General features: G+C 42.1%; 3 protein-coding genes and 22 non-coding genes across 36 annotated transcripts; 10 read left to right on the top strand and 15 right to left on the bottom strand.

Annotated features, from left to right (window-relative positions):
• Positions 1-6,804: 6,804 nt before the first annotated feature.
• On the top strand, positions 6,805-6,877 carry TRNAR-ACG (transfer RNA arginine (anticodon ACG)). The gene has a single exon. It is a non-coding gene; the product is annotated as a tRNA-Arg (tRNA).
• A 652-nt stretch (positions 6,878-7,529) lies between these two features.
• On the bottom strand, positions 7,530-7,603 carry TRNAI-AAU (transfer RNA isoleucine (anticodon AAU)). The gene has a single exon. It is a non-coding gene; the product is annotated as a tRNA-Ile (tRNA).
• Positions 7,604-8,668: 1,065 nt separating this feature from the next.
• Positions 8,669-8,741, top strand: TRNAV-CAC (transfer RNA valine (anticodon CAC)). Its single transcript has one exon. It is a non-coding gene; the product is annotated as a tRNA-Val (tRNA).
• Positions 8,742-9,251: 510 nt separating this feature from the next.
• Positions 9,252-9,325, top strand: TRNAI-AAU (transfer RNA isoleucine (anticodon AAU)). The gene has a single exon. It is a non-coding gene; the product is annotated as a tRNA-Ile (tRNA).
• A 3,369-nt stretch (positions 9,326-12,694) lies between these two features.
• On the top strand, positions 12,695-12,766 carry TRNAM-CAU (transfer RNA methionine (anticodon CAU)). Its single transcript has one exon. It is a non-coding gene; the product is annotated as a tRNA-Met (tRNA).
• A 523-nt stretch (positions 12,767-13,289) lies between these two features.
• Positions 13,290-13,371, top strand: TRNAS-GCU (transfer RNA serine (anticodon GCU)). The gene has a single exon. It is a non-coding gene; the product is annotated as a tRNA-Ser (tRNA).
• Positions 13,372-13,919: 548 nt separating this feature from the next.
• TRNAS-GCU (transfer RNA serine (anticodon GCU)) lies at positions 13,920-14,001 on the top strand. Its single transcript has one exon. It is a non-coding gene; the product is annotated as a tRNA-Ser (tRNA).
• Positions 14,002-16,404: 2,403 nt separating this feature from the next.
• On the bottom strand, positions 16,405-16,486 carry TRNAS-GCU (transfer RNA serine (anticodon GCU)). Its single transcript has one exon. It is a non-coding gene; the product is annotated as a tRNA-Ser (tRNA).
• Positions 16,487-17,034: 548 nt separating this feature from the next.
• Positions 17,035-17,116, bottom strand: TRNAS-GCU (transfer RNA serine (anticodon GCU)). The gene has a single exon. It is a non-coding gene; the product is annotated as a tRNA-Ser (tRNA).
• Positions 17,117-17,639: 523 nt separating this feature from the next.
• Positions 17,640-17,711, bottom strand: TRNAM-CAU (transfer RNA methionine (anticodon CAU)). The gene has a single exon. It is a non-coding gene; the product is annotated as a tRNA-Met (tRNA).
• A 3,369-nt stretch (positions 17,712-21,080) lies between these two features.
• Positions 21,081-21,154, bottom strand: TRNAI-AAU (transfer RNA isoleucine (anticodon AAU)). The gene has a single exon. It is a non-coding gene; the product is annotated as a tRNA-Ile (tRNA).
• Positions 21,155-21,664: 510 nt separating this feature from the next.
• TRNAV-CAC (transfer RNA valine (anticodon CAC)) lies at positions 21,665-21,737 on the bottom strand. Its single transcript has one exon. It is a non-coding gene; the product is annotated as a tRNA-Val (tRNA).
• Positions 21,738-22,802: 1,065 nt separating this feature from the next.
• TRNAI-AAU (transfer RNA isoleucine (anticodon AAU)) lies at positions 22,803-22,876 on the top strand. Its single transcript has one exon. It is a non-coding gene; the product is annotated as a tRNA-Ile (tRNA).
• A 652-nt stretch (positions 22,877-23,528) lies between these two features.
• Positions 23,529-23,601, bottom strand: TRNAR-ACG (transfer RNA arginine (anticodon ACG)). Its single transcript has one exon. It is a non-coding gene; the product is annotated as a tRNA-Arg (tRNA).
• Positions 23,602-32,733: 9,132 nt separating this feature from the next.
• On the bottom strand, positions 32,734-32,806 carry TRNAV-UAC (transfer RNA valine (anticodon UAC)). The gene has a single exon. It is a non-coding gene; the product is annotated as a tRNA-Val (tRNA).
• A 2,325-nt stretch (positions 32,807-35,131) lies between these two features.
• On the bottom strand, positions 35,132-35,205 carry TRNAT-AGU (transfer RNA threonine (anticodon AGU)). Its single transcript has one exon. It is a non-coding gene; the product is annotated as a tRNA-Thr (tRNA).
• A 3,282-nt stretch (positions 35,206-38,487) lies between these two features.
• TRNAI-AAU (transfer RNA isoleucine (anticodon AAU)) lies at positions 38,488-38,561 on the bottom strand. Its single transcript has one exon. It is a non-coding gene; the product is annotated as a tRNA-Ile (tRNA).
• Positions 38,562-42,965: 4,404 nt separating this feature from the next.
• Positions 42,966-43,048, top strand: TRNAL-UAA (transfer RNA leucine (anticodon UAA)). The gene has a single exon. It is a non-coding gene; the product is annotated as a tRNA-Leu (tRNA).
• A 7,286-nt stretch (positions 43,049-50,334) lies between these two features.
• Positions 50,335-50,408, bottom strand: TRNAI-AAU (transfer RNA isoleucine (anticodon AAU)). The gene has a single exon. It is a non-coding gene; the product is annotated as a tRNA-Ile (tRNA).
• A 1,932-nt stretch (positions 50,409-52,340) lies between these two features.
• Positions 52,341-55,796, bottom strand: POM121L2 (POM121 transmembrane nucleoporin like 2). The gene has a single exon (XM_086369858.1). The coding sequence runs from the start codon at positions 55,712-55,714 to the stop codon at positions 52,622-52,624; it is 3,093 nt and encodes a 1,030-aa protein (XP_086225984.1). The 5' UTR covers positions 55,715-55,796; the 3' UTR covers positions 52,341-52,621.
• A 1,809-nt stretch (positions 55,797-57,605) lies between these two features.
• On the bottom strand, positions 57,606-57,677 carry TRNAM-CAU (transfer RNA methionine (anticodon CAU)). Its single transcript has one exon. It is a non-coding gene; the product is annotated as a tRNA-Met (tRNA).
• Positions 57,678-61,799: 4,122 nt separating this feature from the next.
• TRNAK-UUU (transfer RNA lysine (anticodon UUU)) lies at positions 61,800-61,872 on the bottom strand. The gene has a single exon. It is a non-coding gene; the product is annotated as a tRNA-Lys (tRNA).
• A 22,648-nt stretch (positions 61,873-84,520) lies between these two features.
• ZNF391 (zinc finger protein 391) lies at positions 84,521-110,123 on the top strand. 8 transcript variants are annotated; one of them, XR_015152265.1, is made up of 4 exons: positions 84,525-84,794; positions 90,634-90,744; positions 91,491-91,627; positions 109,811-110,123. XR_015152265.1 is itself a non-coding variant. In XM_086369814.1 (3 exons), the coding sequence occupies exon 3, from the start codon at positions 91,570-91,572 to the stop codon at positions 92,644-92,646; it is 1,077 nt and encodes a 358-aa protein (XP_086225940.1). In that variant the 5' UTR covers positions 84,521-84,794; positions 90,637-90,744; positions 91,491-91,569; the 3' UTR covers positions 92,647-95,170. The 8 variants fall into 8 exon arrangements, 3 of the variants coding, with proteins under 3 accessions (XP_086225940.1, XP_086225939.1, XP_086225941.1); XR_015152266.1 differs by having other exon boundaries at positions 84,530-84,794; positions 90,637-90,744; XR_015152267.1 differs by having other exon boundaries at positions 84,783-85,024.
• ZNF184 (zinc finger protein 184) lies at positions 106,546-127,743 on the bottom strand. Of its 5 annotated transcripts, none has more exons than XM_086369750.1 (6): positions 127,261-127,743; positions 126,903-127,041; positions 117,787-117,854; positions 114,306-114,432; positions 113,648-113,743; positions 106,546-109,989 (listed from the first exon to the last, which is right to left on the bottom strand). In XM_086369750.1, the coding sequence occupies exons 2-6, from the start codon at positions 126,907-126,909 to the stop codon at positions 108,029-108,031; spliced, it is 2,259 nt and encodes a 752-aa protein (XP_086225876.1). In that variant the 5' UTR covers positions 126,910-127,041; positions 127,261-127,743; the 3' UTR covers positions 106,546-108,028. The 5 variants fall into 5 exon arrangements, with proteins under 5 accessions (XP_086225876.1, XP_086225873.1, XP_086225877.1 ...); XM_086369747.1 differs by having other exon boundaries at positions 127,601-127,743; XM_086369751.1 differs by having other exon boundaries at positions 127,705-127,743.
• A 6,741-nt stretch (positions 127,744-134,484) lies between these two features.
• Positions 134,485-134,566, top strand: TRNAS-AGA (transfer RNA serine (anticodon AGA)). Its single transcript has one exon. It is a non-coding gene; the product is annotated as a tRNA-Ser (tRNA).
• The last annotated feature ends 7,927 nt before the right edge of the window (positions 134,567-142,493 follow it).

Raw genomic sequence — 142,493 nt, 5'->3', positions numbered from 1 at the left:
GAATGTGCCATTTCACTTTTGATGTTTTTTTGTTCTGACAAGGAATCAGTTCAGTTCACTTGCTCAGTCGAGTCCAACTTTTTGCCACCCCATGAACCGCAGCACACCAGGCTTCCCTGTCCATCACCAACTCCTGGAGCTTGCCCAAAATCATGTCCATCGAGTCGGTGATGCCATCCAACCACCTCATCCTCTGTCATCCCCTTCGCCTCCTGCCTTCAATCTTACCCAGCATCAGGTTCTTTCCCAATGAATCAGTTCTTCACATCAGGTGGCCAAAATATTGGAGCTTCAGCTTCAGCATCAGTCCTTCCAATGAATGTTCAGGACTGATTTCCTTTAGGATAGACTGGTTGGAACTTCCTGCAGTCCAAGGGACTCTCAAGAAGCTTCTCCAACATCACAGTTCTAAAGCATCAGTTGTTTGGTGCCCAGCTTTCTTTATAGTCCACCTCTCACATCCATACATGACTACTGGAAAAACCATAGCTTTGACTAGACGGGCCTTTGTCAGCAAAGTAATGTCCCTGCTTTTAAATATGCTGTCTACGCTGGTCATAGCTTTTCTTCCAAGGAGCAGGCATCTTTTAATTCCATGGCTGCAGTCAGCAACCCATCTGCAGTGATTTTGGAGACCCCCAAAACAGTGAGAGTGAGCCCCCTCTCACTGTTTCCATTGTTTCCCATCTATTTGCCATGAAGTGATGGGACCGGATGCCATGATCTTCGTTTTCTGAATGTTGAGGTTTAAGCCATCTTTTTCACTCTCCTCTTTCACTTTCATCAAGAGGCTCTTTAGTTCTTTGCTTTCTGCCATAAGGGTGGTGTCATCTGCATATTTGAGGTTATTGATGTTTCCCCCGGCAATCTTGATTCCAGCTTGTGCTTCATCCGGCCCAGCGCTTCGCATGATGTACTCTGCGTAGACCTTAAATAAGCAGGGTGACAATATACAGCCTCGACGTACTCTTTTCCCGATTTGGAACCACTCTACTGTTCCATGTCCGGTTCTAACTGTTGCTTCTTGACTTGCATACAGTTTCTCAGGAGGCAGGTCAAGTGGTCTGGTATTCCCATCTCTTGAAGAATTCCCCACAGTTTCTTGTGATCCACACAGTCCAAGGCTTTGGCGTAGTCAATAAAGCAGAAGTAGATGTTTTTCTAGAATTCTCCTGCTTTTTCAATGATCCACCAGATGTTGACAATTTGATCTCTGGTTCCTCTGCCTTTTCTAAATCCAGCTTCAACATCTGGAAGTTCACAGCTCACGTCCTGTTGAAGCCTGGCTTGGAGAATTTTGAGCATTACATTGCTAGCGTGTGAGATGAGTGCAATTGTGTGGTAGTTTGAATATTCTTTGGCACTGCCTTTCTTTGGGACTGGAATGAAAACTGACCTTTTCCAGTCCTGGGGCCTCTGCTGAGATTTCCACATTTGCTGTCCGATTGGGTGCAGCACTTTCACAGCATCACCTTTTAGGATTTGAAATAGCTCAACTGGAATTCCATTACCTCCACTAGCTTTGTTCATAGTGGTGCTTCCTAAGCCCCACTTGACTTCCCATTCCAGGATGTCTGGTTCTAGGTGAATGATCACACCATCGTGGTTATCTGGCTCATGAAGATATTTTTTTGTATAGTTCTTCTGTGTATTCTTGCCACCTCTTCTTAATATCTTCTGCTTCTGTTAGGTCCATACCATTTCTGTCCTTTATTGTGCCCATCTTTGCATGAAATGTTCCCTTGGTATCTCTAACTTTCTTGAAGCGATCTCCAGTCTTTCCCATGCTATTGTTTTCCTCTATTTCTTTGCATTGACCACTGAGGAAGGCTTTCTTATCTCTCCTAGCTATTCTTTGGAGCTCTGCATTCAAATGGGTATATCTTTCTTTTTCTCCTTTGCCTTTCACTTCTCTTCTTTTCTCAGCTATTTGTAAGGCCTCCTCAGACAACCATTCTGCCTTTTTGCATTTCTTTTTCTTGGGGATGGTCTCGATCACTGCCTCCTGTCCAATGTCACCAACCTCTGTCCACAGTTCTTCAGGCACTCTGTCTGTCATATTCTAATCCCTTGAATCTATTTTGTCACTTCTGTTGTATAATCATAAGGGATTTGATTTAGGTCATACCTGAATGGCCTAGTGCTTTTCCCTGCTTTCTTCAATTTAAGTCTGAAAATTGCAATAAGGAGTTCATGATCTGAGCCACAGTCAGCTCCCGATCTTGTTTTTGCTGACTGTATAGAGCTTCTCCATCTTTGGCTGCAAAGACTATCAGATCAGATCAGATCAGATCAGTCGCTCAGTCGTGTCCGACTCTTTGCGACCCCATGAATGGCAGCACGCCAGCACTCCCTGTCCATCACCAACTCCCGGAGTTCACTCAGACTCACGTCCATCGAGTCACCGATGCCATCCAGCCATCTCATCCTCTGTCATCCCCTTCTCCTCCTGCCCCCAATCCCTCCCAGCATCAGAGTCCTTTCCAATGAGTCAATTCTTCACATGAGGTGGCCAAAGTACTGGAGTTTCAGCTTTAGCATCATTCCTTCCAAAGAAATCCCAGGGCTGATCTCCTTCAGAATGGACTGGTTGGATCTCCTTGCAGTCCAAGGGACTCTCAAGAGTCTTCTCCAACACCACAGTTCAAAAGCATCAATTCTTCGGCGCTCAGCCTTCTTCACAGTCCAACTCTCACATCCATACATGACCACAGGAAAAACCATAGCCTTGACTAGACGCACCTTTGCTGGCAAAGTAATGTCTCTGCTTTTGAATATGCTATCTAGGTTGGTCATAACTTTCCTTCCAAGGAGTAAGCGTCTTTTAATTTCATGGCTGCAGTCACCATCTGTAGTGATTTTGGAGCCCAGAAAAATAAAGTCTGACACCGTTTCCACTGTTTCCCCATCTATTTCCCATGAAGTGGTGGGACCGGATGCCATGATCTTCGTTTTCTGAATGTTGAGCTTTAAGCCAACTTTTTCACTCTCCACTTTCACTTTCATCAAGAGGCTTTTGAGTTCCTCTTCACTTTCTGCCATAAGGGTGGTGTCATCTGCATATCTGAGGTTCTTGATATTTCTCCCGGCAATCTTGATTCCAGCTTGTGTTTCTTCCAGTCCAGCGTTTCTCATGATGTACTCTGCATAGAAGTTAAATAAGCAGGGTGACAATATACAGCCTTGACGTACTCCTTTTCCTATTTGGAACCAGTCTGTTGTTTCATGTCCAGTTCTAACTGTTGCTTCCTGACCTGCATACAAATTTCCCAAGAGGCAGATCAGGTGGTCTGGTATTCCCATCTCTTTCAGAATTGTCCACAGTTTATTGTGATCCACACAGTCCAAGGCTTTGGCATAGTCAATAAAGCAGAAGTATATGTTTTTCTGGAACTCTCTTGTTTTTTCCATGATCCAGCAGATGTTGGCAATTTGATCTCTGGTTCCTCTGCCTTTTCTAAAACCAGCTTGAACATCAGGAAGTTCACGGTTCACATATTGCTGAAGCCTGGCTTGGAGAATTTTGAGCATTACTTTACCAGCGTGTGAGATGAGTGCAATTGTGTGGTAGTTTGAGCATTCTTTGGCATTGCCTTTCTTTGGGGTTGGAATGAAAACTGACCTTTTCCAGTCCTGTGGCCACTGCTGAATTTTCCAAATTTGCTGGCATATTGAGTGCAGCACTTTCACAGCATCATCTTTCAGGATTTGGAATAGCTCAACTGGAATTCCATCACCTCCACTAGCTTTGTTCGTAGTGATGTTTTGTAAGGCCCACTTGACTTCACATTCCAGGATGTCTGGCTCTAGGTCAGTGATCACACCATCGTGATTACCTGGGTCGTGAAGATCTTTTTTGTACAGTTCTTCTGTGCATTCTTGCCATCTCTTCTTAATATCTTCTGCTTCTGTTAGGTCCATACCATTTCTTTTTTTTTTTTAGGTCCATACCATTTCTGTCCTTTATCGAGCTCATCTTTGCATGAAATGTTCCTTTGGTATCTCTGATTTTCTTGAAGAGATCCCTAGTCTTTCCCATTCTGTTGTTTTCCTCTATTTCTTTGTGTTGATCGCTGAAGAAGGCTTTCTTATCTCTTCTTGCTATTCTTTGGAACTCAGCATTCAGATGTTTATATCTTTCCTTTTCTCCTTTGCTTCTCACTTCTCTTCTTTTCACAGCTATTTGTAAGGCCTCCCCAGGCAGCCATTTTGCTTTTTTGCATTTCTTTTCTATGGGAATGGTCTTGATCCCTGTCTCCTGTACAATGTCACGAACCTCATTCCATAGTTCATCAGGCACTCTATCTATCAGATCTAGGCCCTTAAATCTATTTCTCACTTCCCCTGTATAATCATAAGGGATTTGATTTAGGTCATACCTGAATGGTCTAGTGTTTTTCCCTACTTTCTTCAATTTCAGTCTGAATTTGGCAATAAGGAGTTCGTGGTCTGAGCCACAGTCAGCTCCTGGTCTTGTTTTTGCTGACTGTATAGAGCTTCTCCATCTTTGGCTGCAAAGAATATAATCAATCTGCTTTCGGTGTTGACCATCTGGTGATGTCCATATATAGAGTCTTCTCTTGTGTTGTTGGAAGAGGGTGTTTGTTCTGACCAGTGCATTTTCTTGGCAAAACTCTATTAGTCTTTGCCCTGCTTCATTCCGTATTCCAAGGCCAAATTTGCCGGTTACTCCAGGTGTTTCTTGACTTCCTGCTTTTGCATTCCAGTCCCCTATAATGCAAAGGACATCTTTTTTGGGTGTTAGTTCTAAAAGGTCTTGTAGGTCTTCATAGAACCGTTCAACTTCAGCTTCTTCAGCGTTTCTGGTTGGGGCATAGTCTTGGCTTACTGTGATATTGAATGGTTTGCCTTGGAAACGAACAGAGATCATTCTGTCGTTTTTGAGATTGCATCCAAGTACTGCATTTCGGACTCTTTTGTTGACCATGATGGCCACTCCATTTCTTCTGAGGGATTCCTGCCCGCAGTAGTAGATATAATGGTCATCTGAGTTAAACTCACCCATTCCAGTCCATTTCAGTTCGCTGATTCCTAGAATGTCGACATCAACCTATATAAATATATATAATCAATCTATATAAATAGACACGGTATAAAACTGCTGAAAACCGTGTTTCTCCGGAGCCGTTCATCAGAATAAGTGAGAGACACTCACACGGGGCTATCGTCCTTAGTTTGGCTTGATTCACGCTTTTTCTTCTGTTCCGGGTATAGACTGCTTGTTGATTATTTCCCTTGACACCTGAGTACAGACTGCAAAACGGGGGCTCCCGCGTTCAGGGAAGTGATACCTCGATGTCTGCACTCCCATTGCCTCTGCGCTGGTGGAGCTCAGCACCCGGGGGTGGCAGATCCCTGAAATTCTAACTGAGGGAGTCGGGCAGATTGGCCGGGCTGTCCACCGGGACCACCGCTGTTGCCCGCTGCGGTCTAAAGGGGGCTGCGTGGTTTGAATGCCTGGGAGTTTTCTCCAATATTTGGGGGAATTTTAGCTGACTTTTACTCAGATTAGATCAGACTAGATCTCAGATTCTGTGAACTTTGAGAGGACAAATGGATGAAAGGCAGGAAGCGGTGTTTCTGAAAGGGTCGCCTGCCACCTGAACATCTGAGACCTATTTTATGACATGACCCTTAAGCTTATGGCCTCAAATCCTCTCCATGGCCTCTCCTATGTCTCCAGCTTCATTTCACACTTCACTGCCCCCTTCTCTCCCCACCACCCTGTCCTCTCATTTCCCAGAGACTTGTGAATATATTATTTGTTCCCCCTCTGTTCCTAGTTACGATCTCCTCAACCTCGAAACTTCCCCTCCATCATCACTCCTTCAGATAAAACTTCCCCAAAGCTTTCTGCATAAATCTTCACATTTCTGTTAGCTTCTGTACACCTGGTCTTTTATTGCAAAGGCCAGTTAGGCAACAGATGGCAATGCTGGGGTGAGAAAGCATTGCATTCTGGATTCCAAGTTTGTGCCATCAAGAACATTACTATGCCCTGTCTCTCTCAACATCCAACATCCTTCTCTCAAGGCAGTTGTATATTTTGACGTGTTCCTTATGCCCAACTTGAAAACAAAAAGAAACATATAACCACGGTGTCTAAAGAGAGCATGTCTGCCTGTTTAAATTTTGTGTGGTATTAAATCATTTCCTGAATTCCAGCAGTCTCTGCCTAATGTGGTTTCTGCACCTTTGAGTATACCTTTCCTGCCTTCTTGCCTCTTTTTGCCTTTACCATTGACTTCTGCATGCTTTTATCCGACGCATGATTTATCATAGAATTTGGCCATGATTCTCCCTCTTAGGGAGTATTAACTACTCTTAACAGTAAGAGGAGTAGAATGTGATTCTTAGGGCCAAATGCACTTCCAAACCAAATAAGTGTACTTTATTTTAAAAACACTTAGTTAAAGAGAATACAGGGCAGTCAGTAACCATCCGCAGACGCATCATCAGGGCCCCAAAGAAGTATAGAATAGATGAGGGAGGTGGAAGCACGCCAGATTAACAGGTAGCAGAAATTAACCAAGAGCACTCCCAGCAGAAAACTTGCTCTCAAGGAGTGACTTCTTTCTATCATGTATGGAAAGTCCTAAGGGTTAAATTTGCTTGTAATCCAAAATGTAGACATGGAAAGCAACGTTGTAGTACGTACACTAACCCCAAATGAAGAGAATCGGTGGGAGTCATCAGTTTCGGGGTTATTTCTATCTTCATAGCAGAACCAGCGACTTCGGAGGCCTCATTGAAATAGACATGCTTAAGCCCTCTCGTCGCAGGGGGCCAGTGGCGCAATGGATAACGCGTCTGACTACGGATCAGAAGATTCTAGGTTCGACTCCTGGCTGGCTCGAAACCTTTTGCACAACTGATCTTCCTGCACTTGAACCACACCCCAACTCTCCAAGCTTTGGCGGCTCACAAGCGCTACGAAAAGCTCCCTCAGCCTTGCTTCTTGTTACCCCGTGGGGCCATCCTACGTCTTGTGGGAGTCCGAAGGACCCTTCAAGTGATTGCGATCACTGGAACATCCACAATCAAGCATTTTCTGGTTTCGATCTCCCACAGCAAATACGGAGGGGGAAAGGACCACATAGGGACACCTGTACTGAGTTTCACATCAAACAGGCTTTAAGAAAAAAGAAGAGGAGGACGAGGAACAAGAAAGAGATGGAACGTAGGAAGGAAGAAGGCTCGGCAAGTGTCTTCGCCACTTATTCCCACTGGGTTACCCTTCACCACGCCCTCCCCTCTTCCTAATAGAAAGAAGAGTGGCTTTGACTGAGGAAACGTTAAATCCAAGAAAGCCCAGGGTGTTGGGCACCGGATGTCGGAGCTGGCCCTGCACCCCGACTTCCAGAAGAGCGCCGGTAGGACAGTTTCAAGAGGGAGGAGTAACACGCTATTTTTTTTTTTTTTTTTTTTTAAGCAACCCAAGTTACATTACATACAACTCCAGGGTTCAAACAGGTAACACCTTGAGTGATAAGGAGCAAAAGTCCCCTTGGCCCGTACGGGGATCGAACCCGCGACCTTGGCGTTATTAGCACCACGCTCTAACCAACTGAGCTAACCGGCCATGACAAGTCTTGCTCTACAACTTAAGACCTCTGTTTGCCGCGGTTACACTTCTTTTTCGTGGTCCTCGGAGAGCTGTTCCACGCGTAACCCAACAAACATCTGCTGTGACCTCTGCACACAAAGCCAAACTCGGACAGCAGCCCTTTGGACCAAAGGCCGCCAAGCGAGGGAGCAGGAGACGAGCCTCACGTCCACTCCCTCTTGGTCTTTCAGTTAGCGGTGTTTTGTTGTTGTCTGTCTGTCTGTCTGTCTTCTCTGTCTGTTTGTTTGTTTGTTTCAAGCGGAAGACCAAAGAATCTGGGATTGATCACCGACTTTTGACATTTCAGGATTCAGGATGTTTCCGGTTTACCGTTCGCTGCCCTCGTAGTCCACGGCTCGGAGATTCTTTAGCTCAGCTTGCCCCGGAGAAACAAACTGACTTTGGATGTTACTGATGATATCTACAACAGCAGTGTTAGTGCCTTGAGGATGTTACCGACCACAGCAATTCTAGTCTGACTCTGGTTGATTTGTGCTCAACTGGCACAGAACTGAGGTCAGGGGGGACAAGTAAGGACTGCCTGGCAGATCAGTGGGCATTTGCCCCTCTCCGCCCCTCGGTTTCTATCAGCCAAACACTGCCCGTCACAGAATGGGCAGCTGCTAGAGTTCAAGGGCACCGAATCGCGCTTACTTTTCAACCAGGATCATTGAATCGTCTTCAGTCATTGCAATCTTTTTCTGGCACTCAAGAGATGGTGATCACAGAACTTCCTAAGGTCACACAAACCCACATAAGACAAAATCGAGCAGTTCTCCGACATCTACTGTACCCGGACGCTGCCTAAAACGTCTGCTCTGCCTTTGGCAAGGAATTCTTCGCTTAGAGGTAGTATTTGCTTAGTGTGACTCATTGACTGTAGCATTGTTGGTCGTGATAGGAGGGCGCACTAACGTCGACCATTTCCTGAAAGAGAAAACCGATTCGGTGTGGCCAGCTTGGGCTAGCCGGGAATCTCCTTTCCCGCTTGGACACCATCAGCCGGGGAGGGAAAACATGATCAAGGAGCCGAGAAAGCAAGTTTCCGTAGTGTAGTGGTTATCACGTTCGCCTCACACGCGAAAGGTCCCCGGTTCGAAACCGGGCGGGAACAGCTTCGCTCTTCGGAGTTTGCATTTTGAACCGTTCTCCGGAACCTCTCAGGAACCTTCCGAGAAACCGAACTCCCACCGAGTCTCACCGGTAAACCTGGGGGAACTACCGACGATCCGACCCATCGGAATAGTCTTCAGGCACCGTATTCCATCTCGTACGGCAGAGCCTGCACTCAGCCCAGCTTAAGGCGCTTTCTGCGAGCCTTTTACACAAACAGCAAATTCTTCCATGGATTCCCCGGGCCGTAGACCGCAGCTTCCTCCGAAAACCTTCGGTTTCCTCGTTCACGTCAAGGAATACGACCGAAAACCAATTGTGCCTTCTTTTCCTTTGGTTTTCTTCTCCGAGAAAGCGTCTCATTCTTTTGACTGAGGATGGAAGGCAACGACAATGACGAAACTCTCTTAAGAGAAGCAACAGTAAGGGTCAGTTGGAACTTGACATTTTGGAGGGGGAGGCGGGGGCCGTAAGAGGAAAGGAAGAAGAGAAGAGGACTCACGCAGTCAGGGGCCGGTTAGCTCAGTTGGTTAGAGCGTGGTGCTAATAACGCCAAGGTCGCGGGTTCGATCCCCGTACGGGCCACTGTTCTCTTTGGTCACCTCCTCCAGGAGGCTGCCAACTGTTTTCCGAGAAAACTTGCCTCTTAACCTACACAGCCCTGAGAATAGTGCCTAGAGTCCCCTTGCGGTTGTGCCTGTCCCGTCGGGACGCCAGGCTCGTCAGTCCTCCACCCTCTCCTGGAGGATGCTGTCTAACCACATCGTCCTCTGCCGACGCCTTCTCCTTTTGCCTTCCGTCTTTCCCAGGATCAGGGTCTTTTCCAGTGAGCTGGCTCTTCGCATCGGGTGGCCAAAGTGTTGGAGCTCCAGCTTCAGCGACCGTCCTTCCAATGAATACTCGGGGTGGGTCTCCTTTAGGATTGACTGCTTTGATCTCCTTGCAGTCCAAGGGACTCTCAAGAGTCTTCTCCAGCACCACACTTCGAAAGCATGAATTCTTTCGCGCTCAGCCTTCTTTATGGTCCAGCTCTCACATCCGTACATGACTACTGGAAAAACCATAGCTTTGACTGTACGGACCTTTGTCGGCAAAGTTACGTCTCCGCTTTTTAAGTTACGTCTCCGCCGTCTAGGTTGGTCATAGCTCTTCTTCCAAGGAGCAAGCGTCTTTTAATCTCGTGGCTGCAGTCACCGTCCGCATTGATTTTGGCGTTTTCCCCTTCTGTTTGCCATGAAGTGATGGGACCGGATGCCGTGATCTTAGTTTTCTGAATGTTGAGGTTTAAGCCAGCTTTTTCACTCTCCTCTTTCACCTTCATCAAGAGGCTCTTCAGTTCCTCTTCGCCTTCTGCCATCAGAGTGGTATCATCTGCGTATCTGAGGTTGTTGATAGTTCTCCTGGCAATCTTGATTCCAGCTCGTGATTCATCCAGCCCGGCCTTTCACATGATGTACCCTGCATAGAAATTTAATAAGCAGGGTGCCAATATACATACAGCTTTGTCCTATGCCTTTCCCAATTTTGAACCAGTCCGTTGTTCCACGTCCAGTTCTAACTGTTGCTTCTTGACCCATATACGGGTTTCCCAGGAGACAGGTAAGGAGACAGTTAGAGTCCTCTAACTGTGTTCCAAACCCGCCACCCTCACATACCTTTTATCCACTCGTTACCCAGTTCAGCTCTCCACTTACCACAAGCCCAACATTTTTCCAGGCAGGCAGGGTTCTCTTTCCTCCGGGACCAATAGATGAGGACAGAGAGCTGGGCAGGGTCAGAGGGTGGCCTAACACGAAAAATTTGGTGGGAGGTGGGGGCAGGGGCAGTGGAAAAGTTTCCTGGCAACCTTTTGTCAAAAGCGTATTCGATTTTAAATTGTCTTTCCAAAGTAGTTGCTCAATCAACGCCCTTTCTCAAATCCTCAAGAGATACAAAGTAAGGAGGCATTCTTAAAAGGTCGTTCTTTCCATGTCTCTGAAGACCCTTTAAGGTGAACTGACAGCCAAGATTGCCTTGTGAGGAGAGACGGCGCAAGGTGGTGGACTGATTCGGGATGCTTCCTCTCCCTACGTGTCTGCAGCACTTTGACCACTTTGAACAAGAAACACAAGACCACAAGACTGACTTTTTTTTTTTTTTTTTTTAGGCCAGGAATCAAATCTGGACTCTTGTCATCAGTTGACAGCCGTGCATCTCCCACGATTGCTTCTGATTTCAAAGGACAATTCAGTATCACGGTCCCTTCTCTGATCACTGTGGGGATTCTTTCCCCAGCCTTGTATAGTTTCCCTACCTGTGTGCGCTGACCAGTGTTAAGGTCCATGTGGAGAGCTTCCGGGAGTTTCCTCTTCTCCCGGCTCTGTCCTTTCCGGTGCTCTGTCCTGCCGTCTCCAGCTGTCTTGGTCTCCTGGACTTTATCCGCCCCAACATTTCAACTCAGAGAATTCACCAGCCTCTGCCTGCACTGGGCCTTGGAAACTCTCTCAAGGCAGTAAAAACTCGGGTGCAATCCTAGATCTCACGTCAGTTCCCAGCAAAATCGCTCATTCATTTCTTTTCTGTCAGAGATTACCATCCTTCTTTGCCTGATGTTTGGTGTCTGGAAAAGTGTTTCTGATCTGTTTTGGTTCTTTCAGGCAGGAGGGTGCGTCTGATCCTTGCAATTTTGTCTCGGCTGGAAACAGGCCTTTCCACTCTTTGGAGGAGGAAGAGGGGGAAGCTGAGGCCTCTTCGGTTTGTGGGTTTCTGCTCTGGGGTTGCAGGCTGCGGGGGAGCAGACAGGGACAGGTTGGTTAGTGCAGCGGCCTGTCCTAGGGGCAGTTGGCATCGCCTTTCCGGGAAACATGGGGCCTCCTGCTGCTTGTGGCAAGCAGTGTGTGCAGATATTGGGCTCGGGCTCCAGGTTCCAGCTGGGTCAACCTATCTGGAGGGTTCAGGCTACAGGCCCCAGCGCCGGTCACATGGTCTTCTCCGGTGTACCAGTGTGAGTGTGTCAGTGTGTGTGTGTGCCAGGGCTGGTGGTGGGAGAGGAGGGCTCTGGTGGGAGAGCAGGGCCTGAGTCCAGGAGTGCCGAGGGGCTGACGTCACCAAAACGGGCATTCGGATCTCTGGCGGGCCGGCAGGCTGAAGGTGGGCGCTTTCTGATGAGGGGGCGGGAGCCTTGGAAGATGGGCGATCCGCACACTCTTTCCTCATCGCCGCCTGGCTGTCACCCGCGGGACATCGGAACACCTACCTGCTGCACCAGTGCCTTCCCCCTGGGTCAATTCCAGTCGTCCTCCTTGGTGGCCGGGTGATGATTGCCACTTGGCAGAGCCTCAGAGGCTGGGACTGGATGAACCAGTGGGACTCGCCCAGCACCTGAGTCCGCCGGAGCCACGCCTCTCAGTCCCTTGATGCCTCTAGTCCCCTTTCTCTCTCTCTCTCTCTCTCGTTCTCCTTTCCTTTAGGTTATTACATCTCCGTGGGACCCTTTCCCCAACCCTTTATTAAAGAATATTTTAAAATGTAAAGAGCTTACGTGTAAATTGAGCTGGATGAACTTAACCGAGGTATACTACTCCCACGTGACCACCGCCCAGCTCGAGGTTCAGGACATGCCAATTAGTCCAGAAAATCGCCTTATGCCCCCTCGCCAGTCAATATTGCCTCCCGCAAGCTCATCGCTGTCTGATTTCTAGCGCCAGGTAATGTGCCTGCTCTTGAATTTCGTAGAAACGGAGTCATATAGCATATCCTCTGGTAAGACTCTTTTTCTTTTTCTTGCCTAGGGCAATAGTTCTGAAAGTGATTTGAGTCTTTACACGTACAATAAGTCGTAGAAGTTTGATCTTATCGCTGGGAGATTTATTCTTTCGATTTTATAAACAAACCAAAATTTATCTGTACAAGGAAATGGGACGTTGCTCATGATACTCATAGTAGGGAAAAAGCAGCCTAGTCAGGCCACCTGTCAGCAGAGTGGCGCAGCGGGAGCGTGCTGGGCCCATAACCCAGAGGTCGATGGATCGAAACCATCCTCTGCTAGGCTTTCTTTTCGTGACACCCATCCAGTTCCTCGCTCGAGCATCACGGGCACAACACAGTTCGTCAGCTTACAGATGCACCGTCTCCTTTCACCACTCCTAGAACCGTTGCCACCGCCTTCCTAATCTTTACAAACCAGCAAGCGTTTTCCTTTCCCGTCCTTTCTCTTTTCTTTTTTTTCCTTTCGTCCTGGGCGAGGGCCCTGGGGCCGGGGCGGGGGGCGGGGGTGAGGGTGTAATAGCAAAATCGGCCCTCCTCACTCATTTCCAAAGAGAGGCAAACCTCTGGCCCTTCTTACTTCGGAATAGTTGACAAGTTTACTGTCCATTTCCGATGGATCAGCACTACTTCTTCCAGGGAATAACATACACACTTGACTCCAGTTAGGGTTTTATATCTTCTTTACACTCGAAAGAAAAAACTTTTCTTGTTTGTTTGTTTTTCTTGATTTCTGCCTGGGGACTGGTCCGCGAGTCTCCTACTGTCTGTCCCTTGTCTTTTCACGACTATACGTATGCTGTGCGACGAGGTGGCCGAGTGGTTAAGGCGATGGACTGCTAATCCATTGTGCTCTGCACGCGTGGGTTCGAATCCCATCCTCGTCGTCTGGTTGCGTTTATGGCCTTCTGCTGTGGCTCAGCTGGTGAAGAAACCACCACTCGCAATGCGGGAGACTTGGATTCCATCCCTGTGTGGGGCAGATGTCCACTCCGGATATCTACGCCTCTCTTTTCACTCCTATAGGTCAAGTTAACGGGAATTTAAAAAAAAATCCTTCTCGAAGGCAATACACCTTGCTGTTACTTATGAAGAACCCAATCGCATTCAGTTTGTGGGAAAAACAGAAGGAAAAGAGTTAATTTCAAAAACGCAGGAGAATCAGATTACAGAAAATAGAGAAAACGTCACCGTGACTGCGATGCAATGTGAGTACTGAAGAAGAATGAGAATTAAAGCTGGAGTCACAGCAGGTTAAAAGACTATCAAAGTGTGAAAGGTTCCCCAAGGAAGGAGTAAAGAATCAGTTCTTTGTGTAAAGTCTCTGAAAAAGACTGCAGTTTGAAGAATGGTACTGGGCACAAACATGGAACTATAAAGGCTTTCCAACCAGTAATACATTTTAAAAGTTTCCAGACGCTACAGTTTCCTGCGAGACGAGGTGGCCGAGTGGTTAAGGCGATGGACTGCTAATCCATTGTGCTCTGCACGCGTGGGTTCGAATCCCATCCTCGTCGGACTTTCTAGTGGAGGGGAAAAGTAAATTTTGCTCTGTATCTTGACAAAAGAACTGTATATAATTTTCTGCTTGTCCTCATTCTACCTCTCACTTTCTTTGTTCTTGCAGTTTCATTTCCATCCTGGTTACTCCCGTATTCACACTGTGGCGATTTTCTCTGTTTTCTATAATCTCATTCCTCATTGATGACACTCTAGTGCTCAACCTCTGCCCTCGTTTCACATCTTTTCGTTCTCCACTCATTCTAGATCTTAGTTTAGTGCTGTTCCATGCCTGACTGAGTGCTATTGCTGTCCATTCTTAGGGTATGATATACGGCTTATATCTATCATGTTGTGGCACAAATTGCAGAGTCAATGGATCCAAAGTTTTGGTCTGAACCCAGGTATTCCCTCCTCCGAACAATTTAGAGGGTCAGTTCAGTACAGTTCAGTCGTGTCTGACTGTTTGCGATCCCATGGACTGCAGCATGCCAGTCCTCCCTGTCCATCACCAACTCACCAAGTCAGTGAAGTCCATTGAGTCAGTGATGCCATCTAACCACCTCATCCTCTGTTGTCCCCTTCTCCTCCTGCCTTCAATCTTTCCCAGCATCAGGGTCTTTTCCAAGGAGTCAGTTATTCACATCAAGTGGCCAAAGTATTGGAGTTTCAGCTTCAGCATAAGTCCTTCAAATGAATATTCAGGACTGGTTTCCTTTAGATGGACTGGTTGGACCCCCTTGCAATCCAAGGGACTCTCAAGAGTCTTCTCTAACACCACAGTTCAAAAGCATCAATTCTTTGGCACACAGCTTTCTTTATAGTCCAACTCTCACATCCATACATGACCACAGGAAAAACCATAGCTTTGACTAGATGGACATTTGTTGGCAAAGTAATGTCTTTGCTTTTTAATATGCTGTCTAGGTTGGTCATAACTTTTCTTCCAAGGAGCAAGTATCTTTTAATTTCATGGTTGCAGTTACCATCTGCAGTGATTTTGGAGCCCAGAAAAATAAAGTCTGACACTGTTTCCACTGTTTCCCCATCTATTTCCCATGAAGTGGTGGGACCGGATGCCATGATCTTCGTTTTCTGAATGTTGAGCTTTAAGCCAACTTTTTCACTCTCCACTTTCACTTTCATCAAGAGGCTTTTCAGTTCCTCTTCACTTTCTGCCATAAGGGTGGTGTCATCTGCATATCTGAGGTTCTTGATATTTCTCCCGGCAATCTTGATTCCAGCTTGTGTTTCTTCCAGTCCAGCGTTTCTCATGATGTACTCTGCATAGAAGTTAAATAAGCAGGGTGACAATATACAGCCTTGACGAACTCCTTTTCCTATTTGGAACCAGTCTGTTGTTTCATGTCCAGTTCTAACTGTTGCTTCCTGACCTGCATACAAATTTCTCAAGAGGCAGATCAGGTGGTCTGGTATTCCCATCTCTTTCAGAATTGTCCACAGTTTATTGTGATCCACACAGTCAAAGGCTTTGGCATAGTCAATAAAGCAGAATTAGATGTTTTTCTGGAACTCTCTTGCTTTTTCCATGATCCAGCAGATATTGGCAATTTGATCTCTGGTTCCTCTGCCTTTTCTAAAACCAGCTTGAACATCAGGAAGTTCACAGTTCACATATTGCTGAAGCCTGGCTTGGAGAATTTTGAGGATTACTTTACCAGCGTGTGAGATGAGTGCATAGGGTAACCAGGCAAAATAAGTTGAAGTATGTTAGTTTAGTGGGCTTCCAAATAAGAACATCTTCAAAGCAATAAGTAAAGGAGAGCAGGTCCCTCCACACCTCACCTCACCCTCCCAATCCCCCCATACCCTCCACCATCCTCCCAGCCCCAACTTCAGAAGATTTTTATTTTTCTATTTGATTTTTTTGAAATTTTCTCATTATTTATGGTGCTTGCTCTTTCAAGGAATTTTTATTTTCTTGTCACAGTGTAAGGACTCATTAAACAGTACTGTACAAAAAAGGGAAAACTTTCCTAAGATTTCTGTGTTTTCCTTCTTGAATTTGCCAGTTGAATTGTGATGCAGAAACCTATTTATTATACCATATTCATTTCATTTTCTCCTGCCTTTCAAACTTAATTCCTTTGCTCATTCTTCCCATAAAGTGCATGCGACTGGTGTCTTTATAAGTAATAGCAACATGCATTGCATTCAAGGTGGATTTACAAAACATTCCAGCTAACTTGATCTAAATTTAGTAACCATGTAGAAGTGAAAGTCACTTAGTCGTGTCCCACTCTTTGTGACCAGGTGGACTGTAGTCCATGGAATTCTAAGCGCCAAAACACTGGAGTGGACAGCTGCCCCACACTGGGATGGAATCCAAGTTTCCTGCATTGCGGGTGGTGGTTTCTTCACCAGCTGAGCCACAGCAGAAGGCCATAAACACAACCAGACGACGAGGATGGGATTCGAACCCACGCGTGCAGAGCACAATGGATTAGCAGTCCATCGCCTTAACCACTCGGCCACCTCGTCTCGCAGGAAACTGTAGCGTCTGGAAACTTTTAAAATGTATTACTGGTTGGAAAGCCTTTATAGTTCCATGTTTGTGCCCAGTACCATTCTTCAAACTGCAGTCTTTTTCAGAGACTTTACACAAAGAACTGATTCTTTACTCCTTCCTTGGGGAACCTTTCACACTTTGATAGTCTTTTAACCTGCTGTGACTCCAGCTTTAATTCTCATTCTTCTTCAGTACTCACATTGCATCGCAGTCACGGTGACGTTTTCTCTATTTTCTGTAATCTGATTCTCCTGCGTTTTTGAAATTAACTCTTTTCCTTCTGTTTTTCCCACAAACTGAATGCGATTGGGTTCTTCATAAGTAACAGCAAGGTGTATTGCCTTCGAGAAGGATTTTTTTTTAAATTCCCGTTAACTTGACCTATAGGAGTGAAAAGAGAGGCGTAGATATCCGGAGTGGACATCTGCCCCACACAGGGATGGAATCCAAGTCTCCCGCATTGCGAGTGGTGGTTTCTTCACCAGCTGAGCCACAGCAGAAGGCCATAAACGCAACCAGACGACGAGGATGGGATTCGAACCCACGCGTGCAGAGCACAATGGATTAGCAGTCCATCGCCTTAACCACTCGGCCACCTCGTCGCACAGCATACGTATAGTCGTGAAAAGACAAGGGACAGACAGTAGGAGACTCGCGGACCAGTCCCCAGGCAGAAATCAAGAAAAACAAACAAACAAGAAAAGTTTTTTCTTTCGAGTGTAAAGAAGATATAAAACCCTAACTGGAGTCAAGTGTGTATGTTATTCCCTGGAAGAAGTAGTGCTGATCCATCGGAAATGGACAGTAAACTTGTCAACTATTCCGAAGTAAGAAGGGCCAGAGGTTTGCCTCTCTTTGGAAATGAGTGAGGAGGGCCGATTTTGCTATTACACCCTCACCCCCGCCCCCCGCCCCGGCCCCAGGGCCCTCGCCCAGGACGAAAGGAAAAAAAAGAAAAGAGAAAGGACGGGAAAGGAAAACGCTTGCTGGTTTGTAAAGATTAGGAAGGCGGTGGCAACGGTTCTAGGAGTGGTGAAAGGAGACGGTGCATCTGTAAGCTGACGAACTGTGTTGTGCCCGTGATGCTCGAGCGAGGAACTGGATGGGTGTCACGAAAAGAAAGCCTAGCAGAGGATGGTTTCGATCCATCGACCTCTGGGTTATGGGCCCAGCACGCTCCCGCTGCGCCACTCTGCTGACAGGTGGCCTGACTAGGCTGCTTTTTCCCTACTATGAGTATCATGAGCAACGTCCCATTTCCTTGTACAGATAAATTTTGGTTTGTTTATAAAATCGAAAGAATAAATCTCCCAGCGATAAGATCAAACTTCTACGACTTATTGTACGTGTAAAGACTCAAATCACTTTCAGAACTATTGCCCTAGGCAAGAAAAAGAAAAAGAGTCTTACCAGAGGATATGCTATATGACTCCGTTTCTACGAAATTCAAGAGCAGGCACATTACCTGGCGCTAGAAATCAGACAGCGATGAGCTTGCGGGAGGCAATATTGACTGGCGAGGGGGCATAAGGCGATTTTCTGGACTAATTGGCATGTCCTGAACCTCGAGCTGGGCGGTGGTCACGTGGGAGTAGTATACCTCGGTTAAGTTCATCCAGCTCAATTTACACGTAAGCTCTTTACATTTTAAAATATTCTTTAATAAAGGGTTGGGGAAAGGGTCCCACGGAGATGTAATAACCTAAAGGAAAGGAGAACGAGAGAGAGAGAGAGAGAGAAAGGGGACTAGAGGCATCAAGGGACTGAGAGGCGTGGCTCCGGCGGACTCAGGTGCTGGGCGAGTCCCACTGGTTCATCCAGTCCCAGCCTCTGAGGCTCTGCCAAGTGGCAATCATCACCCGGCCACCAAGGAGGACGACTGGAATTGACCCAGGGGGAAGGCACTGGTGCAGCAGGTAGGTGTTCCGATGTCCCGCGGGTGACAGCCAGGCGGCGATGAGGAAAGAGTGTGCGGATCGCCCATCTTCCAAGGCTCCCGCCCCCTCATCAGAAAGCGCCCACCTTCAGCCTGCCGGCCCGCCAGAGATCCGAATGCCCGTTTTGGTGACGTCAGCCCCTCGGCACTCCTGGACTCAGGCCCTGCTCTCCCACCAGAGCCCTCCTCTCCCACCACCAGCCCTGGCACACACACACACTGACACACTCACACTGGTACACCGGAGAAGACCATGTGACCGGCGCTGGGGCCTGTAGCCTGAACCCTCCAGATAGGTTGACCCAGCTGGAACCTGGAGCCCGAGCCCAATATCTGCACACACTGCTTGCCACAAGCAGCAGGAGGCCCCATGTTTCCCGGAAAGGCGATGCCAACTGCCCCTAGGACAGGCCGCTGCACTAACCAACCTGTCCCTGTCTGCTCCCCCGCAGCCTGCAACCCCAGAGCAGAAACCCACAAACCGAAGAGGCCTCAGCTTCCCCCTCTTCCTCCTCCAAAGAGTGGAAAGGCCTGTTTCCAGCCGAGACAAAATTGCAAGGATCAGACGCACCCTCCTGCCTGAAAGAACCAAAACAGATCAGAAACACTTTTCCAGACACCAAACATCAGGCAAAGAAGGATGGTAATCTCTGACAGAAAAGAAATGAATGAGCGATTTTGCTGGGAACTGACGTGAGATCTAGGATTGCACCCGAGTTTTTACTGCCTTGAGAGAGTTTCCAAGGCCCAGTGCAGGCAGAGGCTGGTGAATTCTCTGAGTTGAAATGTTGGGGCGGATAAAGTCCAGGAGACCAAGACAGCTGGAGACGGCAGGACAGAGCACCGGAAAGGACAGAGCCGGGAGAAGAGGAAACTCCCGGAAGCTCTCCACATGGACCTTAACACTGGTCAGCGCACACAGGTAGGGAAACTATACAAGGCTGGGGAAAGAATCCCCACAGTGATCAGAGAAGGGACCGTGATACTGAATTGTCCTTTGAAATCAGAAGCAATCGTGGGAGATGCACGGCTGTCAACTGATGACAAGAGTCCAGATTTGATTCCTGGCCTAAAAAAAAAAAAAAAAAAAGTCAGTCTTGTGGTCTTGTGTTTCTTGTTCAAAGTGGTCAAAGTGCTGCAGACACGTAGGGAGAGGAAGCATCCCGAATCAGTCCACCACCTTGCGCCGTCTCTCCTCACAAGGCAATCTTGGCTGTCAGTTCACCTTAAAGGGTCTTCAGAGACATGGAAAGAACGACCTTTTAAGAATGCCTCCTTACTTTGTATCTCTTGAGGATTTGAGAAAGGGCGTTGATTGAGCAACTACTTTGGAAAGACAATTTAAAATCGAATACGCTTTTGACAAAAGGTTGCCAGGAAACTTTTCCACTGCCCCTGCCCCCACCTCCCACCAAATTTTTCGTGTTAGGCCACCCTCTGACCCTGCCCAGCTCTCTGTCCTCATCTATTGGTCCCGGAGGAAAGAGAACCCTGCCTGCCTGGAAAAATGTTGGGCTTGTGGTAAGTGGAGAGCTGAACTGGGTAACGAGTGGATAAAAGGTATGTGAGGGTGGCGGGTTTGGAACACAGTTAGAGGACTCTAACTGTCTCCTTACCTGTCTCCTGGGAAACCCGTATATGGGTCAAGAAGCAACAGTTAGAACTGGACGTGGAACAACGGACTGGTTCAAAATTGGGAAAGGCATAGGACAAAGCTGTATGTATATTGGCACCCTGCTTATTAAATTTCTATGCAGGGTACATCATGTGAAAGGCCGGGCTGGATGAATCACGAGCTGGAATCAAGATTGCCAGGAGAACTATCAACAACCTCAGATACGCAGATGATACCACTCTGATGGCAGAAGGCGAAGAGGAACTGAAGAGCCTCTTGATGAAGGTGAAAGAGGAGAGTGAAAAAGCTGGCTTAAACCTCAACATTCAGAAAACTAAGATCACGGCATCCGGTCCCATCACTTCATGGCAAACAGAAGGGGAAAACGCCAAAATCAATGCGGACGGTGACTGCAGCCACGAGATTAAAAGACGCTTGCTCCTTGGAAGAAGAGCTATGACCAACCTAGACGGCGGAGACGTAACTTAAAAAGCGGAGACGTAACTTTGCCGACAAAGGTCCGTACAGTCAAAGCTATGGTTTTTCCAGTAGTCATGTACGGATGTGAGAGCTGGACCATAAAGAAGGCTGAGCGCGAAAGAATTCATGCTTTCGAAGTGTGGTGCTGGAGAAGACTCTTGAGAGTCCCTTGGACTGCAAGGAGATCAAAGCAGTCAATCCTAAAGGAGACCCACCCCGAGTATTCATTGGAAGGACGGTCGCTGAAGCTGGAGCTCCAACACTTTGGCCACCCGATGCGAAGAGCCAGCTCACTGGAAAAGACCCTGATCCTGGGAAAGACGGAAGGCAAAAGGAGAAGGCGTCGGCAGAGGACGATGTGGTTAGACAGCATCCTCCAGGAGAGGGTGGAGGACTGACGAGCCTGGCGTCCCGACGGGACAGGCACAACCGCAAGGGGACTCTAGGCACTATTCTCAGGGCTGTGTAGGTTAAGAGGCAAGTTTTCTCGGAAAACAGTTGGCAGCCTCCTGGAGGAGGTGACCAAAGAGAACAGTGGCCCGTACGGGGATCGAACCCGCGACCTTGGCGTTATTAGCACCACGCTCTAACCAACTGAGCTAACCGGCCCCTGACTGCGTGAGTCCTCTTCTCTTCTTCCTTTCCTCTTACGGCCCCCGCCTCCCCCTCCAAAATGTCAAGTTCCAACTGACCCTTACTGTTGCTTCTCTTAAGAGAGTTTCGTCATTGTCGTTGCCTTCCATCCTCAGTCAAAAGAATGAGACGCTTTCTCGGAGAAGAAAACCAAAGGAAAAGAAGGCACAATTGGTTTTCGGTCGTATTCCTTGACGTGAACGAGGAAACCGAAGGTTTTCGGAGGAAGCTGCGGTCTACGGCCCGGGGAATCCATGGAAGAATTTGCTGTTTGTGTAAAAGGCTCGCAGAAAGCGCCTTAAGCTGGGCTGAGTGCAGGCTCTGCCGTACGAGATGGAATACGGTGCCTGAAGACTATTCCGATGGGTCGGATCGTCGGTAGTTCCCCCAGGTTTACCGGTGAGACTCGGTGGGAGTTCGGTTTCTCGGAAGGTTCCTGAGAGGTTCCGGAGAACGGTTCAAAATGCAAACTCCGAAGAGCGAAGCTGTTCCCGCCCGGTTTCGAACCGGGGACCTTTCGCGTGTGAGGCGAACGTGATAACCACTACACTACGGAAACTTGCTTTCTCGGCTCCTTGATCATGTTTTCCCTCCCCGGCTGATGGTGTCCAAGCGGGAAAGGAGATTCCCGGCTAGCCCAAGCTGGCCACACCGAATCGGTTTTCTCTTTCAGGAAATGGTCGACGTTAGTGCGCCCTCCTATCACGACCAACAATGCTACAGTCAATGAGTCACACTAAGCAAATACTACCTCTAAGCGAAGAATTCCTTGCCAAAGGCAGAGCAGACGTTTTAGGCAGCGTCCGGGTACAGTAGATGTCGGAGAACTGCTCGATTTTGTCTTATGTGGGTTTGTGTGACCTTAGGAAGTTCTGTGATCACCATCTCTTGAGTGCCAGAAAAAGATTGCAATGACTGAAGACGATTCAATGATCCTGGTTGAAAAGTAAGCGCGATTCGGTGCCCTTGAACTCTAGCAGCTGCCCATTCTGTGACGGGCAGTGTTTGGCTGATAGAAACCGAGGGGCGGAGAGGGGCAAATGCCCACTGATCTGCCAGGCAGTCCTTACTTGTCCCCCCTGACCTCAGTTCTGTGCCAGTTGAGCACAAATCAACCAGAGTCAGACTAGAATTGCTGTGGTCGGTAACATCCTCAAGGCACTAACACTGCTGTTGTAGATATCATCAGTAACATCCAAAGTCAGTTTGTTTCTCCGGGGCAAGCTGAGCTAAAGAATCTCCGAGCCGTGGACTACGAGGGCAGCGAACGGTAAACCGGAAACATCCTGAATCCTGAAATGTCAAAAGTCGGTGATCAATCCCAGATTCTTTGGTCTTCCGCTTGAAACAAACAAACAAACAGACAGAGAAGACAGACAGACAGACAGACAACAACAAAACACCGCTAACTGAAAGACCAAGAGGGAGTGGACGTGAGGCTCGTCTCCTGCTCCCTCGCTTGGCGGCCTTTGGTCCAAAGGGCTGCTGTCCGAGTTTGGCTTTGTGTGCAGAGGTCACAGCAGATGTTTGTTGGGTTACGCGTGGAACAGCTCTCCGAGGACCACGAAAAAGAAGTGTAACCGCGGCAAACAGAGGTCTTAAGTTGTAGAGCAAGACTTGTCATGGCCGGTTAGCTCAGTTGGTTAGAGCGTGGTGCTAATAACGCCAAGGTCGCGGGTTCGATCCCCGTACGGGCCAAGGGGACTTTTGCTCCTTATCACTCAAGGTGTTACCTGTTTGAACCCTGGAGTTGTATGTAATGTAACTTGGGTTGCTTAAAAAAAAAAAAAAAAAAAAATAGCGTGTTACTCCTCCCTCTTGAAACTGTCCTACCGGCGCTCTTCTGGAAGTCGGGGTGCAGGGCCAGCTCCGACATCCGGTGCCCAACACCCTGGGCTTTCTTGGATTTAACGTTTCCTCAGTCAAAGCCACTCTTCTTTCTATTAGGAAGAGGGGAGGGCGTGGTGAAGGGTAACCCAGTGGGAATAAGTGGCGAAGACACTTGCCGAGCCTTCTTCCTTCCTACGTTCCATCTCTTTCTTGTTCCTCGTCCTCCTCTTCTTTTTTCTTAAAGCCTGTTTGATGTGAAACTCAGTACAGGTGTCCCTATGTGGTCCTTTCCCCCTCCGTATTTGCTGTGGGAGATCGAAACCAGAAAATGCTTGATTGTGGATGTTCCAGTGATCGCAATCACTTGAAGGGTCCTTCGGACTCCCACAAGACGTAGGATGGCCCCACGGGGTAACAAGAAGCAAGGCTGAGGGAGCTTTTCGTAGCGCTTGTGAGCCGCCAAAGCTTGGAGAGTTGGGGTGTGGTTCAAGTGCAGGAAGATCAGTTGTGCAAAAGGTTTCGAGCCAGCCAGGAGTCGAACCTAGAATCTTCTGATCCGTAGTCAGACGCGTTATCCATTGCGCCACTGGCCCCCTGCGACGAGAGGGCTTAAGCATGTCTATTTCAATGAGGCCTCCGAAGTCGCTGGTTCTGCTATGAAGATAGAAATAACCCCGAAACTGATGACTCCCACCGATTCTCTTCATTTGGGGTTAGTGTACGTACTACAACGTTGCTTTCCATGTCTACATTTTGGATTACAAGCAAATTTAACCCTTAGGACTTTCCATACATGATAGAAAGAAGTCACTCCTTGAGAGCAAGTTTTCTGCTGGGAGTGCTCTTGGTTAATTTCTGCTACCTGTTAATCTGGCGTGCTTCCACCTCCCTCATCTATTCTATACTTCTTTGGGGCCCTGATGATGCGTCTGCGGATGGTTACTGACTGCCCTGTATTCTCTTTAACTAAGTGTTTTTAAAATAAAGTACACTTATTTGGTTTGGAAGTGCATTTGGCCCTAAGAATCACATTCTACTCCTCTTACTGTTAAGAGTAGTTAATACTCCCTAAGAGGGAGAATCATGGCCAAATTCTATGATAAATCATGCGTCAGATAAAAGCATGCAGAAGTCAATGGTAAAGGCAAAAAGAGGCAAGAAGGCAGGAAAGGTATACTCAAAGGTGCAGAAACCACATTAGGCAGAGACTGCTGGAATTCAGGAAATGATTTAATACCACACAAAATTTAAACAGGCAGACATGCTCTCTTTAGACACCGTGGTTATATGTTTCTTTTTGTTTTCAAGTTGGGCATAAGGAACACGTCAAAATATACAACTGCCTTGAGAGAAGGATGTTGGATGTTGAGAGAGACAGGGCATAGTAATGTTCTTGATGGCACAAACTTGGAATCCAGAATGCAATGCTTTCTCACCCCAGCATTGCCATCTGTTGCCTAACTGGCCTTTGCAATAAAAGACCAGGTGTACAGAAGCTAACAGAAATGTGAAGATTTATGCAGAAAGCTTTGGGGAAGTTTTATCTGAAGGAGTGATGATGGAGGGGAAGTTTCGAGGTTGAGGAGATCGTAACTAGGAACAGAGGGGGAACAAATAATATATTCACAAGTCTCTGGGAAATGAGAGGACAGGGTGGTGGGGAGAGAAGGGGGCAGTGAAGTGTGAAATGAAGCTGGAGACATAGGAGAGGCCATGGAGAGGATTTGAGGCCATAAGCTTAAGGGTCATGTCATAAAATAGGTCTCAGATGTTCAGGTGGCAGGCGACCCTTTCAGAAACACCGCTTCCTGCCTTTCATCCATTTGTCCTCTCAAAGTTCACAGAATCTGAGATCTAGTCTGATCTAATCTGAGTAAAAGTCAGCTAAAATTCCCCCAAATATTGGAGAAAACTCCCAGGCATTCAAACCACGCAGCCCCCTTTAGACCGCAGCGGGCAACAGCGGTGGTCCCGGTGGACAGCCCGGCCAATCTGCCCGACTCCCTCAGTTAGAATTTCAGGGATCTGCCACCCCCGGGTGCTGAGCTCCACCAGCGCAGAGGCAATGGGAGTGCAGACATCGAGGTATCACTTCCCTGAACGCGGGAGCCCCCGTTTTGCAGTCTGTACTCAGGTGTCAAGGGAAATAATCAACAAGCAGTCTATACCCGGAACAGAAGAAAAAGCGTGAATCAAGCCAAACTAAGGACGATAGCCCCGTGTGAGTGTCTCTCACTTATTCTGATGAACGGCTCCGGAGAAACACGGTTTTCAGCAGTTTTATACCGTGTCTATTTATATAGATTGATTATATATATTTATATAGGTTGATGTCGACATTCTAGGAATCAGCGAACTGAAATGGACTGGAATGGGTGAGTTTAACTCAGATGACCATTATATCTACTACTGCGGGCAGGAATCCCTCAGAAGAAATGGAGTGGCCATCATGGTCAACAAAAGAGTCCGAAATGCAGTACTTGGATGCAATCTCAAAAACGACAGAATGATCTCTGTTCGTTTCCAAGGCAAACCATTCAATATCACAGTAAGCCAAGACTATGCCCCAACCAGAAACGCTGAAGAAGCTGAAGTTGAACGGTTCTATGAAGACCTACAAGACCTTTTAGAACTAACACCCAAAAAAGATGTCCTTTGCATTATAGGGGACTGGAATGCAAAAGCAGGAAGTCAAGAAACACCTGGAGTAACCGGCAAATTTGGCCTTGGAATACGGAATGAAGCAGGGCAAAGACTAATAGAGTTTTGCCAAGAAAATGCACTGGTCAGAACAAACACCCTCTTCCAACAACACAAGAGAAGACTCTATATATGGACATCACCAGATGGTCAACACCGAAAGCAGATTGATTATATTCTTTGCAGCCAAAGATGGAGAAGCTCTATACAGTCAGCAAAAACAAGACCAGGAGCTGACTGTGGCTCAGACCACGAACTCCTTATTGCCAAATTCAGACTGAAATTGAAGAAAGTAGGGAAAAACACTAGACCATTCAGGTATGACCTAAATCAAATCCCTTATGATTATACAGGGGAAGTGAGAAATAGATTTAAGGGCCTAGATCTGATAGATAGAGTGCCTGATGAACTATGGAATGAGGTTCGTGACATTGTACAGGAGACAGGGATCAAGACCATTCCCATAGAAAAGAAATGCAAAAAAGCAAAATGGCTGCCTGGGGAGGCCTTACAAATAGCTGTGAAAAGAAGAGAAGTGAGAAGCAAAGGAGAAAAGGAAAGATATAAACATCTGAATGCTGAGTTCCAAAGAATAGCAAGAAGAGATAAGAAAGCCTTCTTCAGCGATCAACACAAAGAAATAGAGGAAAACAACAGAATGGGAAAGACTAGGGATCTCTTCAAGAAAATCAGAGATACCAAAGGAACATTTCATGCAAAGATGAGCTCGATAAAGGACAGAAATGGTATGGACCTAAAAAAAAAAAAGAAATGGTATGGACCTAACAGAAGCAGAAGATATTAAGAAGAGATGGCAAGAATGCACAGAAGAACTGTACAAAAAAGATCTTCACGACCCAGGTAATCACGATGGTGTGATCACTGACCTAGAGCCAGACATCCTGGAATGTGAAGTCAAGTGGGCCTTACAAAACATCACTACGAACAAAGCTAGTGGAGGTGATGGAATTCCAGTTGAGCTATTCCAAATCCTGAAAGATGATGCTGTGAAAGTGCTGCACTCAATATGCCAGCAAATTTGGAAAACTCAGCAGTGGCCACAGGACTGGAAAAGGTCAGTTTTCATTCCAACCCCAAAGAAAGGCAATACCAAAGAATGCTCAAACTACCACACAATTGCACTCATCTCACACGCTGGTAAAGTAATGCTCAAAATTCTCCAAGCCAGGCTTCAGCAATATGTGAACCGTGAACTTCCTGATGTTCAAGCTGGTTTTAGAAAAGGCAGAGGAACCAGAGATCAAATTGCCAACATCTGCTGGATCATGGAAAAAACAAGAGAGTTCCAGAAAAACATATACTTCTGCTTTATTGACTATGCCAAAGCCTTGGACTGTGTGGATCACAATAAACTGTGGACAATTCTGAAAGAGATGGGAATACCAGACCACCTGATCTGCCTCTTGGGAAATTTGTATGCAGGTCAGGAAGCAACAGTTAGAACTGGACATGAAACAACAGACTGGTTCCAAATAGGAAAAGGAGTACGTCAAGGCTGTATATTGTCACCCTGCTTATTTAACTTCTATGCAGAGTACATCATGAGAAACGCTGGACTGGAAGAAACACAAGCTGGAATCAAGATTGCCGGGAGAAATATCAAGAACCTCAGATATGCAGATGACACCACCCTTATGGCAGAAAGTGAAGAGGAACTCAAAAGCCTCTTGATGAAAGTGAAAGTGGAGAGTGAAAAAGTTGGCTTAAAGCTCAACATTCAGAAAACGAAGATCATGGCATCCGGTCCCACCACTTCATGGGAAATAGATGGGGAAACAGTGGAAACGGTGTCAGACTTTATTTTTCTGGGCTCCAAAATCACTACAGATGGTGACTGCAGCCATGAAATTAAAAGACGCTTACTCCTTGGAAGGAAAGTTATGACCAACCTAGATAGCATATTCAAAAGCAGAGACATTACTTTGCCAGCAAAGGTGCGTCTAGTCAAGGCTATGGTTTTTCCTGTGGTCATGTATGGATGTGAGAGTTGGACTGTGAAGAAGGCTGAGCGCCGAAGAATTGATGCTTTTGAACTGTGGTGTTGGAGAAGACTCTTGAGAGTCCCTTGGACTGCAAGGAGATCCAACCAGTCCATTCTGAAGGAGATCAGCCCTGGGATTTCTTTGGAAGGAATGATGCTAAAGCTGAAACTCCAGTACTTTGGCCACCTCATGTGAAGAATTGACTCATTGGAAAGGACTCTGATGCTGGGAGGGATTGGGGGCAGGAGGAGAAGGGGATGACAGAGGATGAGATGGCTGGATGGCATCGGTGACTCGATGGACGTGAGTCTGAGTGAACTCCGGGAGTTGGTGATGGACAGGGAGTGCTGGCGTGCTGCCATTCATGGGGTCGCAAAGAGTCGGACACGACTGAGCGACTGATCTGATCTGATCTGATCTGATAGTCTTTGCAGCCAAAGATGGAGAAGCTCTATACAGTCAGCAAAAACAAGATCGGGAGCTGACTGTGGCTCAGATCATGAACTCCTTATTGCAATTTTCAGACTTAAATTGAAGAAAGCAGGGAAAAGCACTAGGCCATTCAGGTATGACCTAAATCAAATCCCTTATGATTATACAACAGAAGTGACAAAATAGATTCAAGGGATTAGAATATGACAGACAGAGTGCCTGAAGAACTGTGGACAGAGGTTGGTGACATTGGACAGGAGGCAGTGATCGAGACCATCCCCAAGAAAAAGAAATGCAAAAAGGCAGAATGGTTGTCTGAGGAGGCCTTACAAATAGCTGAGAAAAGAAGAGAAGTGAAAGGCAAAGGAGAAAAAGAAAGATATACCCATTTGAATGCAGAGCTCCAAAGAATAGCTAGGAGAGATAAGAAAGCCTTCCTCAGTGGTCAATGCAAAGAAATAGAGGAAAACAATAGCATGGGAAAGACTGGAGATCGCTTCAAGAAAGTTAGAGATACCAAGGGAACATTTCATGCAAAGATGGGCACAATAAAGGACAGAAATGGTATGGACCTAACAGAAGCAGAAGATATTAAGAAGAGGTGGCAAGAATACACAGAAGAACTATACAAAAAAATATCTTCATGAGCCAGATAACCACGATGGTGTGATCATTCACCTAGAACCAGACATCCTGGAATGGGAAGTCAAGTGGGGCTTAGGAAGCACCACTATGAACAAAGCTAGTGGAGGTAATGGAATTCCAGTTGAGCTATTTCAAATCCTAAAAGGTGATGCTGTGAAAGTGCTGCACCCAATCGGACAGCAAATGTGGAAATCTCAGCAGAGGCCCCAGGACTGGAAAAGGTCAGTTTTCATTCCAGTCCCAAAGAAAGGCAGTGCCAAAGAATATTCAAACTACCACACAATTGCACTCATCTCACACGCTAGCAATGTAATGCTCAAAATTCTCCAAGCCAGGCTTCAACAGGACGTGAGCTGTGAACTTCCAGATGTTGAAGCTGGATTTAGAAAAGGCAGAGGAACCAGAGATCAAATTGTCAACATCTGGTGGATCATTGAAAAAGCAGGAGAATTCTAGAAAAACATCTACTTCTGCTTTATTGACTACGCCAAAGCCTTGGACTGTGTGGATCACAAGAAACTGTGGGGAATTCTTCAAGAGATGGGAATACCAGACCACTTGACCTGCCTCCTGAGAAACTGTATGCAAGTCAAGAAGCAACAGTTAGAACCGGACATGGAACAGTAGAGTGGTTCCAAATCGGGAAAAGAGTACGTCGAGGCTGTATATTGTCACCCTGCTTATTTAAGGTCTACGCAGAGTACATCATGCGAAGCGCTGGGCCGGATGAAGCACAAGCTGGAATCAAGATTGCCGGGGGAAACATCAATAACCTCAAATATGCAGATGACACCACCCTTATGGCAGAAAGCAAAGAACTAAAGAGCCTCTTGATGAAAGTGAAAGAGGAGAGTGAAAAAGATGGCTTAAACCTCAACATTCAGAAAACGAAGATCATGGCATCCGGTCCCATCACTTCATGGCAAATAGATGCGAAACAATGGAAACAGTGAGAGGGGGCTCACTCTCACTGTTTTGGGGGTCTCCAAAATCACTGCAGATGGGTTGCTGACTGCAGCCATGGAATTAAAAGATGCCTGCTCCTTGGAAGAAAAGCTATGACCAGCGTAGACAGCATATTTAAAAGCAGGGACATTACTTTGCTGACAAAGGCCCGTCTAGTCAAAGCTATGGTTTTTCCAGTAGTCATGTATGGATGTGAGAGGTGGACTATAAAGAAAGCTGGGCACCAAACAACTGATGCTTTAGAACTGTGATGTTGGAGAAGCTTCTTGAGAGTCCCTTGGACTGCAGGAAGTTCCAACCAGTCTATCCTAAAGGAAATCAGTCCTGAACATTCATTGGAAGGACTGATGCTGAAGCTGAAGCTCCAATATTTTGGCCACCTGATGTGAAGAACTGATTCATTGGGAAAGAACCTGATGCTGGGTAAGATTGAAGGCAGGAGGCGAAGGGGATGACAGAGGATGAGGTGGTTGGATGGCATCACCGACTCGATGGACATGATTTTGGGCAAGCTCCAGGAGTTGGTGATGGACAGGGAAGCCTGGTGTGCTGCGGTTCATGGGGTGGCAAAAAGTTGGACTCGACTGAGCAAGTGAACTGAACTGATTCCTTGTCAGAACAAAAAAACATCAAAAGTGAAATGGCACATTCCTTAAAGGTTTCAAAAAAAAAAAAAAAAAAAAGGCAGATCAGCCAGTTCACATCAGATTAGTCTGGCCCAGGCACCTGGGAAATACTACTAGTGCTCACCTCTCAGGGAGAAAGGCATTTAAGCTTTACCTTTAAAACAGACTTTTTTTTTTTTTTTTTTTTTTTGCCTTTCATTAGGCACGAACATATGTAAGCCAGCATGACTTTCCCATACCTCAACATGTGACCATTTCTTTCAAAACCATCTAGTAGAAATACAGATTTTATTTTCTTGGGCTCCAAAATCACTGTGGATGATGACTGCAGCCACAAAATTAAAAGACACTTGCTCCTTGGAAGAAAAGCTATGAGATACCTAGAAAGCGGATTAAAAGGCAGAGACAGCATTTTGCCAATGAAGATCCCTCTCTGTGGTCAAAGCTATGGTATTTCCAGCAGTCTTTTAGGGATGAGAGAGTTGGACCATAAAGAGGGCTGAGCGTGGAACTGTGCTGGAGAAGCCTCTTGAGGGTCCCTTGGACTGCAAGGAGATCAAACCAGTCAATCATAAAGGAAATCAACCTTGAATATTCATTGGAAGGACCGATGCTGAAGCCGAAGCTCGAATGTTTTGGCCACCTGATGTGAAGAGCTGACTCACTGGAAAAGACCCTGACGTTGGGAAAAATTGAGGGCAGGAGGAGAAAGGGGACAGAGGATGATCTGATTGGATGGCATCATCGATACAGCGGACATGAATTTGAGCAAACTCTGGGAGATAGTGAAGGGCAGGGAAACCTGGCGTGCTGCAATCCGTGGGGTCCCGTAGAGTGGGACACGACTTAGCGACTGAACAGCAGCAACAACGGAAATACCATGTGCGGTATTTTATGTGTTTTTTAAATTAAAAAAAAAAAAAAGTCTGTCCCTAAAATACACGCGCCACCGACTCAATGTACCATTAAAACATTTCCCCCTGTCCTTTCTCACTTGTGAGAAATCCCTCACTCGGCCCGGCAAATCCAAAGTGCGCTGTTCATGGTCCTGACTCCGGGAATAGTTCTGGTTTCCCGGGGGCGACGCGGACCTTCTCCGCCTGCCCGTCGCGAGCTTCGTGTTGATCTGGATGCCGAGTCCCCGAACCGTCCGAGAAGAGCCGCTGCTGGCCTAGATACCCTGCCTGCGAGGGTCCCCAGGCCCCGTTCCGTGTGTGTCTGTCCCACAGCCTTGTCTCGAAACACACACGCAGACAAACGCACCTCCACTCCATTCCGATCTCAACCTGGGACTGTTCTGTGCCTAAATGGAACTGTCTTTTGAACCCGGGGAAGCGACGGGTCTGTGCGACTGAAGGACAACCCGTGGCAGAATGTGACCAGTCCGCCCAGGCAAACCTAGGTGGGTGGGTAATTGGGTCCGGCTGCAGATGACCGCGTGCTGCCTTCCGCGTGCAGATGACCCAAGCTCCCGGCCAAGGGGCGAGTCGGCGTCGACCGCGTGGTGGAAACATTTGAGCAGAGATTCGGATCCAGGCGGACTACGGAATAATTCTCTGAGGGTACTGGTGGGGATCTGCACGTGGACCCGGGGAATTAGGAGAAAAAGGAAAGGACAGTGAGATTAAGCAACGGTCTCCACCCGACACAAGATCTCCGTGTAGTTTCTGGGGACAGGAAACTTCTGATTCATTGCTTCCATCCCCTCCGCCATTCCTTTCCACCTTCTGCGCACACAGATTTTATGTCGAAGGTTTTTGAAAATATTTCTGGTACGGGGGGAAAAAAAAATTGCCAGAGATGGGAGACATCTGGAAACCTCCCCTTTTTTCCGTCTGTTGGTTTTAGCTTCTTGTTTGACTGATTGCATTCTTTCGTTGATTCACTTGTACTGCTGTAGGCCTACCTCAGTTGCTTCGGGCCAGCTGCTTGCATTTCAAATCATTTGCCCACAGGCTAACAGTGAAAGCGAAAACAATAAAGTTTGGTGAAGAAAATGTAGCGAAATACTTCCATGCATTTGAGATGAGCGACTATATGTTAGACAGGACAGAAGGCGCACTAAGCGTCCAGGACATAATAAGCACTAAGCTACCCCCGTACCTCACAAAATCCGACCCCTTTTTCCTCAAAATTGCTCTAGGAGAGAACATTATAGTTGACACATTGTAAAGCTGCTGGAGTCAGAGGAACGTCAAGAAATGTTAAACTACAGTAAGTATTTTAAAAGGCCGTAGGTGAGAGCACGGGTGCTCTGAGGATACGTTGGAATCGGGAACCTTGGAGAGGGCAGCAAAATCCCAAGGAAATCTTTGCACTTGTCTATAAGACAGCAAAAGCCGGCGGCTTGGGCTGTTTCCGCCCGGTTTCGAACCGGGGACCTTTCGCGTGTAAGGCGAATGTGCTAACCGCTACACCACGGAAACGTCACGCCCGCATGAGGTATTACAAGTCCCATAAAACGGCATACTCGGTTCCTTGGTTGCTCCCCACTCCCCCCGCCCCCCGTCACGCCCCCAATCTAGTAATTTTGAATATTTCTCTTGCAGAATGTGTTCACTCGCGGTGCCTTGCTTTCCATCGTTTCAAAAACTTTTGCTAAAAGAATAATATCGAAATTCTATGGCTCATACTGCTACTGCTGCTGCTAAGTCGCTTCAGTCGTGTCCGACTCTGTGCGACCCCATAGACGGCAGCCTACCAGGCTCCCCACCAAACCTAACTCGGTGGTGGGGGTGGTTTAGTCGCTAAGTCGTGTCCGACTCTTGCCACCCCATGGACTGTAGTCTGCCAGGCTCCTCTGTCCATGGGATTCTCCAGGCTGGACATCTGGAAACAACCCACTGGAGTGGGGATGTTCCCGACCCAGAGATCAAAGCCGGGTCTCCCGCATTGCAGGCAGATTCTTTACCGCCTGAGCTAGGAGGGAGCAGAGTCCAAACACCTTCCCAAACATCAGGCAGGGTGTCCTCAGGTTCCAAGGGCATTTGATTACGAGCAACAACCCGATACTGTCCTGTGCCTTTGATTTCCACCTCTCTTCCTCATCGTCGGAGCCAGAACACAACGCACAGAGTCCTGAAGACCACCGAACTTCCGAGAGGGCCAAACTCGCCTTGGAGGAGACTGCCGAGCGGGGTTGGGATGGCCTGTGCCCTCTTGACTCTGAGAAAGGAGTGCCAAAAGGAGCAGTGTTTGGGAATTCATGGGACTGGATTTTGCGCCGGAATAAGTCGAGGTGGGAGGCATCAGTCAACTTATTATCCAGCGTCACTCACACTGCCCTGGAACGACTGTGCTTTGAGCGATCTGAATCTGTTCAACAGATGCCCACCTTGCCTCTCCTTTGTTTTTCTCTTCATTTCACCTGACCTTCCTCATTGTATTTTCCCTCTTCTCAGTACTTCCCTCGAGGACCAGGAAGGTGCTCAGCAGCGAAATTGTAGTCTTTCATTAAATCCCATGTGAGAAATTCCTGATTTCTTTGCATCAGCTCTGCATCGGCATCTTTCACAAATAGCAGCGCTGAGAGCTCCTGCTCTCAGCAAAACTAAAACTAGGATTGGTCACAACGTTGCAGGAAACAGAGTCGAGAGACAATATTTCCCAATCAGCAAGTTTGGGATTTAGTTTCCCATAATTTGATTAGAAGTTTATTTTTAAGCCAGTAAGGAGTAGCCCCACCATGTACCCAATCCTGACCCTACCAGATGTCCTGAAAAATTATGCAAGCAACTCAAAGGGCCCTTTGAGGTATGTGACTCCTGAACGCACAAAGGCTTTTCGGATCAAAATGTACTTTTTAAACAGTTGAAGTTCATAAACAAAGAATGCTTTAAAAAGTCAGTTTGCCCACACCTTAAAAAAAAAAAAAAAAAAAAAAAAAAAAGAATATAATTTTGTGTATTTTGTCATTGACTATTCTTTATCCTCTTTTAGATATAACCTCAGTTCTTCTCCTTCCAAAATTTCCAGTATCGTCAAGAGTCCATTTCACATCGAAAAGAGGAAACAGTTACAACACAACTTGATTCACACTACCGTAATTTATATTAGAATGTCTTTCCTCTTCTTTTATTTCTTTTGATTTCATTTCATTCACTAAGGATAAATGAGTAAAAACAATGCTGGATTACCTAGTGATTCAGGAAGACAGCTGCAACATATGAAAGTGCAGAACTTGAAAACACACCCACTGAACGAGACCAGTAAGTCTCTGGCCTTGCTTCATGAAGTATCGTCCATGGAACAGGAGTGTAGCGTCTGAGATTGTAGAAATGCTGACTTTCAGGCCCCTGTTGCAGATGCAGTTATTTAAAACCCTCATTATAATGGATCACACCAGGTCATTCACATGCCCATAAAATTTTGAGAAGCGCGACTGTAAGGCACTACTAAAGTTGGTGCCAAATCGGGGTGGTGGGAGTTCGCGGGGGAGGGGGTGGCTCTGAAGAGGGACATGACAATTCAATGATTCCATGAAGAAAAACAAATGACTCCATTGTGGTAAAAGTTCTAGGAGGCAAACATAATTGAAGAGATCCCACAAAACCAAACTGGCAACTTCTGAGACCTGATCTAAAACGCGAAGGAAACACCGAGAGGCAGTTCTAATTCTCTTCTCAAGACCATCTGAGAACCACCTTTTTATGGCTATCGGGAGAGCATTCCTAGTACTCCCGGGCTTGATGGGAGGTAAACAGATTTCATTTTTTAAACTTGTTTTGCTCTATTTAAAACAGTCTTGCCTGAGGCCCCGCTGGGATTTGAACCCAGGATCTCCTGTTTACTAGACAGGCGCTTTCACCAACTAAGCCACGGAGCCAGCTGCAGTTGACCCTTGGTTCCTAACATTATTTGAAGGAGTTTTCGCTTTCCTGGCTCACCAATGCATTTCTCAAGAACTTAAGATCAACACTACAATCTCAGGACTCTTTCTCAAAATTTCTATCAAGTCTTTTACCCTCTCTTGTCTGAAATATGCACAGAAGTTTACATGCTGAGCCAAGACAAGAAAAACCTTCTGAACCTCTGAACCCTTGAAATTGATAGCCAAGTCCTTTGACTTTTGCACCTTCCTATGGGAGATACTTTTCACTTTCATGCATTGGAGAAGGAAATGGCAACCCACTCCAGGCCAGTGTTCTTGCCTGGAGAGTCCCAGTGACGGCGGAGCCTGGTAGGCTGCCGTCTGTGGGGTCGCACAGAGTCGGACACGACTGAAATGACTTAACAGCAGCATGGGAGATACTAATACTTCTCCCTTTCGAATCTGTAAAAGGAAAACGATGGTGCTTATCAGTCTTGAAACATAGCATGAAATGGAGCGCTTGAAAGGACTTCACCACATCTTTTGCTACGCTCACTGTCAAAGAGCAGTATCTTACAAGAGAGGAGTGTGCCTGTTCATATTTATTTTAGAGCAACGTGGACGGTAAAGGCATGCAAAAGGGAAAAGGAAGGTAAGAATTCAGCAAATGTCAACATGCAAGAATGATGTTTGACACAGAAATACAGACAATTAAAACTTTGGTAGACATGTCTTACATTAAAAATGTCATCAAGTTCTTGACTTGTCTGAGTTCCTAAAATGGACACTTACTGCATAATTATCAGAGAATAGTCCTCTCCTCTGAGCATGAGGCAGTATGCGATGATGCTTTAGAGCTCAAACTCTGATGTCAGACTCCACTGATTCTTTGTTCCAAATCTGTCATTATACTCGTGACTTTGAGAAAATGTAAAACCTCTATTTATTATTTTTATTTACTCAAATTCTTTGAAGAGTGCTGGCAGGTAGTGTAGATTATTTCTAGCCTCAATCTATAAGACTGCTACAAGTGTTCTATATCTAGGCCGCATAAACAATACTGCTTCCACAGGTGCTAGTGAATAGTGTCAGGAAGCTGCCAGTATCTTTTGCAATAACAGACTTTTGTTTTGTGGTTTGTTTTTTTTTTTTTCCCAACAACTGTAGCTTCTCGAGTACTTCTGTAAAGGTAGGTCACATTTTCCATTTATTTCTATTTGAAGAACTCCTTCATTGCAATCACATACTGCTATAGGATTACAATTTTTCTGCCCAATGTGATTGCACTTTATCAAGTATTTTGTGAATTAATGGGAAAACTAAGTTAAGTTAGGAACCACCTGCTGTTAAGCACATCAAAGGCTTAAAAATCAAAGCACACAAATAAGAATAAAACACACACAAACACACACACAAGAGAACAAACCCACCTAACATTAAAGTAACCTTTGGTCTCCCACTTCAAAAAAGAAGGGGTGAGTAATATTGCCTGGGCAAAGTATGATCTCTGTGACGACCCCACGGAAGAACAGTGAACTGGCCATTGTTCTGTCTGAAAATCTTGGATTGTGTCATGGGAACACAGGGCAAGACGGTCTTGCCCTTTATAATGGGCAAGATGTCACAAAGAGCAGTGGTTAAGATGTTTATTGACACAAATGGAAATGTTTTCTGGCCAAGCTAGGAAAGAAAACATTTCAGGTGTTATTTGAAACTTTGTGAGAGAAACTCACCGAACTTCAAGTTCAATATACACCGTATAGCTCCATTTCAGATGTCTTTTACAGGCTGAAGACGAATGTCATTGGTCTGGTTTGCATTTCAGTGTGGGAATGGGACTCTGGGAGAATAATCTGCAGCATGTACCGTCTTGCACAGGTCACCATGTAAATATTTCTGCATGTCCTTCACCAAAGAAGACATCAATCACATTCCTTCAGCTTTTAAGAACTGCCTGTCATGGACCTACTGCCCACCAGGCATTTGTCTCAACTCTGATTTAAGTGGTGGGAAACAGACACATTTCCTATGCGAATTTTGAAACACAAATTTTTATTTTGGAGTATATTTAGAAAAGTTGCAAAAACAATAGAGTTTCTTTGTACCCATTTCAGAGTTTCCTTTAATTAGCTTCTTGGGTTACCACGGTACCTTTATTAAAGCCAAGAAACCAACACTGCTACTTTAATAATAACTAAACTCATGTATTTGTGTGTGTCACATCTGTTCTTACACTAATGTCTTCCCCCCCCACCCACGGGATCCCACATTGCATTCAGCCTCCTCTGGTCTGTGATTATTTCTTGGTGCGGATGAATTATTTTTATCCGGTATTTTTATGACTATCTTCCAGTCTAGGTTTGTCTGATAGTTTTCACACGAAGGCCTGGGCTACAGGTTTCTGGACGAGACCACAGAGATGAAGTACTTGTCCCATCACTTCCTATCAGATGTGACTTGATAGGAGGATAGCTTACCATTAGTGATGCCAACCTTGATCACTTTTAAGGGAGTGTTTGCTGTTTTTCTCCCTGGTGAAGTTTCTTCCTATGTTTTCCTACTTCTTCCTGGATATTTAGAAGCTAGTCGGTCAGGATGGCCCATATTCCAGAAGGGAGAGGTTAAATCTCCATCTCCTGGTGGGTTGGTGGAGAATAGTTCCAACCTTAGTTGGAATGCATCAGTAAGAAAAATACATCCCTTCTCCTGTATTCATTGATTTACTTATTTAATCACTGATTTATAACAGTACGGACTCATGAATACATATTTTATACTTAGTTTGCATCATTATCTCAAACTATATTATTTGTTGTTCAAAGTGTTTCAGGTTTGGCCATTGATGGCTCCAGCTCATAAAGAGACAGCTGACAAAACTGCTTCCTTCCTGCTGTGTTTGTATCAATAGAGTTTTTTCACATAGCATTTGAAAAACCTTGTTTCATCTTTTGCTGATCTAGTTAAGACTCAAGTGTGGAAATGTAGAAAGTGTAGATGGTTTCATAGTCTATTTTAGGAGGAAAATAATCCAGTAAGGTCAGTTTCTTTGCTGGAATCAGTTACCCTGTGGATCAAAATGCGCCAAAGCGATGCTCTATGGCTTGCTGGGTCGCTGACTGCTATCCTTTCGTCCTGCAGATGCGAGTCAAACATGAGGAAAGATGTACGATTCCAGTGACAGTTCTCCCCGAGAGTTCCGTGTCCCAGACATGAACTGGGATGTAAGCGGTGAACCTAAAATGGATGAACCGTCACCTTCTGTGTGTAAGTGTGAAAAACGGTAGTCTTCACACAGCCTGGCCCGTACGGGGATCGAACCCGCGACCTTGGCGTTATTAGCACCACGCTCTAACCAACTGAGCTAACCGGCCAGACATGGGAGTGTGGGATAAGGGAGTCTGAGATCGTGTTTATGCTATTAAAAGAAAAGGTATCAATACGGCTTTTCCGGGAGCTGGAAAAGGAATACAGTGAACCCAAACGACCACAAACTAATACTCAAAGAAAGAAGAAATCGCATTCTTCCTCTCCCCCATCGTGGAATTAGGGGGAAACAAAGAGGAATTCTTAGTATTTGGCGTGAATGAACTCTATTTCCTGAGGACTGAGGTAATCAAAACTGTGGCAAACCTGCCTTAGAGGTAGGCCTGGCACCACAGCCACATTGATAGGGAGGCTCTGAGAATACTTGAGGAGACGAGGTAGCCCAGGACAAACCCCAAAGCCATTAAGTAATAAATGGAGAAGCTTGCAAATAAGTATCCAGCAAAGTAGGAGGAAAATCAAGAGGAAGTGAAGATTGGAGGGTAGACCTCATTCTTTCATCTCTCGGCAGGAATCGAGCACCCATGACTGTCAGACCATGGTGCACACTGTTAAATGATGATGGGAATCACTGAGGCTAGACCTCAACATGAGGGGCTGTGGTTCAAGAGCAGCGTTTGTTACAGCGTAGCACCTGTGAGTCGGACACGACTGAGCGACTTCACTTTCACTTTTCACTTTCATGCATTGGAGAAGGAAATGGCAACCCACTCCAGGGCTCTTGCCTGGAGAATCCCAGGGACGGGGGAGCCTGGTGGGCTGCCGTCTACGGGGTCGCACAGAGTCGGACACAACTGAAGTGACTTAGCAGCAGCAGTAGCACCTGTGTTCTGCGCTAGGACTGATCCTCAGGAGAGAGAACAGTGTTACTCCTCAGGGTTTGGAGTCAAGAAAGGCAGGGAACGACCCCTCACAGAATGGGCTTTATGCCTCTGTTTCCACACTCCTGCCCATCCCTCCCCTCATCCCACTCGTCTTTACTTTCCCTCCACTTCCCAGCTTCCCAGAGGCACTCAGGCCCCTTGACTGGCTAACTCCTGGTCCTGGTGAGGGTTGAACCAACCTGTGAACATGGTATTGTTGGCCGTGCCAAGGCAGGCCAAGTAGGCCCCCGTGAGACTGGGTCTAATCTCTCAGAGATTAGGGGTCCTCAGCAGGAAGGCTTGATCAGAACCCTAAACCCCTTGGATTGGAAGCTGGACTTGCCCAAGCGTGACATTTGATTATGGGGAAAGATTGGTGAGTGAAAAAGAAGGAAAACTAAAAGACAGACAGAGAAAGACAAGGGTGAAGTGACAAGAAGAGCAGTAGAGGCAATGAGGAAGAGCCTAAGAGACAGAAACTGAGCCTCACGGAGAAAGCAAGATTGAGAAGATAGCAAAGGACAGGGAAAGTCTGAAGAGAGAGGAATAGGGGCCGAGAGAGAGTGAGAAAGAAAGTGACTAAAGGGATGCAGAGACCAAAAATGAGAGACAGAAATAGAGCAATGGAGATAAGTAAGGACAGAGCAAGCAAGAGGGGAGGAAAGTAGAAAGATACTGAATGAGCAACAAGGGCCGAGACAGAGACGAAGAGCAAGAAAGAGAACCAGACTAAGACACAGAGAGAGACAGAAATGAAGATATTCAGAGAAACAGGAGCAGATTGAGAGACAATTACAGACAGAGAGAGTTTGGAGACTGAGGGAGGAGGGTCCAGTGAGAGCAACAGTGAGAAGCAGAGACAGGTCAGGGTCTGAAGTCCAGAGACAGACAGGCAGCAAGGCATTCAGGCCAGTACTTGAACAGAATTTGAGCCTGAAGCTGATTTGCAGGGGGAGGAGATGAGCGTAAAGAGCCATGTTAAATTGACATTTGACATTTAAAATAATGATATTCACATTGAGTCGTGGAGAAGGGAATGGCAACCCACTCCAGTGTTCTTGTCTGGAGAATTCCATGGGCAGAGGAGCCTGGCAGGCTACAGTCCACAGGGTCCCAAAGAGTCAGACACGGCTTTGTGATTGAACAACAATAACAGGACATTGAGAGCAGTCACTTGTATTTAGATAACTCTTCATCTGTAAGAAAGCACTTTTAGTCAGAAATGAGGGTATTTGCAGACACAAGATAGTTTCACGCAGGACAGTTGCTAATTGTGAATTCCTGGGAATTTCCTCTTTCAAAACAAGCTACTTTCTCTTGTCCAATAAATGGAAACATGCAGGTCATACAGGAGATGGTGAGGGCGTGGCACCATCTAACCTGGCTCTCCTTTGCCAGTGGAAGCCAGATCTCCAGCTGCTGAGGGATTTTCTGTGGAGAAGAGGGGAGAATTTGGCAAGTTCAGACTCCAGCACTAGTAGATAGGAGGGATATGCAAATTAGTAAACAAATGATAAGGCAAATCTCACAGAACTTTTTGTTTCTTACCTGAATTCCCCATCCCTCAATATGTGAGGTGACATCATTTTCTTTGTTAGGGATCAGGACAATGCTTGCCTGGTAAAATGTGTTTTTAAGAATTCTCCCTCTCTGACTTTTTGGATGAGTCTGAGAAGGATGGGTCTTAATTCTTCTTTTAATGTTTGGTGGAATTCACTAGTGGAGCCATCTGGTCCTACACATTTGTTAGTTGAGAGGTTTCTGATTACTGATCAATCTCCTTCCTAGTGATAGGGCTTTTCAGATTTTCTCTTTCATCATGAGTCAGTCCTGGTAGACTGTATGTTTCTGAGAATCTATGTTCTCTGTTGTCTAATTCATTGATGTATTATTTAGTTTTAAGCAGGTATAGCAATCTGGATCTTTGTATTACCTTTGTATGAAAAGGTTTCTTTGCCAGTTGGCTAGTCAGCTTAGTTGGTTAGAGCATGGTGGTAATAACACCAAGGATGTGGGTTCAGTCCCCATATGGGCCACTGCAAGCCTTTTGTTACTTACTCACTGAATAATTTTGTTGCAGTCATCTAACAAATTGGAGATAACCTCACATACATCAAATTGGGAATAAATGTTGACTTCATTTGTTCTTCAGCAGTGACACTACCTTCCTTCCCCTCCACCCCTGCCCCCAGCAAACACAGTCCCAGCAAAAAAATGAAATTTCAGCATTTCAGATTTGACAGAGGGGCATTTTCACCAATCACTGCTTGAAATCCAAAGCCTATGTTCATTTAAGGAGGGAGCAGTGCTGGTAAGGCACCATCCCTTTGAAAGAGCTGATATTTTCTGGGAAGGAGCTTAAGGTAGACTTTCAGAGGGTCAGTGGGTTGACATATTCTGTGGAAGCATGGTTCTTCTGGAGAGACTCTTGTTGTTTGGTTGGCACTCAAAGGGATGTTTACTGAAGTGAGTGCATTCCTGGCTGATTCATTTCAGAAAGCAGGGGTTGACAGTGATTGGTTGTGCAAATGTTCACAAAACAATTATCACAGATAAATCAGTTGGTTTAAATTCAGGTCTGGTGGCTACCTGTTACCACTGCTATAGAACAGTCTTTTCCTAAGTTTGTGATTAGTATGTGTTTCAACATTTTACTTTGGCATAAAGCAAACATTATTTGTTTGTTTAAATATACAAGTAATGCATAATAAAAATGTTTGCCAGAGTTAGGAAATAGATGATAGTGAAAGTTGCTCAGTCCTATCTGACTCTTTGTGATTTTATGAAATTACCCAGACCAGAATACTGGAGTGGGTAGCCTTTCCCTTCTCCAGGGGATCCTCCCAACCAGGGGTCAAACCCAGGTCCCCCACATTATGGGCAGATTCCTCACCAACTGAGCTATCAGGGAAGCTACGGGTATTAAAGAAATGAAAGGGGTCAAAAGGTACACATTTCCAGTAATAAAAAAAAATAATAAGTTATGGAGATCTAAGGTACACTGTGGTAGTATAGTTGTTAATAACAGTATTGTATTGAATATTTGGAAGTCCTTAAAAGAATAGATCCTAAAAGTTTATATCACAAGAAAAAAATTTGTAACATATGTGGTGATGGATATTAACTAGACTTACTGTGTTTCATTGTTTTTTTCCAAGAAACATTAAAAGGATTTTTCTTTTTTAAACTTGGTCTCTAATCTCCTGTAAAATTATTCATAGTCTTCCAGGGACTAGCAAGTCTAATTAATTATAAGCCTGTAATATTGGAATGATGCTAAAGCTGAAACTCCAGTACTTTGGCCACCTCATGCGAAGAGTTGATTCATTGGAAAAGACTCTGATGCTGGGAGGGATTGGGGGCAGGAGGAAAAGGGGACGACAGAGGATGAGATGGCTGGATGGCATCACCGACTCGATGGACGTTGAGTTTGAGTGAATTCTGGGAGATGGTGATGGACAGGGAGGCCTGGCGTGCTGCAATTCATGGGGTTGCAAAGAGTCGGACACGACTGAGTGACTGAACTGAACTGAACTGAACCGAACCGAACCGAACTGAATATTAGATACATAGACTCCTGGGCCCACCACCGGGATGGCCGAGTGGTTAAGGCGTTGGACTTAAGATCCAATAGACATCTGTCTGCGTGGGTTCGAACCCCACTCCCGGTAGAACTGCTTTTGTTGCTAAATCATGTCCCACGCTTTTGCGACCACATGGACTGTAGCCCGCCAGGCTCCTCTGTCCATTCGACTTTCCCAGGCAAGAATTCTGGAGTGGGTTGCCATTTCCTTTTCCAGGGTATCTTTCTCACCCAGGGATCAAGTTACTTTAGCATGTATCTTACCCAAAAATGACAGTTTTTAAGCAAAATTGGACAATAGTCCAGCATATAGTTGACTCTGAACTCTTTTTATCCAATCTGACAGGCTCTGTCTATAATGGGTGAATTTAGCTAATTTAGATATGATGTAAATGATATACTTGTATTTTAAAAATCCACCATCTTATTAGCTGTTTTCTATGTGTTTTTTTCCCCTTGTTCCTTTCTTTTATCTCTTTCTTCCTGTCTAGAGCATTGTCTTATCACTTGTATGTCTTAAATTACTAGTGGTTTCCCTAGGGTTTTCTATATACAGCTACAACTAATCAAAATCTACCTTCAAATTATATTATGCTACTTACTGTACCATGTAAGAAGCTGGCAATAATATACTTCCTCCTATATTGTGTGTCATTGCTGCCACAGATTTTGCTTTCATGTATGCTATAGCTGTATAGTATGTCACTACTACTGTTGCTTAATGCAGTCAGTCATTTTTAGAGTGATTAGAATTGGGAAAAATATTCCTTATATGTCCCAGCTTATAACATTTCTTATTTTGCAGGTCTGATAGAAACGCACTCCAGTTTTTGTTTGTCAGGAAAGACTTTTATCTCTTATTCAGTTCTGGAAAATACTTTTTGCTTGGTAGAGAATTCTGGGTTTACAGATTTTACAAAATTAGCCTCTCATCACTTTCAAATGTTATCCCATTATCTTCTGGCATACCTAATCGGATGAAAATTCTACTGTTTTGAATACATAGCTAGCTAGCTAGATACAGCTTGGAATTCTCTGACTTGGAGCTGAGGTTTGATGTAGAGGTTTCCTCCACTATCAGAAAGTAGTTCAGTTCAGCTGCTCAGTCGTGTCCGACTCTTTGCTATCCCATCGACCGCAGCACGCCAGGCTTCCCTGTCCTTCACCAACTCCCGGAGGTTGCTCAAACTCATGTCCATTGAGTTGGTGATACCATCCAAAAACAGAGTGGAAATGTTCCTATGAAACATTTCACAAGTTGAATTGGCGTGAAGAAGCGATTACCTTAGCACCCTTCTTGCATACAGATGCACAAAATAAGCAGAAATAAAGCACAGATGCTTATAGACACAGTTTAAAGATGTGATGCAATGGCACCCCACTCCAGTACTCTTGCCTGGAGAATCCCATGGATGGAGGAGCCTGTTAGGCTGCAGTCCACGGGGTCGCGAAGAGTCGGACACGTCTGAGAGACTTCCCTTTCACTTTTCACTTTCATGCATTGGAGAAGGAACTGGCAACCCACTCCAGTGTTCTTGCCTGGAGAATCCCAGGGACGGGGGAGCCTGGTGGGCTGCCGTTTCTGGGGTCACACAGAGTCGGACACGACTGAAGTGACTTAGCAGCAGCAGCGTTGACAGTGGGATGCTGAGTTATAGTTCCTGGGGGAGGAGCTTGGCAGTTCCAACCTGGCTGCTCCTGATGAGCTCAGCCTCTACAATAGTTAGTTAGTGAAGTCACACAGTCATGTCCGACTCTTTGCGACCCCATGGACTGTAGCCCACCAGGCTCCTCAGTCCATGGGATTTTCCAGGCATGAATATTGGAGTGGGTTGCCATTTCCTTCTGCAGGGGATCTTCCCAACCCAGGGATCGAACCTGGGTCTCCCGCATTGTAGACAGACGCTTTACCGTCTGAACCACCAGGGAAGTAAAACAGATGCTACTGCAGGTCTTTCCAAAAAATGAAGTGGCAGCAAAGTGAACTTCTGAAAAGTGAGGAATATCTGTTTTTCATTATCTTGGGAAAATACTTAGTCATTAACTCTCCCAATATTTTTTCTGCTCTTTTCTCTCTTTCTTTTCACCTTCTGAGATTCTGATTACAAATATATTAATCAATAATTCTTAAGTGCTCTTTCTTTTCCCTTGATGTTTCAACTTGGGTAGTTTCTAGGCCTTCAAGTTTAATAATTTCTTTTTTCAGTTTCTATAGAGTCTACTAATTAGTCTATTGAAGACATCCTATGTCTCTTACTGTGTGTCTGTGTTTGAATTTAGCATATTTTTGACTTTTAGTTTCCAACAATCTATTGAAATGTACCATCTGTTTATGCGTTGAGATAACAAAAAGGCCTACATTGTTCCATTGGCATCTGAAATGGGAGTAGTCTAAAGGGACTAATCTTGTAACGTGTGGGATGTGATGTTATCTCCAGAAAAATAATGTCAGCATTAAGTTAAATTGTAGGACACTCAGCTAGTGTTGCAGAATTACTTGGTGGTGGTGGTGGCGGTGGGGTACTCCCACATATTTACTGGCCAGACGTGTCTGAAGTAAAGTGTTCTGTGTGAGTAGTGAAGACACACAGGAGGAAAAACAGTTTTGTTTTTTTCTAATGCACTTTTTAGCTCCAAATTCAGCCTTTTAGACTGCTTTTGGAAAAGGGACCTGGGTCTTTTAAATATTTATTTTCTTGTTGGCAGAGGGTGCAGGAGAGACACAGTAGGCATAAAAGTTTTGCTTTCTGGTTCTAAGAGTTCCTGCAGCCATCAGCATCTTTGGTGTCCAACTCCATTCTTTTGACTTTCACAATAGTAGAAAAAAGAAATTGAGTATTCATTGATCCATTCACAAATATTTACTGATCATCATGTGTGGTAAATATTCCAGGATGCAAAAAAGAATTAAGACTGGTTGTGGGGATTATACAAACAACAGTGGTTTCCAGTAACTGCTGAAGCACTCATTGCAAACTCTCAAATGGTAACATCGTAGATTAAGGCCAAAATATCCAAAGATTGCAAAGCAGAGAGACTTTGATCCAGGCAGACTGCAGAATAATTCCCTGAGAGTACTGATGGGGGTACAAACTCCGACAAGGGGGAACTAGGAGAAAAAGGAAAGGACTGTGAGGTTAAACAATGATCTCCACCAGACACAAGGTCTCCATGCAGTTTCTGGGAAACTTCTGATTCATTGCTTCCATCTCCTCCTCAATTCTTTTCCACCTTCTCCACACACAAATTTTATGTTGAATGTTTTTGAAAATATTTCTGGGTAGGAAAAGAAATGCCAGAGATGGAAGACATCTGGAAACATCCTCTTTTGCTTTTCATTTGTTGGTTTTAGCTTCTTGTTTGATTGCATTCATTCAATAATTCATTTGTAATTGTGGTAGGCATACCTCAATTGTTTACAGCCAGTTGCTTGCATTTCAAGTCATTGCCAATAGGTCATGAGTGAAAGTGAAAACAATAAAGCCTTTTGAAGAAAATGTAGCAAAATACTTCCACACCTTTGAGATGAGCAAGTATATGTTAGACAGGAATAAGCTACACTGTACCTCACAAAAACTGAACCCCTTTTTCCTCACAAGTCCACTAAGAGAGAAAAACACTAGCCACAGACTGGAAGGAGATACTCCAGATAAAATTCACACATGAGAATTTGCTGGAGTTGGAGTCAGAGGAAGGTAAAGAAATGTTAAAATACAGTAAGTACTTTAAAAGGCTGTAGTTGTGAGCATGCATTGGAAAATCTTTGTTTTGAAGTTGTGAACCTTCATGGGGGCTGCTGCTGCTGCTAAGTCATTTCAGTCGTGTCAGACTCTGTGCGACCCCATAGACGGCAGCCTACCAGGCTTCCCGGTCCCTGGGATTCTCCAGGCAAGAACACTGGAGTGTTTCCTTCTCCAATGCATGAAAGTGAAAAGTGAAAGTGAAGTCGCTCAGTCGTGTCCTACTCCTAGAGACCCCATGGACTGCAGCCTACCAGGCTCCTCCGTCCATGGGATTTTCCAGGCAAAAGTACTGGAGTGGGGTGCCATTGCCTTCTCCGTTCATGAGGGCAGTAGACTACAAAGGAAGGTTTTGTACTTCAGTAAGGTGACAAAAACCAGAAGAGTGAGCTGTTACCGCCTGGTTTTGAACCGGGGACCTTTATATGTATAAAGTGAATGTGCTAACCACTACACCACAGAAACATCACCCCCAGCTTAGGTGTTTGTCTAATAAAATGGCATTCTAGTTTCCTTGGTTGCACCTCCCCCCCAATCTAATAATTTTGAATATTTCTCTTGTAGAGTATTTTCACTCACAGTGCTTTGTTTTCCATCCTTTTCAAAGCTTTGTTAAAATAGTCAAAATAAAAGGGAAAAATCCACCTAGCATTAATGTAATCTGAATAATTCAAGTCAAAAAAGAAGGAGTGAGTAATATTGCCTGAAAAAAGTATGAGCTCTGTGAAGGCTCCACAAGAGAACATTGCTCTGGCCATTGTTCTGTCTGAAAAACTTGGATTTTATAAAGGACTAAGGAGCCTGGTAGGCTGCAATCCATGGGGTCCTTAAGAGTCGGACACAGCTGAGCGACTTCACTTTCACTTTTCACTTTCATGCATTGGAGAAGGAAATGGCAACCCACTCCAGTACTCTTGCCTGGAGAATCCCAGGGATGGGGGAGCCTGGTTGGCTTCCTTCTATGGGATCGCACAGAGTCGGACACGACTGAAGCGACTTAGCAGCAGCAGCAGCAGTGTGATAGATAACCTCAGTTTTTCCAGGCAAAATGTAACAAAGAGAAGTGGTTAACATGTTTATTGACACAAATGGAAATATTTTAGGGTCAAGCCGGGAAAGAAAACATTTCAGGTGTGGTTTGAAACTTTGTGAGAGAAGCCCACTGAGCTTCAAGTTCAACATAAACCATATAGCTCCATTTCAGATGTCTTTAATAGGTTGAAGATGAATGTTATTGATCTGGTTTGCATTTCAGTATGGGAATGGGGCTCTGGGAGAATATTCTGCAGGACAAGAATATACCATCTTGCACATATCACCACGTAAACATCTCTGCATGTCCCTCACCAAAAGAAGACATCAACCACATTCCTTCAGCTTTTAACAACTACCTATCATAGACCTACTCTCAATCAGGCATTTGTGTTGATGCTGATTTAAGTGGTGGCAAAAAGACATACTTTCTATGAGAATTTTGAAAATTAAATTTTTATTTTGAAGTGATTTTCAAAAAGGTGCAAAGACAACAGAATTTCCTTATACCCATTACCCAGTTTCTTTTAATATTAGCTTCTTACATTACCATGGTACCTTTGTTAAAACTAAGAAGCCAATGTTGATATTTTACTAATAACTAAACTCTTGACTTTGTCTATATCACACCTGTTCTTACATAATGTCCTTTCTACTCCACCCCGTACTCCCCCACGTTGTATTCAGCCTCCCCTGGTCTGTGACTGTATCTTGGTGTGGATGAAGTATTTTTATAGAATACTTGACTATCTTCCAGTCTAAGTTTGTTTGATATTTTTCATGTAACAGCTTGAGGTTATAGGTTTTGGGGAGAGAACAAAGCACTTGTCCCATCACTTTACATCAGATGTTACATGAGAGGAGCATGGCTTACCATTGGTGATGGCAATTTTGATCATTTTTAAGGTAGTATTTGCCATTTTTCTCCCTTTTCAAGTTCTTATGTTTTCCTACTTCATACTGGACTATTGGAGAAGGAAACGGCAACCCACTCCAGTATTCTTGCCTGGAGAATCTCTTGGACAGAGGAGCCTGGCAGGCTACAGTACATGGGGTCACAGTCAGACACGACTGAGCAACTAACACTAACACTGGACTACTTAGAAGCTAGTCGAAATAAGATCCATGGATGGGTCTTGGGTGGGTCAGGGGATTATTTACTTACTTACCTTGGAATTCTTTCTTAAAGGAAAAGTATCCTTTCTGCTGTATTCACTGACTTATTTTTCAATCCTTTATTTATATCAGTATGGATTTATGAATATGTATTTTACACTGCAGTTTGGATTATAATCCCAAACCATATTATTTGTAGTTCTAAGTGTTCCAGGTTTGGCCATTGACAGCTGTTTCACTCTTAGACAACTCAGTTCAGTTCAGTTCAGTCGCTCAGTCGTGTCCAACTCTTTGCAACCCCATCAACTGCAACACGCCAGGCTGTCCTTCATCAACTCCCAGAGCTTGCTCAAACTCATGTCCATCGAGTCGGTGATGCCATCTGACCATCTCAACCTCTTGTCCACTTCTCCTGCCTTCAATCTTTCCCAGCATCAGGGGCAGTTCCAGTGAGTCAGTTCTTCACATCAGGTGGCCAAAGTATTGGAGTTTCACCTTCAGCATCAGTCCTTCCAATGAATATTCAGGGTTGATTTCTTTTAGGATTGACTGGTTGGACCTCCTTGCAGTCCAGGGGACTCTTAAGAGTCTTCTCCAACACCACAGTTCAAAAGCATCAGTTCTTCTGTGCTCAGCTTTCTTTGTAGTCCAACTCTCACACCCAAACATGACTACTGGAAAAACCATAGCTTTGACTAGACAGACCTTTGACTCTTTGCTAAAGAGACGATTAAAGAAGCTGTTTTTAGCTGGTGGTTCAGATGGTAAAGATCTGACTGCAATGCAGTGTGGGAAGCCATGGTTCCATCTCTGGATGGGGAAGATACCCTGGAGAAGGGAATGGCTTCCCACTCTACCTGGATAATTCGATAGAGAGAGGAGCCTGGTAGGCTACTGTCCAACTTTCACTATTCTTTACTGCTGTGTTGATATTAATACTTTTTTTCACCTGTCATTTTAAAAACCTTGTTTCATCCTTTGCTGAACTAGTTAAAACCTAAGTGTGGAAGTGTAGAAAGCGTCGATGGTTTCACAGTTTATTTATAGATGAATATAGTACAAGAAGTTCAGTTTCTTTGCAGAATCAGTTATCTAGCGGAAAAACATGCCCAGAGCCTCTCTACTTTCCTTGCTGGTCACTCACTGCTACCCTTTTGCCCTGTAGATGGGGTTCAATGTGCTGCACTTAGTCGCTCAATCGTGTCTGACTCTTCAGGATGCATGGACTGTAGCCCGCCAGGCTTCTCTATCCTTGGGACTGTCCAGGAAAAAACACTGGAGTGGGTTGCCATTCCCTTCTCCAGGCAGGGATGGAACCTGGGTCTTCTGCATTGCAGGCAGATTCTTTACAGGACTTCTACCTTCGGGGAAATCAAGGATTTCAACCAGCTTTATCTCTCAGGCAGTAATTGTGACACCCTAGTGGATATGAGACCAGAATTCTCATCTGTGTGTAAATGTAGCAAAAATATCACTTCATGCCAGTTGGCCCATACAGGGATTGAACCCACAACCTTAGCATTATTAGCACCATGCTCTAACCAACTGAGCCAACCAGCCACCTGACGCTTGTCCTGTTCCTCTTCATCCAATTAAATAAAAATGAAACAAAATGGTTTCTTCAAATTCTTGGGGGCAGAAAGCTGGGAATGGCAGAAGAGAAACGAACACAAAAACCCGAAACAACCAAAAGCTACCATTAATTTTTAAAATCTTCACATTGTTCCTATTTCACTCTTCCCCCATCTTGGAGTTACGAAAGAAAAAGAGAAAAAAACATTTGGCCTCGGTGAACTGTACTTCTTTGGGGCCTGGCTCAAACTATTCTGATGGTGGTTGTTAATCAGGCAATTACCTCAATAGAAGGTGTATCTGTCTTGTTTGTTGGTGTCTCCACAGTCTACCACACATTTCCAGCCTCCAGTCTGTCTCCATTTGATTCCTTCCTCACAGGGCAACTAGAGCAATATAAACCCAAACTTGTGTTTTCCTAACTTAAAATCTTTCCAGGATTTTCCATTGTATTTGGAACCCGATCCACACCGCTGGACATGGTTTATAGCATATCTATGATCTGCCCCTGCTTCTCCCAAAGCTTGTCAGACTCCTTGAACAGTTATCCCAACAGATCTGCTCTGTTTTCTGGATGATCCTGTGCAGGTGTTTTGTCTTTGGTCTGTAATACCCTTCCCCAATTTATTCCCAGAATACACACCTTGAAACAGAAATCGAGTTCAAAGACTTCTTTGGTAAGATGAACTTCTGTCTTCTGCTTACATTCCCCCAGCCTTTGCCATTTGTTCTGAAATCACTGGCTACTGACCAATCAACCCGCTAAACTATTATCTCCAAAGCAGGAGCTTCCATCTCCTCTGAACGTCTGGTGCAAAGCACAATACAGGGCATATAGCCATCACTATATAAATGCTAAATTATCATGTAAAGAGTAGTAGAAAAGGTCTCATACTTTTTCTCTTATCCCACCCCACTCTATAAGATAGCAATCCTGAATTGTGGAATGTCTTTAAAAGGTGAAATAGCATGAATATTTAGAGTCATATATACCTGGGTTAGAGTTCTAACTTTGGTGATTTGCTGTAGGGAGGGATAAGTGAGCACAGACTTTGGAGCCCAAGAGGGTTTAAGTCCCAAATCTAACCTTTACTAACTGGTTGAGATTGGGCAAGTTTCTTACTATCTCTCTGCCTCAGAATAGACATGAGTTCGATAGTAATTCCTATACCATAAACTCATTTCAATAATTTAGTTTTATTGTATCAACCAATTTAAGATTGTTTTTCCAATTATGTCTCTTTCAAGGTATCCATAAAGCAGGAGATAGATGTATTCAGGGAGTCATTCTTGCCTTTTTGTTTTTCATTAGGATGATAAGTGCTAAGGAATATGTTGAGGCTTACTCATAGACCTCGCATTGGTTATGTACTTTTTTATTCCTCAGGTCCAAGAGTTTTACTGCCCTACCTACCTCAGCTAGGAGAGATGTGAATGTAAAGGGTGACTATATAAGGTATTATACAAATTAAAAGAAAAAATGAAATGTAAGCTTTGGTTCCCTAACTGAGCATTTCTGGCTCATACTGGAGGAATTATGACCTATGGTGTAAAGAGCAGAAGCAAGATTGCACCACTGTATCTTTTTCTCCCCAACCCTCCTGTGGGTACTCTCATGGGTTAACTACTGATCCTCAAGGAAAAGTTGGATTCAAGGTCAAACTGCATTAAAAGCTTCTCCAAAAATATATAAAAATTAAAAAAAATAAAAGCTTCTCTGAAAACTGATTGAGGAACAAAGGTGAGAGAAATGAGGACTCGGTTGCCCTAGGGAATCAGATAAAGGAACCACTTCTTTGGGCCAAATGAAAGAAGGCTGAGATTTAGAAAGAATCTATTCCACCTTCCAGAGTTGCAAGAGGGCTGTATTTGTTGCTTCTCTGTCATGTCTGTTTCCAGAAAAAAAAGCAGGAGACAGTGTCCTGATTGAGCTCATTCTTGACACAGAAAGAAATGGGCAGGGAGGGGAAGGCAAGGCTCTGTTCAGTTCCAAAGATTTAGTTCCACTCAGTTCCAGTCTGCTATTATCACTGATACTTTAGTCTTTCATTGTCTTCTAGAATGTAGATTAGGACCACAGGATGAATGTGCAAAGCTCTCACCTTAGATCTCGGGTATTTTTGCTGTAGAGACTTAGAAGATGCTGAGGCAAGTCACTACACAGAGGTCCACATCACAGTATGAATGGCAAGGAACACAGGTTATTTCTTATGGGAATGATGCCTTCGAGAATGCCCTTGCTCCCTATTTCTTGAGGTTTTTGATTTTGTGCCAATGGAAAATGATGAGGCTGGCGATCTGAAAGATCCTTTTCCAACAGAGCCCTGGGGAGGTGAAGAATGCATCCCAAAGCCAAAACTGCTGCCTGCCTTAACTGGTCCAAGGACAGGAGTGCTCTGAGCAAAGGGATCCATGGAAGGGCCCCTAAACATAGTTTTTCTTGCAGAAATGTTGGCCCTCCCCAAGGCAAAAGGTGTGCCCTGGCTGGTCAGGCCCTGGTTTTTTGGGCCCCAGCCTTTACCCAAGGGTGTGATGGTGTTAGTTGTCCCACTTGGCACTGCTCCAGTGCTGAATGCTCTGGAGTTGGAACTCATGTCTGGAGCAGTCACACTGACCCCAGTCTCACCACAGTCCATAGGGGTTACTAATCCCCCAAAGTCAAAAGGTCTTGGGGCTGTGCTACCAAACACTGAGCCACAAGCCCCAGTCCGGTGGGTTGGGGTAACAACTCCAAAACCATTTGTATTAGCCTGACCAAAGGGAAAAGCTACTGGAGTGTTGTTAACATCTGGCCGGAGGTTGGTAGGGATGCAAAAGGTGGAGGCTGATGGTGCCAAACCTCCAAAGGCTGACTGAGTGGGACTGTTGAAGGATGGTTGAGTCAGAGTTTGTGATGGGGTTGAGAATGCCACTGTTGAGTTTCCAAAAATGAGAGAGCTACTAAAGCTTGGGCCAAGGGCGGGTTGGGGGGCTCCTTGCTTCTGCCCATATGCAATTCCAAATGCAGGCTGGGGAGTTGCTCCCAGGGATAGTGAAAAAGGTGGCCTTGGGCCTGACCCCAAGGGAATTGTGAATGCTGAGGTTGAACTGGAGATCCTGGATGAAAATGCAGGCTGGTTGGTGTTTCCTAGGGCTGAAGCGGAGAGAGAGCTAGCCCTAAAATTGGCAGTGCTCCTGGTAGGGGATATTTGGACAGCACTGGGAAGAACCTGGCTAAAGATAGTGACTGTGTGTACAGTAGGTATGGTAGGACGTTGGCATGGTGGCAAAATGAAGCCTGCAGCTGGGGAGAAACTGCCCTTGAAGGCACAGGCAGCCCCAAGAAGGAAAGTATGGCAAGTGGAAGGGATGGAGTAAGTGTTGCCCATGGTACTGGTAACATTCACTACACCAAAATCGAAAGGTGGCTTAAGAGAGTCTTTGGATGTGTTGGCTGGTGTGGTGGACATGACTACAGAGGTAGCCTTGACCAGGCCATGGAAGAGATGGGGAGAAGCAGGGGTAGGTGGAGGAGAGGCCTGCTTGAAAGAGAAAGGAGCTATCATGGGCATAGTTTTAAGTGGTCTTACACTGCCAAAGATAGGCCTGAAAGTGGGAGTTAAGGTACCCGGAGCTGAAGATGGAGCAGCTGTGACTGAAATTCTAGAGTATAAGGAGGTCCCAGTCTCACTATTGGGTGGGAGCCCTAAAATGGGTTTTGACATGTGGTCAGCAGAAGCTGCAATAGGAGGCACAGATGCAGAAGGATGGGGAGCTGGGCTGCTCATCAGTCTAAACGAAGTACTTTGCGTAGCGGGGGCTGTAGGGATAACAGCAGATGAGTCTAGGTGCACGGCAGCCTGAGAAGCCAAAGGTAGCCGTGTGGTGCCAGTGACTGGTGATGTGGGAGAAACAGGGGTCAGATGGATGAAAGTAGCTGGGAGTTTTGAGTCCGAAGAGATGCCTGAAAGGGGGTCTGACTGTGAGCACCCAAATGGGGCTGGCAGGCTTGCTGTTGTCAGAGGTGAGTGGGCTGCACTGATTACCTCTCCAGTGGGCTGTGGGAAGTCCGGTGGACCTGGAGACTTCTGTAACTTATTTAAACTTTCCAACTGAAGATCAGTGCTCTGGGTTGGAGCTGTGCCTGCAGGAGGCAGGGTGAGAGACAGGGAAGGCTGAATAGCAGACCTAGACTCAGGGACAGAGTCTGTGGTGCTCTCAATTGTATTCTCTCTGGCTTTGTTGCTCGATTGGAGTCCAGCTTTCTTCCATAAGGCCAGGTCTTCAGGGACTGGATGACCAAGCTGGGGAGGTGGAGTGAGAGACAGCAGGTTTTCAGGGCTAGATGGAAGCAGTGGAAACTGATTTTGCTGTCCAGAGCTGCCAGATGTTTCTGGAGACTCGTCTGATACCAGCGGGACTGGAAGGTGAGACTGATGACCTTTTTCTTTCTTTTTTACTGGCCACTCTGGTATCTGGAGTGATGCACTGGGAATACTTTTCTTCCAAGGTTCTGAGAAATCTCGAGAAGAGCTGAAAGAGCTTGAGATAGCATTTCTTTTGGAGTTAAGGGAGTCGCCTGTGTGTGTGCTGGTCAAGGAGTCCATGGAGGAGCAACCGGGCCTCTTATTCAAGCTGTGATCTGAGCTCCAAGGGTTGAGGCTTCTATTCAGAGGCCCCGGCCTAGGCACAAAAGAAGTGAGGACTCCCTCTTTAACCAGAGGTTTAAATGCAGATAGTCTGGTCTCTGGAATACTTCTCTTACAGTCAAAGCTCTCATGAAACAGTGGTTCTTCAAACCTCACTTTCCCCTTCTTGCACTCTTTGAGGGCCCTCAGCACCGTTTCCTTTGCACAGGGGTCTGGGAGCCTCTCAGAGGGCGAGAGCCCTGCAGAGTTGATTACCTCTGCTGGGGAAGCGGAGGGGGGCACTGTCCGCGCAGGAGGAACGATCTTGATGGTCACCGGGCTCCATATTGCCCTAGGGTGCCGCAGAGACCAGATACTCCGCTTGAAGTAACCTTCCCACCAGTCTGAGGGAAGAGGCCCCATGATGGAATTCTGGCATCTCTTCATGGGAAAGCGCCTCCAAGCCTCATGGACCATCCACGCGGTGGGGTTGGTAGGATCCCAGTCCGGCGGCCTTCTCGCAGGTCTGTGTCGAGGGGCGGGGTGGGTACGATGGACTTGCTGAATCCGGTAGACTTGATGAAGGGACTGAGTTAGCCGGCGGTTCACTGGCCTCTCCGACAAGTCTGTGCGCCCTTCTGCTGGGGATGATGGCGAAAGTCCCAGCTTGCCCAGGTAACTGCCCATGCGGATCAATGAAGCGAAGTCGATGACTTGGATTTAGAGTTTCCGCTCCCGAGGTTTCCGACGACCCAGCCGCGGTCGAAGTGCGCAGTGTTCGGATGACGGTTAGCATCCCGGCACGAGGAAAGAGCAAGGGTCTCGGGGCGCTCCACATCCTCCAGGTCCGGTATCCGAAAGTCAGCAGCCGGTGAAAACAGAGGACACACGGGATGTCGGCGGTCGGGGTGGCCTGCTCGGCTATTTTGAGGCAGAAACTGGACGCTCGGGCCTCTGTTCTTTCCTCTCCAGGTTGCAGCGCGCGGCAGGCGGAGAGGGATTGAAAGGAAGCGCGCGGCCGGAGTTCACCCAGGCACGCAGAGCTAGAGCTGGGCAGTCGCGGAGTCTCCAGATTACCGCAGAGGCCGGCGGGAAGGGGCCAGGCTACGGGCGGCGGGCCTGATCCATGCGCCCTCCTGTTCCCTGGAGTCGGAATAATGAGTGCAGTCCGAGTGCCTCAGGATTAGTCGGGGTCGGGGAGCTCGCGGGAGCGCAAGACTGGAGACTCGGACGCGAGGACCTGTGCAGCCCAGACTGCATTCTTGGCGCCAGCAGCCAGGAGCAACTCAAGCGGGATTTGCTGGGTGGGGATTCCCGCACTTCTTTCCTTTGCCTTTTCGTTCCTGCAGCCAGTAGGGGTCAGTCATTGCCTCCTGGATGACAAACTCCCGACGCAGCCCCACCATCCATGGTCGCCCCCTGGAGACTGAATCTGGCTTACCCTCCGATTGTTCGTACTGCTTCTACAGGCGCTACAGCAGTCTGGAGGGGTCTCGAGGTTTCGGACTGAGCCAAAGGGATTACCTGTCTGCCAGCCGCGAACCTGAGCGCCTCCGCAGGCACCTGGCTTAGTCGCTAGCTCAGCCACCCAGACTATCTCTTATTTGCTATCCTCCCCTTGCCCAGTGCGGTCGAGGCTTTCGGAGGGGAGCAAAGGAGTGGGAGATTTAATTTGAGGTTGAGTATTCACACTAACCCAGGGTGAACTAGGGGACTAACATTCTGAGAAATTAAAAAACAATGTTTTAAGATTTCTAGAACAACTCCTAATAATAAAATTGGCATGGATTGAAGACAACTCTTTGAAGAAAGATCATTTCAAGGTTAAATTAAGGAACTCGGAGAGAGGGTTCCCTTCAAAACCCACACCGTCCAAAAATGGGTCCAGACATTTCCCACTTCATCGGTCTCTTTCTCCTTGAACTTGCATTTCTATAGAATCTTATGCCAATATAATGTATGTTTACGCTTAAAGTCTTTATTCGATAATCCTACTATACTAGTCTGTACCAAAGAAGTATGAACATTGAAATCTGAAATTTTAATATTTAGTGATACCACAAATCTGTTATAAGCAAATTTGGGGTTTAATTTATATTTGCATTTACTAATAGAATGCAACCAATCAAAACATCTTAAGTAAATAATAAGTTGAAAAACCTCTTTACTGGAAGATGTAACAGAAGCAAATATGGAATTTATCACTTCTTTCTCTATGAGGTAGCATACAATGTATAAGACCACCTCGACAGAAAGAATATTTCCAATTGCTCTTCTGCTGGACATCAGGGATGGAAGGAACTTTACAATTCGGAGTAGTGTGCCATTTCAGATAGAAGAGTTTTGGAATTGCCTAGTGGGAGAATCGTGGGATTTTAAAGTAAGGTGGGAAACAACCCAAACTAGAGGATTATCAAACTCGTGAATTTTTATTGATTAAACATGGAAGATGTAGAAATTGACTTAGTTTCTGTTCTTGTATCCTGGCTGGAATAAAGTTTAGCGGAAATCAGTCAGTTCAGTCGCTCAGTCGTGTCTGACTCTTACCGAAAATAAACAGGTGTAAAACAAACCTTCTTAGCAGAGGATGGTTTCGATCCATCGACCTCTGGGTTATGGGCCCAGCACGCTTCCGCTGCGCCACTCTGCTCACCTCTTAAGCAGTCTCACTGTTTTTCCTTTCAAAGATTATAACACCTTTTGTGATATATATATTTCTTTTCATTCTGATGGTTTCCGCCTCCCCTCTCTCTCCCTTACACATAGAAGATCTGCTTTTCCATAATCAGATGACCTCGGATCATCACTTCCAGATCTGCAATTTTCCAATCTGCCAAAGAGTGACCAAGCTTATCAACGTACCCCTCCCCAGCACCTTTCCCCCTTCCCGAAGCAGCTATGTATGTATGCATGCATACGAGCTCAGTCGTGTCCAACTCTTTGCAACCCCACGGACTGTGATTTCCCAGGCAAGAATACTGGAGTGGGTTGCCATTTCCTTCTCCAGAAGAATCTTCCGACCTAGGGATCGAGCCCACATCTCTTGAGTCTTCTGCATCGGTAGGCGGGTTCTTTACCTGGAGCCGCTAGCCTTTCAGAAAGAGCAGAGGAAGCGCCCGCAAAGCAAAACTCAGGATGGACCCTTCTCGGGGAGAATCTCGAAAGTCGTGTAGCCAGCTCTGGTGCCATCAGACAGGAATCGTGTTAACCATCTCCTGTGTTGTTTATCGAAAATCTCATAGAAAATCCTTGAATAAAAGATGTTTTATTCGCTTGCAAGGGGGCAAGATTTTCACAAGGACGGTGTGCCTGCAATAAACTTAGTTTGTTATTCAAATTATTACACGGGGGTCAAAATTTCGATTGCATCTCGTTTGGGGTCGTTTCGACTTTAAAAAAATGATTTTTTTCTTTCTTTTTTTTTTTTATAGATAGGCCCTTCTTTTTCCCGTGTTAGAGAGCAGAACCTTTGGAAAGTTCCTGAACATAGCTCTTGTTTGCAGATGCCTTTGTGACAACGCTAGAGAGGGCCAATCTGGAAGGTAAAAAGCCTTTTATCTTTAGTACTGTGAGCTGAAGGCTTCTCTGATACATTAGACTGGACATTTCCACTCGCATTTCATTAGTCAAACTAAGCCACATGGCCAAGTCCATGAGGAAGAGAAAGTGTGTATGTTATACAATAAATACATTATTCCAATGAAATAATAATTATAAATTCACATGAAATTATTATAAATACTTATAAATTCACATGAAGTTGCAAAGATAATGTATTGAGGTTTTGTGTATCAATAGTTCATTCTTTTTTTTTTTTTTACTGTTGAATAGTGTTCCATAGTATAGATATAGCAGTTTTTAACCTATTCACCTATTAAGGAACATTTTGGTTGTTTTCAGGTTTTGAGCTATTACAAATAAAGTTTCTATAAATAATAATGTACACAGTTTTGTATGGATATAAGTTTTCATTGTTCCAGGATAAATGTCTAGGAGTTGAATTGCTGAGTTGTATGGTGTTTCTTTAAGAAACTGACAAACTGTTTTTCAGAGTGGCTTTACCATTCTACATTCCCATAAGCAATGTATGACAAATTCAGTTTCTCTGCATTCTTGCCAACCTTTAGCAGTTGTTACCATTTGTTATTTTATCTCTTATAATAGGTGTATAGTGATATCTCATCATGGTCTTTATTTATATTTCCTACATGACTAGTGATATTGAACATATTTTCATGTGCTATTTCCCATTTGTATATCCTCTTTGGTAAAATGTCCCTTCATGTTTTTTGCCCATTTTCTAATTGGATTGATTGTTGTTTTAAAAAGGAGTTTTGAGAGGTCTTTGTGTATTCTAGATATGTCTTTGTCAGATATGTTATCTGCAAATATTTTCCCTCAGTCTATAACTCTTTTTTAATTTTCTCAGCACAGTCTATTGCAGAGTGAAAGTTTTTCATTTTGATGAAATCCAGTTAGTCAAGTTTGTCTTTTATGGACTTGTGTTTGGTGTTATGCCTATTATCTCTCCATCAAGCACCAAGTCCCCCAAATATTCTCACATTTTTTTCCAAAAGTTTTACAGTTTTATGTTTTATTTTAAAGCTATAAAGCATTTTCAGTTAATTTTTAAATAAAATATGAGATATAACTGAGGTTTGCTTCTTTTGCCTATAGATATCCAATTCTTGTTCAGTTACTCATTTGTATCTGACTCTTTGTGACCCCATGGATGGCAGTTCACCAGGCTTCCCTGTCCTTCACTGTCTCTGGGAGTTTGCTCAAACTCATGTCCATTGAGTTGATGATGCCAACCAACCATCTCATTCTCTGTCACTTCCTTCACCTCATGTCCTCAGTCTTTCCCAACATCAGGGTCTTTTCCAGTGAGTTGGCTCTTCACATCAGGTGGCCAAAGTATTGGAGCTTCAGCTTCAGCTTCAGCATCTGTCCTTCCAATGAATATTCAGGGTTGATTTCCTTTAGGATTGACTGGTTTGATCTTCTTGCTGTTCACAGGACTCTCAAGAGTCTTCTCCAGCACCACAGTTTGAAAGTATCAGTTCTTTGGCATTCAGTCTTCTTTGTGGTCCAGCTCTCACATCCGTACATGACTGCTAGAAAAACCATAGCTTTGACAAGACAGATCTTTGTTGGCAAAGTTACATCTCTGCTTTTTAATATGTCATCTAGGTTTATCATAGTTTTTCTTCCAAGGAGCAAGCATCTTTTAATTTGGATAAAATGGGTATCCAATTACTCTCCCACAATCATGAGAAAAAAGTAAGACTTTTCTTCCTCTACTGAATTGCTTTTGCATTTTTGTAAAAACTGATTTAGATGTAGTTGTATGTGGTGTTTCTGTATTTTCTATACTGTTTCATTGACATATATCTATCCCTCTTCCAATTAATGTACACTCTTTATTACACTGTAGCTATACAATAAGTCTTGAAATCATAAGAATGATTTCTTCCACTTTATTCCTGTTTTTCAGAATCATTCTAGTTATTCTAACTCATTTGATTTTCCACAAAAATTTTAGAATAGTCATGTCTATAGCTACAAAAAAATCTTTCCTGGATTGTGATAGGAATTATGTTAAATTATGTTAAACTTGTACATCATTTTCAGGAGAGTTGACATCTTTGCTATGTTGAGTTTTATGATCAATGAACACAGAATCTCTCTCCATTTATTTAAGCCTTTGTTTTCATCAGAATTTTGTAGTTTTGCTGTTTCCAGCAGGCACATGTTCACATGTTTGGGTAGATTTTTATCTAAGTGCTTCTTTACTTTAAAAAAAAAAAACACTGTATTTTAATTTTGGTGTCCATTTTTTATTGCTAGTACATAGAAATACAATTGATTTTTCTATTTTGATCTTGTATTCTGTGACTTTGCTAAACATACTTATTAGTTCTAGAAGGATTTTTGTTTGCTTTTAGCTCCTTAAGATTTTCTATGTAAACCATCATATAATCTTCAAATGGGAAGTACAATCCTACCACAGAGATGGAGGGAGGAAATGTATATTTCTAAAGAAAAATACAATTCACTGAGTAAGAAATTGTATCAAGACACAATTGGACAGAATTGCAGAAATGGATTGTAAAATATGCCAATATTTTTGGGTAGGATGAGCATTTCACCTAAGATTATACTGCAGTATTTGTGAAATAACTTCCTACCATTTATGTTTATCATTAGAGTGACATTACCATGGCTTAGTGCAGCAGGGTTTTCCCATCTGCTAAGTAGCTCAGTTGTGAGAGAGAATAACTGAAAATCTAGAAGTCCTGACCCAGTGAATACTTTACTCGACAAATATACTTTCCAGTTCCTTTTCTAGTACACCCTAGTCTAAAGGAATAGATAGCTTTCTTATATTTCATGGGCTGTAAGCATTTTATTGGAGAAGGAAATGGCAACCCACTCCAGTACTCTTGCCTGGAGAATCCCATGGACAGAGGAATCTGGAAGGTTACAGTCCATGGGGTCTCAAAGAGTCAGACACGACTGAGCGACTTCACTTCATTTCACTTAAGCATTTTATACTGTGTTCCTCAGGAGGTCTCCATTATTAAGAACTGCTAAGATCTCCTTCTGCTTAAAACACAATATCAAATCTCAGCTACTGGTTAAGGTTGAAGGTGACTGACTTCTTGGTGTTTCCTCACTCTACGCAGGTGAAAGTGGTCAAAGTTGTAGCCAAATTTTCCTTGAGATAAAAAGTCAGGATCCTCTAACACAGGAAAGCACTCAAACCTCCCGCCTGGACAGGGACTTGAACCCTGGACCCTCAGATTAAAAGTCTGATGCTCTACCGACTGAGCTACCCAGGCTCTAAGAATACTTGGCTTACTTTGTTTCCCTTGTACACTTCAATGACTTTGGGGGCATTTTTTAATCCCCCAAAGTAAGGAAATGGCAACCCATTCCAATATTCTCAAAAACCTGGAGGGCTACAGTCCATGGTGTCGCAAAGAGTTGGGCATGACCGAACTCACACACACACACGTACAAGATAATTTTGACAAATTTGACATTCCCCCTCACATTTTTTCCAGTGGACATTTAACATTTTTCTTCATAAATTTCTATTTTTGCTGAAAGATATAATGACTTGTATCAAAGGAATTTTAAAACTATAATAACTTAACACCTACCAACATCTATTGGCACTAGTGGTAAATAATCCGCCTGCCGATGCAGGAGATGTAAAGAGACATGGGTTCGATTCCTGGGTAGAGAAGATCTCCTGGAGAAGGGCCTGGCAACTGATTCCAGTATTCTTGTTTGGAAAATCCCAAGGACAGAGAAGCCTGGCAGGCTACAGTCCATAGCATCACAAAGAGTCGGACAGGACTTAAGTGACAACATATGCATGACATCTATTGAGAGAGAAAAGAAATCTCATACTTACTTCAATTTATTTTTTCTATTTCATGTCTCTCACAGAACTTTATCCCAATACAACATTTTGCATTTAGTCTTTTCTTGATCTTCCTACCATGCTTCTCTGTACCAAATACAGATATAAATATTGAAATTTGATGTTATTTCCTTTGAATATTAAAAATACTTCCTGTGGATTGTGCTAATCTGCATCTACTTGCACATAACCAAGGCATGATAAACAGATAATAATTTGAAAAACCCTTTAATGGAGGAGGTAATAGAAGTAAATGTGGAATTTGTCATTCTCCCTCCTCCATGAAGTTGTATACAAAATCGTCTTGGGACTTCTCTGGAGGTCCAGTGATTAAGACTTTGCCTTCCAATGCAGGAGACACAGATTTCAGGAGCTAAGATTCCATATGCCTCATGGCCAAAAAACCAAAACATAAAATGGAAGCAATATTGTAACAAATTCAATAAAGACTTTAAAAACAGGCCACATTAAAAAAAAAAAAAAAGACAACAACAACAGCTTGAAGGATTGTTTTTCCAGTTGTTCCCATGATGGGAATCAGAGAGGAGAGCACCCCAGGGCAGTGTGTCACAGTCAAATGTCTTAATTTATCAGAATTGTCTTAATTTTTCAAGCAGAAGGCTGAAAATTTTCCACGGAAGCTGAGAACGTGGGACTTGAGTGCCACACTTCTATGGTAGACTGATTCTCAAGAGATGAATTTTAGAAAAGTAAATACATTAGGAAAGGTAAAATAAGTAAGATTTAGAAGTAGATTTAGTTCAACTGTTTGAATATAGTTTAACAATGGAATTGTTAGAAAACTTGTGAGAGAGTCATTTCCTAGGCAGGTTGATAAGGAGTCTAGGGGTCCCCAAGGAGAGAGGGTTCTGGAATTCTCAAGGAAGAAGAAAGGACAAACTTTTTTTCCTTCTCTACATTCCTTAGGATTATATAATAACAATGTATCCTGCCTGAGGACAGTCTCTGGATTAAGGACAGTCTCTGGATTAAAACTTCTGGCTAATTCTGTTATCTTAAAATGTAAATTATGGGAGTAGGTCTGGTGAGATCTTTACAACCTCCAGACATTCTTTGGATTCATTGGAGAGTATATAATTTCATTGCTAACACTGGCAAGCGGGTACTCTTTCTGCCCCCTTCTGATGCCTATGTCAGAAGCTTTTTCTATCTCCTTTATACTTTAGTAAAACTTTATTACACAAAAGCTCTGAGCGATCAAGCCTCGTCACTGGCCCCGGATTGAATTCTTCTCCTCCAGGAGCCAAGAATCCCGGTGTCTTCGTGTGATTCAACAACAACCTTTCACTTGCAGCTAAGGTTGGTTCCAATACACTGATCTCTGGCTTGTCCAACAAGCTTCAGTGGCTCCACTCTGCTTATAAATGGATGTGCCCTCATTGATATTCAATTTGTTGTTATTGTTCAGAAGCTAAGTCGTGTCAGACACTTGTGACACCATGGACTGCAGCACACCAGGACTGCAGCACACCAGGCTCCTCTCTGCTTCCCTATTTCCTGGAGCTTGCTCAAATTCCTGTCCGTTGAGTTGCTGATACTGTCTCATTCTTTGCCGCCCCCTTCTTTTGCTTCCAGTCTTGCCCAGCATCAGGGTCTTTTCCAATAAATCTGCTCTTCACATCATGTGGCCAAAGTATTGAAGCTCCAGCTTCAGCAACAGTCTTTCCAATGAATATTCAGGGTTGATTTTCTTTAGGACTGACTGATTTAAACTCTTTGAAGTCCAAGGGACTCTCAAGAATCTTCTTTAGTACCACAATTCGAAAGCATCAATTCTTTGGCGCTCAGCCTTCTTTATGGTCCACAGCTCTCACATCCACACATGACTACTGGAAAAACCACAGCTTTGATAACAAGTGATAATCCTATATATGTTAGGAAAATAAGCCCTGATTAAAAAAAACAACATAGCTTTGACTGTACAGACCTTTGTTGGCAAAGTGATACTCAACTGCGTTACAACAAACGGTTTTTCAAACATAAGAATGATTTCTTTTATTTTTTCCCACGTCTTTTTCCTTCCTTCCCCTGGCTCACTCTTCCCTTTTCTTGGACTCTTTTCTGTCCTCTTGAGAACCAGATGGTTCCACCAAGTCTGCTTTTTCCCATTCTGCCAAATATTCAATCTCTGACCTGCTTCTCCGTAAGTTTGTCTGGGATCACAGGAGGAACTGCAGAGGGAACCAAGGAGGGGCCAATAGAGCAAAGCCATAAGGAAACCCTCACTTGAGAAGAACCTATCAAAAATCTCAAGATTTTTCTTTGCCTGCAAGGGAGCCAGGTTTTTTGGAATTCCATTTCTGATTGGATAATGTTTGGGTCTGTTTTGACAGGGACCAGGAGTTCCTATGTTTGAAAACAGGATATTTGTTTCTGAAGCTGATCTCAGGGAATGGGGCTTTTGGAAGTCCCTGCACACCAAGGCTCCTGTTATTTAAGGCTGCCTCTGAGTGGTACCTTCCAGAAATTGCAGTGCTAGATGCTAAATAAGAACTTCACACAGAAGTAACTAGAAGCCACAAAAATATTGCCCACTGAATTCAAACATCAAATTTCTCCAATTTAACTTCCCTCCAAATGTCTGTAGTCCCTCCTCTGACAGAAGAGTAACTGTGACAGAGGAGTTGAAGTGGAAGGAGGCAGGGGAATTCTTGTTTCATGTCCTCTTGCTTTTGAATGAAGAAGTTGCATTTCCTTTGGAATTCCTTCTCCCTTTCCCATTTGCCATTCCCTACTTGTCCTTTGGATCTCCGTTCAGACACTACCTTCTGGAACTTTTTGCTGACTCAAGACTGGTTTAGAAACTCCTGAAATATACCCAGAATTCCTGAGATTATTTCAGTCCCATCAATAGTGTTTATTACATGTTGCATTATAACTATCTCTTGTATGAGTCTTCCATTAGCATGCCCACTGTTTGGTCTTTAAATACCACATATATGCAAAAGTCTTTCCATCTTGGACTGTTCCTTCCAACTCCAAATTCACATATCCAGCTGCCTTCTTGATAAGTATTTTATACTTAACATTGCCAAAAACTGAATTCCTAATCCTCCCCCCAAACTTTCTCTTCACTAGTCTTTCACATCTCAGTGCAAAAAAAAAAATAATAATAATAATAAAAATAGATGAGGAAGCAATCAAAACAGTGATAGACTTTAATTTTGGGGGCTCCAAAATCACTGCAGATGGTGACTGCAGCCATGAAATTAAAAAACTCTTGCTCTTTGGAAGAAAAGTTATGACCAACCCAGACAGCATATTAAAAAGCAGAGACATTACTTTGCCAACGAAGGTCTGTCTAGTCAAAACTATGGTTTTTCCAGTAGTCATGTATGGATATGAGAGTTGGAGTCTAAAGAAAGCTGAGTGCTGAAGAATTGATGCTTCTGAACTGTAGTGTTGGAGAAGACTCTTGAGAGTCCCTTGGACTGCAAGGAGATCCAAGCAGTCCATCCTAAAGGAAATCCATCCTGAATATTCATTGGAAGGACTGATGCTGAAGCTGAAACTCCAATACTTTGGCCACCTGATGCAAAGAGCTGACTCATTTGAAAAGACCCTGATGCTGGGAAAGATTGAAGGTGGGAGAAGGGGATGACAGAGGATGAGATGATTGGATGGCATTATCGACTCAATGGACACGAGTTTGAGTCAACTCCAGGAGTTGGTGATGGACAGGGAGGCCTGGCATGCTGCAGTTCATGGGGTCGCAAAGAGTCGGATACAACTGAGCGACTGAAGTGAACTGAACTGAAAAAAAAAAAAAAAACTACTCCATTTTGTGCAGGCATCTGTGAATTTTTGCTTTTGCTCAGATCCTACATCTCATCAGCTTCACCTTCAAAATATACTCATAATCCAACCAGTTTTTACTATTTCCACTGCAATCATACTAGAAAATTTATCAGTCTCTCACCTAAATTTTTGCAGTAGACCCATCACTGGCCTCCTGCTATTAACCTTGCCCCTTTCCTGTCTATTCTAAACACAGAAGTAGTGCAAAATTCTCCAAGTGTTCAAAACTCTCCAAGAGTTTCCCTTCTGTCCAGTAAAAAAGTCAAAGCGCCTCAAGCGGCCTGTAAGAGCTCTCCCTTCCTATCTTATCCTCCCCTTTAGCTCCTTGCTTTTCTTCAAACAAGTCAGACATACTCCTGCCTCATTCCTTTGCATATGTTGTTTCTTTTGCCTAGAAACACCTTTTCCCAAATACTCATTTGCCTAACTCATTTCCTCATATCCTTCAGGTCTGCTCAAATATCACTTTATTAGTGAAGTTTTACCTGTTCAACATGCTTAAAATTATAAAACATTACAAAGAAAAAAGCCATCCCTATTATCTCTTCATTCATACATATATTTTTTCATTCATACTTATCACCATCTACTCATACACATTTTACTTATTCACTAGTCTGCATTTCCCATTACAATGCAGACCCCATGAGGATAGAGTTTTGCACATTTTGTTCAGAAATATAATCCCAGTATCTAGAGGAGAACACGTCAAATAGCAGATCCTCAACATTTTGTTGAATAAATGCTGAACAGTCTACCAGGGTACAATAAATGAGTTTTTTCACAGGTGGATGTGCAAGCAGATTTCAAGAGTTTAGCCTGGAAAGGATACAGGAATGGTTTGTTCATAGATAAAGGTTCTGAATTCCATTTATATAGCTCCCTGTTGTAGTTTTGTGTATAAATTTGAGTTGCTAACCATGGGTCTTCTGTTTAATTATGCTATGCACAGGCACCATTGCTAGTCAATGATTGTGCAAAGACTTAAAGCTTGACCCTGCAGTTAGGACTAAGCATCTCAAACTTCTAATCCCATCTGGAGAGGTGCAGATGTTCATCTGTGTAATCACTAGTTATTCTGGTTTCCAAATCTTCAACTGTCCAGGAATAAAGCCTGACTCCTGAGCTACTGGAGCTAAGGATGAATGAAAATAACACGTGAGGCTCCAAGGGAATGGGAACCTCTTCTAAAGAAGGTACACTCTCCTATAAGGCTTCTGAATAATGCTTTTAAGAAATTGTATTTATTTGGTTGTTTTGCATTTTGAAAAGATAATACACTCATAGAGTTCAGATGAAGTATAAATAGTTATACAGTTAAAAGTTTCCTTTCCATCCCTGTTACTCACCTACCTGGTTCCTACTTTTTCTCTACCTTTCACAGGTTTCTACTATTTGTTATTTAACTAATTTGATGTTTAACTTTCTTGAGTTTCTTTATTCACTTATATGTGAATATATAGATTCATATGTTTGGGGTTTGCTTTTGACGCCCCACAACATATTTTGGGAATCTTTATACATTGATCGGAGAAGGCAATGGCAACCCACTCCAGTACTCTTATCTGGAAAATCCCATGGACGGAGGAGCCTGGTGGGCTGCAGTCCATGGGGTCGCTAGGAGTTGGGCACGACTGAGCAACTTCACTTTCACTTTTCACTTTTCACTTTCATGCATTGGAGAAGGCAATGGCAACCCACTCCAGTACTCTTGCCTGGAGAATCCCAGGGACAGAGGAGCCTAGTGGGATGCCGTCTATGGGGTCGCAGAGTCGGACACTACTGAAGCGACTTAGCAGCAGCAGCAGCACACATTGATAACATAAAAGCTTCCTTGTTTGTCTTTGCTTAATTTTACATTTTGTTGCAAAATAAAACATACAGAGAAGTAAGTAGAATCTTATTTCTGCATCCATTGAGATGATCGTATGTGTTTCTTTGATTTTTAAAAAAACATTAATATTCTTTTTTTTTTGGCTGCACAGCTTGTGGGAGTCTAGTTCCCTTACCAGGGATCAAACCTAGGCCCCCTGCAATGCAAGGATGGTGTCCTAACCACTGGACTGTCAGAGAAGTCCCTCCTTAATAGGATTAATTAGTGTGGATTGAATTTATATTCTTCAGCCAACTTTCATTCTTTGGATAAATCCAACCTGGTAGTCCTGTATTATCTTTCACATTTATGTGGCTAGACAGTGGGTCAATATTTTATTCAAGAGTTTTGTATCTATGATTATGAATGAGCCTGGCTTCAATTTTCTTTCTAAATATTGTTCCTGTCAGATTTTTGTATCAAGGCTATACTAGACACAGAAAGAGTTGGAAAGAGTATATTCTCTTTTACACTCTGGGAAAATGGAACAGTTCTTTCTTTACTGTTTGACCAAATCCTCTAGTAAATCCATCAGTGCCGAGAGCATTTGTTTTGAGAAAAGTTTAAATTATTGATTTAAGTATATTCCAATAAACCTGACTTCAAAAAATGTCCTCTGGCAAGTTACATTTCCAGTCAATTTTGGATTCAGGGCCACTAGTATTATCATCATCATTTGATTGAAAGGATATCTTGTTCTTCTTCTGAGCCTACCATTTTCTTACTGATTCAATAATTTATGATTTATATCATCAAGTTCACAGCATAATAGTTCACATGTTAATGTATAATCTGTATAATATACTGTAATAGCATACTACAATAACTATTATAGTATATTGTTGTATGTTATATATTGTACTATATATTATAGTGTAAGTTATTGTAACATGTAATTAATATTATATATAATAATGCTATATAATAACAACAGTAAACTTCCCACAAAGTGCCTGGCACCTTTTATATATCATCTCACTTAATCCCTAAAGTAACTCTTGACAGGTAACCTGTCATTATTTCACAGATGAAGGAACTAACCCTAAGAGGTTAGAGTATTTGCTGATCAAAGTCTATACTACTTATCTGTTGAGAATTTGGTGCCCTTAATTTTCCATATCAGTTCCCTCAAATGAGCATTCAATTTCTCAAGGGAATGTGTAGACTAATTATATTTTTTTGGTTTTCCTACTTCTTATTAAATTCATTCCTAAATATTTTATATTTCTCTTGTGAATAAAGTCTCGTATCCTTTACACTTTCAAATTACTGTTAGTACAATGTATATGTGTTTTTAGTACTATTAACTTTATTTTGTAACTGCTCACAAATTGTCATGCATCTGTTCTGGTGAGAAAGTTTATGACTTTTATAGTTCTTAAAAGGATACATAAATTCAGAAAAGCTTATACATTGCTGCCTGAAGTCCAGGTTTTCTTAAAGCTTGTAGCAAGTCCATTATCATTTTTCCTTACATGTGAACAGTCTGCTTAGACATTGAAACAAACACCAGACTTTGTAACTCTGGACCCTTCTATACTGGAGAAGTTCCATAACTGAATTTTTTTCTTTCCCTAAGTAGTGAATTCAAAATCATAGGCTTTTGAGATCAATCTTCATATTTTCAGGTCACTGTCTGTATAACCACAGGAAGAAGTCAGACAATAGGCCAACCAACTTTTCTAGATGTTATGAATCTCCAAATTTATTCTCACTCATATGAGAATATGAATATGCACACCTTTACATATTTAGGTGTGCAAATAACATGCAACTCCCAATTTCATCTTTTCTTGATAATTTTCCCAAGACATGTTTCTACTTCCTTTTTATCTAGGACATGATGGCAACAATATTCAGTATAGTAGAAAATGTTGAGAAAGTTACATTGCAAGATTAAGTTTGGGTGAATTCTAAGAAAGCAAGCTTTATATACCAACAGTTTGATTTGTTCTTTGCTGGGATTTTATCCAACAACATATTCTTAAGTTAAAGATACCAATCTTCCTACTGCAATAATGCATGGAATCTATACTATTTTATCTCAATATTCTTCAATATTCACAATGTTGAATTTTGAAGAACAAATACAAGGGTAGTAAACAGTATATATGGCATGTGGCCTATATTTTCATTGCATCACACTTGATGTAAATAAGTCACAATTTTAGAACCACATCTACAGAAGCCTGCATTTGTAATAAAAACAATAAATATGGATATTAAATATCAATTAATCAGGTCTTCTGATTTTTCAGGTGAGTAAATGAAGGTCTAAAGAGGTCAAGCAAAATAACTTGTTACCCCCAAATAACTAATAGACCTAGTTATTAATAGAACTGAATTAGAATCCAGGACTTGCCAAACCCAGACATGTGCTCTTTCCACTAAACTATGTGGTCATTCTAGGAAGTTGATGGTTTTCACAGTCCTACTGGTTCCCTGGGAAAGGTCTCCATGGTAGCCAGTCAAGGCATTCAGAGCTTTTCTGTACATGAAGCTTTTCAGGTTGAACAAAAAAAGGATTTTGTCTAACAGATTTCCTATATTCAGTATGTATATTTGCCTTCTCTCCACTACGAATTTTCTGGTGTTCTGTAAGATATTTGTTCTTGCTAAACACTTTTCCACATTCATTACATTTGTTGAGTTTTTCTTAAATATGAGTTTTCTGATGTTTTTTAAGGTCTATCCTTCAGTTGAAGGCTTTGATACTTTTATTGTATTCATAAGGTTTATCTCCAGTATGAATGATCTGATGTTGAATAAGGCCTGAGTAGTAACTAAAGGCTTTTCCACATTCATTACATTTATAGGATTTTTCACTGGTATGAATTTTCTGGTGATTTGTGAGGTTTGTATTCTGACTGAAGGCTTTTCCATACACATTTATAGGGTGTCTCTCCGGTGTGAGTTATCTGATGTTGAATATGCCCTGAACAGTCACTAAAAGCTTTCCCACATTCAGGTTTCTCTCCAGTATGAACTCTCATGTGTAAGGAATGAACTCTGGGCAAAAGTTTTCCCACATTCATTACATTTATATGGTTTCTGCCTTGTATAACTTCTCTGATGTTGAGTAAGGTATGTGCTTCTGCTGAAATCTTGCCCACATTCCCTTGCATTCATAGAGCTTCTCTCCAGTATGAGTTCTTTGATGTCGAATAAGAACTGAGTAGTTACCAAAGGCTTTCCAACATTCACTACACTCATAGGGCCTCTCTCCAGTGTGAGTTCTTTGATGTTGAATAGACAGAACAATCACTAAAGGCATGCCCACATACATTGCATTTGTATGGTTTCTCTCCAGTATTCATTCCCTGATGTTGAATGAGGCCTGAGAGTAACTGAAAATTTTTCCAGTCATTACATTTAAAAGATTTCTCTACAGTATGGGCAATATGATGTTGAATATGACCTAAGTGATTACTGAAGGTTTTCCCACATTTATTACATTCATAGAACTTTTATCTCATTTGAATTCTTTGCTGTTGAGTAAGGTATGTACTATGACTGAATATCATGCTATATTCAGTACACTCAAAATGTCTTTCCCCTCTATGAATTCTCTGATGTTGAATAAGGACTGAGCAATAACTGCAAACTTTCCCGCATTCATTGCATTTATAGGGCTTTTCTTCAGCATGATTCTCTTGTGATTTGTTAAATGGAAACTCTGGTTAAATCTCTTTCCACATTCATCACATTTATAAGGTTGTTCTCCAGTATGATGTGTATGATGTTGAATGAAAATATGAATGAATGAAGCCTCTCTGAAGGTTTTCCCACTACATTTATGTTTTCTTTAAATCACATTTACTTTGTATAATTAAATCTGAGTTTTTTTGAACATATTTCCATGTGTACCACATTCATGGCAATGCTCTTCAATAGTATCACTGTGCTCTGAAACAAGTATTGATGTTTCATTGAAATTTTCCCCAAATTCGTTACATTCTGTATCACTTTCTTTGGCAGAAATTTTCATGAAGGTGACTAATATTTTCCCAGATATTTCTCTTTGTTTAGGTGCTAGTTCTTAAATTGGCCTCCAGGTTTCTCCCAATATAATCTTTCTCTTTGCAATTTCTTCCATTTTTATTCCTTCAGAGGAATTTGAAAATGTCCTGCTGCTCTAGTGTTGATTTCTTGACTCTAGGTCTAGGCTTCCCATCTATTAGACATAAAAATACAAATTCACTATGAGTCCAGTGCTAGGAAGGAAAAAAGCTACTATATTGGAAACAAGATAATGAAACTGAAAATACTCAGAATATTTCATATGGGGACCATAAAAATGGCATATTGATCTAAGGAAGGAAGAGATGGAAAGGCTACTGGTGTGAAAGGGCATCATTCAAGAATAATGTAATCAAAGAGAATGAAGTAATCAGCCTGTCAGATGGGATGATTAGAAAAAAAGCTAAACTATAGAACTTAGTGGAGAAAATATGCAAATGAGCACAGATTAAGAAAAGAAAAACTCTTATCAAAGAGAGATGGTGTTTTAGGAAATCTTCTGTGAGAAAACTATTTAAGCAACATTTAAACTATTATCTCAAAGGCTACTAGGAGGTATTTAAATGTATTTCATTCTGAAGGAGATCAGCCCTGGGATTTCTTTGGAAGGAATGATGCTAAAGCTGAAACTCCAGTACTTTGGCCACCTCATGCGAAAAGTTGACTCATTGGAAAAGACTCTGATGCTGGGAGGGATTGGGGGCAGGAGGAGAAGGGAATGACAGAGGATGAGATGGCTGGATGGCATCACTGACTCGATGGACATGAGTCTGGGTGAACTCTGGGAGTTGGTGATGGACAGGGAGGCCTGGCGTGCTGTGATTCATGGGGTCACAAAGAGTCGGATAAGACTGAGCAACTGAACTGAACTGAACTGAAATATATTTCAAATAAACTTTCCCATTAGATTTGGAATTTTGAATTGCACAAAGCAAGAGTTTTACCTAATCTCTCTTTATGAATGACTGCTAATGTTATTGCTTTACCTTTGATGTAAGAAGAGCAGAAACTAGGTTTAAAAGGAAAAAGACTAAAAAAAGAGGAAGTTTATTCCTTTGACATGGAAAATAATACTTAGGGTTTTCCAGTGACAAACCTGCATTGTTGTTGTTGTTTTTAATTCTCAGTCAAGGATAGAAAAATAAGAAACATTAAGCTCAGAGAACAAAAGAGGGATATATATCAGCATATCTAGTAGTCCTTCACTATAGGTTCATACTTAGGAGTGAGTACTAATATGTTGATTGAAGCTAAGTGGTTTTGTGTAAAGACATGATGAATAATAGGTTTCACTGCAGGATTACTGGGCAGGGACCTGGCTGTTTTATTATGAAGTGAAAGTTGCTCAGTTGTGTCGAACTCTTTGCGAATCCCTGGACTCCGTAGTCCATGGAATTCTCCAAGTCAGAATACTGGACTGGGTAGCGTTCCTTTAGAGGATCCCCCAAATGTTGGCACCTATAGTCTTTTATTTTGTACTGATCAGTTTCCCCATAATGAAATACTTCAACCTTGTACTTGGAAAAGGTGTTATCAACCAAACTTGAGTCTACCAGCCTGTGCTCAGTAAAGCCAATTTACTGACATTGGGCTGTAGTGAAGGAAAAGTGCAGCATTTCTTGAAGGGTGTCAAGCAAGGAATTCAGGTAGCTAGTGCTCCAAAGGTCTGGATTTCCAGATGACTTGGCTTTCAGAGAAGGTTTTTAAAGACAAGGAGAGGGAGGAGAGTTGCCGGGTGTGTGATCAGCTTGAACACTCTTCTGATTAGTTGGTGGTGAGGTAATTGGGAGTTTAACATCATCAACCTTCTGGTTCCAAATGGTCTGGGGTCTATGTTCTTGTGGGCAGCATACAGTTAACTTCTTCCACCTGGGGAGTTTCAGTTTCTAAAAAACAGCTCAAAGGACACATCTCAGAATATCTACAGCCCCTGAGGAGGAACTAAAGATCCCTGGCTTTTTCTTAATGGCTAAACTATTATTATTTTGTCTTGTTTGACTGTTTCCTTTCTTTCTACTTATTCATTTTGATGAAATTTACTTTCTAGAACTTGGAGAAGGCTAGGAAAATAAAGTTTTACTACAAACAAGAGTCAGGCAAAAGATATGAAGTGGGAAGGGTCTGTTTGGGGAAGACCCCATAGGATCTTGCTAGGTTATAAGGGGGTGGGATGTAGAAGTCTGATGGCCTATGTTCTGAATCAAGTGAAAGGAAGAATTTGTGGAGTGAGGGTGTCCCTATTCAGTATGTAGATTTTCACTTAAGTGTCTATTTTCAATGTGACCCCTAGATCCAGGAATATAAAAAAAAAAACAAGCATTAAACATGAAAAATTAATGATTTTATTAACTGTATTCCTAATGTTCAACATTGATTCTTCATTGTAACTAGTTTATTATTGCTCCTTCTGTCCAAAAAGCCCTTCTTTCTTTGTTTTACCTAATTCTTGACCATACTTTAGAGTCTCACTCAAATTACACTAGTCTCATGACATTCCTAAGTCCCTAGTTTTCCTAATCTCCCACAGTACTTACTGTACTGTTTTAACTTCTAATTTTAGCACTGAAAAGCAGTGCCTTATATTTATCTATTTAAAAAAAAATTCTATTGGAGTATAGTTGCTTTACAATGTTGTGCTATTTTCTGCTGTACAGCAAAATGAATCAGCTATACATATACATATATCCCCTCTTTTTTGGAGAGACTGTCATGCAGAGTGAAGTAAATCAGAAAGAGAAAAATATCACATATTAATGCATATAAATGGATTTTAGAAAAATGGTATAGATGATAGATAAGTCTAGTATTTGTCTATTATCTCATTTTTGCATATTCTGTCTCGAGTTATTGTTTCATATTTTGGAAGAAAGGAAACTCTTTACTTTTTGGGTTTTGTAGCCAATATTCATTGAGTTTATGCCAAGCTGATTCACAATATAACACAGGTAATTCTCCTAAACAGCCTATGAAGTTAATAATAGAATCTCTACTTTAAGGGAGGTTCAAAGTACTGAGTCATTTGCTTAAAGTCACACATTAAGCCAGAACTCCAAAGTCCAAGCTCTTTATCTCTACTGCCCTAGGAAGAAGTATGATGTAATATAAATGATAAAGGCTAAAGTTATGACCAACCTAGACAGCATATTAAAAAGCAGAGACATAAGTTTGCCAACAAGGTCCATCTAGTCAAGGCTATAGTTCTTCCAATGGTCATGTATGGATGTGAGAGTTGGACTATAAATGAGTGCCGAAGAATTGATGCTTTTGAACTGTGGGGTTGGAGAAGACTCTTGAGAGTCCCTTGGACTGCAAGGAGATCCAACCAGTCCATCCTAAAGGAGATCAGTCCTGGGTGTTCATTGGAAGGACTGATGTTGAAGCTGAAACTCCAATACTTTGGCCACCTGATGCGAAGAGCTGACTAATTAGAAAAGACTCTGATGCTGGGAAAGATTGAGGGCAGGAGAGGAAGGGGACGACAGAGGATGAGATGGTTGGATGGCATGACCGACTCAATGGACATGGGTTTGTGTGAACTCCGGGAGCTGGTGATGGACAGGGAGGCCTGGCGTGCTGCGGTTCATGAGTTCACAAATAGTCGGACATGACTGAGCAACTGAACTGAACTGAAAGACTTAGTTTTAATCCCAGCTTTCTACAGACTACTTATGTGATATCAGGTAAGGCCTTCTCATCTGTCCCCTTTCTAATCCTTAATTCCACTGATACTGTGACCTTTCAAATACAAAAAATTCTGAACACTTAGATTTCTCCGATACGTTTGAGATAAAAGTCCTTAATGATTTGACCCACCTACAAATCCAGCATCATTATTTGTCACTTTCATATGCCTTATACTCTAACCATACTGTTTTTACTTCCTAGAGTTCATCACATTTCTCATGTCTCCCTCCTCATGCTGATCTTTAATTTAGAACTTCCCTCCCACTACCTACTGTTTGCCAAACTAATTGCTAATCCTGTTCATTCTTCAGGATTCAATTCCAACATTACCTGTTCTTGGCTCCTTATCTGTATTCTCATATCCTCTATAATAATAAAACAATTATTCTTAAAAATGATAATAGCTAACATTTAATGAGTGCTTATAATGCTATAGTCCACGGGGTCACAAGAGTCGGACATAACTTAGAGACTGAACCACCACCACCTGAAGTGGGCTTCCCTGGTGGCTCAGACTGCAAAGAATCTGCCTGCTAATGCAGAAGACCCAGGTGCAATCCTTGGGTTGGAAAGATCTCCTGGGAAAGGGAATGGCAACCCACTCCGGTATTCTTCCCTAGAGAATTCCATGGACAGAGGAGCCTGGTGGGTCCTAGTCCATGGGGTCACAGAGTCTAACACAACTGAGTGACTAACACTTTATCAAGCTTAAAACTGTTGTAGGAATGGGGACCGGTTCCAAGGCCCAAGAGTGGGCTCTTGTCTAACACTAAGAAATGAATTGTCCAAGGAGACACGTGTGCTGACAAAGCAAGAGACTTCCTTGGGAAAGGGCACCTGGGCAGACAGCAGCAGGGTAAGGGAACCCAGGAAAACTGCTCTGTCATGTGGCTCACAGCTTCAGGTTTTATGGTGATGGAATTAGTTTCTGGGTTGTCTTTGGGCAATCATTCTGACTCAGAGTTCTTCTTGGTGGCACATGCATTGCTCAACCAAGATGGATGCCAGTGAGAAGGATTCTGGGAGATGATCAGACATGTGGTGTCACTTTTTGACCTTTCCCAAACTCTTCAGGTTGGTGGTGACTTATTAGTTCTGTATTCCTTAGTAGAACTTCCTGTTGTAAAATAACTCATGCAAATGATTATTATGGTGCCTGGCAAGGCTAGGCAGTTTCAGTCACTGTGCTTCCCCTAACGGATCTACATACTGATATGGAACGATTCCCCGAGATATAGTGAAGAAAGCAAGAGGCTAACCAGTGTATGTAATTTCTTTTTTTATATATAAAAAGGAGAGATACGAATCTGTATTTGTTATAAACTCTGGTCAGATAAGTATAGGGGTTATGTAAAGAGAGTGGGGAGCAGGAACTGGGCAGATGTAGAAAAAAATCTAAGTCAAGTCTTTCACTGCATATCTTTTTTACTTATTTTTGAATCATATGAATGCATCACATATTCAAAAAAGTAAACTTGAACAATTATAATCCTAAAAAATAATTTTGTCTTACTTTCTTTGATCATAATGTCTTTTATTGTACTGGGTGGCTTTTGGAATCTTAGGTCCCCAACCAGGGATTGAACCTGGGCCAAAACAATGGAGCAGAGATAACACTCTCAACAAATAGCACAGGAACAACTGAATAGCCACATGCAAAAAAAAACAAGACAAAAAATCTAGACAGACCTTACATCCTTCACAAAAACTCAGAATAGATCATAGACACAAACATAAAATACAAAATTATAAAGCTGTCACAAAGTAATATCAGAGAAAACCTAGATAACATTGGATATGATGATACCATTTTAGATTCAAAGTGATCCATGAAAGAAATAATTGATAAGCTGGACTTCATTAAAATTAAAAACTTCTGCTCTGCAAAGGATAATTAGCAAGAGAAGTAGAAGACAAGTCATAGACTGGAAGAAAATAACTGCAAAAGGTACATCTAACAAAAGATTGTTCTCCAAAATATACAAAGAACTGAGAACTCAGCAATAAGAAAACAACTCAGGACTTGCCTGGTGGTCCAATGGCTAAGACTTCACACTTCCAGTATCAGGGAACTAGATCCCACATACTTCAACTAAGTTCTCATGTCATAACTAAGAGATTCTGCATACCTAATGAAGATCAAAGCTCACAAGTACCCCAAGTAAATAATAAATAGAATTTCTATCCTGCTGTTGTCTGAAAATTGGTTCACAGCTTTTCAAGTCCCTATCCTTCTACTTCTCTGTATAGTTACTCTGTTACTTTTTGAGAGTTTGATATTAAAACACCAACTAAAAATCTTAATTTATCTTTTAAAAAAATAATTGTAATATCTAGTGGAACCATTAAAAAAGAAAAAGCATGAATCCCCAAAACCACTCTGGCAGAAACCAGTTATCTTGAGCGCGTCTCAAACGATCCTTTGAACAGGGAGCAACACAAATTTCACAATGGGGAAACTTAGGAGGATGGAAAAGACAGAAAAGTGTATGATGTGCTCCCCTTCACCCCCGCCCCGCACCCCCTCCTGGAATCATCCCCAACATTGGCAACAGGACCTGAAACTCCACTTGGAGGCCAGGCGGTTGCCAAGATACCTAGAGACCTATTCAGATACTCCCACGACTCCATCTGGAGCGTTGCTGTGTTGCAATGTCGCAACTGATAGTGGGGCATCTCCATAGAAGGCTTTTTGAAACAGCAAAGCGTATTGTCAATCAGTAACCTATCAAACACTATTCAGACTGCCACTTGGCAGCCTCCCAAAAAACGCGGCCTTGGGAGACCGAGCCAAGGGCTAGCGACGGGAAATGACGCAACAGAGGCGCTGAAAATCCTGGGCAACTCACCTCTCTCGCTGTCTCCATGACAACGGCCAGATTGGTTCCAGTGCTCCAGGCAGCAACTTTTGATCTGGACCTAGGAACCAACGCCGAAGAATGGATGTTTTTGAACGGTGGTGTTGGAGAAGACTCTTGAGAGTCCCTTGGACTGCAAGGAGATCCAATCAGTCCATCCTAAAGGAAATCAGTCCTGAATATTCACTGGAAGGACTGATGCTAAAGCTGAAACTCCAGTACTTTGGCCACCTCAGGCGAAGAGTTGACTCATTGGAAAAGACTCTGATGCTGGGAGGGATTGGGGGCAGGAGGAGAAGGGGACGACAGAGGATGAGATGGCTGGATAACATCACTGACTCGATGGACGTGAGTCTGGGTGAGCTCCGGGAGTTGGTGATGGACAGGGAGGCCTGGCGTGCTGCGATTCATGGGGTCTCGAAGAGTCCGACACGACTGAGCGACTGATCTGATCTGATCTGATGCAAAGAACTGACTCACTGGAAAAAACTCTGATCCTGGGAAAGATTGAAGGTGGGAGGAGAAGGGGACCGACAGAAGATGAGATGGTTGGATGGCATCACTGACTCAATGGACCTGAATTTGAGTAAACTCTGGGAGTTGGTGATGGACAGGGAGGCCAGGCATGCTGCAGTAGATGAGGTCACAAAGAGTTGGACACGACTGAGCGACTGAACTGAACTGAGGAATCAAAGGTCAAGTTTGGTGCTTTGCATCCACCTGTTTTTCTGTCATGGATCAGGTCTTGTTTATCCTCCCACACCTTCAACTTCTCGGCAGAGAATAATGCCTGTATAAGACTGAAGAGTCTCAGGTTCCATTTATGTTTCTTAGGAACATAACCTTCGTACCCTCACAAAGGCAAGTTTAACACTCAGAGAGGATACTTTTTTTTTTTTTAATTCTCTCTGCTGTACAAGAGGCTTTTCCCCCCTTAAAGAACATAAGGTTTCATTCTAATTTTGTTTCTGTGTCATTCAATCTTCCTTCCATCCTTTGTAAAAGGAAATGATAGCTATGTCATGAAACAGGGATGAATAGGAATACCCAGGAATCATCCATCCATAGAAACAACCACTGAGCTCTCATGACCCTGTGAAACAACTCTTTTGGAATTCTGGAGTCTAGTCAAACACTTGCAAAGTCCAGAGGAGAAACTGATGAAAAGATTGTTAAATTTTGATGACTGTCAGTTTCATGTAGCAGCTACCATCCCGCATCTCCTAGCAATATGGCAGGCAGCGAGTGGGAACTATCGGCCTTGTGCCTGGTGCAGGTTGCTGGTGCAGTGGTGGGCAATAAAGATCTTGCTTTCTGAAACTTGAGATTTTATGTTTTGATTGCTGATCACTGCTTTTGATTTCTGAGGAGCCAGCACAGAAGTCAGCCACAGTTTTAACTCCAAAGGGCTGAAACGGATTCTCAACCCCTAGGGGATCTGAAAAAACAGTACATCACTCCGTAAGTTTTGTGTTTTGTTTTCATTCTTCTAAAGTTATTTTCTAATTTCCTTTGTGATTTCTTTAATGATCCATTGCTTGTTTAAGAATATATTAATTTCCATTTTTGTTCTTACTGTTCAGTTGCTGAGTCATGTCCAACTCTTTGCAACCCCCTGGACTGCAGCATGCCAGGCTTCTCCGTCACCCAGTGTTTCCCAGAATTTATCCAAATTCATGTCCGTTGAGTCGGTGATGCCATCCAACCGGCTCATCCTCTACTGTCTCTTTCTTATTTTGCCTTCAATCTTTCCCAGCCTCAGGGTCTATTCCAATGAGTCTGCTCTTTGCATCAGGTGGCCAAAGCATTGGAGCTTCAACTTCAGCATCAGTTCTTCCAATGAATATTTAGGGTTGATTTCCTTTAGGATTGACTGGCTTGATCTCCTTGCTGTCCACAGGGCTCACAAGAGTCTTCTCCACCACCATAATTCAAAAGCACCAATTCTTCAGCAGTCAGCCTTCTTTATGATCCAACTGTAACATACATACATGACTACTGGAAAAACCATAGTTTTGACTATACAGACTTTTGTTGGCAGAGTGATGTTTCTGCTTGTTAATATGCTGTCTAGGTTTGCCATAGCTTTCCTTCCAAGGAGCAATTTCATGGCTATAGCCACCATTCACAGTGATTTTGCAGCCCATGAATATAAAGTTTGCCACTGCTTCCACTTTTCCTCATTCTATTTATTTCCATATAGTTGTGAATTTTCCAGCTTTCCTTCTGCTTTTGATTTTAGTTTTATTATATTTTGATCAGAAAAGATACTGTGTATGATATTAATCTTTTAAAAATTATTAACATTTTTACTGTGGTCTAACATATGGTCTATCCTGGAGAATGTTGCATGTTAACTTCAGATAAACGTATATTCTGCTCTTGTTGAATGAAATGTTCTATACATATTTTGTTAGGTCTAATTGGTTCATATTGTTGCTCAAATTCTCCATTTTTAAAAAACTAATCTTCTGTCTGATTACTTTATTCATTAAAGAATTTGATTTGCAATAGCATCAAAAATAATAAAATACCTAACCATCAATTTAGCCAAGGAAGCAAAAGATTTATACATCAAATACTACAAAACATTGCTGAAAGAAATGAAAGATCTAAGTTAATGAAAAGACATACCATGTTCATGGATTAGAAGACAATATTAAAAAGCAGAGACATTACTTTGCCAACAAAGGTCCGTCTAGTCAAGGCTATGATTTTTCCAGTGGTCATGAATGGATGTTAGAGTTGGACTATAAAGAAAGCTGAGCGCTGAAGAATTGATGCTTTTGAACTGTGGTGCTGGAGAAGACTCTTGAGAATCCCTTGGACTGCAAGGAGATCCAACCAGTACCTTCTAAAGGAGATCAGTCCTGAATATTCATTGGAAGGATTGATGCTGAAGCTGAAACACCAATGCTTTGGCCACCTGATTCGAAGAACTGACTCATTGGAAAAGACCCTGATGCTGGGAAAGATCAAAGGAAAGAGGAGAAGGGGATGACAGAGGATGAGATGGTTGGATGGTGTCACAGACTCAATGGACATGAGTTTGGGTAAACTCCGGGAGTTGGTGATGGACAGGGAAGCCTGGTGTGCTGCAGTCCATGGGGTCGCAGAGTCGGACATGACTGAGTGACAGAACTGAACGGATTGTTAAGTTGGCAACACTACTCAAAGCAAGTTCAATATAGTCCCTGTCAAAATACCAACAATGTTTTTCTACAGAAATAGAAAGTTCAGTTCAGTCACTCAGTCATGTCTGACTCTTTGCGACCTCATGAATCGCAGCATGCCAGGCCTCCCTGTCCATCACCAACTCCCAGAGTTCACTCAAACTCATGTACATCGAGTCGGTAATGCCATCCAGCCATCTCATCCCCTGTCATTCCCATCTCTTCCTGCCCCCAATCCCTCCCAGCATCAGAGTCTTTTCCAATGAGTCAACTCTTTGCATGAGGTGGCCAAAGTACTGGAGTTTCAGCTTTAGCATCATTCCTTTCAAAGAAATCCCAGGGCTGATCTCCTTTAGGATGGACCAGTTGGATCTCCTTGCAGTCCAAGGGACTCTCAAGAGTCTTCTCCAACACCACAGTTCAAAAGCATCAATTCTTCGGCACTCAGCTTCCTTCTCAGTCCAACTCTCACATCCATGGATGACCACTGGAAAAACCATAGCTTTGACTAGACGGACCTTTGATGGCAAAGTGATGTCTCTGCATTTGAATATGCTTTCTAGGTTGGTCATAACTTTCCTTCCAAGGAGTAAGTGTCTTTTAATTTCATGGCGGCAATTACCATCTGCAGTGATTTTGGAGCCCAGAAAAATAAAGTCAGCCACTGTTTCTACTGTTTCCCCATCTACTGGACCAGATGCCATGATCTTAGTTTTCTGAATGTTGAGGTTTAAGCCAACTTTTTTACTCTCCTCTTTCACTTTCATCAAGAGGCTCTTCAGTTCTTCACTTTCTGCCATAAGGGTGGTGTCATCTGCATATCTAAAGTTGTTGATATTTCACCCAGCAATCTTGATTCCAGCTTGTGCATCATCCAGCCCAGCATTTCTCATGATGTACTCTGCATATAAGTTAAATAAGCAGGGTGACAATATACAGCCTTGACGAACTCCTTTTCCTATTTGGAACCAGTCTGTTGTTCCATGTCTAGTTCTAACTGTTGCTTCCTGACCTGCATACAGGTTTCTCAAAAGGCAGGTCAGGTGGTCTGGTATTCCCATCTCTTGAAGAATTTTCCACAGTTTATTGTGATCCACACAGTCAAAGGCTTTGGCATAGTCAATAAAGCAGAAATAGATGTTTTTCTGGAACTCTCTTCCTTTTTCCATGACCCAGAGGATGTTGGCAATTTGATCTCTGGTTCCTCTGCCTTTTCTAAAACCAGCTTGAACATCAGGAAGTTCACGGTTCACGTACTGCTGAAGCCTGGCTTGGAGAATTTTGAGCATTACTTTACTAGTGTGTGAGATGAATGCAGTTGTGTGGTAGTTTGAGCATTATTTGGCATTGCCTTTCTTTGGGATTGGAATGAAAGCTGACCTTTTCCAGTCTTGTGGCCACTGCTGAGTTTTCCAAATGTGCTGGCATATTGAGTGCAGCACTTTCACAGCAACATCTTTCAGATTTGAAATAGCTCAACTGGAATTCCATCACCTGCACTAGCTTTGTTCGTAGTGATGCTTTGTAAGGCCCACTTGATTTCACATTCCAGGATGTCTGGCTCTAGGTGAGTGATCACACCATCGTGATTATCTGGGTTGTGAAGATCTTTTTTGTACAGTTCTTCTGTGTATTCTTGCCATCTCTTCTTAATATCTTCTGCTTCTGTTAGGTCCCTACCATTTCTGTCCTTTATTGAGCCCATCTTTGCATGAAATGTTCCCTTGGTATCTCTAATTTTCTTGAAGAGATCTCTAGTCTTTCCCATTCTGTTGTTTTCCTCTATTTTTTTGCATTGGCCACTGAGGAAAGCTTTCTTATCTCTCCTTGCTATTCTTTGGAACTCTGCATTCAAATGAGTATATCTTTCCTTTTCTCCTTTGCTTCTTGCTTCCCTTCTTTTCACAGCTATTTGTAAGGCCTCCTCAGACAGCCATTTTGCTTTTTTGCATTTCTTTTTCTTGGGGATGGTCTTGATTCCTGTCTCCTGTACAATGTCACGAGCCTCCATCCATAGTTCATCAGGCACTCTATCAGATCTAGTCCCTTAAATCTAAAATATAAAAAATAATTTAACATGCTCCAAAGATCTAACTTTATGAGCAAAACTATAAAACTCTTAGGATAAAACACAGGTAAAAAAATATTCATGACCAGAGTGGCTTCCTAATTTTTTTAACCTTTACATCTCTTGGTGTAATTGTGGGTACCTGTCCTGCGTTTAATTGCATTTAAGCATCTAGAATGTGTGTGTGTTGGAGGCGGGGGCGGGGCCTGTTACTCACAGAGATGGGCCGAGCATCACCTGTATTAGAATTATCTGGGATGACTGCTGAACATGCAATGTGTCTCAGATTTTCCTCAAGCCAACGAGTAGGGAAGCATGTGAATCTGTATTTTAATCAGTTCTGCAGGTATGTTGTTTAAAAATATGAACCAGGTTATACTTTGTATTAAGACCTTCAGGATCTTTCGAAGACCCGCTTTCCGGGCCTTTAGTGTCAAGTTCTCAATCTCAGTGTCACACCAGGGAAGGTGCTCTGCAATAATCTCCAAGAACGTCTGAGCATAGTTTGGCGGTTCAGGACCTTGCGGCGCAGGCGCGGAGCCACGGCCGTTGGTATGCTTCCTATTCTTCTTAGCGTCTCTGTCCTCTAACAGGTCATCTGCTCCAGGAGAACTAGGGCTGGGCGGTTAATCAGGCAATGACTGGCTCTCCGTACTGAGCAGCACACGAGTCTGAGTGGAAGAGTGTCAGTGACCTCGGGAAACTTGGTGAAACCCAGAGTTCGACTCAAGGGTTTCTCATTAATCCTTCCGGCTTCCTCTAGCTCCGCGCACTCAGGTTCCGTCCAAGCCAGGGTCCGGGCCAGGGTGTGTCCCGGCGCTCGGCCAGAGACGGCCGGTGAGTGGGGCACGCAGGGTCCTGGGTCCTGGACGGGTGGGCCTGGAGATTCTGAAGTGGTCGTGCCGAAACAGGTCTCGCGGGGAATACCAGCGAGTGGCCTGGGGGTGGCCTGTCCGCAGATCCGGCCGAGAGGTGCCTCCGCTGTTGGGACTCGGCACGGTATCTCGCCTCCCGGGTGGGCACAGCCTAGTCCTTCGGCTGCAGTGACAGTGGGTGATGCTCTCCGGGTGAGCCTCTGGGAGATGGAAATGATCAGAGTTGCGTTCTGCTCCGTTCTAGCTGGGCGAGCAAGGGCTTCTGTGTTGGGGGTGTTTCCCAGATGTTTAGCGGGTGCTAGGCACTAAGAGTTTTTAGCAGAATTAACTCATTTAATCCTCGCTTTAACCCCATGAGATGTACTATATTATCCTCATTTACAGATAAGAAAATCGAGGCACATAGAGACTAAGTACCTTACTTGAAATTACCGAACTTGAGAGCAGTAGTATTTTTCAGTGATTCTGATGATGAGGGTTGATGCTTGAACACAGCAGGTGTTATTTGTTAGAGGTACTGACAAATTCTGTATATCAAATTCTGTGAATCTGTTGTGACTTTGAGCCAATCTTTATGGAGACTGTTGTCTGAAGAGCATCTTGTGATAGGCCTGGAGACTTGACCATCTCTGTTCTACTAGAGTTGAATGGAGGCTGCTGAGGCTAACTCTGGTGCATTGGCAAAGGCTCCGGGAAATAGTCAGTCTGGTACCAGAAAGCAAAGCACCAGGAGAAGAGCTATTCAATTTTTTTTTTTTAATGTAGAAATTTTCTTCAGTGCGGTTTCTATGTGTCTGTCGTAGGTGTCACATACACAAACAATATATAATAACAGTTACACATGTCAGGAGCTTATTTGCAATGCCAAAACAACTATTGGGGGAGGGACAGGGAGGCTCTTGTACTGCACACTATATACACATTAGTTAAATTAGAGATAATCTTATATCAAACTGGCATATTTTACCAGTCATCAAGTATTAATAAGCATGAGAGTAAACCCTCAAAATTGGCTCTCTCCTTTGAACTCTGTTCTAGTTCTTTCTCTGTTCAGGACATTCTGCCTATTTTTAGATATTCTATGTTTTAAGAGTTCCAGTGAGTCAGTTTATAACTGTCTTCAAATTTCAGATCTTCCTGGTTTCCCTTTGTCTCCAAAACCCTGAACATTTTATCAAAAATAATCCTTCTCCAAGGTGGACTGTAACATGTAAAAATATACTAATATCCCACTATATACAAAATTCCCATTGTACCTATGTCACCTATATGGAGTGTGAATGTTCTCAGATCTTCAAGGACTTCTGTTGGGGATGAGGACTTTGCTTTAGAGGATTTAGAGGCTTTGCATTTTACCGCCTGAGAGATTCACTATTTATCAATTGTGTAACTGTTAATACTTTAGTTCCATTGCACTGGAGAAGTAATTCTCTACCTATATGACCTACCGTCCCTTGTACTATCTCGAAATAAAATTCATAGGTAATATTAACTACCTACAGATATAATATCACTATATTACCTTAATTGTAATAAAAGGAGAAAAAAAGGAAAGTAATTTAGAATAATATGTATTTCAGCATGTAAATGATTGGATAAAACAGACTATTGTACTTATACATAGAATCACTGTGAATGCAACAGCTATGAATGCAGGCTGATATTTGAATATTGTAGTTAGGAATCTAATACCATAAGTGTTTTGATATTCCTCAAATGGTGAACAATTCCTAGTATCATTCAAAGAGAAAGAAGTATTTCCTTGATTTTGCACGACACAGCAAATTTCTACAAAATACTTTGTATTTACATGAAAAGTAGTGGTGCATTCCAGCCTCACGTAACCATTAACAAATTTTTTTTAAGTCTAGCAGGATAAAGAACATTCTTTGTTTTTGCAGAAATAGCCATCATCATTCAGTTCAGTTCACTTCAGTAGCTCAGTCGTGTCCGACTCTTTGCAACCCCATGAATCGCAGCACGCCAGGCCTCCCTGTCCATCACCAACTCCTGGAGTTCACTCAGACTCTCGTCCATCAAGTCAGTGATGCCATCCAGCCATCTCATCCTCTGTCGTCCCCTTCTCCTCCTGCCCCCAATCCCTCCCAGCATCATCAGAGTCTTTTCCAATGAGTCAACTCTTCACCTGAGGTGGCCAAAGTACTGGAGTTTCAGCTTTAGCATCATTCCTTCCAAAGAAATCCCAGGGCTGATCTCCTTCAGAATGGACTGGTTGGATCTCCTTGCAGTCCAAGGGACTCTCAAGAGTCTTCTCCAACACCACACTTCAAAAGCATCAATTCTTCGGCCCTCAGCTTTCTTCACAGTCCAACTTTCACATCCATACATGACCACTGGAGAAACCATAGCCTTGACTAGACGCACCTTTGTTGGCAAAGTAATGTCTCTGCTTTTGAATATGCTATCTAGGTTGGTCATAACTTTCCTTCCAAGGAGTAAGTGTCTTTTAATTTCATGGCTGCAGTCACGATCTGCAGTGATTTTGGAGCCCCAAAAAATAGTTTCTCACTGTTTCCATTGTTTCCCCATCTATTTGCCATGAAGTGATGGGACCAGATGCCATGATCTTCGTTTTCTGAATGTTGAGCTTTAAGCCAACTTTTCCACTCTCCTCTTTCACTTTCATCAAGAGGCTTTTGAGTTCCTCTTCACTTTCTGCCATAAGGGTGGTGTCATCTGCATATCTGAGGTTATTGATATTTCTCCCGGCAATCTTGATTCTAGCTTGTGCTTCTTCCAGTCCAGCATTTCTCATGATGTACTCTGCATATAAGTTAAATAAGCAGGGTGACAATATACAGCCTTGACATACTCCTTTTCCTGTTTGGAACCAGTTTGTTGTTCCATGTCCAGTTCTAACTGTTGCTTCCTGACCTGCATACAGGTTTCTCAAGAGGCAGGTCAAGTAGTCTGGTATTCCCATCTCTTTCAGAATTTTCCACAGTTTATTGTGATCCACACAGTCAAAGGCTTTGGCATAGTCAATAAAGCAGAAATAGATGTTTTTCTGGAACTCTCTTCCTTTTTCCATGAACAGCAAATGTTGGCAATTTGATCTCTGGTTCCTCTGCCTTTTCTAAATCCAGCTTGAACATCTGGAAGTTCATGGTTCATGTATTGCTGAAGGCTGGCTTGGAGAATTTTGAGCATTACTTTACTAGTGTGTGAGATGAGTACAATTGTGAGGTAGTTTGAGCATTCTTTGGCATTGCCTTTCTTTGGTATTAGAATGAAAACTGACCTTTTCCAGTTCTGTGGCCACTGCTGTTTTCCAAATTTGCTCGCATATTGAGTGCCGCACTTTCACAGCATCATCTTTCAGGATTTGGAATAGCTCAACTGGAATTCCATCCCTGCACTAGTTTTGTTAGTAGTGATTCTACCTAAGGCCCACTTGACTTCTCATTCCAGGATGTCTGGCTCTAGGTGAGTGATCACACCATTGTGATTACCTGGGTCATGAAGATCTTTTTTGTACAGTTCTTCTGTATATTCTTGCCACCTCTTAATATCTTCTGCTTCTGTTAGGTCCCTACCATTTCTGTCCTTTATCGAGCCCATCTTTGCATGAAATGTTCCCTTGGTATCTCTAATTTTCTTGAAGAGATCTCTAGTCTTTCCCATTCTGTTGTTTTCCTCTATTTCTTTGCATTGGCCACTGAGGAAAGCTTTCTTATCTCTCCTTGCTATTCTTTGGAACTCTGCATTCAAATGGGTATATCTTTCCTTTTCTCCTTTGCTTCTTGCTTCCCTCCTTTTCACAGCTATTTGTAAGGCCTCCCCAGACAGCCATTTTGCTTTTTTGCATTTCTTTTTCTTGGGGATGGTCTTGATTCCTATCTCCTGTACAAAGTCACGAACCTCCATCCATAGTTCATCAGGCACTCTATCTATCAGATCTAGTCCCTTAAATCTATTTCTCACTTCCACTGTATAATCATAAGGGATTTGATTTAGGTTATACCTGAATGGTCTAGTGTTCTTCCCTACTTTCTTCAATTTCAGTCTGAATTTGCCAATAAGGAGTTCATGATCTGAGCCACAGTCAGCTCCCAGTCTTATTTTTGCTGACTGTATAGAGCTTCTCCATCTTTGGCTGCAAAGAATATAATCAATCTGCTTTCGGTGTTGACCATCTGGTGATGTCTATGTGTAGAGTCTTCTCTTGTGTTGTTGGAAGAAGTTGTTTGCTATGACCAGTGCATTTTCTTGGCAAAACTCTATTAGTCTTTGCCCTGCTTCATTCCATATTCCAAGGCCAAATTTTCCTGTTACCCCAGGTGTTTCTTGACTTCCTACTTTTGCATTCCTGTCCCCTATAATGAAAAGGACATCTTTTGGGGTGTTAGTCCTAAAAGATCTTGTAGGTCTTCATAGAACCATTCAACTTCAGCTTCTTCAGAGTTACTGGTTGGGGCATAGACTTGGATTACTGTGATATTGAATGGTTTGCCTTGGAAATGAACAGAGATCATTCTGATTCTAATAACACCGTGAAATCAATGTTTCAACCAAAACAAACAAAAACCCTCACAAATTCTCAAAACTGCCAACAGAATAATGGCAGAGTAGCTTAAGGATCTGGGCTGCAAGAATGTAGGCCAGCCAACCTAAGCAGTTAGGCAAATTGCTACTAAGAAATATTAGCACTATAAAGTATGCAACTGGATTTTATTCCAAGGTTCTAAATAAATTAGAAATTCTGACTTATCAATCAACTCAGTGGTAGGGTCTTGCATTCCCTGTTTCCAGCTGAAAGGAACATTCTTGGCAAAGCTGGACACAGACAGCAGCATGATCATTTGCTCTTGAGGTTCTCCATGGATGGCTTCTTGATGAACATCTTCCAAGGTTCACCTTGACATCTGGAAGGTTCCCAGTCTCTGAGAAAGGCAAGACTTATGAAACCAGATATGCTCCTAACCTAGTGGATCTCAAATAGTGCTGTGAGCAGAACCATTAGGGCAACTATTATACGGTTTATTGCCTACTGTCATACCCAAGGGCTCTGGATAAATTTACAAGAGAACGGGTTAAGGAAAAAGCTTCAATGGGGGGAACTCAAGAGTTCGGAGAAGGGCTTTCAGAAGAATAGGCACAGATTCCCATATCTTCCCCATTTTACTGCTAGAGCCAGGATGCTCTGTTAGATATTCAGTGTAGGTCAGTATTCTCAGTGAAGGCCTTGCTGTTCTTCCTTCTTATAAGGAAAATGTAAGAACAACCTTGGGAGTAGGAAGATAAACAGACTGTTTGGTACAGTCTGAATGTGGGGTACCAGCTTTTTAAAGGTGTCATCTGGGAATGCAGTTACCTAATACTTGGAAATTGGACCTTCCAGCAGGAGAAAGAAACCACCTGTCTTATGGGAGACTGAGTTTATGTTTTAGATCCTCTAGGTCTGAGAAGAATGTTTGTAGGAAGGCTGGTCCCAGTGAGCACATTTTTCAGGCAACCTAGAGTGTTTCTTCTAAGGTTCATGTTGGACAATACAACTTGTCAAGTTACGTGAACTTACTACATACTCTCTAGGTCTGATGTAATGCCCAGTATCTAGAGTAACAAGTTCCATAAGTGATTCTGATGGGTATGTGTATAGCCTTTCTTTTGGAACCAATTTTAACCCAGAATTTTCAGATACACATTTTCTCCAGTGCTTCTTGCCACAGCCTTGTGAAATTTCACACTATCTTTTCTATAGATCAAAGCATTAATGTTGAGCTCTCAATAGCCCTGTGTTTCCAGCACCAATAGCCTTGTGTTAAATCACTTCTCATCAGCAGAATCCCAGCATGTGAACTGGACATGATCACCCAGTTGGAGGAAGAACAGCTATACATACTGGATCTTCAGGGAACTGAAGAGGGGACTGACCAAAAATATCTGTTTAGGTGAGTAGTATTATGAAAAGACCACCAATTTGAAATTTAGGAGACATGAGCTCTTATAATTTGCTGGGTGACTTAAGGTACTCAGTGTTTCCTGTCCAATGAGCAAGTTGGCCTCAATGAACTCTAAGATCTGTTAAGATGAGATCCCTGGGAAGTGTTGTTAAACCTCTGAAATTTGGGGTCATAGACTTGTTTAGAAGAGTACCTAAACTAGTTGGAAGAAGGGTTGGTGGGTTCAGTGGGGATAGTGGTATAATCATTAGCATTTCTGAAATTCTGTTCTCTCTCATTGCCAATAAAATGGTTGCATCCAACCTTGACAGAGTCTTCTCACTTTTTGCTTTTAGGAGGGTGGTTATCTTTCTACATTTGAGAGTCTTTACTCTTCTCATCCCTTTCCTTTCTCTCATTTACCATAAGTAACTGGCTAAATAGCTAATAGTTCATTTTACTTTCTAATCCCTTATTCTCTACTCATCAATTGTATGTCTGCTCATTTTCATTTTGGGAGGCTGAACATATTACCCAGTCCACTACTTGTATTTCTTGATGTCTCTTTGCATCCACTGTGAGAACTCTGTTATCTCTTCTGGCTTCATTCACTTTTCTTTCATTGTCCATTTAAATTTTCTCCCCATATAAAGTTGCTAGTGTGCATGAATTAGTTGTCTTTTATTTCTGGTGGTTTATTTTCCTTGTTCTCCACACTAGAGACAGGTGACATTTGCACTTTAAATGTCTTTCAGATAGGGAAGATTTGAACTGAACTGAAGCATCACCACCAATCAGGCTGTTTTGGAAGAACTAGAGTTTTCAGGGTCAGCAATGGAAAGTCTTCAAGGGAATACTGCCCAGCATCCTATGGATGAAAAAGCCTGTAAAAGTGAGGGCCAATTATCAAGGCAGACAAAATGTCCTGTACAGAAGAAATCTTCTTTTGAGAAAACAGCAATCAGAAAAGTGTCAGTGTCTCTCAAGGAGATTTTCACTAAGGAGAAAGGCCCTGAATACAGTAAATTTAATCTAAGCTCAACTTTTAATACACGGCAGAGAATTCCAAAGGGAGCTAGGTCCCCCAAATCTAGGAAAAACTCCAAAGATAATTCAGACTTAATTAAACACCAAAAACTCTTTCTGCAAAGGAAACCTTGTAAATGCAATGAATGTGGTAAAGCCTTTAATTATGAATCAGACCTCATTGTCCACAGGAGAATTCATGGTGGAGAAAAGCCTTTTGAATGCAATGAATGTGGGAAAACTTTTGGCCGAAGCACACACCTTATTGAACATCAAAGAACTCACACTGGAGAGAAACCTTATGAATGCCCTGAATGTGGAAAAGCTTTTAGCCGGAGTACACACCTTAGTCTACATCAGAGGATCCATACTGGAGAAAAACCATATGAATGTAGTGAATGTGGAAAAGCCTTTAGCCGAAGCACTAACCTTAGTCAACATCAGCGAACTCATACTCAAGAAAAACCTTACAAGTGTAATGAATGCGGGAAAGCCTTCAGTGACCGTTCAACTATAATTCAGCATCAACGAATACACACTGGAGAGAATCCCTATGAATGCAGTGAATGTGGAAAAGCTTACAGTTGGATCTCATCTCTTATTGAACATCAGAGAACACACTCTGGAGAGAACCCCTATGAATGCAATGACTGTGGAAAAGTATTCAGTCGAAGCTCATCCCTTGCTGAACATCAGAGAATCCACACTGGAGAAAAGCCCCATGAGTGTAGAGTGTGTGGCAAGGGCTTTAGTCGGAGCTCCTCCCTTATTATTCACCAGAGAACTCATACCAGAGAGAAGCCTTTCAAGTGTAATAGCTGTGAGAAAGCCTTCAGTCAGAGTTCAACTCTTATTAGACATCAGCAACTTCACACTAAAGAGTAATATCTGAGCTTTCACTAATCTTGGCATAAGAGCACATAGCATAACCTCCTATAGCTGAAGAGAAATATATACTTGTTTGAATTTTCCTTTTCCACTAGCTATAAGCCAGTTTCAAGCTAGCCTTCCTTCCTTTATGGAAACTAAGTGATCAGATTCATTTCAACAAGGCGGGGATGAACTTTAAAAACCTTAGATATTCAGTCTAATATTTTGGAGGGCTCCAGTCTTAGAATATACCTTACTACCTTACACCTTTCAGTCCTTCACCTTATCTCTTCCATGGAACTTTGGTCCCTGAACAACCAGTGAACCCTTTTCTTTCCCAACCACATCAGCCCCTTTACTTAAAAGAGGAAATCCTGTGTGTGGATGTTTTCAAGCTTGCTGACTCTAGTAGCAGAAGAGAAGCTGGCTTCAGAACAAAAATCTACCCATTAGTTTGGGGATGACAATAATAAGCCAAATTCAGTCTCTGGACTTAAAGGACAGTTTTTCTATTCCTTCCTCCCTTACCTTTTTGGCTACACCATATTTTCCTCAAAGTATAACCCATAGTTCTACTAATGTGCCTAATTAATCCTAGTATTATTTTATCTTATCCTGACCAAAAATGTCCTAAAAATCTTATATTTAGTTCCTACATTATCTTTAAAAAAAAAAATGCTGCCCTATATTAAAAACATTTTTTGTTTACACACTTCATAAATGCATACCCTCTGGTTCTGACTCTTACCAATCTTGTAAAGCTGATCTATCGAGGACAAATGCAGCGCCTACCTCTCAGTCCTTTTCCTACTTCACATTTGCAGAATTGGCACTTTGGGCTACTCTTATGCCTTAAAATTTGAGCCTCTGGGATCCATGATTCTGTGCTGATCCACAAATTTTTCTGCCTCCCAGCACTTCTCTGATTAACAGTGATTAGCTCTGTGACTTTGGGGCAAGAGTTGAGCCAGAATAATTTCATTTTATTGGCTTATAGTACTTATGGTTATTCAATTAGATTGTAAGCTTCTTAAAGACAAAAATCTTGTTTTAGATCCCTACAAAACATCCCACAGTGCTGAGTGGTCACTAAATGCCCCATAATTATTGCTTACCGATTCCTCTCTATCATGGGTAATCAGCCTGCTAGGGTTTATTTGAAATGGCCTAATAGTTGACTTTTTTCTCTGTGTTCCTACTGCTGCTGCCAACTCCTTGGTAGTTTGGACCTAGGTTACCAGAGTGAACACACTGTTGCTGCTCTTATCTCTGTGTCTTTATCTAGCTGTTTTACTAAACTATCACTTAGCTCAGAAAGAATCTAGTTTCCCATTATCCCCAGGAAAAAGTTCAAACTGCTTTAACTTGAAGACCTTCCACAGTTGGATCTATTTATTTATTTTCATTACTCCCCAGTACAGCTGGGTGGCCCTACCCTTTGTCTCTGCCACAGCCTTTCTCTTCACACTTGTCTTCCTTTCAGATTATTCCATGGCATTCTTTTACATGTCCTGCTTTCTTCCTTGTATTAACATCTCCAGAAATCTTTTATAAAAGCCCTGCTCACATTCTGCCTTCACTGCGATATTTTCAATTGCCCACCTTCTTAGAAGTCTTTTACAGTGATGGTTTGCATCATTCTGCTGTATTACATACTTTCTTATTCTGTTCTCTGGTTCTGTCAAGTGCTTTTAATCCATGAAATTTTTTGAAGTTAGAAATTGTCTTAAATCTCTTGAAGCCCCATCTACCCAAATGAATTCTAGTTTTAACTTAAATTGAGAGGGTTTAATTTAATGGTCCATTTGCTTTAATCTTTTAAATGGTGAGATAACCTCATGAATCTTTGGGTCATTTTTGTTTAATCTTTAATTATGTACATTGAGCCTTGGGACTGGCTCTCCTTCAGAGCTCCTAGGATGTTAGCCTTTTAGCTTTCCACTTCATGACACTGTTTTAAGGAGTAGGTGGGTTTATTCATATAAAGTGATGAAAACAGTGCCTGACATAATAAATGCTCAATAAATGCTAATAGTTATCATTCTATTTCTTAATATCTGCCTGTAGTCTTTCATTTCAATCCTGAAGGACCTGTAACTCCACAGAAATGGAAAACTAGGATCACAATAAAAAATAAGAAGATATTTCTTCTGACTGCCATCCTGGACAATAGTCACCTACTTTATTTTAACTCTACTGTGTATCAAAAATGACTCAAGGCAGCTTACAAGATATGATACAACAGAAAACTGAAAACAATACAAATCAGCATTAGAGAAAGGAGAAGTTGCCTAGAAGATCAAGATCATGACAAATTGTGGTATGCAATATGGTTATTCAGGTAGAGATGCAAAGTGACCATTCAGGTGAAATGAGGTGCTCATTTGCTTACACTGTATTTGGATGGGGAGAAAATGTCCATTCTTCAAGGAAAGCCTGATAGATTTAAGATTTATTTCTCCATTGGCCTTCATGTAATTATACAGTGCACTTTTGATAACAAAAATTAAATTATGTGTTCTTCACAACACCTGGCAAACAGTGTATTTCCCAGTGAATAAATATTGAGTTCTTAGTGGAAGTCTCATAAAGGCAAATATGAAGATTCTTCTTGGGGTGGAGTTGGGTTAGAAGCAGCAGAGGACAGATTATACTGCATAATCAAGTAATTACTGGGTGCCAGAACAGCTCTTTTCACACATTTGAGTCATTTTACTTAACATATTATGGGGTGAAGAAACTGAAATTTACAAATGTTAAACAGCTTACCCAAAGATCAGGGTTTGACCCCACTACTGGACCTCTTGGGCTTTCCAGGTGGCTCAAGGGTAAAGATTCCACCTGCAATGCAGGAGACACAGGTTCCATTCCTGGGCTGGGAAGACCAACCTGGAGAAGGAAATGCCGATCCACTCCAGTATTCTTGCTTGGGGAATCCCATGGACAGAAGGAACCTGGCAGGCTATGGTCCATGGGCTTGCAAAAACTCAGATACAACTTTAGCGACTAAACAAGTGGATTTAAAGGAACAATCCTATGAAATTGGTGACTAGATATGGGCAGGAAGAATATCAGATCAGTCGCTCAGTCATGTCCGACTCTATGCAACCCCATGAATTGCAGCATGCCAGGCCTCCCTGTCCATCACCAACTCCCAGAGTTCACTCAGATTCACGTCCATCGAGTTAGTGATGCCATCCAGACATCTCATCCTCTGTCGTCCCCTTCTCCTCTTGCCCCCAATCCCTCCCAGCATCAGAGTCTTTTCCAATGAGTCAACTCTTCCAATGAGGTGGCCAAAGTGCTGGAGTTTCAGCTTTAGCATCATTCCTTCCAAAGAAATCCCAGGGCTGATCTCCTTCAGAATGGACTGGCTGGGTCTCCTTGCAGTCCAAGGGACTCTCAAGAGTCTTCTCCAACACCACACTTCAAAAGCATCAATTCTTCGGCGCTCAGCCATCTTCACAGTCCAACTCTCACATCCATACATGACCACAGGAAAAACCATAGCCTTGACTAGACAGACCTTTGTTGGCAAAGTAATGTCTCTGCTTTTGAATATGCTATCTAGGTTGGTCATAACTTTCCTTCCAAGGAGTAAGCGTCTTTTAATTTCATGGCTGCAGTCACCATCTGTAGTGATTTTGGAGCCCAGAAAAATAAAGTCTGACACTGTTTCCACTGTTTCCCCATCTATTTGCCATGAAGTGATGGGACCAGATGCCATGATCTTTGTTTTCTGAATGTGGAGCTTTAGGCCAACTTTTTCACTCTCCACTTTCACTTTCATCAAGAGGCTTTTGAGTTCCTCTTCACTTTCTGCCATAAGGGTGGTGTCATCTGCATATCTGAGGTTCTTGATATTTCTCTCGGCAATCTTGATTCCAGCTTGTGTTTCTTCCAGTCCAGCGTTTCTCATGATGTACTCTGCATATAAGTTAAATAAGCAGGGTGACAATACACAGCCTTGACGAACTCCTTTTCCTATTTGGAACCAGTCTGTTGTTCCATGTCCAGTTCTAACTGTTGCTTCCTGACCTGCATACAGGTTTCTCAAAAGGCAGGTCAGGTGGTCTGGTATTCCCATCTCTTGAAGAATTTTCCACAGTTTATTGTTATCCACACAGTCAAAGGCTTTGGCATAGTCAATAAAGCAGAAATAGATGTTTTTCTGGAACTCTCTTGCTTTTTCTATGATCCAGCGGATGTTGGCAATTTGATCTCTGGTTCCTCTGCCTTTTCTAAAACCAGCTTGAACATCAGGAAGTTCTCGGTTCACATATTGCTGGAGCCTGGCTTGGAGAATTTTGAGCATTACTTTACTAGCGTGTGAGATGAGTACAATTGTGAGGTAGTTTGAGCATTCTTTGGCATTGCCTTTCTTTGGGATTGGAATGAAAACTGACCTCTTCCAGTCCTGTGGCCACTGCTGAGTTTTCCAAATTTGCTGGCATATTGAGTGCAGCACTTTCACAGCATCATCTTTCAGGATTTGGAATAGCTCAACTGGAATTCAATCACCTCCACTAGCTTTGTTCATAGTGATGCTTTCTAAGGCCCACTTGACTTCACATTCCAGGATGTCAGGCTCTAGGTGAGTGATCACACCATCATGATTATCTGGGTCATGAAGATCTTTTTTGTACAGTTCTTCTGTGTATTCTTGCCATCTCTTCTTAATATCTTCTGCTTCTGTTAGGTCCATACCATTTCTGTCCTTTATCGAGCCCATCTTTGCATGAAATGTTCCTTTGGTATCTCTGATTTTCTTGAAGAGATCTCTAGTCTTTCCCATTCTGTTGTTTTCCTCTATTTCTTTGCATTGATCACTGAGGAAGGCTTTCTTATCTCTTCTTGCTATTCTTTGGAGTTCTGCATTCAGATGTTTATATCTTTCCTTTTCTCCTTTGCTTTTCGCTTCTCTTCTTTTCACAGCTATTTGTAAGGCCTCCCCAGGCAGCCATTTTGCTTTTTTGCATTTCTTTTCCATGGGGATGGTCTTGATCCCTGTCTCCTGTACAATGTCACGAACCTCATTCCATAGTTCATCAGGCACTTTATCTATCAGATCTAGGCCCTTAAATCTATTTCTCACTTCCACTGTATAATCATAAGGGATTTGATTTAGGTCATACCTGAATGGTCTAGTGTTTTTCCCTACTTTCTTCAGTTTAAGTCTGAATTTGGCAATAAGGAGTTCATGGTCTGAGCCACAGTCAGCTCCTGGTCTTGTTTTTGCTGACTGTATAGAGCTTCTCCATCTTTGGCTGCAAAGAATATAATCAATCTGCTTTTGGTGTTGACCATCTGGTGATGTCCATGTATAGAGTCTTCTCTTTTGTTGTTGGAAGAGGGTGTTTGCTATGACCAGTGCATTTTCTTGGCAAAACTCTATTAGTCTTTGCCCTGCTTCATTCCGTATTCCAAGGCCAAATTTGCCTGTTACCCCAGGTGTTTCTTGACTTCCTACTTTTGCATTCCTGTCCCCTATAATGAAAAGGACATCTTTTTTGGGTGTTAGTTCTAAAAGGTCTTGTAGGTCTTCATAGAACCATTCAACTTCAGCTTCTTCAGCATTACTGGTTGGGGCATAGACTTGGATTACTGTGATATTGAATGGTTTGCCTTGGAAATGAACAGAGATCATTCTGTCATTTTTGAGATTGCATCCAAGTACTGCATTTCAGACTCTTTTGTTGACCATGATGGCCACTCCATTTCTTCTGAGGGATTCCTGCCCACAGTAGTAGATATAATGGTCATCTGAGTTAAATTCACCCATTCCAGTCCATTTTAGTTCGCTGATTCCTAGAATGTCGACATTTACTCTTACCATCTCCTGTTTGACCACTTCCAGTTTGCCTTAACTCATGGACCTGACATTCCAGGTTCCTATGCAATATTGCTCTTTACAGCATCAGACCTTGTTTCTATCACCGTCACATCCACAGCTGGGTATTCTTTTTGCTTTGGCTCCATCCCTTCATTCTTTCTGGAATTATTTCTCCACTGATCTCCAGTAGCATATTGGGCACGTACTGACCTGGGGAGTTCCTCTTTCAGTATCCTATCATTTTGCCTTTTCATACTGTTCATGGGGTTCTCAAGGCAAGAATACTGAAGTGGTTTGCCATTGCCTTCTCCAGTGGACCACATTCTGTCAGATCTCTCCACCATGACCCGCCCATCTTGGGTTGCCCCACGGGCATGGCTTAGTTTCATTGAGTTAGACAAGGCTGTGGTCCTAGTGTGATTAGATTGACTAGTTTTCTGTGAGTATGGTTTCAGTGTGTTTGCCCTCTGATGCCCTCTTGCAACACCTACCGTCTTCTTGGGTTTCTCTTACCTTGGGCGTGGGGTATCTGTTCACGGCTGCTCCAGCTAAACGTAGCCATTGCTCCTTACCTTGGACGAGGGGTATCTCCTCACCACCGCCCTTCCTGACCTTCAACGTGGGATAGCTCCTCTAGGCCCTCCTGCGCCCGCGCAGCAGGAAGAAGAGGGACCAGTAATTCCTTAATTGCTGTTAACTTTCATGTAAACTATGTAGGGCATGAAGCAGAGGAACTAACTAAATTAGTTAGAGACTAACTCAGCAGTTAGCCATGCATACAAAATATTAAAGAGTTGAAAACCTGATATGATTAATTTGCAACTCTAAAGTCAATGTGGAATCCAAAACTTTTGGAATTTCTGGTGGGGAAGTCGGGTCAAAGGAGTAATGTGGAGTGGGGAGTCTTATTCTAAGGAAAAACGGAGGGTCTTCCAGTACAGCCAGAATCACCGTGACTCGGCTCACACTGAAGCATGTCTTCAGAATAATCTCTGTCCTTGCACGGAGCCCCTATCCAGACTCTCAGCGTGGGCCATTTCTGGAAACGCCGTACGTGGATGGGGAGAAAGGCTCTCGCGGAGGCAAGCTGCCTTCCTTGACGTCATTCGACCAGAAGGAGGCGCTTGAGTGCGAAGACCACCGCGGGGATAAAGGCCTCTGAGCTCCGCGCTTTCGCTGTGTTCCTGGACTTTCATGGTGACCTTTGTGTGTCCAGATTTCCCTTAACAAAGCTGAGATGGCTACTCCTAGAAGCCACTGGATGGGGGCCAGCGACCGTCTCAACCGCCCCAAGCCATCTTCCAGCTTCCGGGGGGGCGCTCTGAAGCTAGATCGGCCAAAGAACTTGTCCTACACCCGAGAACTACAATTCCCAGAAAGCTCAGAGACTCGCAGTCGACAGAGCGCTAAGACTCTATTTCCCAGAAGTCTTAGGGCCAATTCCCACCCTCATTGAAAAACCCTCTTGCGTGTCTCTCCTGCTGAAGATTCTAAAGGCAATGCAACGAGCTGTGACGATACCAATGAGCCTCGTTTTGGGAAAGTATCCTAGCCTGAATCTCTGTCACTTCTTTTTCCAGAAAATTGATAAAGCAGAGTGAAGTTTTCACCCTTTTCCGTTAGATTTTGTTCATTTAACTGGTGTGTTAGGCGTCTCCTGTGTTAAATCTACTTTCCTGATACGTGAACTGAGATTGAAGATGAGTCACTTTCTTATCTATTCATTCAGCTTCATTAAACAGGCCACGTTCTCCCTGCCGCCCACCCCATCCCCCATCCTAACATGCACAAACACACTCTGAAAAGCATAAATAAAAACCAAAAAATAAACACTGATCGCATTACTTGGATCATCCCTGAACGTTGTAAATGTTCTTTCAGCCTTTTCTTCTTCTTCTGATATCTATATATCTACATATGCTAGATATGGAGATGGATTTTGTGTATACATTAAAAAAGCTTTAGTTGTATGTAACAAAAGATTTACTATATACATTTATCTTGAACTTTCCCCATGTTAGTATTTTCCAATATAATTTTTAATGGTACCGTCAAAGAACTAATCCTGTCCCTGTATCAAGCATTTCTTTTCCAGCTTCCTAAATACCAGTGTTTTTATTTGGAAACCCTAGCAAATGGCTTCAATCTGCTGTCAAAACAACTTTATAAACTTATTGTTAATTTTATTACTTGTGATAATGACATGGTTATGTTTAAAAGGAAGAAAAAGACTGTATTGGTTAAAAGATACATGGGTTCAGTGGTGATGGTGTTTAGTCACTAAGTCGTGTCTGACTCTTTGCAACCCCATGGACTGTAGCCCTCTGTCCATGCGATTTCCTATGCCAGAATACTGGGGTGGGTTGCTATTTCCTCCTCCAGGGGATCTTCCCCATCCAGGGATCGAACCTGTGTCTCCTGCATTGGCAGGCCAGATCTTTACCCCCAAACCACACATACAACAAGATACATACAAAAGATACATACAACAAGACAAATGATGTCTGGGTCTTACTTTAAAATATTCCAGGAAAAAATAAAAAATTTTAAATAAAAAGTCAGAGAGGGATTGCTAAACAAGATTGGCAAATATTGATTATTGTTTAGTCTGGGTGAAGAATACACCAGAGTTCACATTTCTGTTTTGTGTTTATTTGAAATTTTCTGTAATAATTTTTAAAAATGTATACTAGCATTCTTTTTGGAACAATGTGTCCAGCTAATACCTTCCAACCTCATGTTCAAGTCATCCTTTGACCTCTGTTCAAATGAATTTTCAGCTCCACTGTTATATCTGTAATGCTGACTGATTCCTTTTCCTGGGACCCATCGTCTTACTAGATTTTTTTTCACTGTACCTCTGAAACTAAAGTAAATCTCAGCTCCTTAGAGAACACATGTTTTACCTTCATGCTCTCCCACATTTTAGTCTTCTCCTGATCTCTCCTATGTATATGACTGTGGCATCTATCTGGCTTTTATACTTCTGCTCTATTTCATGTCTCATTTCATGCTGCTGCTGCTAAGTTGCTTCAGTCGTGTCCGACTCTGTGTGACCCCATAGACAGCAGCCCACCAGGCTCCCCGGTCCCTGGGATTCTCCAGGCAAGAACATTGGAGTGGGTTGCCATTTCCTTCTTCAATGATGAAAGTGAAAAGTGAAAGTGAAGCTGCTCAGTTGTGTCCGAGCCTCAGCGACCCCATGGACTGCAGCCTTCCAGGCTCCTCCATCCATGGGATTTTCCAGGTAAGAGTACTGGAGTGGGGTGCCATTGCCTTCTCCCATTTAATGCTAAGTGGCACCAATGTGCCTGACAGAGTAGTTGCTCAGTAAATATTTGTTGAATCAATATCCACGTGGGTGAATCATCCAGCGAACATTCTGCCTTTTATCTGGAACCTTGGGGTCTTGGCAGGCAGGAATCCCCACGCGTGTGGGTAATGCAGCAGCTGCTGTGTGTGCTTCTCCTCTCCCACTAGTGGATCTTATCCTTCCCTTTTTAATTCTTGTTCCAAAAGTCCTCCTCCTCCTCTGCCTTTTAAAGGTGCCTGCCATCTGCTCCCCACCCACAAGCTTCTGTCCTTCACACGTTCCACACCCACCATCTATCCCAACATTGTCAGAGATACCATTTCTTTCTGCCTCCTTGAGGACTTTACTCTCACATTCCTTTCACTTTTCAGACTCTCCTTTTCTAGTGACTCATTACCAATGTAAACAAGTCTAACTGCTGTTGTTCAGTCGCCCAGTTGTGTCCAACGCTTTGCAACCCCATGGGCTGCAGCACACCAGGTCTCCCTGTCCTTCACCATCTCCCAAAATTTGCCCAAGTTCATGTTCATTGCATGAACATTGCAAACAGATGACTCATTGGAAAAATCCCTGATGCTGAGAAAGATTGAGGGCAGAAGGAGAAGAGGGTGTCAGACGATAAGATGGCTGGACAGCATTGATCCAAACAAGTCTAATAGTTCTCTCTTATTTAAAAACATAGTCAAAGCTGTGGTTTTTCCAGTAGTCATGTATGGATGTGAGAATTGAACCATAAAGAAAGCTGAGCACTGAAGAATTGATGCTTTTAAACTGTGGTGTTGGAGAAGACTCTTGAGAATCCCTTGGCCTGCAAAAAGATCAAATCAGTCAGTCCTAAAGGAAATCAGTCCGAAATATTCATTGGAAGGGCTGAAGCTGAAGCTGAAGCTCCAATACTTTGGCCACCTGATGCGAAGAATTGACTCATTGGAAAAGACTGTGACACTGGGAAAGATTGAAGGCAGGAGGAGAAGGGGATGACAGAGGATGAGATGGTTGGATGGCATTTCAACTCGATTGACATGAGTTTGAGCGGGCTCCATCAGTTGGTGATGGACAGGGAAGCCTGGCGTGCTGCAGTCCATGGCGTCTCAGAGAGTCAGATACGACTGGGTGAGTGACTGAACTGAACTGATTTTAAAAGATTCTACTTAAATTCACATGCTGCTTTACCCACCCAGTTAATTCTCCCCTTAGAGATTCCAGGAGTGTGGATCAGCCAACAACTCAATTTTGGCCCAGTGAAACATTTCAGACTTCCGGACTACAAGTCTTTGAAAATAGATTTGTTGTTTTAAGGCACCAATTTGTTACAGCAGCCATGGAAAATGATTACATTTTTCTTTTGCTCTTGCTCTTTCAGGCTCCAGGTGGTAGTTGTCCTGCAATTGTTAGATGCTAGTGTTCCACTCTCCTTTGCTGGTTTCCTCTGTTTAAATTTTCTTCAGTTAAACTAAGTATGGCCATTAGTTTCTGCATGGGACACTGCCTAGAGGTGGAGTGAAAAGGGACCAAATAAGAAGTGGCACCTGAAAATACCTTCCTTCATCAATAGACGCACTCCTTGTTTCCTGGTCTTCTTGGGCAGTGCCATAACTGTGGCTCCAGATTTCTCTTGGCCCCAAAGTAATCTGCTCAGAACTACATTGCCCAGGGTCCTCAGTAAGGATACATTCTCTTGGACCTGGATCTTGAGCCTTTATGCTTTCTCACTAGTCCAATATGGAGATGAATGCCCTCATCCCTATTCAAGGGTGAGTTCATCCATGGCCCAGGCACCCATCTGAGCCCATCTGAGACAAAGGTGTGTCCAAGACAGGGTCTAGAATACAGGTTCCATCACATTGTGAGGTCATTCATATCATCTCCCCCTCCCACAAAACCATCCCCAAGGACAAATCCAGAGAAAGAGAAACTGCTCTGACTTTGGTCTTGTCATAAATTTTCCCTAGGAACCACTCTCTACCATTAGCTGGACAGATATACCACCACTAAATTTTAATAATTGTGGTTTATAGAAGAAAAAGGTAATTAATTTTTTTTTTGGTAATTAATTTTTTAAAATGTCTTGCTATATCTCTTAAACCTTGAACTATAAACACTCTCCAGCACTGATAGGCCACACAGAGAGCAAAGTAATTATATGTGATTTAACATTATATCTTGTTTCAATGCAGCAAGTAGATGTGATTTCTTTTTTTTTTTTTTTTTTTTGCCACACTGAGTGGAATGCAGACCAACCAGGGATAGAACCCACACCCCTGCATTGGAAGTGCCGTCTTTAAACACTGGACAGCCAGAGAAGTCCCACCTATACAATGATTTTAATTTTGCAGGGTGTTTTTGTAGTTGAACCAGAATTTCTTCAGGGAAATAATTTGATTCCTAACACCTTTATGTGTTGAAACCTGAGCTTTAGTTCATGCAAAGACTGTCTGGGGTGGAGGTGCTATGGTCACCCCCACATAGGCAGGTGGATCATCCCCACTGAAAATTTGGTTCAGATGTCAAGTCTGATGACTCCCCACATGCCCCAATAGCGTATGAAGCGCTTTATTGTCCATAAATAAAACCTTTCTGGGGAGAGCACAGCAGGCTCCCAAACTGGCCTGATAACAGCCCAAGAGAGAGCAGGGAGGGAGTTCCATATCAGGTTTATGGTGGATGGGGTTGGACTGGGATTGGGGTTCATGCATGTGAGCCAGGGATTGTGTGGTTTGAACACCCTCTACCCAAACACCAAGGGAGGAAGCACCCAGGCTTGCTTATTTAGCTTGCCCAGATAGGAAGCACAAGGGGAAAGGACAGGGCTTGAAATGTCAGCAGTCATTAAAATATAAACAGACTCAATTACAGGTGGTGTTTTGCATGAAGAGTCAAGAAACTTATGGAAAATAATTCATCCTAAGGGAAATGAAGGTGGATATGTTCCAGGTATCAAAAGCAGAGTGCCAATAGCTCAGGTCAAGGATGATTTTGAGTACCACATGCTGTCTCATGTTGTACAATCATCTTTCCTAGCTGCTTGAACTGTAGAGAGATCAAGTAAAAATTTTCAAAGTGCTCTTTCTTCAGCAATCTCTATTACTCCCGAAAGGCAAACAGGGAGGCATCTCGACTTTTTAACATAGCTCTTTAAGCCCCCCTGAGCTCATATCACAGTATTCACAGGCCCTGTGTCCCTCCATTTTCTCTGTCCCTTCCTAGTTTCATTTCCTTCTCTCCAGCCTGGATGCTATAATTTACCTAGGGACTTGGGCCATGATTATGATCATGTTGAAGTATTGACCTCTCCCTGCCCCCATCCTTTTAATGTACTTCCCCTTCTTAACCTTCAACCAGTTAATCAATTATAAATACTTAGTGCCCAGTATTTGAGGTAGTAAGCCTAGGGGGTGGTGCCTCCTTCCACCGTCTTTCTTCTTCCTCTTTACTGTAAAATTAGGAGGCCCAGGTTCTGTGGTTACTGTGTATTCTTGATTCAAAATGTTCCCAAATTATCAAATCCACTAGAAGATTTAGTTATGTTCTCTCCTGTTTTAACAATCATACCATTTATACTGTTTCAAGGTCAACCTTTCCATTTGTATACTGAAGCTCATTGCATCTAGTCTCTAAAGGCTCAACCTAGGACACTGAGACATCCAAAGATACATATGAAAATTAGTATTAGATTTTTTGGGTAAATAATAGGGAATCTTTTGCTTCATAAAGAACTACTGGCTTTTTTAGTTATTTCTGAGATCCTTTTATTTTTGAGCAGCTTCAGTGGCTGTGAAGCCTCTAAGATAAGCTGAATCCCTCTTCTCCTTTTCTGGACTAATTATAACTTCAAGGAAGAAATTATGACTTCTAACTTCAAAATCTCCCCTTTAGATTTTAATTTTGCTCTACTCTTTTGCGTATGATGTTAAGGAAGTAATGTTAGTGTTATAGTTGGTGTTTATGGCATATAAATGACAAAATTAAGAAAAAAGTTTGAAACTTAAAATTACTCACTCTGCTCTTAAAATAGGAGTAAGGAGGGAAGGTTAAGTACATGGCTAAGGGACAGATCAGGTGACAAAGGACCAAACCTTAGTTTACCACAGTGTATAAGTAGATTGGTATCTCTGAGAAACAGCAGTAATTGCAAATTCACCCACTTTGAGAAAACTGGGATAGCTAGTAGAGAGTTGTGAGATCGTGTTAAGTTCTAGAACCACACTGCCTATCCCTTCTCTAGGCCTGTATTGTCTGGGAGTGGTTAGCACACATCCAGTCTGAGAATATAAAGGCATGAAAGATCAGATTTGTTTTTAATAAAAGAATTAAGTTAGGCAGTGATCACACATTCCCAGTGCTCTGAGTTTGACCTGACCATTATCTATGAAGAGATCAAATTAATGGAACAAAGTAAGGTCTTCCAAGGTTAGTGAGAAATTCCCAAATAAATTCTGTTCCCTCATATGGGAATCAGTGTGGCAAAAGAACAGAGTCTTCTTGTTCATTTCAGACAAACTCTGGTATTTTCTATTTTGGGATCTCCTTTAAAACAGGAGGACCCTTCACCTGGATATAGAAACTTCATCTCCTCATGCTGTGGGAGTGGCTCAGGTTCCAACCAAAGTGTATCCTATAACCTGAGATCCATTCCTCTCTGCCAGCATCTACCTCTCTGCTGTGGGATTAAAAAAAACTCCTATATAAGGGAAGCCTTGAGAAATGAAGAAATACCAAGATGACATTTCTTCAAGGATGTTTCAAAACAACAACAGAAAAAAGTCCCGAGATTTAAATGGCTACTTTATTTCCTGAATTCTGTTCTTCACTGCCTGGCATCTTCATTTAAGGAGGTGACAAAAATCTGATGCAGGTCACTGGCATTATATAAGCAAAAATAACTGGATTTTTTTCACTTGAAGTGAGCTATAGCACTCACTCCCCCAAACTTCCTTTGTGGGAAGAGTCTGGAACCCCTTTATATAAACAATGATCAATTTCAGTGCTACATTTTGTTCTTAGAGCTCCCCATTCTCAAGGACAGGCTAGGAAATTGTCAATTGCTCCTAAAAGAGGTGACTACTTAATCAGACTGTATCTGGAGAAAATATGAGGGCCAATCTCTTTATGGCTAAATTCACATTTATTTCAGGCTCAAATGTTATTTTGACCAGGGTTGTCACAAATGGCCATGCAGCCTATGGGCCACCCATCTTCAGGGGTGTCACTCACTGTCATCTGCTTATGATATCAGGTGGCCAAGGAAAAGCAAATAAAATGACTATTATTTTATACAGCCATTTAATTTCTGCACTTTGGTAAGGAAACAAATTGACCTTACCTCTCAGAGTTTGAGAAATCAATTTACAAAACAAACTAACAGTCAAAATTACATTATGTGTATGCAATAGCTACCTGTGAGCTTCTAGGAGTAGCTACAAGAAGGTACTAAGGGAGTGAGTACTGAAATCCAGTTTTTCTTTCCAGGGTACATATTAGGAGTTTAAAAAAGATACTCAAGCCTGGACCCTACTCCCTGAGCCAATTAGTCACTGGGGGTGGAGTCTTGGCCAACAGAATTTTATAGTTACTGAAGTGATTTCACTATGTAACTAGGGTTAAATAGCACAGGTGTAAGCTGTAGTAGAGGGTCTATGTAGTTGTGATAAACTTCTAGGATGTTAAAACATACTAGAAGAGAAAATAATAGGAAGGTTTAATACTTGTACTGACTTAAGTGAGCCATTATATGCTCCTGAATTGTTAATTTGAGGGTATTTTACAATTCTTTTTATTAGGAATCAGTTACTTAAAGAACTTGAATGTGTTAGAACAGGAGCATAACCGACCTCCAGTCTACTTGCTGAAACATAAATGCTTTCTATTAGCAAAACATGCATAAATACATATACTCTAGAAGCAACAAAGCAAAATGCTGATGTATAATAATCCTATTCAAGAATATATTGTAAACATACAAAACTGAATAAATGACCTTTGAAATGACCTACTCCAAATCCCTCAGTTCACAGAGGAAACTGAAGCTTAAAATGGCTGAATTTGCCAATGTCACAAAATTGCTTAACAACATAATCGGATTATTTCAGCCCAATGCACTTTCTATTCCACAGCACAACAGTGAAAAGTAGAAGTATTTTCAGCAGTTTCTCAATCCAGCCTGATTCTTCTGTGTTGAACAAAAGGACAAACCAGAGTAAATGTATCCCCGAATAAATGCATCCCCTATGTTTAGGATGATCCTAGAAGAGTCATATGCCAGGGTGCAGTCTCTGATGTTTGTTGAGAGCAGAACGGTATCTGAAGGCTTTTCCACAATCATTACATCCAAAAGGCTTCTCTGCTGAATGAATCCTCTGATGCTGAATGAGGTAAGTGCTCTGGCTGAAAGTCTTCCTGCATTCATTACAGTTGTAAGGTTTCTCTCCAGTATGAGTATTCTGATGTTCAGTCAGATGAGTGCTCCGGCTAAAGGTTTTGTCACATTCATTGCACTTATAGGGCTTCTCTCCAGTGTGAATTCGTTGATGCTGTGCCAGATGGGAGCTCTGGCTAAAGGCCTTTTCACACTTATTACAATGGTAGGGTTTTTCTTCTGTGTGTGTTTTTTGATGTTGAGCAAGAGATGAACAATGTCGAAAGGCTTTGCCACACTCGGCACACTCATAAGGCTTTGCTCCCGTGTGAATTCTCTTATGCTGTGTAAGGTGTATGTTCTGGTTGAAGGCTCGCCCACATTCATTACACTTGTAAGGTCTTTCTCCAGTATGTATTTTCCTATGCTGAATAAGGGATGAGCCGTAACTGAAGGTTTTCCCACATTCATGACACTGATAGGGTTTCTCACCAGTATGAATCCTTTCATGTTTAGCAAGAGATGAACTTCGAATAAAGGCCTTCCCACATTCCTTACATTCATAAGCTTTCTCTTGGGTATGAGTTTTCTGATGTTGATTAAGGTTTGAGAGATAACTGAAAGCCTTTCCACATTCACTGCATTCAAAAGGCTTTTCTCTGGTGTGAATTCTCCGATGTTGAGTAAGGGATGAGCAGTAACTGAAGGCCTTTCCACATTCATTGCATTTGTAAGGTTTTTCTCCAGTATGAATTTTGAGATGTTGAGCAAGGGATGACCAATAACTAAAGGATTTCCCACACTCAGCACAATCATAAGGTTTCTCCCCAGTATGTGTTTTCTGATGCTGAGTGAGGTTTGAGTGCTGACTGAAGGCTTTACCACATTCATTGCACTCATATGGTTTTTCCCCAGTATGAATCATATGATGACGAATAAACGTTGAGGGTCCATTGAAAGCCTTTCCACATTCATTACATTTATAGGTTTTCTCTCCAGTATGGATTTTTTGATGTTGAGTAAGGTGTGTGCTCCTGGTAAATGTTTTATCACATTCATCGCATTTAAAAGGTTTTTCTCCTGTATGGATTTTCTGATGTTCCATGAAGTGGCCTCTCTGGCTAAAGGCTTTTCCACACTCATTACAAGTATATGGTTTCTCACCAGTGTGTATTCTCTGATGCTGAACAAGGTGGGTTCTCTGACTAAAAGCTTTCCCACATTCATCACACTTATAGGGTTTTTCTCCAGTGTGAATTCTTTGATGTTGAGTAAGAGATGGACCCTCAATGAAGCCTTTCCCGCACTGATCACATTTATATGGTTTATCTCCAGTATGAATTCTTTGATGGTTTATAAGGTTTTCACTCCGGCTGAAGGCTTTTTCACATTCATTACATTTGTAGGGTTTTTCTCCAGTATGCGTTCTCTGATGGCGAATAAGAGCTGAACAATAAGTAAAAGCTTTTCCACATTCATTGCACTTACAAGACTTCTCTTTTTTAACTGGGTTTAAATTCTGTTTGACATTTGTTTTAGTAGAGGTCTGTTTTGGAGATATTTGTTTGTGTGTTAAAAGGTCTAAACTCACACTGATGCTTTTTTCAAAGTCATTATTTACATGTGCTTGCTCCAAAGTTGGTATGGTCTTTTCAGTTATTTTTATTTCCCTTGGCAGTGTCTGTTTGTTTGCCTGCTGCCTCTCTGGACTGCCTTTGGATTCACAAGTTTCTAAGAAGTTGGTGCTCCAAGGATCATCCCTTTTGTGCTTTTCTGCTACTGCCCCTGGAGACGGCTCTTCTCCAGAAATGTCCAGCTCTGAGGCTGTTATGCTATTTTCTGGTCTTGTCACCCAGTCTGAAAGAAAAAGAAAATGTCAGCATACTCTGAATCGAGGGAAAAAAAACAAATACAACAACAAAAGTGTTACTGTGGGGATGACCTAATGAAACTAAAAATAAAGCCCTCAGGGAATTCTGAGAACTTTCAAATACAGCCCTATTTTTTGGGGAGACATTTGGAAAGAGGTAAGGAGAATGATAAATAAAATATGAGAGCAGCAAGAGACTGCCTAATTTAATTTCACAGATAATCTCTACCAGGAAGGGAACTTCATTTAAGGTGACAGTAAATTTAGAAAGTGACCACAGACATAGCTAAGTAGACAAGATGGACTGGATCTAAAAAGGGCAGTCTGAACAGGGATTCCTTGCCAGTGAACAACAAAACAAAAATCTAAGAAGCATGATTTCAAGATAAGACAAACAGAAGATATGACTTGGGCTCCATGGTTTATAGCCTAGAGAACTGAAGGAGTAGCTGTATCACTGCTAGAAATGAGAAAGTTGTAAATAGTAAAGAAAATAATTTAGGTGGAGGAAGATGACAACGTCAACCCTAGGCATTTTGAGAATAAGAGAAAAGGAGGACTAGACGATAATGGTGTTTGAGGGGATGGAAGATGCCAAAAGTAGCAGAATAACTAAAATGTTCAAATATAGGATAGAAACTATTAGCTCAAAAAAGGAAGGAAAAGAATAGCTAAAGATGTAAGAATGTATGTGAAAAAAGAACAGTGATAAGGAAAGATTCTTGAGTGTGTTTAGTATAATGGATGAATAAAATATACTAATGAAAGAAAGCAGTTTTCAGCAAACAAGCAAAAGAATATAAAAAACCAGAAAAGTACATAATCAGGAAGTAGAGTTACACTATTATGCTGTCTGCTGTGGGATAGTTTATCTTGTGTCAAGACAAGAAAGACGACAGGGTAGTCAGTGTTGGCAGATCTAGTAAAGAAAAAAAGGCTGTATTTAAAACAGCATTTCTTTGGTTCCACTGGTAACAGGAAGGTACAGCAGACCCCCAGCAAACCCTGAATCACCTGTGCTACCAGCCCAGCTGTGATCATCACCATTATCACTGTAGCATGAGGAGCAGGGCAGGGAGCCAGAGCTGCCTACCATCCCCTCCATACCTGGAACCATGGGTAATGGTGTAGCACCTACCAGCATGTAGAAGGGCAGGCAGCCTCTTAACAGCAATATTTCTCTAGCAGGGACAAGAAGATTAATGCAAAACAAGTTTTGGGGGGAACAACCAATCAATATAAGAAATGGATATGTTTCCCACAACAAAACTGACACTAAGAAGGATATATTTGTATAGTGAGTGAAAGGTACTCAGTCGTGTCTGACTCTTTGCGACCCCATGGACTAAACAGTCCATGGAATTCTCCAGGCCAGAATACTGAAGTGGATAGCCTTTCCCTTCTCCGGGGGATCCTCCCAACCCAGGGATCAAACCCAGGTCTCCCACATTCCAGGCGGATTCTTTATGAGCTGAACCACAAGGGAACTACTACTTGTACAGTGAAAGTGAAGTCGCTCAGTCATGTCTGTTTCTTTGTGACCCCATGGACGGTAACCTACCAGGCTCCGCGGTCCACGGGATTTTCCAGGCAAGAGTACTGGAGTGGGCTGCCATTTCCTTCTCCAGGGGATCTTCCCAACCCAGGGATCAAACCCGGGTCTCCTGTATTGCAGACAGATACTTTACCATCTGAGCCACTAGGGAAGCCCTTGTTGTTGTTATCTACTTGTACAGTAGATAACCATAAAAATTATCTCCTGGAAGTACTTCACAGGGAAGGATATGGAGACCATAGAGTCATATGCTGTTAAAGGCAAAAAGAGTGTAGAAGTGACTGATCTTGAGCCAGGTTAGAGTTCCAGATGAAAGCAATAAACATGCAACAAACTGACCAATATTATCCACATTGTCATACTGTCCATGCACTAACCAAGAGAGTAACCAGAGTATCAGGAGTGGGTTTATGAATGAAAGATTGGAGAAAATTCCAGAAGGCCAGACTGAACAGTACCACTCCTACTGCAGGAAGCAATTTTCACTTTACTATACAGTATGCAAAATCAACGGGCAATGACCACAGTATATTCTGACATCCTGTGCCTGGAGAGATAATAGAGGGTGCTGACATTCAGGCTGCAAAAGAACAAGATAGACTAGCAAGACAAAATGTGTGTGTGTGTGTGTGTGTGTGTATACACAGATAGATAGGTAAATATATATATATTACCTAAATATATAAATATATATATATATATATATATATATATCTCTCTCACAATCCGGCAGGGGCCAAGTCACCAAGACAGCCTAGAGAAGATGGTAATAAAGAAGACAGGAAAATGATGCAGACAAGGGCTTGGGCCAGTGGCCACCTCATTGTTAACTTTCCAAAAGTTAACAAACTGTAAACATAAGTTAATAAAGCTCTTATTTTTAAAAAATTAGTTTTTCAAGTTGTGTTCCATGAAACCATCTTTTAAAAGCAAGATTTTAAAGGTGCAGTATAAAAAAAACAAACCAGAATCATGGTTAGGAGGATGGGGGAGAGAAATGTTACATTCTATGCAACTCTTAGAAATTCATAATTCTCGACTATGTAAAAGAAAAAAAAAATCTCTAAGTGGTTCTCCAATAAGAAACCTGCTAAAGGACTTCCCTGGTGGCACAATGGATAAGAATCCACCTGCTTATACAGGGGACATGGGTTGGCTCCCTGGTCTGGGAAGATCCCACATGCTATGAACCAAGTAAGCCCATGTGACACAACTACTGAGCCCATGCTCCAGAGTCCACAAGCCAACACCGCAATGGTGGTCTGCAACAAAGACCCTGCACAGCCAAAAAAAAAGAGAATGAAACCTGCTAAAATTTAGCTAATTCAGCACTTCCCAAATTTGAACACTGCATGCTTTTTTTCTCCCCATAAAAAAGGACCCCCATGTCTACCTCATTACTTTTGAAGATATATTCCTTACCTAAAGTGTCTTAGTTTCTATATTTTTTCAGGGTCAGATCTTTGAAGAGGTCTCTCTGTGCAATTTAAGAATCAAGGTTTAGAAGAAAGTTATTCATAATGTCAAGGACAAGACAATACTGTGTAGGATAAGAAGCTACACAATGAGATTAAGGCAGGACTAGGTATGAAAAAAAATGATGTCTACAGGTATGGAACTCACTTTCGCAGAGTTTGGCTGGGAAAGCAAAAAGGCAGACCGGATGGTGGCCAGATAGATTAACAGCGTTGAGTAAAAGTATCTGGAATTTAGGTACCTATTTCTGTTTGAAGGTTATGGGAATGGAGCCTAGAGATCCAAAAAGAAAACTTTAAGGACTGAAAAGTACTAATAATTATAAGACTTGGGTCCCAAAGGAGGTTGGGAAAGGATAGAATCCAGATTCCATGTCAAGAAGTTGCTTTTAGAAAAGAGCAGGAAGGACACGTCCTCTGAAAGGAGCATAAAAATGTATACGTGTTCACATGTTGAGACATTTGGTGTTTTGACAACACATAAGAAAGTACAAATGCCTTCCCAACAGACACTTTAAGGAGAAGCAAGTACATTTACATTTCAGGTGTAAAATCCTCTCATCAGGCTGGTGGTCAGAGTTAATAACATTCATCTGCTGGGTACCCACTACTTACCTCCAGGGGTCCCTACTGGGATGCTGGGCTCCACAATCCACGGCTCTGTCCCTTGCTCTAACTGGGAAATCACATCAGGTTTGGAAACTTGGAGTCCTATGCATTGGAATAAAAAAAAAAAAGTTACCTTTCTGCAGTGAGAGAAAAGTGCCTTCTCAGAGTTCATTCTCATCGCTTTGTCTTTAGAGGAAAGGAGAGGTGGACAAATCAGATGGAAGGAAGACATATACAAAGCTTTGATGTTATACGTTCCCAAATGTGGTATAACTTGGGAACTGATCTGGCTTTAGAAAAATTATTAGTTTGTCCTTCTACTTACTAGAGAGTGAAAGTGAAAGCCACTCAGTCGTGTCCGACTCTTTGTGACCCCATGGACTATACAGTCAATGGAATTCTCCAGGCCAGAATACTGGAGTAGGTAGCCTTTCCCTTCTCCAGGGGATCTTCCTAACCCAGGGATCAAACCCAGGTCTCCCGCATTGTAGGCAGATTCTTTACCAACTGAACTATGAAGGAAGGCTACTAGAGAGCAGAAACCTTTTCAAAACCTTTCAAAGAAGTTTTTGGTTCCTTAACTGAAAGGAAAAAACTCACCTAAGTACATGAGTTCCCTCCTCCTCCACACCTCCAGATATTAACTCAGAAAAGTCATCCTTACCTATAGAGACCAGATGTGTATAATTCTCCAATGTCACATCCCTGAATAAACCTCTCTGTACGGGATCCAGCTGTTTCCATTCTTCCTGGGTAAAGTCCACTATCACATCCTTGAAGGTCACTGATTCCTAGAAGACCAGACATATTTCTGCTTAGCCATAAAGCATTTACCTCAGAAAGGGGCAAATTTAGCTATACTGATAGAAGTAAGGGAAGTTCTGGGCTATCTGAAAAATGATTTTGATAATTCCTCCTTTGCAAAATGAATATAAAAACAGAACCTGACTCGTGGGATTACTGAAAGAATTAAATAAGAAATGTTTGCTATCAAATGCTTAATTTAGGGTCTAGCAAGTGCTCAGTCAATGTTGACTGCTGTTGTATTGATCTTCATAATTATCATCATTATCATCTCTGTGTTTCAAGATATCTGAAGTATCAAGAGTAAACCTACTAACATCAATAATATGTTTTACTACTATAAGTGCAAGAACAGCCAAAAATGTGTTTGAAAGAATCTGGGGAGGAGACTTACCCTACCACATTTCAAAATATACTAAATAACATAGTAAAGTATACTGAAAGGTAAAACATACTGGCCTAGTATGGAATAAAACTCAATGAAAAACAGACAACGCAAAAATACAGCTTTGTTTATAAGAACTAAATGGGATTAAGCAACTTTCAAATTAGCTTTGAGATGGTGGATTAGTCACTAAATGGTGTCATAACAAATAACTGTCTATTTGAGAAAAAAATAAAGTGAGTTCCCTACTTCATGACATCACAAAAATATCTGCTGGATTGGACATTAAATTTTAAAGAAAAAGCAAAAATAAGATAATAGAATAAAAGACACAAAAATACTTTCATAAGCTTGATATGTGGAAGGCAAAAATTATGAGAGAGATTGCCAGATAGAACTACATAAAATGTAAAGCTTCTGTAAAAAACCATAAACAAAATGCAACATTCCGAGCTCCTGCAAATAGCAAAATGGATGAAAGATTAACAACCTACAACAATAACAAAAAAAGGCCAGCAACCCACACAGGCAATTCATCTATGGCCTTAAAACCATGAAAACATGCTCCATTCCAAGAAAAACATAATAAAACAATGAGATATCAGATTAGGGAACACGGCTGAAAGTGCTCATGTATATTATGGTGGGAACAGAACACTAATGCAATCTATATAGGGGCAGTCTGCCAGGATCTATCAAAACTTTAAATGCATATATCATTCAATCCAAGTTTGTAGCTTGTAGGAATTTATTCTCTAGAAACACCCTGGGATGCAAAAACATATATAAAAATATCCTTGCAACATTGTTTGTGAGGAAAAAAAGTAAACTTAAATGTCCATTAATAGGACAGAGGTTAAAGAATACATGGTACATCCATACCAAAGCAGTTCATGTAGACATTTTAAAAATAAAGTGTATCAAAAAATAAAGTGTCTCTATATGCACTGATTAGGAAATGTATGTCATACTAAAAATGGCATACATGGTATTACACCATTTTTATTTTTATGAATAGGAAAGTTTGTATGTTAATGCACAGAGAAAAAGCTAAAAGAATACACTATGAAATATTATCAGTGCAACTCTAGTGGGACTCAGAGGCAATGCAGGGGAACTTCCTGAGCAAATGAGTTAATTTTGTTTTAAAACAGATAAATTATTGGGACTTATATCCATGACAGAGCAACTGGACTAGCTTTCCCAGTGTAAACAACTATAAAACTCTGCAATATAACTGAAACAAGAGTTTTAGTACTTTGAACAGCAGACAGAACAGAACTGTGATCCTGAGAAAAGGGAGAAAATCACACAAGCTCCTCAGATCCTTCAGTTTCCTGCCTGGAAGCATCTCCAGACTGCAGAGCAGGGAGCAGAACCTGAGCAAGGCACAGTGGTCTTCCTGAACTAAAGAGACACAGGTGGCAGCTCAGGATTACAAAGGCAAGGGATTTGCATGATAGATACTAGAGACAAGGGAGATGCACAGAGGAGGAGCTCCAAAAATCTGGTGTAAATACAATCTTCACAGGCAATGACAAGCTACCAATATGACACAACTGAACCCAGAGTTAAGATGATATGAGCAATCAGCTCCCACAAACAGTCCCAGTGTACCTTAGTAGCAGGACAAGTTTAGCCTGTGAGGAAAGCGTTAAAGCAGCAAGTCCAGTTTGCTCAATCTTTGCTAATTTCCAGGGACACTTGGATCCATGTTTCTGAACCTTAAACAAGCTCTGAAAATGAATGTTTATAGTCAATGACTGACGAAGTTATTGTGTGCCTGGAATACTGGGGCAGGATGTACCAGACTGTCAGCATTATTTAAAGTATACGTGAAGATTTATGATGCACATGTGGTGCCCAGTTTGAGGCCTGCACCACGACTAGTTAACAGCCACAAGGGAGCACACACTGATGTGATCAGCTCCCTTTTAAGAACTCTGGACTGAGAGACTCAAGCAGACTTCCTCGATGAGAGACATTTCTCATGTCTCTGTGGACAACAGCAACAGAGAAAGTACAGCCAGATTTCTTTGGAGCCTTATGAGTATCTTTTTCCTTCTGATCCTACTGTGTATCCTTTGTGGTCATGATCTCCATTCCTGAGTTATGCTGCTGGGGTGGGTGAATCATCCTAGCAAATCACTGAAGTAAATGGTGGTCATAGGGACCCTGAAAACACAGCCCAATAGTAAGACTGCACTAGATCAGCCCTGGCAAAGCTTACAATGCAAAAACAAATCTTAAAAAGATCAAGCTGTGGCCCTGATGGGATTAACAGGATTGGATTTACCCTCCTGCATTAAATAACCAAAAAATTCCAGACAAAATGTATGAAACAAGTTTCCAAGGCACTGAATTTCAGATAACAAAGAACAGTGATCTCCATGAATCAGGAAACAAATGAAGCGAGCCCTACAACTGCTCCAGCTTACTGCTTTGAGCTTCCAGGCAGGGGTGCAGGGAAGGGGAATTCAAGAGCCACCCTGCAGATTCTCTGAACTGACAAGATAATGCTGAGTTTGAGGAAGTCAAGGTGACTAGAGTTCACAGGACAGAGTACTATATGGAAGGGAGTTACACAAGAAAGCAGCAATGAGAACTGCACAAACTCTCCTAAACTCTCTAGACTACATAGATTTTTGTTGCTTCTCCATTTTCCATGGTACTCACTTCACCTTTTTAAGATTTATATTTTTGTAGCAGTCATTTGGTCTATTCAGGTAAAATATCAAGTTTTGCTCTCTCATTGCTGGCACATGGCAAGATGTAAGTAAGAAGTGAGTGATGAATATATTAGTCAAGCTGGAGAGGCAGAGTTAGGAAGAAAGTGGTTGGCAAATGGGAGCCCACAATGAATTGCCAACATTGGTTCTTAGATAAACACACATCACACCAAAATAATACACAATTCCTCTCTAAGGACTGAAATGTAAAGGAAATCTCAACTTACCTGAAAACTAGCTGATGGGAGTAAAGTATGCCTCCCTTGGAAAAGGGCAGACTCTGGAGCAGACAGATCTAGTGGAGGGAAAAGAAACTACAATGAATCCTGTTCAAGTTAGCTGTAAAATCCACTTATTTTTTCTACACGAAAACAGCAGGAATTATACCATTTCCTTCTAAAAACAAAAAACAAAAACACAAGGTAACTGCTGACTAAGACCCTTGTACTTTCATCAGTAGACTTAGGAAGTAAAGAATTACTTTACTTTAAGATTCAATTTTGCCCCTACATACTCACAGTCACTTTCATCATACAACTTAATCCATATTCTTCATTAAGTGAGGCAAAATATTTCTGCTGCCTTCTGACAATGTACATGTATAAAGGGAATTTCCCTTTAACATCCTTTTAACATGTATCCACTGTGGCAGTCTGGATGGGAGTTTGGTGAAGAATGGATACAATCCCTTTATAGATGTACATATTCTCTGCTACATATAAAATTAACAATCAGATTACTTTCCAAAAGTCTTCCCCTTACCCTTTGAAACTTTGATATTAATACCAATTAAATATCACAATGACATATACTTAGCTACATTACCTACCCACCAGAGTGTCTAAAATTCAATAGACATGGTCAGTACTAACTACTGGCAAGAATACAGAGATTAGAACTTCTGTACATTGCTGTGGGGGTAAATATTTACCAATCATAAGAAAAACTGTTTGTCAGTATATATGAAAGATATACATATACCTGTCCTATGATTCCACAATTCCACTCCTATGCATATACCCAGAGAAATGAGGGGTTATGTCCACCAAAAGACTTGTACAAGATTGTTTATAGAAGGTTTACTTATAATATGCCCAAATCAGAAAGAATCCAAATGGCTTTCAGCAGAATGGATAAACTGTGGTATATTCATACAACAGAATAGTATTCCAAAATATAAAAGGATGCTTTACCTAACAACATGGATATACCTCATAAACAATATTGAGCAAAATAAGACAAACACAAAAGAATACATACTGCTGCTGCTGCTAAGTCGCTTCAGTTGTGTCCGACTCTGTGTGACACCATAGATGGCAGCCACCAGGCTCCCCTGTCCCTGGGATTCTCCAGGCAAGAACACTGGAGTGGGTTGCCATTTCCTTCTCCAATGCATGAAAGTGAAAAGTGAAAGTGAAGTCTCTCAGCCGTGTCCAACTCTTAGCGACCCCATGGACTGCAGCCCACCAGGCTCCTCTGTCCATGGGATTTTCCAGGCAAGAGTACTGGAGTGGGGTGCCATTGCCTTCTCTGATAAAAGGATGCTTTACCTAACAACATGGATATATCTCATAAACAATATTGAGCAAAATAAGACAAAAGAATACATACAATATGAGTACATTTGCAGGCATACCTCATTTTATTGTGCTTCACTTTATTTGCACTTCTTAGACACTGGGTTTTTTAAATTTTTCTTTTTACAAATTGAAGGCCTGTGGCAATCCCATTTTGAGCTAGTCTATTGGCACCATTTTTTTCCAACACATTTTCTCACTTCATGTCTGTGTGTCACATTTTAGTAATTTTCAACAATATTTCAAACTTTTTGTTATTACTGTATTTTTTATGGTGATCTGTGACCAGTAATTTTTCATGCTACTACTATAACTTCCTAAAGGTTGAGATGATGTTTAGCATTTTTTAGCAATTACCTATTTTTTTTGCATTAGGTATATACATTTTTTTACACATAGTGCTTTTTGTACACTTAGACAAAAATATAGTACAAACATAACTTTTTTATATGCGCTAGGAAACCAAGAAACTCATGGGATTCAGTTTATTTCAATACACAATTTATTACAGTGGCTAGAACTAAACCCATAATATCTCTGAAGTGTGCCTGTATATTAAATTAAAAAACTTAGAACAGTGGTTACCTCTAGAGGGCTACTGACTGACAGGCACACAAGAGAGACTGCTGGGGCAATAGAAATATTCCATATCTTAGTGTGGGTGGTAGTTACACTGTGTATAATATATAAAAATTAATTAAGTGGTATGCTCAAGATTCATGCACTTAATGTAGTAACTTAAACATCAATAAACAAAATGAAAACAAACTTTGCTCTTAGGAGGTCTATTCAGAGTAATGGCTGACATGAAAGTCCAATTCTCAAGAAGGAGAGGAAGCAATAAAAGCAACTGTTATTCCAGACTTCATTTTGACAGTATGGAAAAGACATTTTGTAAAAGAAATCTTGACGAAAAAAAAAAAATGAAGATTTTCTTCATGGAAGTTTTTAACAGTAAGAGGAAATGTTGTACACAGACAGATATGTAACCCCCCCCCCAAAAAAGTGAGATAACATCAAACTAAAAAGCAAAAGAGACAATTTGTAAAATAAAAGGGCAACCTGTGGAATGGTAGAAAATTTGCAAATCATGTATCTAGTAAGTGGTCAGTATCCAGAATATGTAAGGAACTCATACAAATCAACAGCCAAAAAACCCAAATGATCCAATTTAAAAATGGGCAGAGAACCTTAATAGTTATTTTTCCAAAGAAGACATACAAATGGCCAATGTATATTAAAAGGTCCTTGATATCACTAAACATCAGGGAAATGCAAATCAAAACCACAATGAGATATCACCTCAGAGATGTTAGAATGAATATTATCACAAACACAAGAGATAAATGTTGGTGAGCATGTGGAGAAAAAGGAACCTTTGTTCACTGTTGGTGGGAATGTACATTGGCATGGCCGCTATGGAAATATAAATATATACCATATTTTCTTTATCCATTTATCCACTGATGGGCACTAAGGCTGCTTTCATGTCTTGACTAGTATAAATAATGCTGCAATGAATACAGGTTGCAGATATCTCTTTGAGATAGTGATTTCATTTCCTCTGGATACACAGCCAGAAATGGGATTGCTGGATTATATGGTAGTTCTATTTTTAATTTCTTAAGGAATCTCTGCCCGCCCTGGGGAGGCCAGGCCTGTGTGGAAACTATAAATTGGACACTGCTTACCCCGGGAGCCTGCAAAGGGGCCGTCCACCCTCCTGTCCAGAGGTTTTCGTGCCTCCAGTGAGGCTTCTTTGGTCCACCAAGGGATTGGTTCAAATTCCAGCCCTACCACCAACAGCTACCCCACGTCCGAGGCCAGGAGTGGCAGCTGAGAGTGCCAGGCTGCGACGGTGCAGGAGCGGCCTAAAGGAGCTACCCCACGCCCGAGGCCAGGGGCAGTGGCCTAGAGGAGCTACCCCACACCCAAGGCCAGGGGCAGTGGCCGGGAGGAGCTACCCCACGCCAGAGGTCAGGGGAGGCAGCCAAGAGGAGCAACCCCACGTCCAAGGAGCGGTGGCTGCGGGGGCGCAAGAGGGCCGAGAGGAGCTACTCCACGTTCAAGGTCAGGAGGGGCGGTGGTGAGGAGATACCCCTCGTCCAAGGTAAGAGAAACCCAGGTAAGATGGTAGGTGTGGCAAGAGGGCATCAGAGGGCAGACACACTGAAACCATAATCACAGAAAACTAGTCAACCAAATCACACGGGCCACAGCCTTGTCTAACTCAATGAAACTAAGCCATGCCCTGTGGGGCCACCCAAGATGGGCGGGTCATGGTGGAGAGATCTGACAGAATGTGGTCCACTGGAGAAGGGAATGGCAAACCACTTCAGTATTCTTGTTTTGAGAACCCCATGAACAGTATGAAAAGGCAAAATGATAGGATACTGAAAGAGGAACTCCCCAGGTGGGTAGGTACCCAATATGCTACAGGAGATCAGTGGAGAAATAACTCCAGAAAGAATGAAGGGATGGAGCCAAAGCAAAAACAATACCCAGTTGTGGATGTGACTGGTGATAGAAGCAAGGTCCGATGCTGTAAAGAGCAATATTGCACAGGAACCTAGAATGTTAGGTCCATGAATCAATGCAAATTGGAAGTGGTCAAACAGGAGATGGCAAGCGTGAACGTCGACATTCTAGGAATCAGCAAACTAAAATAGACTGAATGGGTGAATTTAACTCAGATGACCATTATATCTACTACTGTGGGCAGGAATCTCTTAGAAGAAATGGAGTAGCCATCATGGTCAACAAAAGAGTCTGAAATGCAGCACTTGGATGCAATCTCAAAAACGACAGAATGATCTCTGTTCGTTTCCAAGGCAAACCATTCGATATCACAGTAATCCAAGTCTATGCCCCAACCAGAAATGCTGAAGAAGCTGAAGTTGAATGGTGCTATGAAGACCTACAAGACCTTTTAGAACTAACACCCAAAAAAGATGTCCTTTTCATTATAGGGGACTGGAATGCAAAAGTAGGAAATCAAGAAACACCTGGAGTAACAGGCAAATTTGGCCTTGGAATACGGAATGAAGCAGGGCAAAGGCTAATAGAGTTTTGCCAAGAGAATGCACTGGTCGTAGCAAACACCCTCTTCCAACAACACAAGAGAAGACTCTATACATGGACATCACCAGATAGTCAACACCGAAATCAGACTGATTATATTCTTTGCAGCCAAAGATGGAGAAGCTCTATACAGTCAGCAAAAACAAGACCAGGAGCTGACTGTGGCTCAGATCATGAACTTCTTATTGCCAAATTCAGACTTAAATTGAAAAAAGTAGGGAAAACCACTAGACGATTCAGGTATGACCTAAATCAAATCCCTTATGATTATACAGTGGAAGTGAGAAATAGATTTAAGGGACTAGATCTGATAGATAGGGTGCCTGATGAACTATGGACAGAGGGAGGTTCGTGACATTGTACAGAAGATAGGGATCAAGACCATCCCCATGGAAAAGAAATGCAAAAAAGCAAAATGGCTGTCTGGGGAGGCCATACAAATAGCTGTGAAAAGAAGAGAAGTGAAAAGCAAAGGAGAAAAGGAAAGATGTAAGCATCTGAATGCAGAGTTCCAAAGAACAGTCAGGAGAGATAAGAAAGCCTTCCTCAGCGATCAATGCAAAGAAATAGAGGAAAACAACAGAATGGGAAAGACTAGAGATCTCTTCAAGAAAATTAGAGATACCAAGGGAACATTTCATGCAAAGATGGGCTCAATAAAGGACAGAAATGGTATGGACCTAACAGAAGCAGAAGATATTAAGAAGAGGTGGCAAGAATACCCAAAAGAACTGTACAAAAAAGATCTTCACGACCCAGATAATCACGATGGTATGATCACTCACCTAGAGCCAGACATGCTGGAATGTGAAAAGCATCATTCCAGGCTTTAGAAGCATCAAAGTCCTTAGAAAGCATCACTACGAACAAAGCTAGTGGAGGTGATGGAATTCTAGTTGAGCTATTTTCAAATCCTGAAAGATGATGCTGTGAAAATGCTGCACTCAATATGCAGCAAATTTGGAAAACTCAGCAGTGGCCACAGGACTGGAAAAGATTCCAATCCCAAAGAAAGGCAATGCTGAAGAATGCTCAAACTACTGCACAACTGTACTCACCTCACATGCTAGTAAAGTAATGCTCAAAATTCTCCAAGCCAGGCTTCAGCAATACATGAACTGTGAACTTCCTGATGTTCAAGCTGGTTTTAGAAAAGGCAGAGGAACCAGAGATCAAATTGCCAACATCCGCTGGATCATAGAAAAAGCAAGAGAGTTCCAGAAAAACATCTATTTCTGCTTTATTGACTATGCCAAAGCCTTTGTGTGGATCACGATCAACTGTGGAAAATTCTGAAAGAGATGGGAATACCAGACCACCTGACCTGCCTCTTGAGAAATGTGTATGCAGGTCAGGAAGCAACAGTTAGAACTGGACATGGAACAACAGACTGGTTCCAAATAGGAAAAGGAGTACGTCAAGGCTGTATATTGTCACCCTGCTTATTTAACTTATATGCAGAGTACATCATGAGAAACGCTGGACTGGAAGAAACACAAGCTGGAATCAAGATTGCCGAGAGAAATATCAATAACCTCAGATATGCAGATGACACCACCCTTATGGCAGAAATTTGAAGAGAAACTCAAAAGCCTCTTGATGAAAGTGAAAGAGGAGAGTGAAAAAGTTGGCTTAAAAAGCAACATTCAGAAAACTAAGATCATGGCATCTGGTCCCATCACTTCATGGCAAATAGATGGGGAAACAGTGGAAACAGTGGCAGACTTTATTTTTTTGGGCTCCAAAATCACTGCAGATGGTGACTGCAGCCATGAAATTAAAAGACGCTTACTCCTTGGAAGGAAAGTTATGACCAACCTAGAGAGCATATTGAAAAGCAGAGACATTACTTTGCCAACAAAGGTCTGTCTAGTCAAGGCTATGGTTTTTCCAGTGGTCATGTATGGATGTGAAAGTTGGACTGTGAAGAAGGCTGAGCACCGAAGAATTGATGCTTTTGAACTGTGGTGTTGGAGAAGACTCTTGAGAGTCCCTTGGACTGCAAGGAGATCCAACCAGTCCATTCTGAAGGAGATCAGCCCTGGGATTTCTTTGGAAGGAATGATGCTAAAGCTGAAACTCCAGTACTTTGGCCACCTCATGCGAAGAGTTGACTCATTGGACAAGACTCTGGTGCTGGGAGGGATTGGGGGCAGGAGGAGAAGGGGACGACAGAGGATGAGATGGCTGGATGGCATCACTGACTCGATGGACATGAGTTTGAATGAACTCCGGGAGTTGGTGATGGACAGGGAGGCCTGGCCTGCTGCGATTCATGGGGTCACAAAGAGTCGGACACAACTGAGCGACTGAACTGAGCTGAACTGAAGGAATCTCTGTATGGTTTTTTACAGTTGGTACACTAATATACATTCCCACTAACAGTGAGAATATACACATATACAATGCAATACTACTCAGCCATAAAATGGAAGAAAATTCTCTCATTTGGGACAACATGGATGGAAGGCACTATGCTAAGTGAAATAAGAAAGAGGAAGACAAATATTGCATGATCGTATAAGTGGAATCTAAAAAGGCAGAACACAGAAAGAAACAGTAGAATGATGGTTTCCAGGAGCTAGAGAGTGGGGGATATAGGGAGATTTTGAATAAAGGGTATAAATTTTCAGTTACAAATAAGCTCTGATGATCTAATGTACAGCATGGTAATTATAGTTACCAATACTGTATTATACACTTATAAGTTGCTAACAGAATAAATCTTAAATATCCTCATCTCACACACACACACAGAGAGAAAGGCAAATATACGTGGTGATAGATGTGGTTAACTAACCTTATTGTGGTAATCATTTTGCAATACATAGGTGGATCAAGTCATCCCATTGGATAACTTAAACTTACACAATGTCAGGATCAATTATAAAGCTGGAAATAAAGCTGGAAAAAAAAATTCCTCAGCAATGCTTTGCAGCTTTCAGTGTACACATCTTGCATGTTTTTGTTGGTTTCTATTCTTCTTTCATATTTTGGAGGCTATGGAATTTGTATTTTTATTTCCAATTGTTCATTGGCAATAGAATGAAGGGCAATTGATTTTTTCATTAAACTTTTTGTTTTGAGATAACTGTAGATACACACACAGTTGTAAGAAATAAAACAGAGATTCTTCGTATCTTTAGGAAAAAAGAGCTGAGGACAAATGTAAGGTATAGCTCAAACCTAAGTAAATAATACAAATAATGTTAAGATTTTTAGTGATATTAAACAGATCCAAGAAAAAGGACTGTATGATAGCAGTTGAAGTGAAGTGAAGTCACTCAGTCATGTCCAACTCTTTGTGACCCCATGTACTGTAGCCTACCAGGCTCCTGAGTCCGTGGAATTTTCCAAGCAAGAGTACTAGAGTGGGTTGCCATTTCCTTCTCCCTAGGATCTTCCCAACCCAGGGATTGAACCTGGGTCTCCTGCATTGCAGGCAGCCGCTTTACCATCTGAGCCACCAGGGAAGCAGTTAGGTTAAACCAAATGACTGCATAGCCATACCTAAAGAATGTAAAGACAATGACAACATAGAAAGAAGTCTAGAGTCACATATCACAGGGCTCTGTCCTTACCCATAACGGTGGAAAAAACAGTTAAAATACTGAAAAACCAACTTAATATTAATTACTGATTACTCTGACAAGCTAAAATACTTGGCCAAAAAAATTGAACAATCATAATAAATAAATATGAAGTCCTGACATTGAGAATAAAAAGCAATTCTATTATACAAGGATGATGTAAATCTAGTTAACAGCAGTTCATGTAAAAAAAAAAAAGACCTAGGACTAATAGCATAATAGCACTGATTTTTAAAAAGCAAATACAATGATACTGAACAGCAAAAATAGCCAAATCAAAAGAAATAGTACATCGCACTTTAAGATGTTTTTCAAAGTACCTCTAAATGACTATGTGTAGTCTTATACAGTGTATTTTAAGAAGCATGCTGTCATGTGGTAGAGTTTTTAGAGAAGAGGTCTAGACAGAACTGAAGCAACCTAGCACGCACACTAGGTATATCATATGGAGACCCATCAAAGGAACTGAGGCTATTTTACTTAGAAAAGAGAGAGAATTTGTGAGTAGGAGTTGGAAACAGCTGAATTCACGTATCTGAAGGGCAGCAGTGTTAAACAGAGAACAGTCTCTTGCTTTGGAAGACTAAGAACTAAGATCAACACAGAAGTTACAAGGAAAGGCACTTCTACCTAATAGAAGGAACTAAAAAAAGAAAAAGCCAACAAGGGAATAGTCTGCACTCAAAATGGAGTTTAATACCTCCAAAGACTTAACAGATATTAAGGCATAGACTTAACAGATGGCTAACACCCAGGGGTATTTCAGAACTGATTCTTGCACTTGAAGGGATGACTACGAAGATTTTTTCTCACTGTAAGATTATCATTCTAATTTTTACTAAATCCAAGTCATGTGAGGATCACAGACATTCTGAATCATTACTCCTTTTCACTCCCCAATCCCAAAGCCAGGCAGAATTAACTTTTCCTCCAAGTCCCTCCCTATGATGTAATTGTTTCTTTTCTCCATCCTCATATATATAAGGCTCCTTTCTTTCACCTCTTCCAGCTCTGTCAAGTATTTAATCCTCAGGTCAGGACGTTTCTTTTGCCATCATTATCCCACTCTCCCCCCCGCCAAGTCATCCCTACTACCTTCCATCTCAGGCGCACATCTCGTTCCTCTTGGGAATCTGGACACCAGGGTTTCCCAAGCAGCGTATCTGGGTCCTCTTTCTGGAGCCCAGATGTCCAGCAGGAGTCTGAACCCTTATACACGCTGAAGTTGGTTGCCCTAAAAGACACAAGATGGGGGTCAGCGGCAACCGTTACAAAATCACATCTTAAAAGAGTTTTGCACAGTGGTCAAGAGATCCTTGAAAAAGAGAAATGCCCAGAGAGAGCATTAAAGAGGCAAGTGGCACTCCCGCCGCCGAACAAAAACAGAATGGAGATCGAGTACGCAGGTTTGGCCGCAGATTAAAAAAAAAAAAAAAAAAACCCTGGCGCCTACCCTAGAATCCGGCTAGAGGCGCCCATTTACTCGAACGGTTACCTCAGTGCACACTTGCGGGCTCACACCCCCGCGGGCTCAAAAAGACACACCTGTTGCGGAGCAGAAAAGCTGGAAGGTGGACAAACAGGGCGGGGCCCGGCTCTAGGCCTTCCTCCTAGGCCTGAACAAAAGAACAAAGCCCTCCCAGAGATCGGGGCGGAACAGCCCCCACACTGAAAGAGGCGAGGGGCGCCCTCTTCGAGGACTCCCCAGCTCCCTCCCTCAGAGGCCGCTCCTAGCCTAGAGTGAGAGAGGTGACGTCACGCGGCCGGAGGGCTGCCGGTTGCCATAGTGATACCTGGGCTTCCCTCTAGAGCGATTCTCACACTCCAATCCCGGGTCTGGAAGCTCTGGGTCAATCACCAAACCTAGCGAAGGGAGCCGAAGCAGCTGGACTTTTACCTCGGCCAACCTCTTTTCATGCCTACAGCCGGTTTCAACGGCCACTTCCGGTCGTGCGGAGAGAACCCCACCCCCACTTACTAGCGGTAAACCGTGCTCTGAGGGCATGCAGGACTACGATTCCCAGAATGCTCCACGACGCTAAACTCCATTTCCCAGAGGCCTCAGCCAACGTGTGAGCTCTTGTAGAGCGGGATCGAGCAATTCTACCCGCGAATAGTTTGTTCCTCAATGTCTCAGGTGAAAGTCTTCTTTAGAGCTGTGGCTCTCAAGGTTTTGTGACCGGACTGATTGTAAGAATACACTTTTATATACAAATATAACTCAGAAACGTAAATAAGCATTTCATAATGCATTACTTGCCCTTATTACTTGTCCGGCATTGTATTTAGTGTTCTGTTCCTTTGTTTAAAAAATTCTAGTCCTGACCCGTTATATTGTTTTCATGACTCTAAAATAGGTTGCGACCCACGTTTTAAACCGTGAGGTGGTCTTACCGTGTTTTGCCCTACGGTAGCGCATTGTATTTGCCTACTTCAATCAGCATGTAGTTGCCAATGGAGCCCAACGCCAGTTGGTGTGTCCTTGGCAGAAAAGAATCCAACAGAAGTAGGTAGGTTTCTATATTTTTAAACATGTGGCCCAAGCACTTCTGTGTGTCTCCGTATTTGTATAGTCGGGCTAAGGTCAAGTCACCCAGTCTGTTAACTGACAAAACACTGAATTTGAAAATTGCAACATTGAGTATATGAAGAACAAAGTTATAGTCAAAGAAAAGGGAACAATATCTAGAAGCAGATATCAGAAAAGACCTACTGTGAGAAATAGACAATTTCAGTAAACAATTCTTAGTAGGTTGTAAGAAGACATGGCCTAAATGAAACGAATGAAAGCTGTGAGAAAACAAGTTGAAATAAAAACACTGGATGAAAGGGGTTTAAAACACATGCAAGCATGTTTAAAATGAAGGAAGATAATTAAAATCATACTGGAGAAGAACAGAATTGATGCGGTGGTAAAGTGAATCAGTGGTATGCAGAATATTCTTTTAAAGCTGTGTGAATCATAAGAAAAACACGAATGAAGTAAAAGAAAGATACATATAAAGGCCCGAGGATGAAAAGCCACCATGTGGATGATTCCCCATCAGAAAAGAGAGAACACATGAAATCAGCTATCATTTAATAGTTTCTATGTGCCAGGCAGTGTTCTGACTGCTTTATACCTAACATTTAATTCTTAAAACGATCTTTATTAAGTTGTTTGTTATTATTTATTCTTTACTAAAGAGGAAACTAAGGCACAGATAAGTTCAGTAGCCTGCCCGAGGTGACATAACCAATAAATGAGGAAGCTGAGACTTGAATTTAGTAATTTGGTCCCAAGCTCCCATTGTTAATCTCATTTTTAATCTCTAATAAACAGTAGGCTCCCTAGTAAAAAGATGAACAGTTTCCTAAGTTTAAGAAGAATACACCTCTCATTCATTGCTAGTGAGAGTGCAAAATGGTGCAGCTACTTTGGAAGACAGTATAGCAGTTTCTTTCAAAACTAAGCACTGTTACAATATGATCCAGCAATTGTACTCCTTGGTATTTACCTAAATGAACTGAAAAGTTAGACACACAAACACCTAATTGCCAAAACTTGGAAGCAACCAAGATGTTCTTCAATAGGTGAATGGTTAAATAAACTGTGGTATATCCCTGCTGTGTAATATTATTCAGCAATGAAAGGGGTTGGCAAGCTCCGGGAGTTAGTGAAAGACAGGGAAGCTTGGTGTGCTGCAGTCCATGGGGTCGCAATGAGTCGGACTGAGTAACTGAACTGAACTGAATGAAATGAGCAATTAAGCTACCAAAAAAACACAAACATTAAATCCAACTTGGTGAATGAAAGAAGTTAAAGGGAAAAGGTTACATACTCTAGAAGTCCAACTATATAATATTACGGGAAAGTTAAAACTATAAACAGTAAACATCCATGGTTGCTATGGGTTTGGAAAGGGAAGAAGGGATGAATGGATGTAGCACAGGGGATTTTTAGGGCAGTGAAATTATTTTGTATGTCATTGTGGTGGTGGATATATCATTGTACATTTGTCAAACTCTCCTATAGAGTGTCAAACAATACAGAATGAACCCCTAATATAAACTGTGGTCAATAATAATTTATCAATATTTGCTCATCAGTTGTAGCAAATGTACTAATGCAAGATGTTAATAGGGAAAATTGGGTAGTGGAGGGGGGCAGTGGTGAGCCGAGATGGGATGTTTCTGTAAACCTAAAACTGTTTTTTTAAGTATATTAATTTAAAAAATATATAATTGTTAAAAGTGTTTCTGGTAAGGTCTCAGCGGGAAATGAGGGACATCTCATTAGAAATTGGAAATTAGAAATTGGATATCTAATTAGGAAAGTGATTCCTGTAAAGTAACAGAACTTGGCTGAATTGTGTTCTTCAGTGGGATGAAAAACAATTTGTAAGCAATAAACTTGAATATTTAGCTGAGCAAATTTCCTAGATAAATGTGAATGTGCACCCTGGTTTCTCTGTGCTGTTCATAGTACAAAATGTAAGGAAAAAGACCAAAGAGGAAAGAACTGTTAAGCAGAATAAGCAAAAAGAAACCATTTTATGATGGTTTGGAAAAATTTCAACTACACCTTCTACAAACGAGGCTTCCAATACAAATTGAAAGATGCGTGTATTGAAAAAATGTATATGTAAAATTTCTGTCCTCAGTGACTTCTCTTCATAGTTTTAGCAACTGGGTGTACACATGAAAAACTAAGCAACCATTGTAAGCAGCATATAGATATTCCCTGAGTATATAGGCAAAATATTGAGTACCAACCATATGCCAAGCACCCATAAGAAACACTATCTGCAAATAAAGTATAATTTAGTGAATAAAAGCCAAAGTTTATTGAGTCTACTTGGTTACTAGCTATAAATACTTTACTTGAACCAAGTCATTTAATTGATTCAGGGTGCCAAACAGAGAAAATAAAAGGATGGAAATTCACAGAAAATTCATAGGTTAATAAGAGTTCCAAAGAATAGCAAGGAGAGATAAGAAAGCGTTCCTCAGTGATCAATGCAAAGAAATAGAGGAAAACAATAGAATGGGGAAGACTAGAGATCTCTTCAAGAAAATGAGAGATACAAAGGAAACATTTCATGCAAAGATGAGCACAATAAAGGACAGAAATGGTATGGACCTAACAGAAGCAGAAGATATTAAGAAGAAGTGGCAAGAATACACAGAAGAACTATACAAAAAAGATCTTCATGACCCAGATAACCACAATGGTGTGATTACTCACCTAGAGCCAGACATCCTGGAATGCGACCTCAAGTGGGCATTAGGAAGCATCATTACAAACAAAGCTAGTGGAGGTAATGAAATTCCAGTTGAGCTATTTCAAATTCTAAAAGATGATGCCATGAAGATGCTGCACTCAATATATCAGCAAATCTGGAAAACTCAGCAGTGGCCACAAGACTGGAAAAGGTCAGTTTTCATTCCAGCCCCAAAGAAAGACAATGCCAAAGAATGTTCAAACTACCACACAATTGCACTCATCTCACACGCTAGCAAAATAAAGCTCAAAGTTCTCCAAGCCAGGCTTCAACAGTATGTGAACTGTGAACTTCCAGATGTTCAAGCTGGATTTAGGAAAGGCAGAGGAACCAGAGATCAAATTGCCAACATCTGCTAGATCATTGAAAAAGCAAGAGAGTTCCAGAAAACATCTACTTTTGCTTTATTGACTACGTCAAAGCTTTTGACTGTGTGGATCACAACAAACTGTGGAAAATTCTGAAAGAGATGGGAATATCAGACCACCTGACCCACCTTTTGAGAAATCTGTTACGAAGCAACAGTTAGAACTGAACATGGAACAACGGACTGGTTCCAAATAGGAAAAGGAGTACGTCAAGGCTGTATATTGTCACCCTGCTTATTTAACTTATATGTGGAGTACATCATGTGTAATGCTGGACTGGATGAAGCACAAGCTGGAATCAAGATTGCCAGGAGAAATATCAATAACCTCAGATATGCAGATGACACCACCCTATGGCAGAAAGTAAAGAAGAACTAACGAGCCTCTTGATGCAAGTGAAAGAGGATAGTGAAAAAGTTGGCTTAAAACTCAACATTCAGAAAACTAAGATCATGGCATCTGGTCCCATCACTTAATGGCAAAAAGATGGGGGAACAATGGAAACAATGAGAAACATTATTTTGGGGGGCTCCAAAATCACTGCAGGTGGTGGCTGCAGCCATGAAATTAAGACCCTTGCTCCTTGGAAGAAAAGCTATGACAAACCAGGACAGCATAATAAAAAGCAGAGGCATTACTTTACCAACAAAGGTCTGTCTAGTCAAGGCTATGGTTTTTCCGGTGGTCATGTATGGATGTGAAAGTTGGACTGTGAAGAAGGCTGAGCACTGAAGAATTGATGCTTTTGAACTGTGGTGTTGGAGAAGACTCTTGAGAGTCCCTTGGACTTCAAGGAGATCCAACCAGTCCATCCTAAAGGAAATCATTCCTGAATATTCATTGGAAGGACGGATGCTGAAGCTGAAATGCCAAATACTTTGGCCACCTGATGCGAAGAGCTGACTCATTTGAAAAGACCCTGATACTAGGAAAGATTGAAGGCGGGAGGAGAAGGAGATGACAGAGAATAAGATGGCTGGATGGTATCACCAACCTGATGAACATGAGTTTGAATAAGCTCTGGGAGTTGGTGATGGACTGGAAAGCCTGGCGTGCTGCAGTCCATGGAGTTGCAAAGAGTCAGACACAATTGAACTGAACCGAACTTGCACAGTGGCCAGAATTTTGGTAATAACCAGATTTTTTATTCAAGAAAATACATAATGAAAATCTTAGTATGTCATAATAAATATTCATGCATAACATACTTTTTAGTGGCAGCAAAAATATTACATCATAGTAGATGAATTATTTTTCAAAAGAAAGATATTTGCCAAAGCTTAATGGATACACCCAAAAAACATATGGTAGCAAATCACTCAATGCATTTACACACAGCAAACAGACCCATGTACCCAACATCCAATTTGAAAGTTAAATCATTACTCTCCTTGTTAAACTCCTAGTTAAAACTCCTTGCAAGAGTAGTGGGACCTCCCAGTCATGTCCTCTCAAGGGTAATTATTACCCTCATCATAATGTACACCATACATTAATTTCACCTATTCTTGAACTTTCAAAAATTGGAATGCACTATGTGTTCTTTTTTGTCTGACTTTTTCCACTCAATATTAGCTTGTGAAATTTTGTCCATATGGGGTTATGTGTACTTGTAATTCCTTCACTCTCCATGTGGTGTGATATTATAGTGAAAAACCTCTCAATTTGCCTTTTCTACTGTAAATGGACTTTGGGGGTGTTTCCAATTTCAGCTTAAAATAATAACTAGACTTTTTGTTTCTTACAACTCAACTCTGGCTCTTCCTTTACTGAGATTGATTCTGACATGCTTACATTTTTTTTTTAAGTCCAGAAAAACAAAATTGCAGCTGTGTCCAATCCTTGTTCCTTGTTATCCTAAATCAACCTGTTGATTAATAATTTTGGTTTAAATGCATCACTAATTACTTTCTATTTTGCACATATATTTTTTCAACCACAAAGATTTTCTTTGATACCTAATTTCAATCAAAGCTAGTGTTCCAAATGACTTCAGAGAATATATATACCTGATAAAAATATGTACACCAAATAACATGTTATGTGTAAACTATGGACAGCAATCTTTTAAGCATAATTTCTATCAAAATTGCTTCATGCCTGTCCCTTCAGAACAGGTTGTCTCCCATAAAACCAGTGAACATCTTAGGTCTCTCTGCCTTTACCTCATTCTCTTCTCTTCCTCTCCTCCCTCTCCTTCCTGGTCCCTCCTCCTCATTTCTCTATTTAGGTGATGTGATTTCTCTGTTTGTGATTGTTTTCCTCTTTTCTTAAATTATTAGTGAAAAACACCAAGAAGTAGTCAAAAGCTAATTACAGTAATGTTTGCACTGGACTGGCCCAGGAAAACTCCTGACTGGCAGCTTTTGACTCAGATGGGAAAACTAGAAGGGGAAAAGAAAACATACTTGCATTGGTTAAATTTTGAGAAAATGAACTCCTATCTTGGTAAAAATCAAACTAAGATCTTTTTAGAAGGTAGCCAGGTTCTAGGGGCGACAGGAACTCACCAACCATCTATAAATTTTATTCTTAACGTGACAGAAGCATGGAAGCTTATAGTGAAATACAAAGCACCGTACAAACACAATGGGATTGGCGTTCCCTTAGGATTATGTGGGCTGAGGCACTTAGGGACACAGAACAAGTGGGATGCAAGGAGGCCTTTGTGCATCATTTCCCTCACTTTTTACTTAGCACATAAATCAGGGAACTGAGCCCCTCCCTGAAAGCCACTAGCGTTCTTTAAGGGGCCTCAGTGCCTGCAAGGAAGTTCCAAACAAAAGCTACACCTATCAGGGCTATTTAACTCCTGACAACTCGAAAAGCTACTGCTGATGCAGTGAAGACTCCCCTTCTAGTGCTCTCTGTTCCCACAGGTGCCCAGAGAATTTGATCTCCATGCCAAACTTGCATTTCACCTGAGGGTTTCTATTCAGTTTGCAAGAGTACGTTTTCTTGCACCAAACTCATTTTTGTTCTTTCCCGTGACATCGGCCAGTGAAATTTCTATTTAAGGATTTAAACGGAAAGGGTACTACCCGTGTAGTCGTGGCCGAGTGGTTAAGGCGATGGACTAGAAATCCATTGGGGTCTCCCCGCGCAGGTTCGAATCCTGCCGACTACGGTGTGTACTTCTAACTTCGAAGCTTATTAGAACGAGCTACGTAGTACGCACCTTTGAAGGCAATGTTTTTACTTTGACTCTGCCTTGAAAACTTAGAAATCTCTCTGCAGTCAACACATACCCTTTTAGCAACTACTTCCAGTATTCTCCAAATTCAGATCATGGCCATGCGTGTAGATAGGAATCAGTGCACCAAAAAGGCAGCTATCGAGAGACAGAGTACCTTTTATTTTTCCTTTTTGTCTTTTATCGTAAAGTTCTCACTGAGCACCATCGCTGGCCGTCCCACTGTGCTGCCAGTTCTGGGAAGTGAGGGAGGAACTGGACTCAAGGCTGCTACTGCTAAATCACTTCAGTCGTGTCCGACTCTGTGCGACCCCATGGACAGCAGCCCACCAGGCTCCCCCGTCCCTGGGATTCTCCAGGCAAGAACACTGGAGTGGGTTGCCATTTCCTTCTCCAATGCATGAAAGTGAAAAATGAAAGTGAAGTCGCTCAGTCGTGTCTGACTCTTAGCGACCCCATGGACTGCAGCCTACTAGGCTCCTCTATCCATGGGATTTTCCAGGCAAGAGTACTGGAGTAGGGTGCCATTGCCCTCAAGGCTAGACATGGATATATTTGGCTCGGATACTGAATCGCACGATGTACAGTCGATAGCAGGAAGCGTAGCTTGCATAGTGAATTAATAAAGACAACGGTGAGCAATTGTATGGAGATTCCTCTAGAGTAGCATACTGTCTTTCCACATTAGTGCTGTATTTTGAAGGAGATCAGCCCTGGGATTTCTTTGGAAGGAATGATGTTAAAGCTGAAACTCCAGTACTTTGGCCACCTCATGCGAAGAGTTGACTCATTGGAAAAGACTCTGATGCTGGGAGGGGTTGGGGGCAGGAGGAGTAGGGGACGACAGAGGATGAAATGGCTGGATGGCATCACTGACTCGATGGACGTGAGTCTGGGTGAACTCCGGGAGTTGGTGATGGACAGGGAGGCCTGGCGTGCTGCGATTCATGGGGTCGCAAAGAGTCGGACACGACTGAGCGACTGAACTGAACTGAACTGTGCATCTCTACGTGTCCTGATGGAGACCGAGGTTCGATTCTCCTATACATTGGGCACTGTCTCTCTTCTATTAATAATTATTAAGTAATATTAAGTAATTAATATTACTATTCTATTCGTATTAAGTTACTATTACATTACTATTCATATTAAGTAATATGAAAAGAGGATGGCCTTTCCACAGTTACCAAGTGATCCAGCCGATTTAGTGACAGGTGAAGACTACATTTTTATTTTATGTAAATGTATAATATACAATATTATGAGTATATATGTACTTTAAGACATATATAATGTTAAGAATGTATGTTTTAAAAATATATATGTGTGTGTATACTTTTCTCCCTTGTATATGATAGAGACAGAAAAGGAAAAATACAGTAATACAAATGCTAACATTTGGGGACTGGAATAGCCAGGAATTGTCTGTATTCTTGTAACTTTTCTGTCAATCTGAAATTATTTCAGAATTAAATTATTTTAAAATAAAAAGTTAAAAAAAGACTAATAAAACCATAACTGAAAAATATTTTCATTGACATTTAAAAGCATAGATACACAATTTGAACCATAGATATGAAAGAAATAAGTAAATTAATGAATGAGAGTTTAGAACTGATGAAGGAATGCGATGCAAACTGCTGTAGTGAGCAAGGACATCCATAACACATGAGAAAAGCTAAATAGAGAGAGCATACCTAAAACAACATTGTTTAATAATGACTACATTTTACGATGTGAAAATAAGACAATGCTATAATTCAAAACAGCAATAACATGTGTGATGGGAAGGTGTGGCCAAATACAATTGTTCTATGTTCCCTTATAATATTGAAAAAGGTTAGAATTAAATGTACACTCAAAACATGATACATATTTGGACCATTGCTGAATACCAGACCACCTGACCTGCCTCTTGAGAAACCTGTATGCAGGTCAGGAAGCAACAGTTAGAACTGGACATGGAACAACAGACTGGTTCCAAATAGGAAAAGGAGTATATCAAGGCTGTATATTGTCACCCTACTTATTTAACGTATATGTGGAGTATATCATGAGAAATGCTGGGCTGGAGGAAGCACAAGCTGGAATCAAGATTGCCGGGAGAAATATCAATAACCTCAGATATGCAGATGACACCACCCTAATGGCAGAAAGTGAAGAGGAACTAAAGAGCCTCTTGATGAAAGTGAAAGAAGAGAGTGAAAAAGTTGACTTAAAGCTCAACTTTCAGAAAACGAAGATCATGGCATCTGGTCCCGTCACTTCATGGCAAATAGATGGGGAAACAACAGAAACAGTGAGAGACTTTATTTTGGGGGGCTCCAAAATCACTGCAGATGGTGACTGCAGCCATGAAATTAAAAGACGCTTACTCCTTGGGAGGAAAGTTATGACCAATCTAGACAGCATATTCAAAAGCAGAGACATTACTTTGTCAACAAAGGTCCATCCAGTCAAGGCTATGGTTTTTCCAGTAGTCATGTATGGATGTGAGAGTTGGAGTATAAAGAAAGCTGAGCGCAGAAGAATTGATGCTTTTGAACTGTGGTGTTGGAGAAGACTCTTGAGAGTCCCTTGGACTGCAAGGAGATCCAACCAGTCCATCCTAAAGAAGATCAGTCCTGGGTGTTCATTGGAAGGACTGATGTTGAAGCTGAAACTCCAATACTTTGGCCACCTGATGCAAAGAGCTAACTCATTTGAAAAGACCTGATGCTGGGAAAGATTGAGGGCAGGAGGAGAAGAGGACGACGAGAAGAACCATCTCAGAGGATGAGATGGTTGGATGGCATCACTGACTCAATGGACACGAATTGGGTAAACTCTGGGAGTTGGTGATGGACAGGGAGGCCTGGCATGCTGCGGTTCATGGGGTGACAAGGAGTCAGACACAACTGAGCGACTGAACTGAACTGAACTGAATGGATGAGTGCTAAAATCAGTATTTCTGTGAGCCATGTTCAAAACCAAGCAGCTTTTGTTTTTTTAATGAATGAATAGAAAGCTATAAGAATAATTTTGAAATTTTAATTTAAATTAATTTTTAACATTTTGTCATCAAATTTTGGTAGTCAGATTTTAAAGTTAACATTATTGTGCAGTACTGTCAGACACTAGATTATTTCTTCAGTAATTTTATTGCACAGTTGAGTGGTCAAATCCATTCAGACACTAGATTATTTCTTCAGTAATTTTATTACACAGTTGAGTGGTCAAATCCATTCCTTTCCCCTTTCATTGAATCTCATTTGTCCCTCATTTGTCTATTACTTCTTTTCATCATAGACAAAATATTCTTTATTTTTTACAGAGGAAAAAAGATTGATCATAGATAAGATCTATAAAGGCACTGATGAGGAGTCAACACAGGTATGGCTTGAAGGGCCACATCCTTGAGAGAAGGGAAACACATGATGAGTTGAACAAGAGCTTGCTCTTGAGGGACACATTGTGTTTTGCAGCATTTTATCAATAGAATAGACTTTAGGTGGAAAAAGCAATTGCGCTGAACTGAAGAGATACTCATCAGTGTTTGGCTACCAAAATCCATAGGACCTGCAGGTCAAAATTCAGATGATGAGGGAACCACAGAGAAGGAACTCAAACTTCTATGTATAAATTCTCTTTACAGTATTGACTAATTCTTAAATTTCCAACGCACAAGAAAAGTTCCAAAACTCTGTAGGAAAGAGAAGCTGGAAGGCTAAAAATCTGTAGAGATTCATCAGCTGCTTAGTTTTTGAGAAACAGACGTTAAAGTTCATACCTCTCACAGTTAATAAACTCTGTCATTTGAGACTTCAGAAGCATATCTTTTAAGCAGTAAGGGACAAACCCAGCTGTAAGGACCAAACAAAGAGTAAGGTCTGTGTCTTCAGAGAACAGAGAACCTAACATAGACCGACCATAACAATGGCTCAGTCTTTGTATATTCCAGAAAGACTACCAGAAAACTCTGAATGTTTAGAAAGAAAGCAATATAGGTCTATATAGCCCATTGAACAAAGAAGAAAACACAACAGAGGTTTTAAAATAATTGGAGCTGAATGAAAATAAAAATATGATACATCATAATTTGTCTGATGTAGCTAAAGCTATTTTTATAGAGAAATTTTCATCTTTAATTCCATGTATTAGAACAAGGGAAAGGTTGAAAATCAGTGATCTAACTCACGAAGCTATAAAAAACTGGGGATTTAAATGCAAAAGGTAGAAGGAACTATTAAAATAAGTACAGAAATCAATGAAAAGCAGATATAATCAGAAAAAATCAGCAAAGCAAAAGGTTGGTTCTTCGAAAAGACTGATAAAATAGATAAACCCAATGAGACTAACCAAAAAAAAAAAAAAAGATTTTTAACTAAGACATCAAGATCTTTAATGTCATCTTCTTTTTGAAGAAAAATAGAAATTTAATGGTCTAAGATTTCCTCTTGAGAACCTAGCTAGGTTTTAGAGTTTATTAAACTTTAAAAGTTAGAAGGAAAGAACTAATGAGAATAAAAGTTGTAATCACTGAAAAAAAAGGAAAAATAGACAAAATCAACAAAGGAAAAATTCACTTTTTAGTTAGTAAAATTGCTACTCCAAATCAAGACTGATGTTTTTAAAAAAGAAAAAGTTAATAAGAATAAACAGAAGATGACATTAAAGATCTTACTAATATCAGGATTAGAGTCAGAGGATAAAATGAATAGTTTGGGGGGAAAATTTATCAATAGAAGATAAAGGCTTCTATATAAACACAACTTACCAAAGCAAACACAAAAGGAAATGAAAAGTTTAGATAGTCTGAAGTTTGTTAAATAAATTAAAATCATAATTACATTTTGTATTAGTTTACTATGGCTGCCATGACAAAATACCACAGATTGAGTGGCTTAAACAACAGAAATTCATTTTCTCACAGTTCTGGAGGCTGGAAGTCCAAGATCAAGATGTCAACAGATTGGCTTCTCCTGAGGCCTCTTCCCTTGCCTTGCAGATAGTCACCTTCTCTCTGTGTCCTCACCAGGTCTTTCCTCTGTGCATGCTTATCTGTGGTATTTCTGTGTACCCAAATTTCCTCTTATCAGGATACTGAGGTTAAATTAGTGTCCATTTTAACAGCCTCATTTTAAATTATTAGCTTAATTCCCAACTCTTTTTATGAGGCCAGCATAATCTTCATATTAAAATCTGACAAAGATGTTACTAGAGAAGGAGTTACATGTCAAACTTTGTTAAAAACCTTCTAGATGCAAAACCACTAAACAAAATAATAGCAATCATATCTAGTAATATATAGAGATAGGAATCAAAGTAAAAAGGTAATGCTTGTTTTCGTAATATGAAATCTTAATATATAAAAAATCGATCACTTTAAATGTATTACAAAATGTAAGAGAAAAAAATCATATTAGTAGATGCAAAAAATTTGAAAAAATTCAATGCCAATCATTAAATTTTTGAGCAGTTTAGGAATAGAAAGGAGATTTCTTAATCTCATAATGCATATATACAAAATCCTACATCTAACATCCTAATTGTGGTAAAATTTTTTTTTAAACTGTATCTTTTTTTCCCCAGTATATATTTATTTATTTGGCTTTCCAGGTCTTAGTTTCTGCATGCAGGATCTTCGATCTTTGTTACTGCATGCAGGATCTTTAGTTGCAGTGTGTAGTTCCATGACCCTGGGCCCCCTGCTTTGGGAACTGAGTGTTAGCCACTGGACCACCAGAGAAGTCCCTCTGGTAAATATTTGACACTTTCTTCCACTAAAGGGCCAGGACAAGCATAACCACTATTGCCACTGTTATGCAACATTGCATTGGGCATTCTTAGGCCAGGGAACAAGACAAAGAAAAGATATTTAGATTGAAAATGAATATCTTTCATCAGTTCTATTCAAATAGGACGGTCATCATTGGCAGATGATATGAATAAGTGCTTGGGAAATCTCCTAAGATCTACAAATTAGTAGAATTAATAAGTAAAAATAGCAAAATTACTAGATACAAAATCCCATATTCAACTCTATATTTTCATGTATGCCAGCAACAATGCACAATTTTTATCACATAATAGCAAGAAAACTATCAATATCCTAATAATAATCATAATAAATGTAATAAAAATGTGCAAGACTATATTAAAAGTTCCAAATCATTGTGCAGAGAATTTTAATAATATCTAAATAAAAGATATATTCATTGATTGAAAATCTCAAATTCAATGCATTTGAAATAAAATGCTCAGAGGACTTCTGATAGAATTGAAAAACTGTTTCTAAAATATATGTACACATAGAAAGGACCTAGAATAGTCAAGGAAATCTTGCAAAGAAAGAACAAATCCAGAGGACCTTTTACTACCACACAACAAGTTTTATTCTGAAGCTATACTGATTAATAAAATGTGCTATTGGTATAAAGATAAAGGGAACAAAATAGATATGCTGATACAAGACCATGTACATTTAAAAAAGTGTCACTGCAATTCAAAGGAGAACATGATAGGTTTTTCAAAAGGTGGTACTGGGTCAACTGGATATACAAAGGAAAACAATGTGGACGTTGCTTTCTGTAAACTAGCCCCTAAACTAATTCAAGATGGCTTAAAGACTTAAATGTGCAAGGTAAAAATAATAAAATTTACAGAGGAAAACGGGAGACTACTTCATGAAATTTGGGTTGCCAAAGATTTCCTGTTTAAGGGCCACAAAAAGCAATAACCATAAAAGATAATTTTGACTTGTTTAAACTTAAGAACTTTAGCATATCCAAAGACATCATTAACAGTGAGAAAAGGCACAGAGTGGGAGATGTTTAGAAGTATATCTGAGAAAGATTTATGTCTAGAATATATACAGAACTCCTTAAAATCGGTAAGAAAAAAGACAATAGGTAATAAATCAGATGGTGGGATCTGGGTAATATCTCTTGAGATGATGGCAGATAAGCTGGTCACTAACTGTGGAGTCCACTTCAAGGACAGTGTCAACCAGCTTCCTCTCAGTGCAGTACTGGCACATTACTTTTAATTCTCTGCGAAGGGCCTCCATTTTTGACAGAGTTTTCAATTTCAATGTCTGTACAGGGTATAGTAGATTGCCAGTAATCATCTATTTCCATGTCTTCCAGGTGAACTTTCCTGCACTACAAAGGCTAGAAGGTTAAAACTACATGTTCCTAGCTCCCTTGCAGCTAGGTGTGATCTAAGCTTTTTCTCAGAGTTGTCTAAGGTGGAAATAAGACTCCTTCTAGTTTGGTTCTTTTGTGCCAACAAGCATTGTCATGGATACTTTGGGGGTTTCCTCAGAGGAATACAAGGTGAGGGGCCTCGTTTGTTTTGCCAATTTGCATTTAGAAGCATGGCATACTCCAAAACATGCAGTTCTCAAAATGTGGTCCCCAGACCAACACTACCAGCAGCATTTGGCAACTTGCCTAGATATGTAAATTGCTTTCTGTGTTTCTCTATTTGTTACCCATCAATCATAGGGCCAAATTAACCACCAGAGTTGTTTACTTTCTGCTATCTGAACCACTCCATTATCTAGCTCACACACATCAAGCCAATAATTTCTCCCGCCCTTCAGTTCAGTTCAGTCGCTAAGTCGTGTCCGCCTCTTTGTGACCCCATGTAATCCTAAGTAAGGGGACGACAGAGGATAAGATAGTTGGATGGCATCACCGACTCGATGCACATGAGTTTGAGCAAGCTCAGGGAGTTGGTGATGGACAAGGAAGCCTGGCGTGCTACAGTCCATGGGGTCGCAAAGAGTCGGACACCACTGAGCGACTGAACTGAACTGAAGTAAGCCCAGGGCCAGGTATAAGACAACTAGAGACAGGCCCTATGCTCCAAACTCCTC

The sequence above is a fragment of the Bos grunniens genome, chromosome 23 (genome assembly GCF_055505025.1).
Source record: "Bos grunniens cultivar Pamir isolate PY7600 chromosome 23, Bosgru_T2T1.0, whole genome shotgun sequence".
In the NCBI taxonomy this organism is placed as follows: domain Eukaryota; kingdom Metazoa; phylum Chordata; class Mammalia; order Artiodactyla; family Bovidae; genus Bos; species Bos grunniens.
The sequence above is the reverse complement of the archived record's forward strand: the minus strand, read 5'-3'. Positions and strand labels throughout refer to the sequence as shown.

Bases quoted from the DNA above. Each gene is read 5' to 3' on its own strand.
- ZNF184 (XM_086369750.1), bottom strand. The intron at 114,433-117,786 runs GTAAGTTGAGAT...CTGGTCTTCTAG, and splicing joins TCCCATCAGCTAGTTTTCAG to GAATCAGTGACCTTCAAGGA. The intron at 109,990-113,647 runs GTAAGTAGTGGG...TTTTTCTTTCAG, and splicing joins CCCAGTAGGGACCCCTGGAG to ACTGGGTGACAAGACCAGAA.
- POM121L2 (XM_086369858.1), bottom strand. From the start codon at position 55,714: ATGGGCAGTTACCTGGGCAAGCTGGGACTTTCGCCATCATCCCCAGCA.
- ZNF391 (XM_086369814.1), top strand. From the start codon at position 91,570: ATGGAAAGTCTTCAAGGGAATACTGCCCAGCATCCTATGGATGAAAAA.